The 144,179-nt window shown below is 36.4% G+C and overlaps 4 protein-coding genes across 4 annotated transcripts; 2 read left to right on the top strand and 2 right to left on the bottom strand.

The window, feature by feature from the left end:
• The first annotated feature begins 47,537 nt into the window (after window positions 1–47,537).
• LOC126973683 (zinc finger protein 782-like) lies at window positions 47,538–92,022 on the top strand. The gene is made up of 5 exons (XM_050821003.1): window positions 47,538–47,642; window positions 85,528–85,778; window positions 87,381–87,492; window positions 89,767–89,871; window positions 91,845–92,022. Exons 1-5 carry the CDS (start codon window positions 47,538–47,540, stop codon window positions 92,001–92,003), a joined length of 732 nt encoding a protein of 243 aa, XP_050676960.1. The 3' UTR covers window positions 92,004–92,022.
• A 1,031-nt stretch (window positions 92,023–93,053) lies between these two features.
• Window positions 93,054–101,220, bottom strand: LOC126975411 (uncharacterized). The gene has a single exon (XM_050823301.1). It carries the CDS (start codon window positions 101,112–101,114, stop codon window positions 100,314–100,316), a length of 801 nt encoding a protein of 266 aa, XP_050679258.1. The 5' UTR covers window positions 101,115–101,220; the 3' UTR covers window positions 93,054–100,313.
• Window positions 101,221–110,626: 9,406 nt separating this feature from the next.
• Window positions 110,627–113,138, top strand: LOC126978120 (zinc finger protein 676-like). Its single transcript, XM_050826859.1, has 2 exons — window positions 110,627–110,854; window positions 111,357–113,138. Exons 1-2 carry the CDS (start codon window positions 110,651–110,653, stop codon window positions 111,882–111,884), a joined length of 732 nt encoding a protein of 243 aa, XP_050682816.1. The 5' UTR covers window positions 110,627–110,650; the 3' UTR covers window positions 111,885–113,138.
• Window positions 113,139–115,139: 2,001 nt separating this feature from the next.
• On the bottom strand, window positions 115,140–119,776 carry LOC126973675 (uncharacterized). The gene is made up of 4 exons (XM_050820991.1): window positions 119,491–119,776; window positions 118,030–118,314; window positions 116,581–116,656; window positions 115,140–115,692 (listed from the first exon to the last, which is right to left on the bottom strand). Exons 1-4 carry the CDS (start codon window positions 119,738–119,740, stop codon window positions 115,614–115,616), a joined length of 690 nt encoding a protein of 229 aa, XP_050676948.1. The 5' UTR covers window positions 119,741–119,776; the 3' UTR covers window positions 115,140–115,613.
• Window positions 119,777–144,179: the final 24,403 nt, after the last annotated feature.

Genomic DNA, 144,179 nt, shown 5'->3' with positions numbered 1-144,179 from the left:
TTAGATTGGTTAACAAGCTGTACGATAAAGAGCAAGCACCGTGCTGCTGTGTTAAGCCTGTATTAACCACGAAAAACCTAACAAATGAGTCTATACAAGAATTGACCCAACTACTGCAAACGTACGATGTCGATAAGGAAAAAGGGGCCACATGACGATGATCTCACGATACTTGACAATATTGTGTTATTGGATTCAGATTTTGAGGACTCAAAAGAATACTGTGCAGGTGTTACAGTCAAACTTATTAGAAACTCCACACATAAGATTTATGTAGACAGCGGAAAGGTAGTAGCAACCTTTAATAGTACAGTTAAGCATGTTAGAAACTTCATAGAAACAATGCTGCGATTGGGGCATAAAACTATACAACTAGACATACCACCGGATGACATGTTTATGGAAAACATACGTTATCTGCTTTGCTACAGTTATTTCGTAACACCAGGAACTCTGATTGTTGTCAAGACTGAGTCAGAAGCAATAGCTAAAAAGTACAAAACATACACAACTGATAATAGAAAGTTTGAAAGATGGCAAGACATTAAACGATCATACCCCGCTAGAATAAAGCGGGTTGAACAATTCACCCCCCACGTTTGGACGAATGTGGGCCAAAAAAGCGTAGACACTTGGTTAAAAGGCCACAGTTCGAGCAGTAATATAGAGCCGCTACCTAGAATAGCCAAAGGCTACGGTTGTGCCATGGCACACTTTTTCAACTTTAGATGATAGACTTTACGTTTTACAACTGCAAACAGCAGTGTCTTTAGGAACTGCGTTTGGAACCGAAGGAACCCTAATTAGTAATTACCATGTAACGAAGGGAAACGATGTTATGTGGACTCAGGGAGATTCTACGATGGTTTGGAAGAACCCTCCAGTTGTAGATAAGGAATATGACATAATATGCTATGGAGGCCCAGAGCTAAAATTGGCCGAAGTGTCTGTAGGTGAAATAGGTGTTGCCTTAAACCCAGTAATTGGGTGGGGGCAGTTATCTGTATATCGACAAACAACAAAACAGGTATGCGATGCTTTAGAGCCGTTAATATACATGACGGCACATTCTCTTACGCACACTTTAAGGGGATGCCAGGTGCCTCTGGATCCCCTATAGTTAACTCAAAGAACGACGTAATAGGAGTGTATGGTAGTGGTCGGTGGAATATGGAGGATGTTCCCTCCATCAGTGGGGGGATACGCCCTCTAGCAGGATTAACGCAAATTTCGGGCGTACCGGTGCGGGAAGGCGACATGCACGAACACTTTAAAAGATGCGCCGCTCAAGTAAGAGCTAAAGAGATACCACGAGATAAAAGTTATTACCTACTCGCTGAGCCAACTGGATCCGGAAAGACGACGTTGTTCACTTACGAAATGGCAATGAATTTAAAGGACGGAGAAACCATGTTATTGCTACAGCCGAATGTTGCAGCAGTTAAGAATTCGTATGAAAGAATTTCAAATATGTGTGAGACACATAAGGTGAGAAACCTCAATGTGCAGTACGAAGTAGGAATTGGGAACGAAGAACACACTATGCGATGGCCCGAAGAAAGTGATGCGAACAGAAAACTAACAATAAGGACATACGGTAGCATCTGTGGCTGTATAGCACGACATGCGACTTCACCTACATTATATTAGATGAGGTCCACAGTGTCGGTGATGAAAACGTTGCTATTATAGACGCTTACTGTACTAAGAACGTGCGCGAGCACCAACTGATAAAGATGACAGCAACACCAGTGTGTACGAAGCAAGCATTTATTCTTGGTGGTGAGGAAGTGATAAGTACTACCAGGTACCCAGTAATCTGTGCAGATGTATTACGCAAAATTAAGAGAAAGCAAAACAAGACTCGGGAGGACACAGAAAACTACTATATTTCATCATCAGACATAGGATGTATTACAGACACATATGCAATACCCAAAAAATACATGCACGATGGGGTTGTAGTCTTTATGTGCGCCTCTGTTAAAGACACAACTAGAGGAGTTGGTTGGGCTAGATCAACCTCTTACCCCGGTGCCTCCATATCAATAAGCAGCAATACGATCAAGGATCTAAACGCCGTACCACCTCAATGTTGGATTTTTGCTACTGATGTAATTGGACAGTCAGTAACAATAAAGAACTTGTGTACAATGATTGACTTCATGAAGGAGTACAAACCTCACGTTACCCTGATATCCAACGATCAGGGCATAGACTATAATTGTAAAATTGTCCAGAGAACTGTGACAAAATGTACCCAAAAACAAAGGTTAGGAAGGTTGGGACGAACTAGAGCAGGCGTCTACCTTCGGCCAGAGAACATACTACCGATGAATAACAACGAATTCGAACCCTCGATAGGTCCGAGCGCAGTGCTCAAAATAGCTGAGTGCGGTATGAGCTTAGAGGCTCTTTCGTGCCCAGCGAACGAGGCTTTTGTAAATCACCTGAGAGAGTATTCTTGGCTCTCGCCAGATGCTATAAGAAACAATTCAGGTTACAGGGAAATGATGGTAAATATAAACCATACATAGTGACTGATTATAATAGAAGATATCCAGAAGATAGCGCGGCAGGTTATGAATTTATCGTATTCATCCAAAGTAAAAAAAAAAAACCTATCGGAACTCGCGATATGCTAAGCCTGAGCAGTTGTTTCCAACGTTTTGTGAAAGGCATTAAATACTTAAAAAAAATAACAAATTTAAAATCGGAGTAATCTTTGATAAAGCCAACTTACGAATGTATTTTTAGATAACTCTTCATTCTTAAAAGAACAAGACATTATCGTATCAATCCCAGATTCATCCACTGAATTCACTGGAGTGATAACCTCCGTACCTATTGATATGTCTAACAAAAATATTTTTAAAGCGCTAGCATTAAGCACAAAAAAATATTAGTTTCAGACGCATAATGAAGCGTGAGAGATTTAACAATACATTTTCATTGCAGCCTACTCAAACAGTTGCAATCACATTTGCAAGCTCCACTTCTCTTCCAGACTATGTCTATTTGAAGATGTGGAGATTGCCAGTATTGCCATCCTCCTGTGAAGCAGTGTTACCGATGTTTAAGGTATGGGCATCTTGCCAAATTTTATAAGAATGCTGAAAGGTATTCAGTTTGTGGTGATGGACATTATTTCAAAACTTGCACCATCAGTGTAGAAAAAGCATCTTGCTATTTCGGGCAAATGCCCTGTAATACAACAAAAAATCACAGAAAATAAAAACAAATTTATTTCAAGACCTTACTCATCTTTATTTAATGAAAGTTATTTCCCCAGCTTAAATAAAAATCCACTAGATATCTCTAAATTAATTTCAGATAAGAAAGTAATTAATTTGATAACAGAATCGTTAATCAGAATACTATCATTAAATAAAACAGAAAATATGGCAATTAAGAGTCAAAATATTACAGATATTTTAAATGGAACGAAGCTATTTCAATATGTCAAGAAAGTGAGAAAGATCTACACTTTAATGAAAAATAACATACACATAATGAAATCAACTATAGGAAATTTTAATGAGTCTATTATAAAATTAAATGCTAACGAAATAAAATTAAATAATAACGAAATAGAATTAAATAACCGCATCGAGAAATTAAACTTTATATTTCAAGGTCAAAGTAAATTCTAAGATTATTAATGTAGAAAAGATGAATTCAATATTGAATATAATTGAAGGTTCCTTATTATCTGTTACGAATATTTTAGATGCAATTTTAAACTCTATTTTGTATGCAGAAGCGAACATTTTGTAACAGTAAATTTTCTTTAAAAAGAAATGTTGAATTTCCATTAATTTTAACTTTACAAAATATACATACTCTTATCGATTTGTCTGAGTTAACTTCGTATTTTTATAATAATAGGTTGATATTTGTTCTTAAGATACAATTGATCAGTTTGACTAAGTTTGATATTTATAAAAACCTTCCATTGCCTACACCTCATGAAATTGAGCATTACCAAAATTATGTTCTTATTCAACCTTCTAAGTCGTACATTGCTGTAACTGATGATAGATAGTACTGTATGTATGATTTAGGTAAGTGTAAAAATGTTAATTTTAATGATTAATGATTTTTCCTCAGCCTGCAATCTTATCCACTATAAATAATCCATCTTGTGAATCTAAGCTTTTAAGCGAGGTGACTTTGTCGCTACCTGATATTTGTGCCTCTAAGGTAATCTTTGACAATATTAACTCATGGCAAAAGTTAAATAATGGACAATATAATTATGTACAGTCTAAGCCTAATAAATTAACTATTAAATGTAATATAATAATATTAAAGATTATACTTTACAAGGTACAGGAATCCTGAAACTTCAAGAGAATTGTGTTGCATATTTTCAGACTAACTTTTTATTCTAGCATCAACTTCAACAATTTTACCTAGCCAGTTATCACTGGACTTTAACATTATTGAAGAGGATTGTTGTAAGCCCAATATTTACAATGAAAGTTTAAAATTATGGTCTCCAATTATACACGGCGAACACCTTCCTTAAAGGCCGGCAACGCTCTTGTGATTCCTCTGGTGTTGCAGGAGAGTGTGGGCGGCGGTGATCACTTAACACCAGGTGACCCGTACGCTCGTTTGTCCTCCTATTCCATTAAAAAAAAAAATCTTTAAAATTTGCCTCTTATAAGTTAGATCATTTGGAGAATGATATTAATAAAGCTGAAAATCAGCCTCACATAATAAAGTATGGAAATTACTTTTCCATATTTACATATTTTATAATTACTTTTATTTTATTATATTTAGCATACAAATTATATAAGAACTGGTTGATGTGACAATAACTAGTCTGCTTGTAGCATTCAAATATATACTAGTCAAAACAAAATAAGGGCCACTTGATTTTTTTGGCCTCGCTAGCGATAATTTATTTTTTATGCATTCTCAAGAAGCTGATACTTTATTGTGGTGTTACCTTATTTGTTTACACACTTTTTTTGAGCATTTCACCTGCATAATTGTTTAAGATGGGTTAGTTTTAGATAATTTATTGTAACCGATTGTTATTGTTGTTTATTGTTGATTCTACCCGATTTTAAGACGGATTTCAACTCAGTCAAATTGACGATTTTCTCAGGAACACTGTAAGTTTCGTTTGACTAGTGGCTGAATTAACATTTTAAAAAAGTTATGCCGAGAATTCGAAGTCATATATATGGACTTGCCAACCGTAATAGGGCCGTAACATTGCTTCAAAAAGGCCATTCGCAGCGTTCTGTGGCGTTGCAGCTGGGTTTTTCCCGGCGAGCGATCGAGAATGCTTGGAATCGTTTTCAATAGACTGGGAGACTAACCAGGCGACGGGAATCTGGCAGAGTTCGAGGAACTACAGCACAGGAGGACCGCTACGTGCACTTGACTGCTCGTAGAGGACGCTGTATAACAGCCCGTTCGTTGCAAAACCGTTTGTAGCAGGCGACTGGTACACGTGTTAGTGATCAAACTATTAGAAATCGTTTACACGAGGACCAGCAGTTCTCCAGGAGACGTGTAGTGCGGATACGATTAACAAGTGCTCATCGTGCAAACCGATTATCATTCGCAAGACTGCATCTGGCGTGGGGTATAAATGATTGCAGGACGGTATTGTTTACGGATGAGTGCAAAGTTAGACTTTTTAGAGATGACTGTCGCATTAGGGTCTGGAGGCGTGAAGGTGAGCGAATTTCGGATGCTTGCATCCATGAAAGTGACAGATTTGGGGGCCCCAATGTTATGGTATGGGGAGGAATCTCTATGTCAGGCAGAACCGAGCTGGTAATTCTAAACGAAGGCACAATAACAGCTCAACGTTACATCGAGGAGGTCATTAGACCCCATGTGGTCTCATATGCACAGAGAATCGGCGCAAGATTCCATCTGATGCACGATAATGCTCACCCTCATACAGCTAGGGCGACCAGAGAAGCCCTAGAGGAGGCTGGTATACAGGTGTTGGCCTGGCCTCAAAACAGTCCGGATCTAAATCCCATTGAACACATATGGGATTTACTGAAACGCAGTGTTCGAAGCACAAACCAAACCGTGCACAATGAAAGACAGCTAATAAACGTTCTGAAATCAAGCTGGGAACAAATTCCTCAAGAAACAGTGGTACACCTGGTGGAGAGTGTACTTCTAGGCTTCAAGAGTGCATTAGTAATCGAGGACGGCATACTAGATATTGAGAAAAGTCATAAATCAAGAAACATTTTGTTTTTTTTCGTCAGAATTTTTTTCCTCGCTAATTATTTTTGCAAAAATGTTAATTTTTAGAAAAAGTGGAGAAAATTTATTTTTTTAATGGAATGCATCATTATTTTATGCTGTCTACAATAAAAATCAATCAATTTATCCAATTGAATCATTGATCAACCTTTAAACCTCAAGAATTCATGAGAATACTGTAAAAACGTGGTGGCCCTTATTTTTTTTTTTGACTAGTATATAATCAATAATAAGAAAGTCCAAAGGACAATAACGTAAGTTCCACTGCGATTGAATTGACAGACATTTCAGATGAATTTGATAAGGAGTCGATTAAAAGCCTTCCTGAAATAGAAATTAAAAAGCATTAAGGTTATTTTAGATCACATACAAACTTAGATAGTTTCAAATTTAATTGATTTTTACTTTTATTCTATCTTTAATTAATGATTACATTTTATTTCTATTTCTAGGATTAACCAAACATACAACTATAAGTTTGAATTAGAAGTAACTTAATTTATAAATTTATTTTTGAGGTTTTGGTAGATTTTAATAATTTGATTACTTTGATATAGATTCTAATTATTTGTAATTTTACTTTTGATTTTTAAATAAGTCAATTTACTCAAATTTAAGACTCCATGAGCTTTGATCAAAGATTAAGTTTTCAGATACAGTAATTATTCAACATTGATTTTGTTTAATGAGTTTTATTTTGTTTCATGGATACTTCGATTATCTCTTAGATATATCTCCGTCTTTTAGGGGGGAGATGTTATGAACAATTGTCATATGTGGTAAATTGCCGAGTTATCATATTATTTTTATATACACACCGACACAATTAGCGGAACACAAAAAAAGCAGGATTTTAAAATCATTTACTTGAGGAACTGGCCAGTTATGATATTTTTTTGATTTATTGTAAAATTTGAAAATAGAAAATTAGATGACATACACTTTTTTCATTCATTTGTTTTATTTTCCCGAACAATACGTTTTGTCAACTTGTTCGAGTAATAACTACGTAATTGTAATTTTTTTGAAAAATTGCACTTAATGGTTTTTTATAAATTTATTATTCTATAGGCAATTTTGTTTATTAAAAGCTCTTTATTATGCCTGACTTAACATCACTGGAAATCATTAGGGCTGATGAAATGAGAAGCAATGGCCATACCTACAGATCGATTGCCTCAAGCCTTCGTCGACCAGTATCAACGATTCATCGCAGCATCCAGCGGTACAGATCGTCTAATTCTCTTGTGAGGAGGAGGATTAAGGTAGAAAAAGATGTACATCGAGGCGAGATGACAGTTTTTTACAACTTGGAGTTCGTAGGAATACGCGATTAACGGAGGTACAAGCTCGAAATGAACTGGAAGATGATGGAGACGCAAAGGAGATCCAGTCCAGAATGCCAACAATCTGAATGAACTTGGAAACGCATTACTTGAGGAGTGGGAGCGGTTGCCTCAAGAAATCATCGATAACATAATCTGTAGCATGCCCAGTAGAATGGAAACCGTAATCAGAGCAAGAGGGGAAAACACTCGTTATTAATTTTGCTTTAATTTTATTGTTAAATCATTTAATGCTTACTTTTTTTTATTTTTTGTGATGGTTCATAATCATCTAAAATTTTCACGTATTTCAAATTTCTTTATTTTTCAATAACAAATAACGAAGACTTTTCAAAGTCGTTGTTAAAAGATGTTAACCAATTTGTTATTTTGTGTCTAATTACATTTTTGTCAAATATATGCGTTATTATCTCATAGTCTCACTTTTTTTTCATTTCCGCTAATTGTGCCGGTGTGTATATAAAAGCGATAGCCGCCACGCGGTGCGGAGAGTTGGCTACACTCGGTCTTGTGAGTAAGTTCTGTATATAATTGTGTGTGGAAATTAAAGTAATTCGGGAGTCAAAAAGTGTTTTTTTAAAAAGGCCACCAGCGCGTCCATCCTAACAGTATGTTTCGCTGCTTTCCCTTGTAAAAGGGTCGACAAGTTCGGGCAGTATGGACACTATGAATACGCAGGTAAGCTCCCGATTATATTGTTTCTAATTTTTTTATTTTGTACTAGTTTCCAAATAATTTTCAGGTAAATAATTTGACAGAGAAGAAACAAAAATTTAGGGCTAATTTGGGCGTATACTCATAGTATACATTTTTTGTGTATTGTACGCTTGTACAACTTGTACTTGTTTACTATGACTGTTATAAATCTGTACCTAGAGCCACGGTTTGGACTCTTCACAGGATTGCGGTCGGATTTTGCAAATCTCATCTAATCTCAGGATTTTTAGAATTTTCAATAAAATACAACTTTGTAACACAAAATTGACCACTAAGCATAGTTACGGCCAACCTAGGTGGCGCTACGAGTCCTGCTGCCCGTCTCACCGTGCATATAAAACTACCAGCATGGGCGACATTTACTCCGGGCGCCGCTAGATGACTCTGCCGTCGAGTTAGTTGTCGCTAACGTTTGTCCGTCGAGGAATAGTGACCTCCGGACCGCTTAAATGTTATGGGTATCGAAAGTAGGATCTAGTACGAGCACGCTACCTGCTTCCACCACCGTTAAGACGACCTAGTGTATTTTGCTAGTTATTTAATACATTGCTGACCCAGGACCACCCGTTGGGATACTCAGAGCCAGCAGTGTACGCTGCTCAAAGAAATTTGTATCTTTCTCTACCTCGCCCCCCGCCTCTCCGTTATAACTGGCGCCCAACGTGGTTCTGTCAGCGTGACGTAATCCGCTACGCTCTACGGTTCTCGACCCTACGCTACGTTCAACGAGCAACGCACTAGCGCAGTCGACCTACGTTTAATCACTAAATGACTGGAAGATGATCCGGAACAGCGAGGAGATTGCAAAGCCCAACCTTTGTTACGCGCTCTGGACGTGTTACAACTTATAAAACTAAGAGAAAACCTGTAGTTAGCAAGATGATGTCACCTGAGCAATTCTTACAGCTTTTGGAGAGACTACCTGCTGCTCAACCTGCGAAGAAGGGCTCCTTCAGGCGGTAAATATTTTTAAACGTTCGGCTGACATCGGCAACATGACCGCACTCAGTCAACTACCCATTTTACTGAAGGGTGAAGCTGGTGTTTGGTGGTTAGGGGTCAAGAAAACCGTCAATTCGTGGGCCGACTACAAAACAAGACTGCGTACCTGTCCTTCATCGACATAACGCAAGAAAAACATCTCCCAGGCACTTTCACCGAAGAATTTGTGCCTCGCAAGCTGCTGTTGTTTTCCCAACTTCCCAGGAAGTTAAAGACTTCAAGGAACATCTAAAGGCGGCCCAGCAGCGGGGCAGGTCTTGAAGGAAAAAGACCGCGCTGCAATCACGACTACTACGAACGAGTTTCTACCAGCCAAAGAATCAGGGCCAACGCCACTACGGAAAGGCCGTTGTAGGTATTGCAAAAACTACGGTCACACCACCGAGACTTGCAAGAAGTTACCCGCGCGCAAGGATCATCCCCAGAAAAACGCTAAATCCGACGCTGTTGGGGAAGTCACGCAGTTTCCATCACCGTCTTCTCCAAAATTTAAATGTTATGGCTGCGGTACACTAGGTATTATAAGAAGTAACTGCCCGACGTGCAACTCAAACAAGGCTCAGCGACCCGCAGCGGACATCGGATGTTGCTCAGTTGCTGCCGCTACAGATTCGAGGGTTAGACCCGTCATCTATGTCGACGTTGGCGGAGTAGCTACTGTTGCTTATTTGGATAGCTACGCCAAATCGTATTGCCTCGTACTCTTTATATTGCGAGTTACGGAGGAAAGGCTTTGCCTTCAAGGAGTTAGGAGTGAGCATCACCATGGCTGATGGCGTTGAGACGTTCAGAGACCGCAAACCGTACTGGTTACCCAAGCACCAGTGAAGATCAGTGACCATACTGTTCCTACCACTTTCCTGGTCCTGCCCGAGTCACGCCACAACCGGACCCTACTTGGAGTTGATTTATCCAAGACGCTCATATAGTCCTTAACCTGCCACAATATACTTGGTTCTTCATCGAGGACCCGTTTGATGAATTCGAACTGTATGAAGAAAGTTTTGTGAAGTTTGGGGAAGGAGTAGCTGTCATGGTCACAGAAAGCGCCTACTCTCCTTCCTATCCTTTCCTTTGCTGCCTGAAGAAAGTAGCACTACAGCTAGCTTTGAACGTCTCTATGGCCCGTTGAAGAGGATCGCCATGTCTTCGCCTCCTCCTTGCAAGACATAACGACTTACCGCCCAACTAGTTATTGACTTATCCTAGACGCGCTATATGAAGACGCTATAATGAGCCTACAAAACTATGATGTGGACTTAACTGAATGTGATGGTGATCTCTTTCCGTCTACATCCATATCTTCTATTGAGGTCAGAGAGCTGGAACTATTCTTAGGAGAAAACCAGGAAGTGTTCACACCTAATGGAAATCCCGTGAAGAACTTCGAACACTCCATCGACACCGGTGATCCGATTTCAGTACCACCATACAGCCTGTCACCTGTAAAGGCTGAAGTATTCTGTACACTGCAGAAATATTCAGCAAAGTGGTTTCTTATTCTCTGAGCGGATTGAGGTTGGTGGTCTGCCTTGCCTACTTAAGTTTCTAATATTATTATTTGTCAAGTCCCTTCGCAACGAACCTTCTACAAAGTTATGAGCAGCGTCTTCAAAATCGAATGTGGTATTTAGTGAAATTATGTAGGTACACGCAAGCCATTACAACTAATTCAGCGTTTACTGGACGTAATGGGATAGCCTTACGAAATACGCGAAAGACTACAGACATGATGCCAAAAACATTTTCAACAATACTTCCTGCTCTTGAGAGCCTGTGGTTGAAAATCCGCTTAAAGCTTCCCTTTTTATGAATACCGGGATAGGGCCTCATCATATTTTCAGATAGTGCAAATGGGCTACGAGTATCTCCCACTAGAACGTATGGTATGTTCGGATGACCTTTTCTCTTGAATCTCTTGAAAACAATTTCGCCAGTTCCGCGTATTATCCAAACCAGTCTTTTGATATATTATGGGTATCGCAGACAAGGATATCGAAAAGTTATCACCATAAATAATATAGTCTAAGTGCCTATACATTTCGTAAACTTCAATGAAATTTGTCAATCTCGATCCGGTGAAAATATGCAGTAAGCTTTCTCCACTAATATCGGATTACGAATTAAATTTCATTGACCCGAATTGGGTCAGTGAAATTTCTTAAATAATTATGTGATTTATTTTTGGAAAACTATCAAAGTAGTTTGTCAAGGTTAAAATATTTTTTTAATACTTAAATTCAAATCAAAAAATGGTTACTTTTATTTAATTTACTTTCATATATTAAATAACAGTAACCATTTTAAGAAAAAAATATATTTACGATACAAAACTTACCTGCCTCAATCGAATTTATTTCTAGGTAGAGACGTACATTTTCGAAGAAACTGGTCGGTCGTGGCGACGATATGACCATCATGTTCAAATATTCAGGCGAGAATATCTAAACTGTAGATCGTTCGGGCGAGAACAGTCTACGACATAGTATGTAAGATGAAAAGCGTCGACTTAGACGAGGCGAGCGTCAATAAGTTTTCACAATTCTAATAGTATGTCGTCGAATATCAAGCCATTATTCGGGTACGCCTGGAATCCAAATAGGCAATGGCATATAAACTGCCACCAAAACAAAGTAGTGACTTATTACTTTGATTACTTTCTAGATTATCAATACTTTAATACAAAATAAACAACAAAATCTTGAGACTACTATATCTTGCCCTGGCTGACTCTGTTGTTGGATACGGGTTGTGCTGTTATGGCAGAACGTATAAAACATATTTAGAAAAAATTCATAACTTACAAATGAGATTACTTAAAACCATTGTGCCGAACCATGTTAAATATAAATTTACTAATAACTACCAAGAACTATTTTCCTGTTGTAATGTCATGTCAATACACTCTAAAATAAGATTCGCTATTTTAGTTGTAGAATATAATAATACATATTGTAATGTTAAGAAATATGAAAGAAAACAAAATATGAGGAAAAGGATAGCCTACCTAAGTAAGTTTTGTCTACCTAAATATAACAATGTATATGGTAAAAGAACCTGTAACTATGTATTACCTAGGATATTAAATACATTACCTAATGATCTAATAGATATATATCTGCAAAAGAAAAATTTCAAAGTAAAGCTAAAAAAATACTATCTAGTAGTTAATAACCAGGAATACCTATGATGTTTATTTTTAATAATACTACTATATGTTATATTAAGTCTGAAGTAATTAAAACAATTATTGTAATGCGAACTTACCGCTCGCACATAAACCTTAGAGGTTTTGCGAGTATGTCTTTATTATTATATATATTAAGATAATTTTGTACATTGAATAAAAATAAATAAAATACTAAAGATCGTAGAGGACGTTTTGGTAGTTCGGGTAGATGTTTAGCACAGGCTGCCAAAGATGTTGCGAACATAATATAAATTCTGATCCGAGAAAAGAGTCGCATGTCGGGCAAGTTCTACAAAAGAATACCTTGATGGTGACTTAAACTTGGCTCATCTATCGGTAGTACGAGTACAAGGAAAGGTGCCATCGGAATAGTAAGCCTAAGCAAGGAACCTATGAAAACATTTTTCTAAACGAGTTTAACATTTCATAAAACTAAGAAGGACATGTGTTCACTTTGTTTGTCGTATCAATATGCTGTTTGCGATGATATGTAACAACTGATGTACCACTTATGAGAAACATTTAAAAGAAATGTATCTGTGCAGATTGGAAAAGAAAGCAGACGCGTTTTTATGACATGCAGGCAGCTCTGCAGACACCATGCGGAAACAATTCCCTCTTTTTTTATACAAGAAGACTGAATGTATACAACTGCCTGCACCATCTTTGACGTTGTATGAAAAGCTGCCCATTGCTACTTGTGAATGAATCACTTGGAGGGAAGGGTTGCGGTGAAGTTGGGAAATGCACTTATAAATTTTTGAAAGACGACTGTATTAGAAAAAAAAATAATACGCCGACAATTGTTCCGCGCAGAATAAAAATAAATATTTACTAAACCTCTACCATGATACTATCAAAGTTTTGGGTGTTGTGTCAATAACGAAAGTGAAAAAACAGGTAAAAGCAACGGACGTATCTGTTATAATAACAAGTGTTATGATTTATCTACTCTGATGTTATCAGATAGTGAAACAGCATATTTCAATGACCTTTAGGTCATTGAAATATGCAATGTGAGCTTAACGATCAAGTTTAATATGTTGTCACATATATAGGTAGGTATAGCAAGTTGTATGACACAAGTGAGTATAACATCACTAATAAAATAACATGGAATTGCTATGGATCTGGAAAGTGCTGATCTGGATCGCAATCTGGGAACGGTTACAAATTGAATGTCCTGGAAGAATATAGTGAAAATCCTCATGGTTATGGGTGTTATATCAATTTAGTGTCATGCAGTGGTTGGTGCACAAATAGTGTATATTATATATGGTATAGGTGAGAAGTAGTACCACTGTGTCTGAATTATGGGAAGGAGTAATTACTTCAAGTTACAAGGGGCTGACCAAGTACATAATATTGAACACAAACAACCCAAGATGCCACATAAATGACGTAATGAATGCAGTGTTGTCACATATACCAACCAATATATGTCTGCAGTTCATCTTATGAGAAGCCAATGTTGACTTCAGCAATAGTTGAGTACCATGGCAAATACTACAATCTTGATGTCAGCCAACACAATTTACCAGTCAAAAACATATATATACATATGTATAGTTTTATCATCCTAAATGCGATCAAAATGATAATTTACGTTATGATCAAATAATCACCAGCCGGGATTATAAAATTATAAGCAAATAAAGTCTGAAATTTTGAAATCCAAATGTCAAGTGTTCATGGTGGAGATAAGACTAGGTGCACACCGAGAGATCGTGTGTTCCGAAATCGAGAATGTTATTCTACGCGATTTTAAATGTTACTTTGGCCTATTTGCCTGTTGTTATTAAACTGCTTCTGAATGTTTTTTATTATTCATGGTTTTTTCTATGCGCTTTTTTTTCTCTTCTCGGTGGAGCATATATTTGTGTTTTCGCTGCTTGTTGCATGTGAGGCAGAAATGGCAAGCCTAGATGGTAACGGATCGGGGGCGGAGAGAGGACGTGGAACTAGGCGTCGAGGTCGTGATCGGGGTGGTGATAAGCCACGCTGTGCCCGATGGTTGTCTTTTCCACAGTAAGTAAGCACTAAAATACCAAATAATTAAATATTTTACTTGTAAGTACCTTCCGACATTTATTAAAATATTTTTTATGTTAAGTCTTGCAGACGGAAACGCGGTGATGCAGGCAGTGGAGCCTACTCCAGGCCAGTCTAGAGAACCACCACGGTAGAATCTACATAAATAACCTTAATTATATCAAATTGTTCATGCAGCATTCATTCATTCATTCAATTTCGGGTTTCAGTCATATTTCATTGATAGACTAAATGAAGGCAGCGAGGCTTCTGGTTGCCAAAAATGCTAGAAAACTAAGTGACGACCAGAAGAAGGAGCTGGCGAGGCTGCGAGATATATATATTTTTAATCAACTGGAAACGCATAATCCAATTCTCGTCCTCGACGGGGATCATTACCTCAAGACATCGTGCCGGCAGTAATAGAACTCCTGGAGTCTACACCTCGTTAGTATCGTATTTAAAAAAAGTTATTTTTTACTTATATATTTGACAAATGAGTAATTTACATTTTCCAGTTACCCTTTCAAGAATATTTGATATTTTATTATAAAGTTAAATAATAGATTAGTAAATACCAATCACAAAGTTTACATTTACGTCATTAAGATCACAAGCTCAACTGAATGCAATTTAGTCAAGTAAGAAATATAAAAAGAACAACTATGTATGTTACGTGTTACAACTCTGTTACTTTTCTGTCCCCAAGATTTAAAGGACATTCTTCAGATTTTTATGAAAAGCTAATAATATAACATGATAATTTAACAAAATGTTAGTTTGTTACCTATTTATACAGTCATATGTTATTGTTAGCAGTTAATATATAAATATTAAGAGTGCTTATATAGAATTTAATATTATTAAAATTCAAGAAGTAACAGACCATACTATTTGGGACTGATTTGTTTTATTTCACAATAAAAACCAAAACGTTATGATAACAGAGTTGTATTTTTTTACACCCTAACTCACAAAATCTGAAATAAATCACAAATCATAAGTTAAAGATCGCGGCCAAATGTAAAATCAAAAGGAGCAATTGTTTTAACGGGCATCGATGTAACTAAAAGACATGTTAGAGTAATTTAATTTTTATATAAGTTTATTATTTTTAGTCACGGTTACCTGCGCGAAATTTGACAATGACCCATATACACTATAAACGCAGCAGTGCAAGTTAAGAAGCGAATGGTTTTTTAGACTGTAATATTTTAATACTTAAATATTATTTTCAGTAATTCCAGACGAAAATATACTTGATATTCTTGCTGAATCTGATGGAGAAGCTTTTATCCCAAGCGATGAAGATGTGGGTGATCCAGCTTTTAATCCTGGGTCAGATCATAATATTAGTGATGAGGAAAGTGATGACTTGTCTGAACATCAAACAACATTCGACATGTGGCTCGCGGAAATCCTCCTGGAAGAGTTTCAAGAGGCAGAAATGCAAGAAGACGATCAATTCTAAATATTCCCTCTGCAAGTGGTACTACTGCTGAATGGATTAGCAAAGATTTTTCTGCAGTAGAGGACATACTTTCACAACCTTCATATCTTCCATATGATACCGACCACTTCAATGAACTAGATTTTTTTCAACAGTATGTAGACGACCAATTTCTCAAACTTATTGTAGATCGCACCAACCAGACTTCTGTTGCGCTGAACGGACGTTCGTTAAATTTGACACTAAACGAATTACATATTTACATTGATGTCACATTTGTAATGGCAACTTTAAGTTACCCGTGGCTAAAAATAAACTGGGAGGCTAAATGGCGTGTCCATAATAGCAAATAACATGTCACGAAACCGATTTACTATTTTAAGAAACCCTCTAAAGGTTGTATTCGATGAAGATATCACAGAGGAGATGCGAAAAAAGGACAAATTGTGGAAAATGAGACCTCTGGTAGACCGGATTCAGCAAGGTTGTAGGCTACAACAAAAGGAACATATAATGTCCATCGACGAGATGATTATTCCCTTTACAGGATGTTGTGGCATGAAGCAGTACTGCCCCAGGAAGCCAAACCCTGTAGGATTAAAGGCATTCGTTTTAGATAACCCAAACGGTATAGTAACAGATTTTGATATTTATCAAGGAAATACAACATATCCAGATTTAGAGACTTCTGATTTCGGGCTTGGAGAAAAAGCTGTTTTGTCACTAACTGATTCTCTGGTGCCAGGTCATATTTTGTATTTCGACCGTTATTTTACAACAGTAAAGCTTGCTTAAGAGCTTAAAAGAAGAGGTATCGCATGTACTGGCACCATCCAAACAAACAGAGTACCATCTAGTGCACGGTCTGTGTTGGTGGATGATAGAGTAATATCAAAGCGTGGAAGAGGAAGCTTTCACAGCATTGTCAGCAAAGATGATATGATTGCTATAACTAAATGGTATGACAATAAACCAGTAACCATGTTGTCCACTGTAGAAGCAAAGACGCCCATGGATGTATGTCAAAGATGGTGCAAACGAACGAAACGATACCTATCCGTAGACAGACCCGCAATTGTGCGGCAGTACAATAAAAATATGGGCGGCGTGGATTTGGCGGATCGAATGCTTTCAGTATGTCCAAATAGGTACAAAACTAAAAAATGGACACAGCGTTTTTTGTCCCATATGATAGACTTGGCCATAAGTAATTCTTGGCTTCAATATAAGAAACGTGAATTAAAACAAGGAGTTCCACTTAAAAATATACAACAGTTAAGATACTTTAAAATGGAACTGGGAGAAAACATAATAGAATCTAAGGCAACAGTGGAAGAACAAAATAACTCGAGCGACTCCAAGAGTGTTCCTGTAAAACGGAAGAGGGGTAAACCAACAACTGAGCTTCCATCTAAAAAACAAAGAACTAACGCCGAAAAACACTTGCCTATTTTCGTTGATTGGCAATCCAGATGCCGCCATTGCCACGTTAATAAAAGTCGCACCAGGTGCATCACCTGCAATATAACTTTGTCTAACCAAAGACCGGACCAAAGAGTCGGGCGCTACTACGCGTGCCAGTAATGTAGGCCATACACGCTACGGTCTACCGGAGAGGTAATCTGTGCAGGTTATGCCTGCGCAGGTAGACCGGAATGTGTGTGGGAATAGACCTGTGCAGGTTTTTGAACCTGCGCAGGCGACCGGCGCAAGATCGAAAATCGATTCTTTCGAGTGACACCGTACGGTGTACCTGTGCGTGTGTGCGTGTACTCCGGTCGCCTGCGCAGGTCGAGTCAGTTGTTTCCTAGTGTTTCTTTCAGACGGTTGTCTCATCGCTCGCATCTTATTGCCAGAATTTGGCGCCACCAGATCCAACTAAAAAAATCCTTGAAGATTTTATCGAAATGTATAGAAGTAATCCATGTCTTTGGCAAATTAAAAACAAAGATTACCATAATCGAGACAAAAAAGAAGCTGCTTATAAATTACTAATAGAAAAATTGAGAGAAATTGAGCCAGGTGCGAACAAAGATGTAGTTGTGAAAAAGATCAATAACTTAAGAAGCAATGTTAGGAAGGAAAAGATGAAATATGAGCAATCTTTAAAGTTTGGGGCATCTGCTGATGATGTGTACCGTATTAAACTGTGGTACTACGATTTGTTCAATTTCATTCATGATCAATGCACTCCAAGTGATGATGAAAATAGTTGTGAGGTAAGTAAAATATTTCATACTTTGTAGTATAATTTTTTATTGAGTTCAATACATGTAACACATAATTATTTTGTATTTACAGTCATTCTAAATTTCACTAAAGCTTATAATATAACTATTAGTGATGTTCCGGATATCCGTATCATCGAAAATAAAGATCCGTATCCGCGTAACGATCCTGTACATCACTAATAACTATGTATTTAGAACTACCTACTCTGCCCGTTCAGCCTTATTTTTTAATTTACATGATCATTTTGCCATGGAACCCTTCCCTCCTGATTGAAATAATTCATAAAATTGTTTCGGACAATCTTCGCGTTGTTCAAAGTATTTCCTGGGTTTCTTCTTTCCAAGTTTTCCATGGTACTATTTTGTGTATTGTATCCTTCAGAAATTATAGTCCCGTTTTCAGAGTTTTCTCGATAAAAAGATTTTTGAGGTGCATAAGACTTTTTTGAGTGTTCAATTAAAAAGTTATGTAATACACAAGATGCTTTCACTACTTTATCGGTATTTTCGGGTTCTAAATTTATATGAGTATAAAATATCCGAAATCGTGATGCCATTATCCCGAAAGCGTTTTCAACAGTCCGCCTCGCACGAGATAATCTGTAATTCAGAATTTTTCTTTCTTGCGATGTTAAATCTGCCTGCCGAAACGGTTTTATCATATCGGGGCGTAATGGGAACGCGTCATCTGCCACAAATACATATGGTAAATTTCGGTTACAAACAATTCACTGCTTGGAATACGTAAATCACTATTTTCTAATTTTTCAAAAAATTTAGTGTTTTGTAGAACCCCTCCATCGGATATTCTGCCATTCATGCCAATGTCTATATACATAAATTGGTATTTTGCATTAACAATTGCCATAAGAATTACGCTATGTTGCCCTTTATAATTATAAAAATACGATCGACTATTAGCCGGTGGAACAATCGCTGTGCTTTCCATCTATTGCACCAAGACAATGAGGAAAGTTCCATCGATCTTCATACATCTTTGCTATTTCCTTCCACTCTTCTTCAGATGTAGGAAACTGTAATATAAAAATAACAGATTTATCATTTATACAATAAGCAGTTATTTTTGATATGAAACATCTATAACGGCAGGACACAAAAATATATCATAATTATTTTATGTTATTAACATAATATGTAATTAACACTTTTGCACACAAATTTAACCCGCAAAAACAAAAAGCTGGACAAGAATGGTTAGAAGGGTTTTTGAGACGAAATAAAGATATTTCTTTACGCAAACCAGAAGCTACTTCAGCTGCTCGTGCTCAGGCTTTTAATCGACCTCAAGTCAATAAGTTTTTTGAGATTTACGGACATCTGCTGGAATCTGAGAACATTGGGCCACACAGAATTTATAATGCTGACGAATCAAGCCTGTCTACTGTACAAAAACCCCAGAAGATATTGGCTACTATTGGTAGGAAGCAAGTTGGCGTAATAACTAGCGCAGAACGTGAAACTAACACCACTATTGTCTGTTGTGTTAATGCAATTGGTACCTTTGTTCCGCCGATGATGATATTTTCTAGGAAAAATATGAAAAATTAATTGGTCGATGAGGCACCTCCTGGCATTTTAGGTGTAGCTCAACCATCAGGATGGATGACAACGGATTTATTTCTGAAATGGCTCAAACACTTTCAAAGTTTTGTTAAATCATCGATTGACGATAAAGTTATATTGATTGTCGACGGGCATGCAAGCCACAACGGGCTTGAAACTTTAGAATATGCCAAACAAAACGGCATTATTATTCTGTGTCTACCTCCACATTGCACTCATCGTCTCCAGCCTTTGGATGTCTCATTTTTTGCGCCTTTGGAGACATATTTCAACCAAGAGACATCCAAATGGCTTAAACAACACCCAGGACGTATTGTTACACAGTTTCAAATTGCTGGCATGTTCAAAGAAGCTTATGGTAAGGCCAGCTACAGTGCAAAATGGTTGTAACGGATTCAAAAGCACTGGGATTTGGCCTCTAAACCCTGAAATGTTTCCCGATTATATGTACGAACCTGCAGAGACTGATACATACCACTGGAAGACACCTCCAATATGTAATATCATCAGCAAATAGGTCTTATTCCAGTTCCCATAGCAGGACCCTCCACACAACAGCTAGACGATTTAATATCACTTCCCGGAACGAACGATCTCCAAGCTTCTGAAACTCAGCAACAAATAATCCGCGCCGTAACACCTGACAATAATGACCCAACAGGTCAAACAACCGACTCTACGGAACCAGCAGACAATACAACAGTAAACACAAATCAAGACCTTATTTTACCTGCTGCAAATCAAAATCGCCCATCTATTGGTAATGAAAAACATCCCTCATCCTATACGTTAGCAGTGCCTATTGAAGTTATATCTTCTGTCCCAAAAGGACATTACGTAAGTGGCCAAGGCAAACGTAAGCGAAAGAAAAAGCAAACCTCTTTAGTTTTGACTTCAACTCCAAATATGAAAGAAATTAAGGCAAAAAATGAGCCTAAAGCTCTCTGTAGGAACAGAGAAGAAGAGACGAAAGGTTACCAAAACCATATTCCAAGAAGACAGCGAAGAAGAAAATTTGGCAAACTACGCTCAAGATGACGAGGAGTATTGCGCATGCATTTACTGCAACGATCATTATTCGCGATCAAAACGTGGAGAAGACTGGTTACGGTGTTTAAAATGTTCACATTGGGCCCACGCTTCTTGCGCGAATGTTTCTAAACGAACCAAGCGGTTAATTTGCGAGCTTTGCCTTTAATTTTATAACTTTTGCCGTGTATGTCATTTAGTCCGTATGTGGTATGCCATTTTGTCAAAATGGACAAAATGGATTTCGTTGATCTCAGTTAAATTTAAAATTATTATTTTTTCTAGTTTGTTATCTTTTAGTTATCTATTATAATTCAAAGATATGAAACCAAAGATTACTGGTGTGCAATGTGAATGCGCTGTGATTTACCATTAAAGAGTTATGACCCAAAACCTAAACTATATGTTATTTTGTACGTACCCCCCCCCCCCCCCCCCCTACATCTAATGCATATCTTACATCTATAAACTAAACTTAAGAAATATTTACTGTCAACACTGCCTTAAAATTAAAATTAGATTTTTTTATTATATTTTTTATCAATATTTGTTAATAACACTTGTATAAAATCAATGTTCTAATAAGCATTAATGTATAACAAGAGACTTGATCATGCAGACAAACTGTCCAAACAGTTTTGCAGGACTATGTTAGCTTTTAAGATTCTTTCTGTAAATGATTAATAGTATAAATAAATAAATTAATATAGCATTAGTTCCCTCAAATGCTGCTTTGTCTGCTCTTTCATTCCCTGTTATACCCAAGGGATGTAAGGGGTAAGGCGTACATGAAAGAGATTTTAATACCCATGCGTGAGTATTGGTATATCAACTGTTTGATAAAGAATAGAATATAGTTACTTTTATAATTACAATTTAAGCTATCCATGCCTTGAAGTAAAGTTAATGAATCAGTAATAATAAGAAATTTTGTACAATTATTTACATTGCATATCTTTTTTAAAGCCTGATAAACAGCATATGCTTCAGCAGTAAAGATTAGACAGGCATCATTGCAATACAAAGCTCTGAGACAATTGTGTTTGTGGGTCATAAAATGCACACCGGGTATATCCATCTCCCTTACTGCCATCAGTGTACAAGAAATAATAAAAGTGATTTTCTGCCATAAACTGTAGCATTTCTGAGTTAGGAGACACATTTGTTTTTAGAATTTTTACAGAGTGGACTAGTTCTTGATAAGAAAAAGAGTAACAGGGCCAAGGGCATTGCTTTCTTAATTTAGAATATTGATTTTCTACTTCCAGGAAAATATTGTACAAATTTGGGGGATATCCATTTAACAGTGCATATCCTGTGGTTAAAGGCCCAGAAACATTAATACGATCAGTTACAATTTTGTTTATGATTTGCATATTATCTATACTATCTATACTAATATTATAAAGCTGCAGTGTTTTTTTGTTTGAACGCGCTAATCTCTGGTACTACTGGTCCGATTTGAATGATTCTCCATCCGTCCATTTATCGAGGAAGGCTGTAGGCTATGTTTTTTTTTTCAAAATTAGGGATCCGTAATAAAATTGCTATTTTGTAACACACGGTGTAAAATCGAAAACCTATTTTTGCGTGCGCTGCAAAAACTATTGACAATAGAACAAAATGATGTACAGGCTATAATATAGGCAATATTTTATTACTTATAAAACTATCGCGTGAATTATACTTTATATGGCAAAACAACGTTTGCCGGGTCAGCTAGTTAGAAGATAAAAGTCTGAGACAATACCTCTCAATGAGTAGTAATCGTCTCAGAATCAAAGGCATTATTTTGGTCTCTACTTCCATGGCCCTTATGGGAGTAGAGCACATAGCACCAGATATTGGTCTCAATGCTTTATTCTGTACAATGCTGTAATCAAAATGACTTCGTACTATTGATTTAAATAACATGGACAAAATATTGAGGTCAGCTCCCCAGGACACACCTGCCAGACATCTTATTATATTTAAACCTTTCAAAGCATTGTTTGTTATGTATTTAATATGCTCTTCAAAAGTCATCTTCTGGTCAATGATGACACCCAAAAATTACTTTGTACTGACTCTATTAATGACTTTACCATTATAAAGAACATTGCCATTTTGTACATCATTGCCAAAAATCATTAGACTGCTTTTGGATGTATTAATATTTAATTTTTTTTATAATATTTTGATAATTGGCTTAAAGCTAAATTAATGTTATCTATTGCTATTTGGATATTTTGGTTGGAGCAGTATAGCACAATATCATCTGCAAACTGAAGGATATTTACATTTGTAGTATTTACATATTTACATATCTCACAAACATACAAATTATATAACAAAGGTGATAAAGTGGCGCCTTGCATAGTGCCCTTTGATGTAATTCTTGGGCCATAAAGAATATTATTATGTCTCACATATAAGACTCTACTGTGAAGAAAACTGTAAAGCCACTTACATAGTTGTCCAGGGACACCTAAGTTGGTTAAAATTTTAACAAGTATGCCGGGATCAACTTTATCAAAAGCTCCTTGAACATCTAAGAAGACACAAACAGTGTGTGAATTTATGTTTTTGGAACATTTCAGGTCTGTAATCAGTGATATGAAACTGTCAGTGCAACTACGCCCACGACGGAAGCCATATTGTACATTGGGAATGATACCATTAGCCTCAACAAAGCAATCAAGACGAGCTTTAATCATGTTTTCAAACAGTTTGCCAAAACATGAGGATAAAGAAATTGGACGGTAGGAGCTAGATAAATCAGAAGATTTATCTGGCTTAAGTATGGGAATAACACATTGTGTTTTCCATGAGTTGGGTATTCATTTCTTGTCCCATAAAGCATTAAGAATATTTAAAAACACTACCTGCACTGATTCATGTAGTTTTTTAATCAAAATATATGGGTAATCTAAGCCGGGAGTAGAATTGCGCCTAGATCTCAAACTCATTGTAAATTCGGTCCATGTAATAAATGTTTTGAATTTCGGTTGCTGTTATTAATTCCAAAGTAAGTGTCCAAATCATCAATTTCCTCTAAATTACTATTATCAGCTAACTTGTCTAAAAATGGAACAACAAATTCATCACTATAAGATTTATTAGTAGCCTTGACACCCTTAAACATTTTAATATAGTTCCAAATCTTGCTTATAGGTGTGGTCCTATTGAATGTATTACACAAATTATTCCAACTCTCTTTCTTTTGCTGAGATATAGTCCGCTTCTTCAGTGCATCTATTTTTTTATAATTTATGTAGTTTTCCATAGTAGGATCTGATCTATACAATTTTAGTGCATCATAAGAAGCTATTACATTCTGTTCACAGAGCTGATTCCACCATGGTGTTGGAGGTCTACTCCTAAAACTATTAGGTTTTGTGAATTTAGGGATGCAAAATTGCTTAAGTGTATCAAGCCGGTTACAAAATTCTAAGTATGAAGAGATGGGATCATTTACATTTATCGCAATTCCACTAAATAGTGTTTCTGAAAATTTTTAATATTTTTCCCAGTTAGACTTGTTTACCATACAAGAACTTATAAACTTGTGAATTAAATTGATATTTTTCAACCCCTATAACAATTTTGGTAATAGTAGGATAATGGTAACTTCCATAGAGTTCCATAGAGTCATCATGAACTGACCAGTCACATAGAGGTGCTAGACATGCACTAGCAAAGCTAACGTCGATAGCAGAAGGCTGACATCTAGGTGAGTTTACTGCTGTAAACGAACCATCATTTAAGATACAGAGCTCGCAATCATCAATCACTTCATACAGTTTCTGACCCCTACCTTTTGTTGATAAACAGCCGAAAGCTATGTGGTGTGCGTTAAAATCACCACTTACAAAAATGGGCTTCGGAAGGTCTCTAATAATATTGCGCAGTCTATTTAATCTAATATGGCCACTAGAGGACGGACAGTACACACATGAAATACTCAAGTTACCATTTCCAGTGAATACCGATAAAGCAACAGTTTGTATGTCCTCAAAAAGAGTAGTATTTAAAACCCTGTATTTTAAATACGGTCTAACAAGTATAGCGACGCCATTGTGAACGTATTTAGAATTTCTATTGAACATGTTATATCCAGGTATTCTAAAACTATTATCCTTAAACCAAGTTTCATTAAGTAAAGAATATCTATGTAATTTTCTCTCTAAAATTTAATTAATAAGGGTTTTTTACTGTTGGCACTTTGAATATTATACTGCGCAATACGTATCTCAGATGTTCGAGGAGAGTCCAAATCCATAATTATGTCAAATGTTTGATAAGTACTTCTTTTATGGATGTAGTAGTGACTGGAGTAGAGTCACCTTTATTGCCCAGCTCCACCAAGCAACGTATCAGGGCCAGAAGTACGTCATTGTTGGAGACGATTTAGGCTTTGATGTCCATAGGAGGGACGTCTTTATTTAGAGCCTGAGGCACAGGCATATTTACAGGCTTATTTACAATTATAGGTTTATTTACAACACGCACTGGGCGAGGCGGCGGTAGTGGGGGGAATCTGGGAGTTTTAGTAATTGTTTGTGTAACACTTGCATAAGAAATCTTGTTTTTCTTTTCCTTTATTTTATTTATTCTTACGGGACATAGTTTTGAAATTGCAAGATGAGGGTCACTGCAATTGCAACAGCTTATATCATTGGGTTTGTCACAATCCTTATACAAGTGTTCACCAGAACAGACTGAACAGCGTTGCTTGCCGTTACAGACTTTGGCAGAATGATTAAATTTAAAACATTTAAAACATTTTTGCAATGGAGGTACGTATTCAAATACTCGAAATGAAAATAAATCATATTGGACATCATCCGGTAAACCATTGGACAGAAAAGTGATGCTCACCGTTTGTAGTGGCACTCGTTCTTGACCAAATTTCTTAGTGGATCTACGTATTGCTACTATTTCGTAAATTGAAGATAATTCTGTATAAAGCTCTTTATTTGATAAATTGTGTGGGACATGACGAATGACTCCGGTCTTTTCAATTTGCGTTGCTGGAATACAGGCCCGCATGCCATTTTTATCCAGAAAAGCCGTGTTGGTAATAAAGTTATTGGCCGTGTTATATTGCTTGAATATTACTGCAATTTTATTGGCGTTCAATCGCCGAATAGCCGTCACACCTTTTACTCCAGCGGAGAAAAGATGATTTAGGTACACTGGACTTTTATTTCCCACTATGTCATTGCTGTTCGAAAGTTCAACAAATACTTTGAACTCTGTCATTGTGGAGTTCTCTAGATACATTCTTATGTAGTTGGGTTTTATAAATGGAGAATACATATTAGAGTCAGTACGCTCACCGCCGCCGCTGCTGACATTGTCCATATTGCTACAGTTCCCGGTTTCACCACCTCCGTGTCCGCCGCCTCCGGCCTTCCGTCGAACACGCTTGGGGTTGGGCGGATCAGGCAAATATATATCTATATTCAGTGTAACTGTTTTACGCCATTTTAATCAATTACTGTTTAGATGATTTATTGTTGTTTATGATGCTTTACGTGCATTGTATTAGTGTTACTACATTGTTTTGAGGTTTTGACGTTTTTTTTATTTTTCGGTAGGTAGTACGACCATTGTCACATCATATACATCAGCACTGCCAAAAGATAATAGCAAACTTGGAAAAGCTATACGATCCGAAGAAAATAAGTGTAGTCAAATTGCATGAGTTAAGTGCCTTCTTGTCTACATTACTACGCTGGTGGAGATGCATTACAATTACACCAGACTAACGGGACTCACTCCATCGTCTTTATTCAATTTCTGTAGTCTGATTCATACTAACGCATGCTTCATGGATGAATGTAAGCTGACGGACAACCAGTTCGAGCAATGGAAGTTGCTGGCAGCAGGACAACCAATGTCCACAGACGTAAAATACAAAAACAGACACGATGTCACAAATTGTGTACTATACACAGCGAGCAACTACCCAATCGGTTCATATTTAACAGTGCCAGATACAACTGAAGCAATCGAAACGAGAACGACACAGTTCAATTTCATGAAGCAAACCGACAAATTCAAACTCAACCCATATTGGCTCGTAGCTGTTGCACCAAACGTACACATCAGAGTTAACTACTTATAATTATTATTCATTGTTTTCTGTTCTGATAATATTACCCTTCTAATACCTATTAATAATCAACACTGGCCTTCAAAAGTAAGTATCACACTTTTAAAATTGGGATAACGTTTTAAGTTCACAAGATATTTTCGAAATAAAAAGGACTCCAAAGAGAATTTAATTTTGTATAGTCGGTAACCTTCTTTTAAGAATTGGCTGAAAAAAACTTCAAAAACAAAACCATTCCTTTTTCAAAGTGGATGTTTCCGAATTACAATTTTACCATTCACATTATTCTTTCTGTTTTAAATTTTTTTCAAGATCGATGGGTCTTGTTTCAATAATTTATGCTAAAAAGCACATAACATTTATTTATCATGCCTCTTTCAGTTAAAGAATGTGCTAGGATCATGGCTTTTCTGGAACTAGGCATCAGTATGCGTCGCACTGCAAGAATGGTGGGTGCGACAGTACGATCGGTCCAGAAGGTAAAGCGAAGGTACGAAGAGACTGGACACCATCTGAGGAGACCTTGTAATGGCAGACCCAGGTGTACCAGTGCCCGAGAAGATCGTTATATTATTTCCACTGTGTTAAGAAATCGCCACCAAAATGCAGTTGAAGTCCAGCAACAGCTACTTCAGACCCGGAGGTACTACATTAGTGACAGTACAGTGAGAAGAAGACTTGCTGAAGCAAATTTGAAACCCCGAAGACCAGCGAGTGGCCCAAAACTCGAGAGACAGCATCGAGTAGCGAGACTGCGATACGCCCGTGAACACATGCAGTGGGATGAAGAAGAATGGTCAAGAATTTTGTTTGCATATGAGTCTCGATTCTCCCTTTACACTTCTGATGGAAGGCGAAGTGTTTACAGGCGACCTGGTGAGCGATACCTTCAAGCCTGCATCTCAGAAAGAGTCCAATACGGTGGAGGCAGTATACATGTATGGGCTGGCAAATCTTCAGAAGGTCGCACAGAGCTAGTAGCCATAGAAAATGGCACCCTCACTGGGCAAAGATATGCTCAAGAGATTATCAATGAGTATGCAGGGCCGTATTTAGCAAATATGGGTGATGGATCGATGCTGATGCATGATAATGCCCGGCCACACACGGCTCATATCGTACAAGAGTATATTCAGGGGGTCGGTATCAGCGTGATGGCTTAGCCATCAAGAAGTCCTGATCTCAACCCGATTGAACACGCCTGGGATGAGCTTGGGCGGCTAGTCAGAAATCGCAGACCACCACCTACTACCCTCAGGACACTAAAGCAGGCCCTGGTAGAAGAATGGGAGAATATTCCCCAACATCGGCTCCGAAACCTAGTGTTCAGTATGCCAAACCGGCTCGAAGCTGTAATCAGAGCTCGAGGAGGCAATACCAGTTATTAAAAATTAAATTAATAATAATCTATAGTTAAGAAAAAAATTTAATTTTAAAAGTGTGATACTTACTTTTGCAGGCCAGTGTAAATAGCGTCAGCCCTTGTGAATATTAAATGAGGCTACTAAGTGCTATTTTAGTATTTTAACTTATTCGATTTATTTTATTATTGTACATAGATTATACTGTATATTTTGTAACATTTAAATGATGAGCTGGGAGTTTCTTATCCGTTCTTCTCCCCATGTCAAAGCTCTTTTACGAACCGATGTAGAGTAATGAAGTAATGAAGATATCATATTTCACAGAATGAGGTGGTTTACTTGAATATAAAGGTAATTGGATTTTCATAATCGCTTAACTTGTAATTTCTATACTTTATACTCAATTTCTTGTAGCCATTCTATTCTAACACAGGCATGCGTTGTTCGGGAGGCAAAGTAGCACTTTCTTCAATAGACGAGCCATATGAACCTCTAAAAAATCTCATGAAAACGATGAGTCTGCCGTTTTCTAAAAATAATATAAATAATAAAAACCATGTATTTTAGTGTTCCCTACATATTAAACTACAATCATACATGTATTTAAGCACAAGTGCCGACTAATTCCAGGTTAAACTGGTGGAAATAAGCTGGTGAGAATAATCATTATTATTGATGAATAGCTGAAGTAATTCAAACGATTTGCATACAAGCACGTGTTGTCGAGTCGCCGCCAAACTTGTTCGTTAAGATATATGATAAGTATCGTGCTCACTGGAATAACTAAGTTATTTAGTCATTTTGATCAGTTTGATTTTATTTTGTGTTACTTTAAACTTAAGTTTGACTGATTTGTTGTGGCGTTGACAAAATGAGTGATATAAAGGAACTAATCAATTTAAAAATTGTCTGGTTTATCTGTTCGCAGATGATTAAAAAATAGCTAAAATTATAAAGCAAGAATCTGATGTAACAGATCTATAAGCAAATCTAGACAGACTTCCGGGTAAATGTAGTCTTATAAAATTCAAAAGAAAAAAATGTTCATTAATGAGTTTATACTACGAGGGGAGGTCAAAAAGTTCGCGGAATGACTGGGAAAAAAGATGAAATGATACATTATGTTATTTTTCCTTTTCAATATATTCCCCCTTAACACGAATACATTTTTGGGATCTGGCATATAACTTATTAATACCGTCGAAAAAATAGGTTTTGTCTTGGGCGTCAAAATACGCCGAAATCGCCGACTTGACTTCATCATCGTCTCTAAATTTTTTTCCACGCAGCTCTTTCTTCATCTTTGGGAATAAATAAAAATCGCTAGGGGCCAGGTCTGGACTGTAGGGTGGATGGCGTAGTTGTTCAAAACCGCATCGATGAATGGCAGCCGTCGCAACATGACTCGTGTGAACGGGCGCGTTGTCGTGCAAAAGGAGTACACCTTTTGTCAGTTTTCCTCTTCTTTTTTCTTTAATAGCTTCTTTTAATCGGTCCAATAGGGAAGCGTAGTACTCTCCCGTTATAGAAACACCACGTTCTTTATAATCGATCAAAAGAATACCTTCAGTATCCCAAAAAATAGTCGCCATGATCTTTCCGGCCGATTGCGACACTTTAAATTTTTTTGGGGGTGGTGTGCCTTTTTTGTGCCACTGCATCGACTCCTGCTTTGACTCAGGCTCATAGTGGTGAACCCAAGTTTCATCACCGGTTACAATTCGGGCCATAATTTCTTCCCTAACTTCTCCACAGCGGTCCAAATACTCGCGGGAACAGTTGACGCGCTCACGTTTTTGCAGCGGCGTGAGCATTCTCGGGACCCACCTTGAACACACTTTACTCATGCCAAGATGTTGATGAAGAATATTTAAAATTGTGGTTTCTGATACTCCAACTGATGCTGCAAGTTGTTTCTTCTTCAACCTTCCGTCTTCCAATACAAGTTTTTCAACTTTTTCAATGATTTCCGGCGTAGTGGCCTCAATGGGCCGTCCAGGTCGAGGATCATCTTCAATTGACTCCCTTCCTTGCTTGAAAAGGCCGTGCCATTTGTAAATCATGGTTTTACCAGGAGCAGAGTCTCCGTAAACAGCTAACATCTCTTGCAAAATAGTTTGAGGCGTTTTTCCTTGTTTGGTGAGGAACTTTACGACGGCGCGATGTTCAATTTTCTCCATAGTGGCTAGTTTGTTCCCGATTTACTTGTTCACTCGTTTGTAACTCGAAAGCTAATGACCCAATTAGGCTAGAAATTGGCATATATAGTAATTATGAGTTACTCAAGTAGCGGCTACCTGGAGGAGCGACCTCACCCCCGCCAACCCCGCCATTCCGCGAACTTTTTGACCGCCCCTCGTATATCTTGGGAAACAAATTGAAAGAAACAGATTCCATTCGGGACCTAGGCGTAATATTTGACAACAAATTAAAATTCGACAAACACATAAATTCTTTAGTGACAGCTTCTTTCAAATTGCTCGGCTTTATTCTCAGACAGTATAAAGATTTCTAAAAGATAACAACAATCCTTCAAGTGTACAACAGCTTGGTTCGTAGCATACTTGAATATTGTTGTCAAGTGTGGGGTCCCGGGTACAAAAATCACATTTACATAATCGAACGTGTTCAAAAGACTCATTAAACACATAACCTTCGGATTTAAGATCTCAAGTTAAAGGGAGTGCTACAAAAACAAGCTCGATTACTTTAGGAAAAACTTCTCTATAAAGTTTTCAATGGAAAAACAGATGACAATGAACTGTTGAGTAGATTCAATATAAACGTACCTCGGGGACCTCCTCGCAACCCATGTCCTTTCTTTAAAACTAATAACGCTCGAAAAAAACTTGGACAGGACGCTCCTATAGCCCGTATGTCACGCGTATACAACGAATATGTAAAAACTGGACATTGGTTAATGTCACTGGAATAAAAGCGACGCTCTGGCCAATTAATTAGTGATTAACTTTTTATTATATTCAACATTTGTTCTTGTTCAGAAAACCCATGCAGTTTGCAGTGCAGCGCTTAATGGAAACTCACTGTTGATGAATACAACTGTGAAGAAATCTACTGGATTTTCTCCACTGCGTTTATTGGTTGGCGGTGAAGCCAACATATCTTGTATTCAGCATAGCTCGACTTAGTGAGGTTCTGAGTAGTAACTGCTTAGAATCGAATATTAACGATCACGCTGATCGAGATCTAGCTAGGCAAAGATTACATTATGTGGCAGATAAATTCAAACAATGTGGCGGTTCTGAAAGAAGAAATATGATACACGGAGTAGGTAATATTGTTTACGTAACCAAGACCATAGGCATTTGTACCACTTATAACGTTGAATATTTATTACTTAACAAATATAAGTGCCATAACTCATGTATAACATAAATTATTACATAAATATAAAAAAAAATCAATGGTTCAACCTGGCAATCAAGTAACTATAGACATAAATTCAAATTTATAAAGGTTTTGTCTGAAAAAAGATATGAATTATTTCAATTCAAAGAAATGTATCTATCACCATCATACAAGAAATGTATCTATGACCATGATCAAATATCTTTCTCTTGAAAGATATTTTGAATGGCGCCAAACGTGGGGCCCAGCAACGTTGAAGTTACCCGTCACATATTATCGAGGCATTTAAAGTTCGACACATAGTTTGTTAAACGACAGTAGAGTCTGTAGCTGCACCTACAACCAATAATATGAATTAATACAAATGTCTAATATATAACTTGTAACGTAGCATTATAGATCGTAGAAATAGTAATCGTACATAATAACTGTAATAAGCGTACGCCGAAAGATTCGTTCTGATAAGAACATTTTATTTTATATAACGTAATATTAGCTCTGACAAGAACATTTTATAATATATAACGTAAGTTTAGCTCTGATAAGAACCATTTCATAATGCTGTACATCAACTCATAAATCATACAGATGACCAGTAATAATCTCATCAATGTACGAGTATCGTCACGTTCTCTCAACGATCGCAGATATACTCGCTATTCATGAAATTTAAATCAATGAGCAGCAGCGTAGGTGCTGAATGCTCAATGACATCGTATGATCGAGGTTCGACGCGAGTTTACACAAACTGCGATAGCATTAGTTTTAGAGCGAGATAGAACACATAATATTATTCTCAATTCTTATTGAATGAAACCTTTTACTATTGGTTAAAATGTAAGCTCTAGTATTGGTGTGTATTTTCTGAACTTATAAATATTTTTTAAGTAACAACTGTAATTGGGTAACTAGTTTTAAGGATTTTGTATATATATCATGTAACTTTTAATAAATCATATTTTCCACATATTCCTCACAGTCAAGCAGTTGTTTTATTTAATCGCCAAACGCTCAGTCTCTAAAAGTCCCTAGTAGCCAACGGTCTCCATAGAAAAGACGTATAACGCCACTATAGACCGGAAGAATCTATCAATGTGAAACATCCAAAGACTGTTTCACTGAAGACGTAACGAATAGTGAAACTACTTCTTAAAAACATTAAATAGATTTAATTTCAATGCCAACATTTCTTAACTAACGGCGCGCCCCTATATTAGAAATCCCCGATTTAAATAGAGAGTTTTAACAAACAATAAAACTTAACTATTATTTTTTCTGAGATATCCGGAATCCATATTGAGTCAAAGCCTTGCTTTTCAAGCGTTTTCGATGCGAACGACATCTATCTCCCTTCCGGTTTGTGCGTGCAGTGCCACCTAGTGTTTCTTTTATGGACTAAAGTTGTTAAGTTGGAATGACGCACAAAATCTTTTTCTCATTATAAGACTCAATGTACCAGGTAGACATTACCTGGATTCCGGATATCTCAGGAAAAATAATAGGTAAGTTTTATTGTTTCTTAACACTCTCTATTATTTGTTTCGTCTTCGATATCCGGAATCCATATTGAGTGATATGTTTATTATCTCCTGGTACTCTTTCCGATGATGCTATAATGTGTTGATTACATAAATAAAATTAAATGAGAATTAATTAAAGTTGATATATTAATTGGTATACAATAATTAAAGATCAAAATATCATCTATGTTTGTTTCCGAGTCATGGATGTTTAAATGTAATTATGTATGTTTATATGAATTTATGTATGTTTAAGTAAGTATATTGTATTAAATATATCATTGTCTTGTAACCCATAACACAGGCTATATATAGCCCAGTCATATTAGGTAAAAAAAGGGGTCAACCTCGGAATGAAAGATAATAAATGGCAAATTGGTATGAACCTTTGTTTTGTCATTCTAAATGTTGTCTCAAAAGTCACAATCGTTATCGTGTCCGCGTCTCAAGATATTCAAGGTCAAAGGTCACAAAAATCGGTTTTTCGCGAATATCTGGCTTCCTATCGGTTAAATGAGATTTGCATTTATTATAAAAGTTGTAGGCTATAAAATTCCCTACAACTTTTGTTTAAACTTTTTTTTCATACGACCAACCGTTTTGAAGGTAGAGCGCGAAGTGCACATCGTACAGTCATATACGGCCTAATGCAAGGTCAAGCGTGAGTTATGGTTATCAGTACGTTATAAAGTCAATTATTTACTTGGAAATTATAATTATTAAACAATGCCTATTATTTATGTACTAACTATTAATTATTTATATTTAATTAAAGTAAGTAACTTGATTATTTATATATAATTATTCATATTTAACTATTTAAGTATAAAATATTATTAATTCTGGATTATATATTTTAGTTTTATTTTAAGTTAACACGACATTATATATCTTTTCTTTAAAACGCGTAAATTTCTCAATACTTATATACCTGGAAATACTTGTCCCTACCCTATGCCCTTTTCTATTCATTGCCGGGACAGATGTTCTATAGTATTCAAGGCCACTCTCTCCACTTTGTATGAGTCAAGATTATTCGTTAGTTTGAAATTGTACCGTTGCAACTACGGACGTACGGTTTTAAGAGCTATGGCTGATTTGTGTTTTATATGTGATAAGAAACTTTCAGAAGGTGTTTCTGTGAATGTCGTACGTGGTTTACAAACTTTAAAAACTGCAAGTATTGAAAGAAATGATGGACATATAGACTATTTAAATACTTTAAGTTCTGTAAATGTGCATTCCGAGTGTCGAAAAGTGTACACGTGTAAAAATGTTATTATTGCATCAAAACGACGCACAGATGAGAGTGAACCTTCAACGTCAAGTGCACCTCGTAAAAAACGAAATGAAGTCTTTGATTTTGGAAAGTTATGATTATTTTGTGGCCAAGAAGCTGATGAAATAGCAGAAAAGAAAAAAAAATTAAAGTATAGACGGACAATAAGTAATGTAAGTACTCTTGCATTCAAAGACAACGTAATTAAGAGAGCAGAAGAACGAAACGATTCCTTAGGAGAATTAGTAAAGGAACGTATATATTACGAGTATGATTTGATCGTTGCTGAAGCAAAGTATCATACTATTTGCTATACCAACTTTTTAACCCGAGTACCATCTGCAGATAAAAGCCTCGCCAAGATGATCAAGTCACTCAAGCAATGAAGGAGATTTTTTATTATATAGAAAATAATGAAGATTCTCAATTTACTTTGAAAGAACTTAAAGATGCCCCTACGGAATACATACCTGACGATAAGACAATTATTACAAAATTACAACAAAAGTATTTAACTGATATAATAATCACAAAAAAAAATTGGATCATTTACAATTATATCTTTCCGTGATACACAGCTTAACGTATTATCAAAAGCTTGGTACGAAAATAAAAAAGTACTCCTGTAGAAGAACGTCTACGGATTGTAGAAGCTGCTGCGGCTATTATTAGGGAAGACATCAGATCATCTGTAGTTGAAACAAAAACGTATCCACCTCCGAATAAAATGCTAGATTGTATTAATGAAGAAATACCAAAAACATTATCACATTTTTTGGAAGAAATGATATTAAAAAATAGAAAAGGACAAGTAGATCATTTAAAAACGAAATGCACATCTATTAGCCACGCAATAATGGCTTCGATACGAGAACGTTCATTTTCATCACAGCTACTGTTGGGCCTTTCCGTATTTCTTCACAGAAGATATGGGTCTAAAAAATTGTTGGATGTTTTATCATCTTTAGGATTTGCTGCATCATATAGTAATACCATACAGTATGAAGTTTCATCAGTTTACCATCCACAACCTCGTATTTTACCATCAGAGTCTGGTGCGTTGGTACAATATGTTGGAGACAATGCAGATATTAATGTCAGTACTCTTGACGGTAATAATACTCTTCACGTTATGGGAATGATAAAAATAATTACTCCGAAAGATGCTGTAATTTATGATGATCGCATAAAAAAATGTACAACTAAACCGAGTGCAAAAGAGTTAGCAGCAATATCACATGTATCTCTTTTAGCATATGAAAAGCCAGTTGTACCTGGGTACAGCAAGATTCAAGTCCAAAATCTACATGATGATCAAGTACTGATTGAAAAAAAATTTAATGCAGTTGATTTGTTGTGGTTATACGGAAAATGGAAGAATCTTTCACCGTTGCCAGGGTGGAATGGCTATCTTCAACAACTTACGAAAAATAATCAAAATTTTTCAACTTCTCAGGTTATATTTCTACCTTTCATTGATCATCCTGCCAGTAATTTAGACACAATTTATACAACTTTACATAGTGCTATAAATATTGCCAAGTCACATCAACAAAAAACGTGCATAATTACATTTGATCAGCCCCTGTACTCACAAGCACGTGAAATGGTTGCTGCGTCAGATGCAAACTCAGACTTGTCTAAAACAGTTGTCAAACTTGGAGGATTTCATATGCTCATGTCTTTTCTTGGATGCATAGGACATGTAATGGACGGTAGTGGTCTCAAGGAAGCTTTAAGTAAAATATATGCTACAAATTCGGTCGACAAAATGTTGAATGGTCACGCTTATGCAAGAAGTATCAGAGGCCATATATTATTACGACTTGCATTATCAATAAAGATTTTTGAAGAGATGAAAATTGAAAATTGTGTGTTAGATGAGTTAATTGAACAGATAACTAGTCGAGATGTTTCCTACGAAGATGTTGAAGGATGTACGAGCAGCTCCAACTCGTTAATTGATCAATTTCAGGATAAACTAAAAGAATTAAAAGCTCGAGGTCCCACGGCACAGTTATGGGTGCAATATTTTGAAATGGTATCAATAGCCCTAGATTTCATTCGCGCTGAAAGGCTGGGACTTTTTCAAGAACATTTGGATGCAGTGCGAAAAATGCTGCCCTATTTTCATGCTGGTGGTCATTTCCTATATGCGAAATCAGCTCATTTGTATCTTCAAGATATGTTAAAACTTGAGGAGACAATGGATCAACAGGCTTTTGAGAACTTTAAAAACGGATTCTTTACTGTAAAACGAACAGAAAAATTCAATTCTGGTACATGGACAGACATGGTAATCGAGCAAAGTCTGATGAAATCTATGAAGACAGAAGGAGGAGTATCTCGAGGCCGAAGTACACAAGAAAGTGTTCTATGTAAGTGGGTATATGCTATGTATGCCACGAATACAATTTGTGAAGAAATTGAACGGTTTTGTAACATTTCTTTAGATTCTGTGGACCAACATGTTGATGCTAGAGATTCACGAATAAAAAGGGATGATACTGATGTAAATGAACTGGTTGGTTGGTTTACGCTTCATAATCCCTTTCCAAATACGAATCAGTTGGTATCCTTAGCTTCAGGAATCGTTGGAAATGACCAAATTAATTGTCACCGAGCCCATGAAATCGGATTGCAATCTATGGTAAAGATAACTGGTTTGAACTTCAACGAAATAAAGTTAAAACGCGTCGATAAGGTTTTACCGCTTTCAGCCATTAACAAATCTGTCAAAATTAATGATTGTAAAGTTTCTATAGATCCAATGTTACTTTTCCAGAGAATAACTGTAAGCAAAAAATTTGAAAGTAATTTACAAGAATATCTTCAGTATGAACTAAGCCCGTATCCGACATCTTTATTTGATAGTAATGGCATGAGAAAAACCACGAAAGCAACATTATATGACAATATGATGCCTGTCGTTATCGATCTTGATGAAAATAATGTAACATACATCATCGATGGTGGATTTCTTCTGCATCGCGTCGTATGGAGCAAAGACGATACTTTCTCTATTATTTTAAATAAGTACATTAAATATTTACAAACACATTATGGCTCAGCAATTGTTGTTGTATTTGACGGATATTCGGACTATAGTAAAAATATTAAAGCACTGGAACAACGAAGAAGAACTGCTGCACTTTCAAAATCATATGAAGTTTGTTTTGACGAAACAATGGTTGTGCCAATCAGTCAAGAAAAATTTTTATCAAATCGGTCTAATAAAAAAAAATTTATCGACATGCTTGTTGAAAAATTTAAAACTGTTAATATCACAACAAAACAAGCCAGAGATGATGCTGATGTTCTCATCATTGACACAGCTATTGCCTTATCAGAACATCAAAAGACTGCTGTCATCACAGGAGAAGATATCGATTTGCTCGTTATTTTAATTGGACGTACTCAGTCACATCATCAGGAATTTTTTTTGAAAAAAGTTGGCAAAGGCAATGTCAAAACACAAATATATTCTACTAAAAGTTTTGACCAATATCCTCGTACTAAAAAGCACATTTTATTTTTACACGCATTCAGTGGCTGTGACACGACTTCTGCGCTATTTAAAAAAGGAAAAAAAACTGTTACTAGAGCATTGGAAAAAATTCCTGATTTAGATAAACTGGTGGAAGTATTTCAACAAGAAAACTGCCCAAAACAAACATTATTAGAAAATGGAGTGCGCATCTTGTTGGCATTATATAATGCTCCAAAATCTGAGGACAACATTGATCATTTCCGCTACACGCAATTCATCAAATTTACAAAACTAAATAAACCTGTACAACTGTCAACACTTCCACCAACAAGTGTAGCAGCTCATCAACACATAAAACGTGTCTACTACCAGATTCAAACGTGGTTAGGGAAGGACTTCCACTACATGAGCCGTATTTGTATTTGATGCAAACAGGTCCATGACTGGAGTTCCACACATCTGAAATATAATTTGAGTGGCTTCGTTAGTCAGATGCCATTCGGACAAGAGGTCCCTTTGGCGTGACAAGGCATCTACTTTGACATTGTAACGCCCCGGGAAGTACTGAGCTGTTATGCATGTGTCCAACTCGCCTAGGAGAATAATTTAAGAAGTAATTTCTTTGACTTGGTCCCACCTTCCTTGTTGATATAAGCTACCACTGTGCTATTGTCGGTTTGGATCAGTATGTGACATTGGATCAATTGATCCTTCTTTTCCGATATTGCTGCAAAAACTGCATATAGCTCTTTGACATTTACATGCCAGCGTTTCTGTGTCTCTGTCCACTGACCTTTGATCATGGATTGTCCAACCTGAGCAACCCATCCCATATCGGAGGCGTCCGTTGTTAGGAGATGGGAGAACGGGGGACTGTGAATCGGTGTCGTACCCGAGGCTGCGTTGTACCACCATTTCATTTCTGTCACGGCAGGTTCTGGCAACTGAAACGGTTGGTAAGGGTGTAGTTTTGGAAGCTGTCGACTGTAATATTGTAACGTTCGACAATGAAGCCTTCCTCTCCGAATCACGAATGTGGCAAAGTTGAGTCTCCCCAGTAGGGACTGGGCCTGTTTGAGGGACCAAATGCCTTTCGACATCTGTTTCTGAAGTTCTTTGCGCAGCGTAGTGCACTTCGGCTCTGACAAGGATCTTGTGTTGTGTTCGGTGTCCGATAGAATTCCTAAAAACTCTAATTGACGAGTCGGAGCCAGAACAGATTTGTCGAAATTTATCGTCCATCCCAGTGTCTGCATGAAGTGTACTGCAAAAGCTATGTGATCGTAAAGTATCCGGCGATTTTGATTTACGATCATAAAACTGTCAAGATATACTACGTACCTTATATCTCGGTTATGTCTTTGAGTCTCAAGTTCAGAAGCTTCCTGCCAACCACACTCTCGAAGAAACACAAAAACGACTTCCAACTAATTACAAAGTTCTGGAAAAAATGACGCTACTTAGTGAGGAGGAGGTTCTGAAACAATCTAAAGATTCTTCAATTACGGAACTGGCACACGAATTGGGATTCTCAGATGAAAAAAATGATAAAATCTTGCAGCAGTGGCAAACGATTTATTTTATTGATTAAAGTACTCTGAACGGAGATACCATTAGTTTTTGGGCTAAAGTTGCTACGTGTGTAAATGCAATTGGAATTAACATCTATCAGGAACTATGTGCTATCTATTTTGCTATCGCCATTATATCGTTGCCGCAAGCCAATGCAGAAGTTGAACGAGTGTTTAGTGCGATGAATGTTGTTAACAACAAACTTCGTAATAAACTTTCAGAAAAAACACTGAATTCGCTTCTTACCATAATAAATCAGATTAAACAGAAGAATTACTCAAGATTTGATTTCCCCGACGATGTGGTCAATCAGGTCGGCAAAGAAAGACCAAACTTGACAACAGACCCTGGAGTGGCTTGAACTTCTGCAGCCAATAATGTGATCGAAGATTCGGATGACTCCTTATTTCAACTACATAGTAATAATAGGATATCATCTCAATAAATAAGTTAATTTGTTTCCAACTCCCAAAATTACAATAAACATTTGATTTCAAGTCGTTTTTTTATTTATTGTGTCCGTTATTACCTAATAATTATTGTAAAATATGTTAATATAAATTTATAAACCAGAAATACAGATTTTTCTTTTCAATGTACACCTCAGCTTAACATGATGATAGTTTTTTTCATAATCTGACAGAAATTTAGAGACTGTCTAGAGACATCGAATCTTATGGAACAGAGTCATAGTCTGCAGGGTAACGCGGTAGCGTATGGTCAGTTGTAAGTGTGTAATCGGTTGTTTACGTTTATTTAAAACTACCCACTATGGTTGTTAAGAAGTGCTTAAAATGCAAAAAAAATATCACCAAAAAAGTGCCAGGCCTGGAATGCAGTAGATGTGACAAGATTGTACATGCTGATCCCGAGTGTTCCAAGCTTTCCAACAAGCAACTGAAAACCCTTCGTCATTCCCCTGGAATTGAATGGTGCTGTGAAGATTGTTTAAAACAAATTTCTCGCCGGTCGTCTTTCATTATTCCAGATAACAGCGGTGATGACGATGAATCTGATTCGGAATCCATCGCGAATGTTCAAACTATTAATACGAAAAAATTAATAGAGGACATTGGTCGCGAGGTGAAAAAAGCATTTCGAGAAGAACTTGTTAATCTTGAGTCGTCACTGGAGTACCTAAGTGAACAAATGAGCACAATGCAGCAATCTATGAAAAAGCAAGATACCCTTATCAAAGACCTACAAAACAAAAACCTTGACCTTCAAAATTCCAATAAAAATATGCAATTAAGAATATCGGTACTGGAGCAAGAGATTAAGGATTTTGAACAAAAATCTCTTTCATCATCTTTGGAAATAGCTGGGCTCCCCGAAATTCCTCCGAGCAGCATAGGCAAAGTGGTGGAAACTGTGGCTTCCAAATTGAACGTTGACCCAGCTGATGTCCAGTCTTCACAACGTCTACCGGGTTCAAAGACTAGACCAGGAGTTATCCTACTGGAATTAAAGTCGAATGTATGCCGAAAAAAATGGATTGATGCTGGAAGGGAGAAATTACTCACTGTTGGACACATAGTACAGGGCGTCCCGAAAAAAAGCGTTGAAAATCGTGTCTATGTACGGGATGCGCTAACTAAGCACCTTAAGTCACTATTATTCAAAGCGAAAACCCAACTTAAAGAATCCTTTCAGTATATATGGTGCAAAGATGGTAAAGTGTGTGTTAGAAAGTGTAGTGATAGTAAAATATATTATATTCGTTCAGTGCAAGACATAAACCTCCTTGAAAAGCAGTGTTCGACCTCATCTAATTTTGAAAAGAAACTGAAAGGATCTACCCCTAAATAAGCTATTAGGTACAGTTTTTGTTTCTTTTTTCCTTACTTTTGATAAAAAAGCTCATTAAATTCTCGCCTGTATAAGTTTGAATTTATATAAATATATAATATGGATACACATATAAAAGAAATACGAGATTGTAACACACTTAATAATTTTTTACAACATATACCACCTAAAAATACTTTAAAACTATCATGTCTACATTTTAATATCAGGTCTTTAATTAAAAATTTCAGTAAATTAGAACAAACTATTCATAAATGTACTTTTCCAATTGATTTAATAGTGTTGACCGAATGTGGTATCTCGAATAAAATTTGCCATTTGTTTAACCTTCCTGGCTTTAACATGTACTCACAACTACGGAAAAATAAAAAGGGAGGCGGCATTATGATATACACCCGAAATCACATAAAATTTACAAAATTCAACCATAAAACAAGCACTTTTGAAAGTCTAACAGGGTCGTTTAAAATAAATGATTGCCAAGATGTAGTTGTTTGTGCAGTTTATCGCCCACCATCAACAAACAAGAATAATTTTGTAAAAGAACTAGGTAACTATCTTTCTATATTTGAGTCAAAACTAAACTTACTAATGATTGGTGACATAAACATTGACCTAAAATCTTCAACGACATATAAAGATTCATATCTAGCAACACTCAGCGAGCATGGATTAATGTGTGGTATATCCGATTATACGAGAATTGAAATGAAACAAAACTATGTAACCAAATCTTGTATCGACCACATTTTTGCACGCTTCCCCACATTAAATCCGTACTCGGCGGCGTTAGATATTGTACTGGCGGACCATCGAGGCCTTGTCTTCGCTTGCATTGGCGATGCACAGCCCGAGCGTACACGGGGTGATATCAAACAAAAAATTAACTATGACATTCTTTTTCGGGAACTAAAAAACGTTAAATGGTCTGTGACAAACGACATGAAATCCCCGTATGATATTTATAATTTTATTTGTCGATCCTTTCATAATGCTAACAATGCGGCTACAAGTACTGTGAAAAAAAGGATAGGTTTAGATAATGGTAAAAATAAATGTAAGCTGCCTTGGATCGATAATAATATCAATGAACTTTGTAAAAAGCGTGAGAAACTCTTTCGCAAATGGAAAAATAATGATTACGATCCTAAATTAAGATTAGAATATAATAAAGTTCGTAACAAGATACACAAGGTTTTAGAAGCTAAAAAAAATTCATATTACCTAAAAGAAATTAGTAATAACTTTAGAAATACAAAAAAAATGTACCAAATAATAAACCAAATGTTAGGTCGTGTGTCATCATCTATTGATTTAGCAATTCTTAAGGCATTCAATGCGCAAGGGTTGCATACTGAAATCATTGCAGATAACTTTGCGAAAAGCTTTGATAATGCAGTGAATGATATTAGTCCAACATGCAACATAAAACTTTATAAACAAAATAATTGCCGCCAACCAAATGATTCCAGTATCTTTTTAAAAAAAGCTTCAAGCGATTCGGTCTATAAAATTATAAAAAACTTAAATTCACGTAAGGCACCTGGTCTGGATGGTATCAAGGTATCAGATATTAAATTAATTGGAAGAGATGTCTCCACGGCTATTGCAAACTTAATGAATTGCAGTGTAAGCAAAAGTCATTAAACAAATGAATTAAAAGAAGGCTGTATGAGGCCTATATTTAAAAAAGGTAAACATAGTGATTATGATAACTATCGACCCATAACAATACTATCATCGATTGATAAAATTGTTGAAAAGTTTATATGCGAACAAATACATGGTTTTTACAGGAAACATGAAGTACTACAACAAAATCAATTTGGATTCCAGGCTGGTAAGAGTACTTCAACCCTTTTATCAAAATTTACTGACGAAGTGAATAGTCACTTAGATCTTAAAAAACACGTTTTAGTATTATTTATAGACTTCTCTCGCGCCTTTGATACTTTGTTGCATAATCAACTTATTCAGGAGTTAGACTTTTGTGGAGTCCGTGGTCCATTACTGGAATGGTGCAGTGACTATCTAAAAAATCAAACATACAAAGTGAAAATAGACAACACGTTGAGTAAGCCAGTCATGGTGAGAAAGGGCACCGCTCAAGGTTCAGTATTAGGGCCGCTTCACTTTCTTTCATACGTCAATAACATCAAAGATTGTATAAAAAACTGCACTTGTTTCCAGTTTGAGGACGACACTTGTCTCGTAATCGCGGACAAAGATCCAATAAAGGCTTGTGATTTTATGCAACAGGACCTCAACAACCTTACCCGGTGGTGTCATGATGTAGGCCTTGTTCTTAATCCAAATAAAACTAAGCTCTTATTGATAAAATCACCGTTTATTAAGAAATTACCAATCAAAAACATAACAGCTCACGAACATGTCTGCCTACATAAAAACTATCACTCATGTAAATGCACACCCTTGGAAATAGTTAGATCTCACACATATCTTGGGTTAATAATAGATGATAAATTTAAATGGAGTAATCATGTGGACTATGTATGCAACAAAGTTAGACAATTCCTTGCAAGTATCTCAATTCTTAAAAATCGCATACCCTATAAAGTCAAAATAATGCTCTATAACGCATTAGCCGAATCGTACGTTCAGTATGGACTGAGCAGTTACGGTCGTACTTACAATTCGTACCTTGACAAAATTAATAAAATTCAAATTCTTAAAAAAATAGTATCAAATCAAATTAAACGTAAATTTCAGGGTAACGAAAGCGGGCTATTTAAGCATTGTCAAGTGTTGTCAATATTTAAGCAAATTGAATATGCAATACTAAAAGAAAATTATTTTAATAATAAATTAAAAACAGCCATAGATCACCCCGTGTATACGCGCGCTGTTAGTCTAAACCGGCTGCACATGCCTCGGGCATCCAATGCGTTCGGTGAAAGAACAACAGCTTACATAGTACCTAGACTGATTAATAAACTGCCACGTGACTTGACCGACTCGTTGACTGAGACTAATTTAAAACAGAATTTAAAAAAATACTTTTTAAGACTTGACTGACCACCGATCAACTTATCGTGCTTAACTATTAATTGTATCAAGTACTTTTACTTTTATTTGTATAATTATAATTTATAGCTAAGTGATTGTGAACTATTTTTTCTTTTATTAATTTAACTCTGTTGGTGTAGACTTAATTTAGCAATTGTACAAACCTCAGTGGTTTTTATTGCTTTGAAACCGCAATGTAAAATTTGTTTTTTATTAATAAATATAAAAAAAAAAAGATGTACCCAAAAAAAATATAAAAAAGCATATTATATTAATAGCAGATGGCATGGTAGATTATCCTTTTAACTGCACCACACACAAATAAAAGTTAAAACAATATATTAATAACACAACTATAAATGTTATTTTGTATAGTTGGTGCAGATCGATCAATCGAATTTTGTCCGGAAAATTAACATATGTGGGTGAAGACGAAACAAAAACAGCTGCCCAACAATATTATGATAAACATAAACATTATAAAAATAAATAATGCATTCTTAAAAATAATTGAGCTGGTTTCTTAAATTTCATAGCAAAATGTTGAAATACATTGCTGCTGGACAAATCTTCAGCACCTTTTAACTTTGCTTTGAAAGATCGTCCTTTAACATATATAACACTTTATTTAAAACGAAAACAGCTGCCCAACAATATTATGATAAACATAAACATTATAAAAATAAAAAATAATATGCAAACATTGCTTTTTATTTCTCTCACCCAACTACCTCAATTACTCATACCAACACTACTAAATCCTATCCTTTATGTTCTATGTTGTGGCAAAATTAAATAACTAACTCTACGCGCAATTGCAACATGGTAAAAAGTTATTTAATTGCGTCACAACATTAAAAATGAATTTTAAAATTTCGAGCTAATATATAGTTATTTTCGGGGCCAATTTCCAGATGGCGCTAGTTTTCAAACAGACCGCTCATAATGCGTAGAGAGGGCTCTCTTTTCCCTATATATTATTATACTCTTTGGAACAGCAACACTCATTGACTCAATACGTCAGTCAGTTGGCAACAGAGACTAGCGAAGTTACGACGTCGACGACTACCGGTGTAAATCACAATTAGACTTTGCATCGCACCTCATAAGCACGTACGAAACGAATGATGATAATACCGACTTAAAATCACAATAAAAATAAGCAAGCAAAATTAAGAAAGCCGATCATTGAGGACTATGTGCTACATTCATGTCATTGACCTCTCAAGTGCTACACGTAGTTTTCGAGCTTGTATCACATCAATTTATATCCACCTAGTATGTGGATAAAAATTTTAAAAATTCTAACTTGCTAACATTGCGCCATCAATAGGAATTAATTCAACTTAATCTTTAGTGGTAGGATATTGCTACTTTTGTAACTATAATAATATAATTATGTTCCTAATATTTTAATTTTGTAGATCCTTGATAAATGTGCTCCAAAGAAATCATTAAATTCCCCCTTCCATTCAAGAATACTTAACTGGAATACATCTTAACTATTGTGAAAGAAAACTGTTGCTGCCTAATATGCAATACATCCGTGGCAATACCGAAAAAAGGAGATTTAGAGCGAAATTTTAATACAATGCATAGTATACATCAGAATGACTTTCCACCTAATAGCGAAATAAGAAAGAGTAAATTGCTAGCATTGAAATCGCGACTAAAAGACCAAGAAAACATGGTTTCTGAGCCTATTGAGCAGTAAAGCTGCAAGTGTAGCTTAATTCCAAATAAGCTACAGAATTGCACAAAAGTGCATACCTTTTTCCAATGCAGATAACATCAAGGACATCTTTGAAACAGTGTCAGATTCACTGTTCATGAATTTCAAAAATAAAAACGAAATTAATAAACTAACAATTAATAAACAAAACTTTTCCAAATAAAACGCAATAAAACGCTTGCGCCTCTCTAAAGCCTACAATTCATCATCACTCCGATCAATTGTAGTGAGCTCTTCAGCTTTTTATCTATAAATTTAACTTATACAGAGGAGGCATCACTTTTCGGACTCTAATTCTAGCCGACCTAGTTACATTCTTATCATCACCAGTATCAGTAACTTTTTACTTTGCAGTCCATCAAAGCAGCACCGGGCGCTGAGCTACATACACTTTTGTATGAACGTTTTGCCCAAAAACCATCTGCAACTACTCAGCTGTGAATATCTATTTCCTGAACAGAAACCTACCCTAGATTCCTTCCACAACGTTTTATACTTTGTTACAAAAGTAGGTTTTCATTATACACTATTTCAATATTTATATATATTTTACATTCGTGATTAAATGTAAAATGTTCTCGTATCATCATCACGATAAAGTCGTTCCCGCTGTCTGTCCCTATGTATGCATAGATCTTTAAAACTACGTAACGGATATTGATACGGTTTTTAATAGATAGAAGATATAGTGTTGGTAGGCCCCCCACATGGTCCGGAACAGGTTGGATGAGGGCATCGTTGGACCGATCGTCATGGCGTTCTTTGGGGGAGGTAATTTGTCAACATTTGTTTTTAACAGTAGTAGACGTCTAGAGACGTAGAGTTTTCTAATGTGATGTCGTAAATGAACACATTGTCGTTCGACGAAAAAATGCGCGATGGTAGGTATATGTCTATCTCTTAGTGATAACCCACAATAACCATTTTTATCCTTTACTATTTACGAGAAATAATGGCTTATTTACGAAGCGAATTTAAGCAATACAGTTATAATCAGTAATATATATTGTGCATATATACTTGTGGTTGCGTGTATAATAATAAGCATATATTGTGCATTTAATATAGAACAACATGGCCTTTTACAGCATTTAATTTAAATGAATATTTTTGAAGATATTAAAGATTTAAAGTATATATTCATACACAAATTTTTCAGCAGGTAGTGAAAATAATTAGTCTTAATCCGATTCACAAGCCGAGTGCGAGCAAAGTCAAAGTACAGCAAGAAAGTGAAAAAAGAAAATCCTCAGATTTTCGGCGTCGAATCAGCCAAGTACACTTCAATTTAAAGATTCAATTCTGGAAACAGCTCGGGCTCGTGACGATGCTTTAGCAAAAGCTGTTCTTGCTCGAGTCGAATTTGAATATGATTTAGTTGCTGCTGAAGCTAAGTATCATCGAGATTGCTATGCTAATTTTTTAAAACCCACTGGAGCTAAAATGGGTCGTCCTAAAGACGAAGCAACGAATTTGGCAATGGAGGAAATATTTACTTACATTGAAAATAGCGATGACTGTCAGTTCACTTTGAACGAATTACAAAAGGTTTGCTAAACTACGACTCTAGATAACAGAACGATTAAGCTACGACTAAAAGTAAAGTATGGTGATTAACTTATTATCACTGAGAAATCGGGAGCATCAACATTCATATGCTTAGTGGATAATCATCATGATATTGTGAATCAAGCCTGGTACGAAAAAAAAATGAATAAAACAGAAGAACGATTGAGTACAGTATTTGATAATTCTAACTACCCTCCACCAAGTCGCATGTTCGAAGATTTAAATAATGAAATCCCAGAATCATTGACATATCTTGTGGAACGAGTGATTTTAAAAAATAAACGATCAAATTTAGATCATTTAAAATTAATTTGCCATTGTATCATGACTGCTGTTCGACCAAGGTCTTTTAAATCTAAATTACAATTAGGCCTCGCAGTTTTTTTTCATCGAAGGTTCGGGTCTAAACGTCTTATACAAATCTTTTCGGCTTTTGGTTTATGTGCATCTTATAATTTATACAATAATGTACGAGGCAGCAGCAGTTTTCCATCGTCCTCCTCATGTCCTACCACCAGAAAGTGGCACTCTTATTCAATACGTTGCAGATAATGCTGATATTAATGTAAATACGCTAGACGGCAATAACACGCTCCACATAATGGGTATTATTCAAATTGTTACTCCAAAACATTCAGTTTTACTAGAAGAACCTATGCCACGAATAAAAGAAACTCTTTCAGCAAATGATTTCAAGGCAAAAGCTCATGTGCCGATACAGACTTATACAAATGACGGTGTAGTAGGCTACAGTAAAATAAATGTTAAAGATTTTGTTTATGGAACTGAAACAGTATCGTTTCTCAAAAAAGTTGATGTAGTATGGTTTTATGGAAAATGGAAAAATGAGTCTTTACCCGGTTGGAATGGTTTTATTGAACGTTTAACAAATAATCATACGAATTATTCTAAATCTCAAATTTCATTCTTACCATTTATTCACCAACCAGCCAGTAACTATAACACTATCTATACAACTTTACTTTGTGCATTAGAGAATGCAAAACGGTATGGCCACACTGTATGCATCGTGACTTTCGACCAGCCCCTGTATGCTAAAGCTCGAGAAATTGTATCAGCCGCACCTCAGGGCTCTGAATTATCAAAAATCATCATCAGACTTGGAGGATTTCATTTACTGATGTCTTTTATGGGAGCAATTGGTCATATTATGCAAGGAAGCGGCATGAAAGAAGTACTAGCAGAGATCTATGCGTTAAAATCATTAGAAAAAATGCTGAATGGTCATGCTTACGCAAGAGCTGTTCGAGCTCATACACTACTTCAGCTTAGTTTGGCAATTATAATATTAAAAGAAGTTGAAATGAATGACATAATGGATGCAGATCTAATCGTAAATATCGAGCATATATTAGGTAATACTCTTTCATACAATGATATTGAAAATGACGATGAGGTATCTGGAGCTTCACTTGATAAATTTAATCAAAAACTAAAAGAATATGAGGAACGAGGACCAACTGCAAAACTTTGGATTCAATATTTTTGTATGGTTTCCATTGCTAAAGAATTCCTAAGAGCTGAGCGTATGGGGAATGGGAAAGCTCATTTAAACTGCGTCAAAGAAATGCTTCCTTATTTTCACGCGTCTGGACATTTTCCTTATGCTAAATCTGCACACCTTTACTTGCAGGATATGGAACAATTACAGAATTTGATTGATCCTGAAGTTTACGAAAAGTTTTCAGGAGGATTTTTTACAGTTAGACGTTCTGACAAATTACGTTGTGGAACTTCAACGGACATGGTAATCGAGCAGTCTATGATGAAAGCTATGAAGACAGATGGAGGTATTGCTCGAGGGAGAAGTACAAAAGAGAGCGTCATCAGTAAATGGGTTTATAGTATGCATGCTATGAATACAGTTTGTGACAAATTAGAAGATATCGCTAATGTTAGGATGGATACGACCGAGCAGCATGTTGATGCAAGTGATTCACGAGTAAAAAAAGATGCTAGAGACATACGAAGACTTTTAGAGTGGTTCTCAACGCATGACCCTTTTCCAGAGGTTAACAAAATTGTTTCTATTGCGAGTGGTGTCGTTGGTGACGATAAAATTAATTGTTATAAAGCTCGTGAAGTTGGACTTGCTTCTATGGCAAAAATGACAGGACTGACATTCAATAATATTAAATTAAAACGCGCTGATAAAGTTGTTCCTCTCTTAGCTATGTCTAGTTCCATAAAAGTTCATGAAGAAAAAGTACCTATTGACCCTGTATTATTGTTCCAACGCATGAGTATTACTGCAGCATTTCAAGATGAAATTGAAAAATATTTTGAATATGAATTAGCTCCCTACCCTTTATCGTTATTTGGTGACATCGGGATGCGTAAAACACAGAAATCTACCATTTACGATTGTTTTGAAAAAGTAAATATTGATATTAACAACACTAATGCGACATACATCATTGACGGAGGATTCTTACTACACCGCGTTGTGTGGGATAGCGAAGAAACATTCAACGTTATCTTAGATAAATACGTTCAATATGTACGTAGATATTTTGGTTCCAGAGTTACTGTCGTATTTGATGGCTATGATGATTGCAAGAGAAGTATCAAAGCTGCAGAACAACGTCGTCGAACTTTAGCAACATCTTCATCTTCTGACATTTTATTTGATGAACTTATGACAGTCCCAACCAGTCAACAGAAATTTCTTACTAATACCCACAACAAGTCTCGGTTCATTTCAATGTTGAAAGAAAAGTTTACGACTGAAAATATATTGGTAAAACCAGCTAATAATGATGCTGATGTATTGATTATTGAAACAGCAATAGAGCAATTCAATTTGACAAATACAACTATTGTTGTTGGTGAAGATGTTGACTTACTTGTATTACTCACTGCTCGAACGCCAACTGAAAAAACTATTTTTTTCTTAAAACCAGGAAAAGCTCAGCATCAATCAGATATATATTCATCAAAAAGTTTATTTACTTTTGTAAAGTGTAAAGATCATGTACTATTTTTACACGCAATAACTGGCTGTGATACGACATCTGCATTTTACAGGAGGGGTAAAACAGCAGTTTTCAAAATGTTTGAAAAACAAGATTTAATTCAATGTGCTGAAGTTTTTAAAAAAAGTGATTCTTATTGAATGAAACGTTTTACTATTGGTTAAAATGTAAGCTCTAGTATTGGTGTGTATTTTCTGAACTTATAAATATTTTTTAAGTAACAACTGTAATTGGGTAACTAGTTTTAAGGATTTTGTATATATATCATGTAACTTTTAATAAATCATATTTTCCACATATTCCTCACAGTCAAGCAGTTGTTTTATTTAATCGCCAAACGCTCAGTCTCTAAAAGTCCCTAGTAGCCAACAGTCTCCATAGAAAAGACGTATAACGCCACTATAGACCGGAAGAATCTATCTATGTGAAACATCCAAAGACTGTTTCACTGAAGACGTAACGAATAGTGAAACTACTTCTTAAAAACATTAAATAGATTTAATTTCAATGCCAACATTTCTTAACTAACGGCGCACCCCTATATTAGAAATTTCCGATTTAAATAGAGAGTTTTAACAAACAATAAAACTTACCTATTATTTTTTCTGAGATATCCGGAATCCATATTGAGTCAAAGCCTTGCTTTTCAAGCGTTTTCGATGCGAACGACATCTATCTCCCTTCCGGTTTGTGCGTGCAGGGGCACCTAGTGTTTCTTTTACGGACTAAAGTTGTTAAGTTGGAATGACGCACAAAATCTTTTATTCATTATAAGACTCAATGTACCAGGTAGACATTACCTGGATTCCGGATATCTCAGAAAAAATAATAGGTAAGTTTTATTGTTTGTTAACACTCTCTATTATTTGTTTCGTCTTCGATATCCGGAATCCATATTGAGTGATATGTTTATTATCTCCTGGTACTCTTTACGATGATGCTATAATGTGTTGATTACATAAATAAAATTAAATGAGATTTAATTAAAGTTGGTATATTAATTGGTATACAATAATTAAAGATCAAAATATCATCTATTCACTAAACAGCAGCATTAAAATAATTAGATAAGGAAAGGGACTCCTGATTATTAACATTATAAATGATTTGTTTCTGATAGTACTTCCGAAATGTGTGTTCTGATTATCAATTTCCCGTGGACAAAATCTGATCGATGCTAAAATTTTCTAACCAGTTTAAGGATCCAACTGCCGAACGAACAGAACCAGGTGGGGCATTAATTCCTGCATCTTTAAGTGCTGATTTTACCCAGCTCCCTAATATTGTCCTCGTAGCAGGTCGTGGACTACCCCTGGTTGTAATAAATAAATGTCTGTAGTTGCCTTTCTCCTTGCGTTCCTGTGATACCTGTATCAGACGTCTAATCCAGTACACACAGCAGATCTTTTGGTTGGTATTCTTAAGCATTGTCCACTCGGACTGTCTGTGATCAGCCTTATCAGTTTTCAGGCCGAATACTGGCCAAAGCAAGACTGAATCACCTTCATCTATAAAGTTTCCTGAGCCTATATGCAGCAAGGTCATATCATGGACTCTTCTGCCGGACGACAATAATAACAAGATTGCAGTTCGTTTAGAAACTTCAAACATATTATTCTCATTAGGATTGACTTTAGATAAATGACTTATAAGAATTTTAGGATCCCAAATTTGAAGATACATCAACGTTATTGGTGATATTGGTAAAAGTTGAAATCACGGATTTATGAACAAGTATAATTTTATAGGCCAGTCCTTCTCCATGGTGGAGGTATGCTAAGTATCGTGCCACCTCTGTAGGAGAAGGAAATTTAAAATTTGTTGAACCCTTAGCACACCATTCTTTCCATTTTCTCTATGCTGGCGCATAAGTGTTAAGAGTTGATTTTCGTCAACTGGATAGCAATAAGGCTTTATCTTCTTCTGACCAATCCTCGATTACCTCTGACCACCCAAAAACAGCCACGCTTTCAACTGGATTTCTTGTATTCGTGGTGGATGCATCCACGTCCTTGTGTCTACCAGTACTCTGTGAAGATTTGCAATGCGAAACGGGGCTTGTATTGCTCTGCGCTGGATGTCGGCTATCCAGAAGGATCTCGTCCATTGTGGGGCTATCAATATGTAAAGACCCTGAGCCTCGTTTAGTGCTGCAATACCAGAGGAATCAAGTTTGGCGGGGGGAACCACCATGCTAGCCGAAAGTTCCATTATTGACAAAACGCAGTGTGAAATAGGGCTTGACTGTCTAGAGTGTCTCTCGTTACGTAACAGTCCACTACATGAGCCGTATTTGTATTTGATGCAAACAGGTCTATGACTGGAGTTCCACACATCTGAAATATAATTTGAGTGGCTTCGTTAGTCAGATGCCATTTGGACAAGAGGTCCCTTTGGCGTGACAAGGCATCTACTTCGACATTGTACCGCCCCGGGAACTACTGAGCTGTTATGCATGTGTCCAACTCGCCTAGGAGAATAATTTAAGAAGTAATTTCTTTGACTTGGTCCCACCTTCCTTGTTGATATAAGCTACCACTGTGCTATTGTCGGTTTGGATCAGTATGTGACATTGGATCAATTGATCCTTCTTTTCCGATATTGCTGCAAAAACTGCATATAGCTCTTTGACATTTACATGCCAGCGTTTCTATGTCTCTGTCCACTGACCTTTGATCATGGATTGTCCAACCTGAGCAACCCATCCCATATCGGAGGCGTCCGTTGTTAGGAGATGGGAGAACGGGGGACTGTGAATCGGTGTCGTACCCGAGGCTGCGTTGTACCACCATTTCATTTCTGTCACGGCAGGTTCTGGCAACTGAAACGGTTGGTAAGGGTGTAGTTTTGGAAGCTGTCGACTGTAATATTGTAACGTTCGACAATGAAGCCTTCCTCTCCGAATCACGAATGTGGCAAAGTTGAGTCTCCCCAGTAGGGACTGGGCCTGTTTGAGGGACCAAATGCCTTTCGACATCTGTTTCTGAAGTTCTTTGCGCAGCGTAGTGCACTTCGGCTCTGACAAGGATCTTGTGCTGTGTTCGGTGTCCGATAGAATTCCTAAAAACTCTAATTGACGAGTCGGAGCCAGAACAGATTTGTCGAAATTTATCGTCCATCCCAGTGTCTGCATGAAGTGTACTGCAAAAGCTATGTGATCGTAAAGTATCCGGCGATTTTGATTTACGATCATAAAATTGTCAAGATATACTACGCACCTTATGTTGTGTGACCTTAGATGTTCTGCGATACAGTTTGTCACTGTGGCAAAAGTCCTTGGTGCTGAGGACAGGCCGAAGGGTAAGCAGGTCATCTGGAGCAGTTTCCCTTCGTAGCTTAGTCTCAGGAATCTGCCATGTTCTCCTGCAATCGGCACGTGGAAATAAGCCTGGCTCAAATCTAATTTTGCCATCCAATCTCGATTCTGTAAAAACTGTGGCACTCGGAAATGGCTGAACAGATGGAATTCCTTCATTTTTACAAATTCGTTTAACTTTCCGAGATTGAATATCGGTCGAAGCGATACGTCCGACTTCGGGAGAAGAAAACAGGTTGAAAGGTAACTGGGAGAAGTTTCGGCTTCCTCTAGAATTTGAGACTTGAGCATCACTTCTATTTGTTGGGTCATTAGAACACTCTCTTTGATTTTGAAACATTCCAGTACTAGACGACTTGGGGTTATTAGGGGTGGTTTCAACATAAAAGGGATGCGCATACCTTTTAAGATTTGACAGACATGCGGTGGTGCTCCAATTTCTTTCCAGATATGATAATATTGCTTTAGACACCCACCCCGAAACGCTCGCGAGTCATGCACGGCGGTTGAAATGTCTAGTCGGGGTGTCAGAACGGTGCTGTCTTGGTTTTCCATTCTGTCGTCCCCTCGATGATGCGGATCTGTTATTTGAGAATGATTTTGATTTAATAATTTTTCCTCTTTTAGAGCTGTTACGAAATGGCTTTTCATTCAGTTGCTTGCTTATGGAAGGCTTAGGAATATTATCGTTCCTCTGAGGTTGCCTAATTGAACTGTTGCTGTATCTTTGTGTTTTGTACGCATTGCTGATCTGGCGGCAGACAAGAATCTATATTAAACGATTGATTCATTTTTTGAAAAAGTGAAGTAGGTGTTAGATTTGTTTCCTTATTTCCAGACCAATCAAATATTTCTTGTAATATTTTACCCAACTCATCTTTTTGTGTCAAAAGAGCATTCGTCATGGCAGAGAAAGAACGTTCTAAAAAATATTGACGATATTCTTCAGTGGATTGAGCACCAAAACTCTTTTCGTTTTAACTCGTCATTAATTTCTAGTTCTACAAATCCGGGTGTCGTAACATATTTCTTTTGTACTTCAGAAAACCGTACCGAATTCCATTCCTTACAATTAAATCTTTGCAATTCTTTTAATTTAGTGAGGTACTTTTCATTTGATTTAGGGCAGATCGGATCTTTAACTATAGTAGATGAATCAGCTAAAACCAGTTGATTTTTATCCTGATCGTTATTTGGGGGCAGTAATGAGAAACTCGAACACGATTGAGAACCCTATGTCTGCATTGAGGGTACATCAGAATTTAATGACGTAATCGGAACATTATTTAAACACGAAGTTGCAACCTCTAAGCAAGATTGGTTTTTTGTATGTGAGGTATTCGCAGAATTAAACTGATTATTAATCATATCTGATTGAGATTGGGTTGACTGATATTTGTTAAGAAAGCAACTTGTTGCGATAATAATTCAAATTGGGAATCACTTACTTGGCGCACTCGTTTCGACTTACGAATGTGTGATTTTCCCTGCTGCTTATCGGTATGAACTGGATTCACTCTCCGAACTGGAACTCGACGACGAATTTTTGCTACTTCTTTCTTCATATCTTCTTTTATTTAAAGCACTTATATTTTCACTAGTTGAATTAGGCTCCATTTAGAAGGGAGACAAAGTAAAGCTTAAATAACTTTTTTAAATTTTATTTGCTTTACTAAATTAGCTAGATCGATGTGAACGCAACGAAAAAACAGGCTATAATGAGGAAAAGATTTTGTGCGTCATTCCAACTTAAAAACTTTAGTCCGTAAAAGAAACACTAGGTGGCACTGCACGCACAAACCGGAAGGGAGATAGATGTCATTAGCATCGAAAACGCTTGAAAAGCAAGGCTTTGACTCAATATGGATTCCGGATATCGAAAACGAAACAAATAATAAAACATTTTTAGTCACTACTGTTGCCTCAGATATAGCTTTAGGTGCGATAGCAAGCCAGGAAAATCATCCTATTTCGAGAACACTGAGCGATACAGAACAAAAATATAATACAAAAGAAAATGAATTATGAGGAATATAATGGGCTATAACTCAAGTCAGACCATATCGATGGCCCCAACGAATAAACATGCAAGAGCTCTTACCCAATCTTTTTTTTTCGTATTTTTCGTTTGCTTGGCCCATTATACACCTACGAGTATATATATTTTTTTGAACATTTTAGACTTAAAATAAGGCTTTTATAGCAGAATATTCGTTTATTGTACGGAAAAAAATATTTACATATCACATGAATAATAAAACATGCGCTTATTGCAGATTATTTGTGAGTTCACCAGAATAAACGTGTAAATCAATCTGCCGCTCGTGTCTATCCTTTCGTTTGGGTAATAATGCACTTTTGCACGATTATTCGTATAAAAATGCAAGCGACTTTTATAAGTTATGCCTCATTGCAGGCGGCAAAACTTTGAATATAATAATTACAGCTATTCTATTATCTTTTACTAATTTCTCTTGCTTATTCAACTGTTGCAAAGGTTTAAGCCTTAATATTATTCGCTTGTGAATTTGAAGTTATTGGTCGCAACCGTTTAATAAACGGATACTTTCCCAATAGTGTCTATTGCGATCGCTCGTTAGAAAAGGGGTGAAGCGGGGGCAGGGTATGTAAGATGCGCGTGACATCTCTAGACCCCGAAAGGTCAGTCCGGATGAAAATTTACTGGAGCTATTAACGTAATTTCGTGAGCACATGCATTGTTGTTAATATTCATATTTAATCATTAATGAGTAATAAGTATAATTATGAATAGACACAGAGGTACTTCAAGTCGTTGCAGAAAGATATTAAAATTAGTGAACTATAGCATTATAACATTAACATTTAAACTACTCGGTGATACTAATTCCAAGTAATTGCAAGTAGTATAACACAGCTATTGATAAATTGGGAGATGACAATTGTTTAAAAGATTAAAGAGGAACTCATAAGAATAGGTCAAGAAGAATGTCAGAAGAGACTGAGAAAAGTATTATTGACCATATAAATCTATTTGAAAGAGTTGAATCACACTATACTCGTAAAGATAGCTAAAAGCCATATCTATGTGAAACATTGAATGTCTCTAAAATGCACCGACTATACTCGTATTTAGAATGAATAGATACAAACCACCAGTACAATCAAAAATGCAAAGCAACTAAACGGCAATATGAAATAATATTTAAAACGAAAGGTTGAGGATGTCAAAATACATTGTAAGCGTATTTTAATAGCTATAATCGATAATATTTTGATGGAGTCACGCAATAGATACAGTGACATCAAAAAGGTAAAAAAATTTCAATTGCTTTCCAAGGAAAACTTTTCGACATATTCTGCAGATTTATCGGAAAATGCTAAGTTCAAAAAGGTCATTTAATCTTAATTTTGATCGCTTATTTAACGAACTTAAATGCATTTACAATATTGACGAGTTTCGACAACTGAACCCTACAGAATTAATAGACTATTTGTCAAAAAATAATATGTATCAACTTTTCCCCGAAGCTATCCGTTTAGCAAAACTTATAGTGACAATACCGGTTAGTATCGTAGAGATCTTTTTCTGGTTTAAAGCGTATTCATACATATTTATGTAATACTCATGGGCAAAATCGTCTCACAGATCTCTCTCAAATTTCTATTGAAAAACCTCTTTTGAATAATTTGAAACGATCAGGAACTTTCCATAAAGACGTAATAGATATTTATTTACAAAAATAAGAAAAAACAATGAGTTTTTTCTATCTTTCAACAACAATTTAGTAGTTAACGAAAAAAAACTAAATGTATTAGATTTATTTTACCAAATGTTATAATTAGCGATAGTGACAGTACATAAAATGAAAAAAAAAAATGGAGTTTGTTTGAGAAACTGTTGGGTATCCCGCTAGACGAAGAGCTACAGTGGAGACCGCACATAACACCTTTTGCGGGACGGCTCAGTATGCTGTCAGAAAGATCAGACAGCTATCAGATGTAGACACGGCAAGGTAAGTATATTTTAGCAGCTTTATGTCATGTGGCATAATGCTGTGGGGACGAGCTGCTGACATTGAGTCGATTTTCATTTTGCAAAAAAGCGAGCAATCATGGCCATTTATGATCTGCATCGTCGTGAAAAGATAAATATTATGACAGTGCCATATCAATTAATTTTCGAAAATATTGTGTATGTAAGGAAAACCCTAGAAAGTTGGAAATCGGACAATGATAGTTGACTGACATTGGCCGCAATCTTTGCTGGATATAAATATTTTTATTATTTCGGAAATCCTGAAAATACGTCCTAGGTGCACTTATAAGGCTTAATGGTCATCTGACACAATATCAAAAGCTATATAGACTCCTTTATTCAAGGACACTCTCTGAGGATTGCAGCTCAAGTTATTTACATACCATTTTCAAATCTCCAGAAGCGGTTAAAAAACAAAGATTCGTCGGAACCACGCCTCGGTCGACTTCCTTTTATTCAAAGCAGATAGTGAAAAAAAAATTGTCAGACCGGATAAAATACTTATCTTCGTTATTTGTGGGGTCACAGCAAAAATAAGGAAGGCAGCACACCAGCATGGAGAAGAGCTTAAAATTTCACACTATTTTGACACGAGTACTAAAATGACTGGATGCGTTTGGCTAGATGGCTTTCTGAAAAGAAATAGCAGCTCTGTTCAGAAACCTGAAGCTCGAAGTGTCAAAATAATAACGGCGTTCAATAAAGAAGTGATCCGACTGTTCTATAGATCCATGGCACCATTTTATGGCACGTATAATTTTATTGGCATTTGCTGAAGAACAGCGAAGAAAAAAGCTTTTTGCAAATGAAAAGACGCCACCTACGCGACGCTGGCAATTCTATGGAATTGCATGACAAAGAATTTATGGCTGACATTAACATTCCTTGAAAATTTTTACTAGTGAGTTATTTATGGTTCAAAATGTTCAACTTATGATTTTTTTAATAATTACTTTTGTTTCAGATTTGTGATTCTAATTTAAATATATTGGTGATGCATCATTTGGTGGTGCTGCTCATAATATGTACAATGCCCTTGGATGATGACACCCTATTTTAAGTGCTTCTCCGGTTTCAGCAGAAGAATATTACACTCTACTTCATTCCACTGTCAGAAATACTATTGAATTCATTGGAGTTCTGAAAGCATGTCGGAGGTGCACGAGGGCCGTCCTATAAGTACTTATAATAATAATAATAATTCTTTATTGCAGGCATAAAATCCCATACACAATATTGAGTCGTAAAATAAAATAGTATACAAATTCAATACAAATAGTATACGTACAAATAAAATAGTATACAATACAATAACAAATTTATTTTCATTAATTATTTATCTCAGTCAGATACAAGCAAAAAAAAACAGCTTTGTGTCCAAAGCTATTTTCTATTTGCTTCCCGATGTGTCGAGAGCCAATGGGCTATCATTGCACTACGCAGGTCCTGGCCCACCACCTGGAGGATCGAAATCGAGAAAGAAATCGGGCATTCCCGCCTCGGCAAACATGCCCGACGCGCTGCAGTACCGCGGTAACTTCATAAGAATGCGATATGCATCATTATATTGCACCCTTATGGTGCTGAAGGACGCCCTCTTGTATCGGTACCATACCTGGCAGGTATAGAAACACTGGCAGTATGCCCTGAAGAGGGTGCCCTTCACTTCATTACTGCATTTAGCAAATCTGCGCGCGAGCATGTTGCACCGAACCGACAATGACCGCCTTTCCCGCTCCATGTCGAGATCGTCCTTGCGATCGTCAGTGACAATGTGTCCAAGGTATTTGAACTGCTCAACAACCCGAACCTCTGTTCCATTCAAATACACTTCGGGAACTCTCTCCGGACCCTTTCCCGCTTTGAAAACAAGCATTTTCGTCTTCGTGACATTGTACTTCAGTCCGTGAGAGTTGGCATAACTCTCACAGACTGACAATATCTTTTTGAGTCCTTTGATCGACGGGCTAAGGAGCACCATATCGTCCGCATAGCTCAGGTTGTTAAAGCAAACACCATCGATATGGCAGCCGACTCCAGTGCTCCTCAGCCGTTAACGTACGTATCAGGTCGTTAACGTACACGTTAAAAAGGTCCGGAGAGGTTAGTCCACCCTGACGAACCCCGCATTCTGACCTATAGGCATCAGAGGTCGTGTCGCCCCACCTCACATGATTCGTTTGTCCCCCGTACCAGTATCTCATCACCTCTACCACTGATTCAGGAACACCTGAGGCGCGCAATTTGCTCCAGAGGATTTCATAATTCACTAGATCAAAAGCGCGGCTCAGATCCAGAAAGCAAGCATAAACAGACGTGTTACGGCTCACATAATAGTCAACTGTGTGCTTGAGGCTGACGATGGCTGAGTCTGTTGAGACGCCGGGACGGAATCCAAACTGTGCCTCATCTATACACACTTTCTGCAGTAGTTCGGGCTGCAACAGCCGCTCAAACAACTTACCCACTACGGTGCCCAGAGAAATAGGCCTATAGTTGTTAGACGAGCCCAAGTCTCCTGTTTTGCACTTGACGATTGGCACAACAACTGTTTTCATGAGAGGATCAGGTAGGTATGCATGCTTCACAGATAAATTGTAAAGCACACATAGCTTAGACCACAGGATCTCACCCGCATATAGAATGTGCTCTATACTCAGATGGTCATGGCCTGGAGACTTGCCCCGCTTCATTCCTCGAATTGCCTTGGCTACATCGTCGACTGTGAACTGTACTACAGGTTTCGCAGGAACAACAGGGAAAGTTACCATCTCCGGGCTTTGTGCTGGCATCGAGTGAATTTTGAACTTCGAGGCGAATAGTTCTGCTATTTTTCTGGGCTTCTGCAAACCATCCACAGATACAGGTAAGAGGTACTTAGACTCACCGTCCGCTAGCACCACTATCGCAAGAGCAAATCTCCAAAGCTGTCATGGACAAACTGTTTCCCATATATATATCATAATAATCTGTCCGATTTTCACTCGCCGACTCTGGCACCACTAGTGGAGTACAATATTGAATGGGAATTCCCCTGACATAAATACATTGGTTCGGTGTTTTATGACAGACCTTCTCACTCACTGATACTAAGAAGGAGCGAGCGATTTGCCAAACGTAGTGATTTATTGCTATCATTCAAAACCCATTGTGGTGATACGCTCGCATACAAGCAGTTGTAGTCGTACTCATAGTGGTTTTCTTTCTGTTTGTGAGTTGCGAGAGATCTTCGTAAGGTCCGAAAGTGTTCTAACATGGACACCCCATTTAAGAAAAAAACTATACACAGCATTATATAATTGGATGGGAAAAATATCCTGAGTTCAAACATTGACTGAAACCCGTACCAGATGATCCCACTAAAGCCTTTTGCACTTATTGTCACTGATATGTACGCAAAGCTTTGTGATTTAAAGAAGCATTTAGAAACAAAAAAACACAAAACAAAAACGGAATTGATGTCCCGAAATAAACAGCTGTCATTTTTGCCGAAATTGAAATATACATGCATAGCGCAAGAGCAGAGTGAACGTTAGCATTGCATATTGCGGAACATAGCTCGATTGGCCACATTGATCACTTGAAAATCTACAGTAGAAAATAAACTACACCGGACAAAATGCACACAAATAATAAACGATATTCTGGCACCGCATTTCAAAATGGAACTCTTGATGATTGGTGATCAGAAATACAGCGTCTTAGACGAATAAACAGTCGTCCGCATTACAAAGTACCTGGGAATCTTCATAAGATTTTTACAAGTCCAGAATCCTCAATACATTACTCACTCCTACCGGGTTTCGGCACCATGTTAGAAATCACACCACTACTCACAATAAAAACACGTACTGTATACTGTAACTAGAAAAACTCTCTTTATTATCGGAATTCAAAGGGATACACAAACTCATAGAAAATTGTTAAAGCGTTAAGTGCTATTGTAAAAGAAAATCAAGAGTTTGTTTGGACAAGATTTTCAAATTTACGAAAAATGTTACGAGTACTAGCCTATTGTAAGAAGTTCCTAAATCTGATACAACCCAAAGAGCAGCGAAACACTTTGTGCAAAATAGTTAACCAAGAAGAGACAAATGCTATTCTAGAATTTTGTATCAAACGTAACTTATAAAATTTTGTTAAGCTACAGTGAAACACTTTTGCATAAAAAAGACTTAGAATAAATTTGCATAAATAGGACTTAGAATAATTTTAGTGAAAAAGAACTTAGAAAAATTAGAGTTGTTAAATTACAAGTGTTGATTGGGACTTAGAAAAATTTCGCGTATTCGACCATCAGTGACACAGTTATACCCCACTCCCTCATATCCTGTTCTCGAACATCAGCACAATGGCAACATTCTTCTTTGCGGACAAAGATGACATACAGAGTGGAGAAAAGGTAATAATCTCTCCAAACGTGGTGAGGGGAGCCATAGCACTCCTTGGACTAGACCCCTCCACTCTATCTGTAAGCCTTAGAAATCACACCACACGAATTTGCTTGCAACCTTGCTTGTTTTCTACGTAAGTTTGGACAGTATTTTAGCCTAAAAGAAAATAATGTAGTATCTGCATTACTATCTTTAACTCGTGAAACGTTCAATTGGTTTTCACACTTGAGCAGCGACATACAGACTTTTGAATCGATCAATTGTCGTGAATCGCCATTAAAAATATTAAAGGCGCGTGACACATGCTGGTATTCGATTCAACCGGCTATTGTGAGAATCTTATTTCAATGGGATGAGTTAAAACAAAAATTTTCTATAACAAGAGTCCGATGCTACACAGCTGAGAGACTATATGCCATGTACTCTGACGACCAAAACCGTCTCTAAATGAACTTTTTAAGAAGCGTTCTTGGTGAAGTACAAATGACTATCAAGATCTTTGAAAGTGCAAAAGCAAATCCAGTTAAACTATTAAGTTCTATGATGGCATTGCTACGGTCAGTTTGTCAAAGAATTATAATCCCATCGGCAGCAACAACTGACCAAGACTATATTAATCTTAAAATCAAAGACCACTTCAACCCAGTTACATTTCTCGGTTATCTCTTTGAGTCTCAAGTTCAGAAGCTTCCTGCCAACCACACTCTCGAAGAAACACAAAAACGACTTCCAACTAATTACAAAGTTCTGGAAAAATGACGCTACTTAGTGAGGAGGAGGTTCTGAAACAATCTAAAGATAATTCAATTACGGAACACACGAATTGGGATTCTCAGATGAAAAAAATGATAAAATCTTGCAGCAGTGGCAAACGATTTATTTTATTGATTAGAGTACTCTGAACGGAGATACCATTAGTTTTTGGGCTAAAGTTGCTACGTATTGAAATGCAATTGGAATAAACATCTATCAGGAACTATGTGCTATCTATTTTGCTATCGCCATTATATCGTTGCCGCATGCCAATGCAGAAGTTGAACGAGTGTTTAGTGCGATGAATGTTGTTAGCAACAAAATTTGTAATAAAGTGTCAGGAAAAACACTGAATTCGCTTCTTACCACAATAAATCAGCTGCAGATTAAAAAGAAGAATTCCTCAATATATGATTTCCCCGACGATGTGGTCAATCAGGTCGGCAAAGAAAGACCAAACGACAACAGACCCTGGAGTGGCTTGAACTTCTGCAGCCAATAATGTGATTGAAGATTCGGATGACTCCTTATTTCAATTTACATATTAATAATAGGAATATCATCTCAATAAATATTCTGTTAAATGTATAAAAATCCCATCCAATTTGTTTCCAACTCTCAAAATTACAATAAACATTTGATTTCAAGTCGTTTTTTTATTTATTTTGTCCGTTATTACCTAATAATTATTGTAAAATATGTAAATATAAATTTATAAACCAGAAATACAGATTTTTCTTTTCAAGGTACACCTCAGCTTAACATGATGATAGTTTTTTTCATAATCTGACAGAAATTTAGAGACTGTCTAGAGACATCGAATCTTATGGAACAGATGTACCCAAAAAAAATATAAAAAAGCATATTATATTAATAGCAGATGTCTTGGTAGATTATCCTTTTAACTGCACCACACATAAAGAAAAGTTAAAACAATATTTTAATAACACAACTATAAATGTTATTTTGTATAGTTGGTGCAGATCGATCAATCGAATTTTGTCCGGAAAATTAACATATGTGGGTGAAGACGAAACAAAAACAGCTGCCCAACAATATTATGATAAACATAAACATTATAAAAATAAATAATGCATTCTTAAAAATAATTGAGCTGGTTTCTTAAATTTCATAGCAAAATGTTGAAATACATTGCTGCTGGACAAATCTTCAGCACCTTTTAACTTTGCTTTGAAAGATCGTCCTTTAACATATATAACACTTTATTTAAAACGAAAACAGCTGCCCAACAATATTATGATAAACATAAACATTATAAAAATAAAAAATAATATGCAAACATTGCTTTTTATTTCTCTCACCCAACTACCTCAATTACTCATACCAACACTACTAAATCCTATCCTTTATGTTCTATGTTGTGGCAAAATTAAATAACTAACTCTACGCGCAATTGCAACATGGTAAAAAGTTATTTAATTGCGTCACAACATTAAAAATGAATTTTAAAATTTCGAGCTAATATATAGTTATTTTCGGGGCCAATTTCCAGATGGCGCTAGTTTTCAAACAGACCGCTAATAATGCGTAGAGAGGGCTCTCTTTTCCCTATATATTATTATACTCTTTGGAACAGCAACAATCATTGACTCAATACGTCAGTCAGTTGGCGACAGAGACTAGCGAAGTTACGACGTCGACGACTACCGGTGTAAATCACAATTAGACTTTGCATCGCACCTCATAAGCACGTACGAAATGAAGAAAGAAATGTTCCTGAAGGTGTATCAAATAGACTAAGATAATATTTTTGATATTGTTACTATGGCAAACACCAAACGAACCCATCAAATCCTAAATCATACCTTTATTTCTTGTAACCACAACGGTGAAGCTAATACTCGTAATACCGACTTAAAATCGCAATAAAAATAAGCAAGCAAAATTAAGAAAGCCGATCATTGAGGACTATGTGCTACATTCATGTCATTGACCTCTCAAGTGCTACACGTAGTTTTCGAGCTTATATCACATCAATTTATGCATTAATGGTGCATGTTTCTATTTTTTTATATAGTGTATAATCAAACAATTATTTTAGGTATTTGGTGGATCAAGCCAATTATCCACCTAGTATGTGGATAAAATTTTTAAAAATGCTAACTTGCTAACATTGCGCCATCAATACGAAATTAATTCAAATTAATCTTTAGTGGTAGGATAGTGCTACTTTAGTAACTATTTTAATATAATTATGTTCCTAATATTTTAATTTTGTAGATCCTTGATAAATGTGCTCCAAAGAAATCATTAAATTCCCCCTTAAATTCAAGAATACTTAACTGGAATACATCTTAACTAATGTGAAAGAAAACTGTTGCTGCCTAATATGCAATACATCCGTGGCAATACCGAAAAAAGGAGATTTAGAGCGAAATTTTAATACAATGCATAGTATACATCAGAATGACTTTCCACCTAATAGCGAAATAAGAAAGGGTAAATTGCTAGCATTGAAATCGCAACTAAAAGACCTAGAAGACATGGTTTCTGAGCGTATTGAGCAGTAAAGCTGCAAGTGTAGCTTAATTCCAAATAAGCTACAGAATTGCACAAAAGTGCATACCTTTTTCCAATGCAGATAACATCAAGGACATCTTTGAAACAGTGTCAGATTAACTGTTCATGAATTTCAAAAATAAACACGAAATTAATAAGCTATTCATGGTTTACAGCTGTCTTGAAATACAGTGATGCCCCATATAGACACTATAAGTAAAAAACATAAACAAACAACTACAAAAAGATATCATTCTCTGTGTTACTTTTCGCTACAACTTGACGAGTGAACAGATATCACTGATACAGCACTATTACTTATTTTTATTTAATGGTCTTTGAAGATTTCTTGACGAAAGAAGAACTGCTTAGTATGATATCCTTGAAAGGATAAACTCGTGGTCCTGATATATTCACAGAATTCAAAAGATATATAAGCAAAATTAAGTTAGCTTTAATATTAATATTGACACACTTTTTACACAAATTATCTTGCCCCAAATTAAGCATATATAGCCTGTGTTATGGGTTACAAGACAATGATATATTTAATACAATATACTTACTTAAACATACATATAAACATACATAAATACATTTAAACATCCATGACTCAGAAACAAACATCCATATTCATCATATAAATGCTTGCACCGGGATTCGAACCCGGGACCTCTAGCTTAGTAGGTAGGATCGCTAACTACTCGGCTATACAGGTGGTCAAGCTTTGTATAAACTTGTTCAATTGCAACTGATGGGGCTCCAGTAAAGACAGGTATTCATAATGGTTTTCTTGCTGTTTGTCACAAAGACGAAGATTTTCCATAATTCATCAACAAGTATTGGCTAGCAAGAGACTTAACACAAATCATGTGATGGATATATTCGTTTTAAAATTTTGAATTCCATAAAAGGAATATCTCTCCAAAGGCGGCTCATTGAGCAGCAAGTACGAGAAGGCACCGCATTAGGCATTGCACACTTACGTAAGGTGATTGAGTAAGTTTTTGGAAAGATTTCAAGATTTATTGAACGAAATAATAACATTTCTTAAAGAGAGCAATTAAGTAGTTTAGACTGGCAATATGATTTAGTATTTGTAGCAGATTTTACTGGAAAACAGAGCACATTAAATCTGGAACTACAAGAAAAATAATAAAACATTAACGTAAATGATGAGTTCAATTACAGCAATCCAAATTCAAACAGTGTCTATGATAGCTGACACAGAAAACATAATATTTGAACAATTTATAGACATCAAGGGTCCTATGGAAAAACAAACCAACTATGATTTAATTCCTGACAAATACACAGCAAAGGACTTTAAAATTCGCTTTAGTGATTTCAAATAAATTAAGAAGTTGGAGGAATTCATTCAACGGAATTCATCAGTTACCACTTTAATAATTCCATTGAGAGTGACATCTATGAAATGGCTGCAAAATCTGCATATACTTTTCAAATGGACCAAATGATATTACAAAACAGAATTATTACTTTGCGCTGCGACATTTATCTAAAATCAAAGTCATCCCCATCGGTTACCAAATTTCAAGAAATATCCAACTTTGAAGAAATGTGTTGAACACGTATGTGAGTCTGCATTTTCCAACTTAAAACAAACAAAATTAAACACCAGCCTCACTTTGACGGAAGAGACTCATACATTGGATTTGTTAAGGTTGGCAATTTCAAACTAAAAACCTGATTTCGCTAATCTAGCGGAAGATACACAGTCGCAATGCTCACAGTAATATAAATAAGAAGTTAGTTTAAACATATAGTTTATAAAAAACCAACCCTGCATATGAAACACAGGGTAACATCTTATTAATATTATTATTTCATATAAATGTGGTTTATAACTTCAAACAATTAATTTTAAATACTTTTCCACATATGTATACATAGTTCAAGTGTTCTAGAGACAGGTTTATTTCTCTCCTGAAAAAGGACATTTTTGAGAAACGCATTGAAAACGGTTTGAAGAAAACAGCAGCTAAAAGACAATTTTTAGATATGCGAGAGCGTAACTAATACCAAAGCGAACCATTTTTAAAATGATTTTTAGTAAACTTGGCCTGAAAATAATAAACCTGTACAACAATTTTTTATTTGGAGGTTCGACCTAAGTGGCGTAGGGTGTAGGCGACGAAGTGATAAAACAATACTCTAGTGGCATTATCGAGGCACTCTGATCTTTCTCCTCAATAAAAATCTCTTTAACTTTTATAACTATCTGACCGACACTACTTTTTATCACTTTCGACATATTTTTTGAATAAAAGACAATTTAAGACAACTTTTTAGAATCATCATGGCGTTCAAAGATAATATGAATTAAAATCACTACGTGATGGCGTTGCAAGCAGATGAATTATGTACCTACCTAAGCGATGAGTCATGTGCCCACAGATTACAGAACTACACTACACTACATTCACTGACTTCGACTCAAACACCACAGAGTACTTTACTTTTAGCTTATAGTAGAATAGTGATTTAATTAATTATTTCTAACCAATTTCATGATTATGGATGCCAGTCTTACACTGAGTGCTGCCAGCACATACTTAAAAAAGGGTCGAAACCTTTGTTGAAAGAAGCCAAAATTGGCAAAATAGGCCAAAATTTTAAATGAAAAATAAACAATTTTTCTAATGCTCATATAATTTTAACATAACGATTTACTCATCTAGTTTTATTATTATTAAAGTTAAAATTTTATTACATCGCCTCAAATTTTTTCGCCGATCTATCGCAAGTCACATTACAATCGGACGCGGAGTACCGCAGATGATTGGTTGTAGGGGTGAAGTTGTTTCATTAATTTGAACTACCTGCTCTCAGGTCAGTTTGACCGCGCGGTCTACGGCGTCAGATTTAAACTCTGGTTCCCGAAAGGAGAGTTGGTTCTATACTATAATATTGACAAATTCGGTAAATAAAAAAGTGTCCATAAAAGATATAAAGAAACATTCTATTGGGATAAATTAAAGTAGCAAAAATTGCAGTTGATTCATAATAAAATTCTTTTTGACTTCTTTTTAACTAACTTTTTAAATTTTTTGGATTTTAAATCACTTAAAATGTCCTTTTGCTGCAAGGCCTTTAATTTTTGAGACGTTGTCAAGAAGTTTTTGCTTGTTTCACAATAATCTTCTTAATTATCTTTATAAGAGGAGTGTTGTCAATAAGTGACTTAGTGTAACAGGAATAACAGGCGGATCATACGGATCTCTTGACGTCCAGGGTTAATCTATAGCATATTGAAGGTATAAGCCTTATTTGTGATTATATTATTTTATTTCTGCCTAACTTTATAGATTCCCACACTTCGACTTTGTCTGTGTATATTGAAAAGGATAAACAACAAAGGTAGTTTGATGACAGTTTGGTTAGCTATATTTCACATCAAATAGACAATTTTTAACCTAACCTTTAATTATTTTTCTAACTAATACGCTTTTATTAGCTTCTGCTGTATGTCTGTTTGTAACCGAGTCCATTGGACTTGATTTTGCTTAGAACCTGTTCAAAGACAATCGTTCATCAGGAGTAAACTCCAGTCGTGCGTCAGAGCTGACACACACTTTTTTTTTCCTTGATAAAATTTATTTGCAATATATATTGTATTTTGTGTAATGTAGTGCTATGCTATTTACAGGTTATCACGGAAGTATCGTTACCTAGTGATAATTGATACGTATTGACATCGCAAATATGTAAAATCTAATATTTTTCAGATTCCCATACAGGAGTTAATCAAAGAGAATTGGCGCCAGTTGGTAGCAAGAGTGAGGTGTGAATAAATTTACAAACCAAATAAGCATATTTATATTTGACCACTAAAGTATTTAAGTTTTTTGGATTTAACAACATTTAAAATTTGACAAAACCTGTCATACATAAATAATAATATGTTGATGTCGGCTTACACTACATATACCAAAAAGATACACTGCAAAAGATATCTAAGTCTAAAAAACATTTTTTTTTAATTCAAGGAACAAGTTTAACTAATAATAATTTTATGTGAGTAAAAGTATTACACTTGAGTATTAGTTTCTCTCATTAACGGGTACCTTAACTTATTAAATCCAAATATAAACACAAGCCAATAAATAAACATACAAGCTTTCCCCTTTATCATATGAAAGTGATTTTTGATTAAAAACGTAAAAACCCCCACTAAACAGATCTTGATCGGAAAATAGGGAAAGACTGACGAACGCCATAAGTGTCATTTCTGTGACCTACAAGAATAAAGGGTTTTTGAATTTGAATTTGAAAAACGTAAAATTTATAGCAACCCTCTTTTTCGTCTGGGATTAAGAAATATCTAACTGCTCCACTGTCCAATCTGAGTCGGGTTCTACATTCACGATACGCAGCTCAAACTGAAATATTGTTTAAATCGTCGAATTGATAACCTCCTCGTTTGAAATCGGTTAAAAATGCAGTTTGTAATAATAATAATACGTACTATAAATACGAACCAGCGCTGGTTCTAGGGAATGTTCTGTCATCACGGGCAGGTTTATTGTCGCCTATATAAGCATGGAAATGTCATGGTAGTAGCAATAGCAAGTACTTTGACTCGATCATCATTGCCCGGATAGTCCTTTTGGCAGTCTTATAGCGAAGAAGCTCTATGTATATATCAAAAGGTTCTCGCCAAGCGGTTGACTCAAAAATCAAATACAAATGTCTCTGACTCATGACTTCGCTGCCAGCGGCTCTCTAAGTTTATGATATGTATATTGTTTTTCTATCTATCTAATAATTTAATACATAGTTTTTATACATATCTTAAAAACTTAGATTTATAAAAGAAAATAAAAACACGTGAATAGAAATCACAAATTAGACGATATATTTCTTGATCATTATTAGAGTAGTATATTTTAATAGGAAATGATAAGTGATTTTATGAAATTGTTTTTTTTATGTTATGGTAGTATAATAATTAAATAATTATCAATACATGCTTTTCATAATTATGTTTAATTTATTTACATTACCTATTATCTTTTGAGTATGTGAAATTATGTCGTATGATTGAATTCCGTGAGGGGTAATTTTAGTCATAATAATAATATGACAGCTCCTAAGATTACACCTGTCAAAACTATAGCTATCTACAATGGGCACATGGGGACTGCCGCTATGGTGTCAATATTCTAAAGAAAAAACGTCAGTATTAAGGTAGGTACTCTGTGGTGCACAGTTGTGAGTTGACACTTGACACAATTCACAGTGCATATTGCATACCGCATAAAAATATTAAAATACCGATATTTAGATTTTAGTTTTTAGTAATTACTAATTTTGTGATTCGTTATTGAAAGGTAGAACCTTTAGTTTTTACACTTTTTGTTTGGTGCATAAATCAGTGCACTGTGCAGTGATTCTCATGGACTATGGAGTACCTTTGTAAACTAAGTGCAGTGCACTAAAGTGTTCCCTAATCGGATTAAATATTACACTAGTCCTTTAAAGTAACATTATTATTATATTCTCTAAGGTGTTGTGTATATATTTTCTTGAACTATTCTCGTTTCGTTTACATGAAAGTTTACAATTTCTAAAAGATCAGTTTAAATGACAATAGATTATTTGTTTATAAATCATAACAAAATTTTTCGGTTTTTGTGCGTACCGTAGTAAGAAAATAGAAACATATTTTTGGGATATGTTTAGTTTAGAAAGCGCTTTATGTAATTAGTAAGATATGTTTGCTGTTAAATCTGAATTATCTGCGAGAGAAGGTGTTTGTTATGGATGCTTAAGTTCAGATCGTTTTGTTACATCAATCGCTGAAAAACTAGGGCTTTTTACTTTACTTTTAGGCAATGCTAAGCTCAATGAGGTAAATATTACTATTATTATGTATAACTTAACTTAATTGCTATGAGGCATACAGTTTTTTTCTTAGTTTTTTTATTTTGTTGTGGTAAAAGCATGGTTGACTCCTTGTGGAATCTTTGACCATCCTGGTTCTAACATTACTATAGATTTGCTTCTTTTTTATGAAAATAAGGGACAAGATGAGCAGGACTTTCAGATGATGGTAATTGATACACCCTGCCCATTACAATGCAGTACCAGTCGTAATTCTTGAGAAACCCCAAAATTCTGAGCAGCACCACAACTGCGCTCATCACCTTGAGACATAAGATGTTAAGTCTCATTTTCCCAGTAATTTCACTAGCTACGGCGCCCTTCTGAACAAAACACGGTTAATGTTTTCACATTACTGGGTTTCGTTCAGCAGAAATAGGTGCTGTTTTGGTACCCATAAAACTAGCCGGCATCCTGTGCAAAGTAGCCTCCCCCTGGTAAAATGACCCAAAGGAACCAAAATCTTAACATTTATCTTATTTAACTCATAAGTTTACATAGTAAAAGAAATATGAGTATTTTAGTACCCAAGTGGTATTTTTTACCTGGTAGCAAAGAACACCGGGTTTGTGGGTAAAGTGTGCACAAGACCAGAAGACAATGGACTGACCCTGATACAACAGAAATACTCCTGCTTCATGTGCCCTATGTTATGGATCCTTTCAGGCTAAATATAACCCGCGAGGTGCCAAGCAGACGTACAATGTCTCGTTTGGCAAACAATGGTAGCAGATATTCTTTCGTTAAATATACACAGAGTAAGACAAGGTACACGATATACCACAAGAAAGGTAATTTAACAGACTATAAAAGTAAGAATATTTAATTTTAAAACTATCTGTGTAAATACGAGAAGCCTTCAAAATGCAGTCAGCCGTTTAGCCCTACTTTAAACGAAATTTGTTTAAATTACGTAGTATTTATTGTTTATGTAATCTAACAAAGCTCTAGTTTGTTTAATAACAAAAGCATTGACGTTCGTTTTTATTAACAAACCAAAACACTTCAAAAACAATAAATTTTATTGTAACACGAGCCCGTTGGCTTTGGCGTCGGTAACGCGTGGTGGCTTAAGACGGGCATGTGCGCCACGCGCTTTGTGGCGAACTTAGCCAGTGACGGGATAAGGGATATGACTTCTTAAAAGAAATCTAAGCAAACATATCAGCATAAACAAAATACTCAAAGTGCCTCACAAACTAAGCAAGGACAAGCACAAATATATTAAAAATTGGCCATATGCATAAAGAACAACATCCTGAAAATAAAAACTACACCTTTATTTATTACTATGATTTGGGGATTAAAATTCACTTAAATCCTAGGATCTATTGTGCCCCCTGCTCATGCTAGCATGCCTACCCTCAACTCAAAAGTTAAGAAACAGAATCAAGGCTACTACCTAGGAAATGTGTTACTGTGATTACATTGTATCGTTGAGACCTATTACTTTTAAAAGGCATAGGATCCTCAGAGGGTCCAGGCACATCCTCTGCTTTAAGTATTTTAAGACACCCAACCCTGATTCTGGCAATGGCTTCGCATTCTAGAAGGATGTGTATGGGATCTTCAGCGGATTAGCACCAGAATCTGCACAGGTTTGATTCAGTGAGACCCATTCTGGATAGAAGTCCATTCAGCTTGCAATGGCCAGATAGGAACCCTATGAGGGCTCTCAGTTGTCTCCTGTCCAAGCTTATGCATTGTTTCGCACACTTATGTTGGCCTGGTAGGGAAGGCCAATAAATACTTGTTGTGTAATCTTAGCAAATGAAGAAGTTGAATTAAAACAATTTTATAGAGAATGAGGACTTTTCAACAATGAACTTGGCTCCATATGATGATGGTGTTCCAGATATTGTACCTATAAATAACAAAGGCTCATTGTACAGAAGTCAGGAACATCAAATTTAGTAGGTGTAACAGATATGTTACTAACAATCCTGATCTTCCGTTTGGTACTGAAGTAGTTATCAAGACGTCCATCAAATATCACTAGTTGCCGGAATGTTAGAACACAGATCTTTACCAGTGGGAGGCTCCTTTGCCGGATGCCGGCTAGATTATGGGTACCACAATGGCGCCTATTTCTGCTGTGAAGCAGTAATTTATAAACATTACTGTGTTGCGGTCTGTAGGGTGCTGTAGCTAGTGGAATGGGTTTTTAAAAAATCCTGAGTGGCACTGCATTGTAATGGGCATGGTGTATCAGTGACCATCAGCTGAATAAAAATAAATAAATAATAAAAAAAAACAAAAGGTAGAAAAGGACAGCAAATCTATTGTAACCAATTTTTATTGACTCCTAAATAACTTGGCCACTCTTCTACTTATTTATTACCTACATAAACTACAACATACATTCCACTATAACTGCAACATATTTTAAAAATGATATTTGTTTTTCTATTTACAGGCAATTAGACATGCATAAAAAAATAAATTTATGACATTGTTTGTTGTCTATAAAGTAATAACTAGAGACCGGAATATATGCTACAAAAATGCCCAAAATATGCATGCAAATATGCAAGTAAAATAGCTAAAATATGCACGAAAATCCATAAAAAAGGCCAAAATATGCATACAATTACACAGAAAAATAGTCATAATTTTAAATTTTTCTATTTTATCTTATAAAGACTTGTACTGACAATCGTATTTGTGAAAAAAAAACTATTACAAGATATAACTTCTTGGGTAACAATGAAATTTAAGATTTACCTTTAATAATATGTACTACTCAGTAGTGTTATTCTTCTGTAGACAAAGCGTCTATGATCGCTTAATAAACTTTTGTAAGCAGAAAAGGAGTGTTCTACGTCTACTGAGGTTACTGGACAGAATTTAAATTTGAGTGCAATGTTTGGACTTACTATGAAAAAATTTATAAATAATATGTGTAATTATTTTTTTTCTATAATATGCAACTACCTCTGAAAAGGTACTAAATATGCATAAGCATATGCAATATACATTTGCATATAATCCGGTCTCTAGTAATAACGAAACATATAAATCTGAAACATATTTTACAACTACTTTTGCACAAATAAATAGAAAAATATACATAAGAACAAAATTTAATTATTAATTAAAAAATAATTTCGTGATGTTGTTTGTCAGCTAAATATTAATAACAGATTATATAAATTTAAAACATATTTTACAACTATTTCTACACAAATTCAAAGAAAATTATATTTAGAGAACAAATTTTTCAACAATTCATTTGCTGTGCAAGCTGTTAACCTATGGAATTCTCTTCCCTCTGAAATCGGAAAGGCTCAAACTCTGCAAGCTTTCAAAACAATGTTCCATAATTATTTACTGTATGTGTATGTTTAAATTATATGCATATCGATAACACCACCTTCTGTTATCTTTTCAACTAAAACTACTTCATTACAGGTTGCCTGGTAGAAATCGCTCTTAAGCGATAAGGCCGCCTATTGCTTTTTGTAGTCTCGATTTTTGTTATGTTTAATTATTTTGTGGTGTGCAATAAAGATATATTTCATTTCATTTCAAATTAAAATTGAATTTGTTATATTATTTATTAAATTGTCACAAATATTATTAATATAAGTCTGTATATTATTCACAGGAAGTTAATTATGGCAATATACATTTATGTTGGGAATGCAATGCGACACTCGGAAAAGTATATCAATTTCAACAGAAAATATGCCAAGCCCAGTTTATTTTAGAACAATCATTGCATGTAGGAGAACATGACTTTGTAAGTTTTTCTTTATTAACACATTCATCTATGAACCTTATACAGGCTGGCCTAAAAGTTGACGTCCAAAGCTAAAATTTGAAAGCCTCATTGTGATGAGTATCCGAATCATCCCTATGTATGTTCTACGATTTTGTGTAGCTTAGGGTATAATAATTTTTTTCCCCTTTTATCCGCTTTTTTCACCTAATTGTGGTTTAGGACTTTTTTCTATTTTTTTTAGGATGAAGCCAGCAAAGAATGAGACAGAAATATGCATACTATTTTATTTTTATGTACGACGCGAGTAGGTATACCATAATATATTCTGATGTCATACGCACGACTTATAACTGCATAGACACCAGGAGAACATAAATATGGTAGCGGTGTTAGTAATGTCTTTCATAGCGGTTAAAATCATGTGTCATCCTAGCAACATGTACCAGGACTTCATATGCAGTTTAGAGGTTCATGCACAATGCAGGTTTCACTTCTGACATGTATACTTTGTACACACGCTATTCTTTTTTGTATCTCTTCCTATATTGTTTAGTTCTTGTTATGTGTTTGTTATGTTTCCTTGTAATAACAAATAAATAAAAAGGCTTTAGTTCTGTTCAGGGATGCATAGTTTCACTGAGACCAATGTGATCTGTGGTGATAGCCACCGTTAATTATAGGTCACTGCAAAGATTCATTCTTCCCGTGAATCTTATTATATCTTTTGCAGTGGGAGGTTCCTTTGCACAGGATGCCGGCTAGATTATGGGTACCACAACGGCGCCTATTTCTGCCGTGATGCAGTAATGTGTAGGCATTACTGTGTTTCGCTCGGAAGGGCGCCGTAGCTAGGGAAATTACTGGGCAAATGAGACTTAACATTTATGTCTCAAGGTGACGAGCGCATTTGTAGTGCCATTCAGAATTTTTGGGGTTTTTCAAGAATCCTGAGCGGCAATGCATTGTAATGACCAGGTCGTATCAATTAGCATCAGCTGAACGTCCTGCTCGCCGTGTCCCTTATTTTTTTTAATGTAAACTGACATATCTCAAGTGGTTGAAGAATTGGTCTTCCCAGAGATTCTTTACACATGAAAAGACCCCATTCGCAGAGAATGTGCCTAATATTGCGAAGTGTTAATCTGCAGTGCCCTGTTGGAATGTGTGAGTCTTCCCTACTTAGCCCAACTGCCTCTTGTGCAGGCTTTTTGTTGAAGGCTTGGATTAGGGTTCACAAGAGTTGAAAATACTGTAATTTTAATAAGATTCCTTGGGACACCGCAGTAGGGTTCAGGACCAAATTGAGTGCGCTTGGCACGACAATAAAATTCAATAGGTGCGTACAGATTGGAAAAACGTAACATGCAATCAAAGAATTCGTTGTACACATGGCTTCATGAAGAAGGAGTCATCGTGTAGAAGTCGTTACGAAGTCTGACTTAGGGCGATCCGTTTTCCGAATAACCAAATTATCCCACCCATTGCCGCTATGTTTGCCCAGTTTTGCGCTGAAGTCTCCCATGACAACGTTGAAGTGGGTATTTGGAATGTGGATGGCTTTTGAGATGTCCTCATACATAAGCTATGTATGGCCACTTCCTCGTCAGAGTGTATCGAAGTCGGAGCTTAAACCTGACCTTTGAAGAATACCGTTCTATAATTCTGAGTAGTAGGGTCGCTACCCTATCTCGACCACGATACACTCCCCACCTCGGTAGCGTTGGTAACGAGACTTGTGGACGAGGAACCTGACACTACCCTGGGACAGTTGGCCGCCATACCAGAAGTAGAGAAGGCGTCCGGAATTTAAGATTATCGAGTCCACACCGGTTTTCGGTCTTCAGATAACCTCACGTCATCCCATCGTAGTCTGCTTCGTCCAGTTTCTCCAAATTCTCGTCGGTCCACAGTGTCTTGACATTATATATCACCAGAACCAATAAGCTTCGTTTGTGGAAATCTTGCAGAACACGGGGATTCTTAGCAACCCAGCCACTTCGCTTATGTGACTGATACCGATACCACGAGCTGGGGCAGTCAGTCATATTTTTGGCGGTATTTTACGCTTTATATGTTGTATACGCTATATTATGCTTGGCGATCGCAGTAGATGTTGATGCTCTCTCGGAATGATGCTACTGCCCATCGTCCGATCTTTGTATCTCTTAGTCGCCTTTTACGACACCCAAACTTTGCCGGTCTAACCTCTTTAAATGAATAAAATTAACCTCCTTCGCGGTTGTTTTAAGTCACATGGGTATCTTAATAAAACGCCCCTATCTTTTAGTGAGTTTTAGTCTACTACTACTACTAATGGTGGTCTTTTACCAAAAAACCCTCTTCCACCCATATGAGATATTTTTGTGTGCATAAGTTTTTCTGCTTTATTAATAATATAGCCTTTTATTATTTTCTTATATTATTTTTTTACCTTTATGTTAGTTATAAATATCTAGTTAAAGTTCTCCTCCATTCTTTCTAATTTTTCCTTTTTCAAGCCATTTAATCGAGCCAATCCCTATAATTGCGGTCTTCTCACATTACTTTTACCAAAGGACCCTTCCATGTTGTGGTACAAATGACTCGTCTAGTATCTTTATCGGGAAATGTTTCAGCTCCATTGTCTGCTTCAGTTTTGATGCTTGATTTTACTGTTTTATTGTTACAGCTCAATTCAGAAATAACAAATACTCTCTCCACACTCTCTGTGACATACAACCCCGATTATGACTATACAATCGAACATGAAGAGGCTGTCAAGGAACCCGTCATTGAAACACCTGCAGAGCCATCAAACAACTTAGAAGTTGTGGAGGAGCTAAAAGTAGAATCATTTGACAACTCAGCGTGTGATGGTGATGACATTAATGACAGCCAAAGTGACAGTGACAAAGGCACAGATAAAAAGAAACGGATGCTTGGAAAGTACGAGAGGAAGGCAATTGTTACAAAGATACCATTAGATTTAAACGAGCCGGAGAAATATTTTAAAGAAGTTTGGCTGAGTAACAATGAGTTAGAGGAAGTGCTGGATAGAGAAAGGAGGAGTAGTAAAGGAGGAAAGTCACAGTATCGGTACAGTTGTAATAGGTGTGATGCTCAGTTTAAGCGATCTGTTGATGTTAAAAGGCACAATGATTATGTACATGTTAAGGTAAGATGAGGATTTTTGTTATTATTTACACTAGCTGTTAACCGCGACTTACTAGCGATAATATATTATTTGTTTTACCAATGCAGACACATACATACATACAAAATAATCATATATCCAAAGAATATGTAATAGTACAAGTACAGAAGCCTGATTCCACTAAAATCAATTAAAGAAATAAGGACTCTTGCGAACATACAATAAGGTGTAATTCAGATCGCACAGCGCTATCAACCTACACTTTTATTCACCTAAATGTAGAAGTTGCCTCTCTTTCTATCGCGTGACTCTCACCTCTTCTGGCGACATTAGGGTTGACTTCTTTACCTAGTACTGTACCTACCTAATATAAGGTCATTATAAAAATGGTTCAGTTTTAATATAAATAGGTTTGTAATCTTTATTTTAAATCAATATTCTTACGTTGTCAAACCTACATTAGTTGCAGATAGTAATGTTTGTGTTGTTAGACCACGACATAGTCAAACTTATATAGGAAATAAATAGGTACCTATATAGTAATTTCATAATAATAAGAATAATAACTTTAAATATAATTTAAAATTGGATGACCATGAGACTGCAATGGCCATTTTAAGAATATCATTTATACCGGTGTAGTAGGTAAGGCGCAAATTCGGCCTCACATGGAGTACTGTTCTCACCTTTGGGCGGGTGCTCCCCAGTACCAGCTTCTTCCATTTGACCGGATACAACGAAGAGCGGTTTGAATCATCGACGATCAAGTCATCTCCGATCGGATTGATTCTTTGGCATTGCGTAGAGATGTGGGTTCTCTCTGCATTTATCACGGGGAGTGCTCAGAGGAGCTGTTCCGGTTGATTCCAGCGGCCGAATTCCACCAACAGACATTACGTGCAAATTACCACCCGCACCACGTAGTCGTCTGGCATTCCACAACCGCGCGTTTTATTAGAAATTTCTTGCCTCGCACAGCCACTTTGTGGAATCAACTACCGGCTGCGGTTTTTCCGAACAGATACGACTTAGGGACTTTAAAAAAAAAGTATACTTCCACCTTAAAGGCCGGCAACGCATTTCTTGACACCTGTTGTTGCGGATGTCCATGGGCGGTTGCCACACCTCTCCCCATCCCGTGAGAGCCTCTTGCCCGTTTGCACCCTCTTATAAAAAAAAAGGTCACGAACACAGCTCACATGTGTGTCACTACTCGGTTGTGAGTCCTCACTGGATACTTGCTGGATAGTTTTTGCAAATTTCAGGAGAAAGTTTTAATTTTTCCGGTTAATACCTATACAACCTATGACACTTTATGACATTATTGGTAACTAGTTGACCCGACAGACGTTGTTCTGTATACTTATAATAAATAACATAATATTTTTTATTAATTTGTCAATAATATTTCATAACATCAAGAATTATTTCGTAAAATGTGCTCCCTGTAGTTGTAATGAAATTGTTTCACAGCAGAACTGTCAAACCGTGCGTCAATAATTTCTCTCATAGAAAATATGTCCATACAAAACATATCGGACGACGGGGGACAAATCAAAGGAAAAACAAAATTATTGTTGTTTTTATTTAATTCCGAACAATTTCATATTTATTCACCTTTTAAACCTTCCCTGGTCTTCCACAAATAGAGCCGTTCTCGAGTTTTAGCGAGACTAACTAACAGCAATTCATTTTTATATATATAGATGGAACTTTCTTTACTTTGATGGAAATTAGATTGATAGTTGATCCAGACATTACCTCTATATAATATTTGTATATATTAGTGAATGTGCTGGTTTTTATAAGTCATACACAATATTTCTGCATTTGTTGAGAATACGTCCCGAAGGCTTTAACCGCTTAGCGTAGAGAAAAGTACACTGAATTTTATTGAAATGAAAACTTCTGTAGCCACGTTAGGGGGCAAAATTTTTGGGTTCGCGTCACCGAGATGCTCATAACCGGAGCACGCGATAAATATATAAGAAAAAAAATATATAGTTGGCACATGTTGGATGGGTGAAATCTCGTGAGTTCGCGTCACCGAAATGCTTATAGCAGTGTATCTGTAGCCAGCGGTGGATTTACTCTAGGGGCAGTTGGGGCAAAGCCCAGGGCGGCAAATAATTGAAAGTGAAAAAATTTTTTAGTCTTATCGAGTTTGCTCAATGTAATTAATTAATTTTTGGTTTTATTGATAATTTAAGAAATTCAATTTATCTCTTATTTGTAAATTATAATTTTGCACGTTTAGTCAAAATTAATAATAAAAAAGATTTAATCAATTTATTTCCTTGGAGATTTAAAATAATAATCGTTTTTTTTATTTTGTGGAATTAAAGAAATTTAATTTGTTCTTTTTTATTTTTACTTTAAGTAAAATTCTAGTATTGGGGCGGATTTTTTTCCGGTGCCCAGGGGCGGCATTAAATTTAAATCCGGCCCTGTCTGTAGCTAAACGATTTTCTTAATGACACCATCGACTGGGAATAAAGCGAACACCCTCAGGCTCTTTAATTATAAATGTTTATTGTACGATATTACATCGTAATCCATATTTTTATATAAAGAAAAGACCGCTGAGTTTCTTGCGCCCATTCTTCTCAGGTCTGAGGCAGTCTCGTTTGAATGGGTGGTAGTTATTGACGTTCAATGAGTGATTTTGAATCCTATTATAAAATATGTGAATTTGAATATACGGCTGACGAGTAATTATTTATTTCAGAATAAGCCGCCATACAAATGCAGCGAGTGTAAGACCGAGTGTGGAAGTGAGACAGAGCTGAACAAGCACTGGGAAATGCACAATAACGTGTTTAAATGCACATTCTGTTACAATATCTGTCGGGCCGGGTTTGAAATGAACAATCACCTAGTTCATAAACATACGAGGCTGTATACTTGCAAACTGTGCGGAGTACAAATAAGGTACATTGATAAGAAGAGATTTGAAGATTGAGAAGAGATTGTTAAGATATTGTTGTATATATAAGTATCAATTACTTGTATTCAACTGACTAAAACAAGAACAAGACTGTCCTTGGCGGTGGACGATGTTCAAGTTGATGTTTATTTGATATGTGGTTTTGGTTGGTTTCCGATAGATGGCGCTAAATGTAGAAGCAATTATTTTACCTCGCGCTATTAATGTTAATTAAGAAAGAATTGCACATTAGATGCGGACAATAATTATTCATCCCAACTTTGGAGGGGTCTTCCCCTGTATTTTATATCATACTTACGGACGTTCTCAATATTCAGTCTATCTCTTACTTGAGATAAAAATCGTAACTATCGTCGACTTTTCTGTCCCAATTAACTTATCGACGTTAACTCACCTTATCCGTACACGCTGTTTGTCAATGGGAGGACGTATAGCTTACCAGCAATAGAAGTTTGTATGAAAATTGCACTTCACGCGTCCCAATATAAGGCGATAAGAATGACTTATCGGGTATGTTGGGACAGCTTCAGATTATTGACAGCTAATTACTGACAGTAGAAGGTAGAAATTTATCTCTATCTGTAGATAGTATGTGGGGAGCGGTCGTAAGAACTGTTGCAGAGAGGATAGGATAGGCTGGAGCACTTGGCGTTGCATAGAGACGTCGCTTCATTGTGTGTCCTCTACCGCATTTATCACGGAGAATGTTCCGAAGAGCTGTGAGCTTATACCAGTGGGATAGATAACAGCGCCTATTTCTGCCGTGAAGCAGTAATTCTTAAACATTACTATGTTTCGGCCTGAAGGGCGCCGTAGCTAGTGAAAATACTGGGCAAATGAGACTTAACATCTCTCAAGGGGACGAGCGCAATTTTAGTGCTGCTCAGAATTTTTGGGTTTTTCAAGAATTCTGAGCGGCATTGCATTGTAATGGGTACGGCTTATCAATTACCATCAGCTTAACGCCCTGCTCGTCTCGTCTCTTATTTTCATAAAAAAAAGCTGTTTCACCTGATTCCTGCCGCTGAATTCCACTTTCGCACAGCACGCCACAAGTTAGGATATCATCCCCACCATCTGGATGTGTGGCGGTCCTCCACAGTGCGGTTTTCAAGGAGCTTTCTTCCACGTACTACAAAGCTGTGGAATGAACTTCCTTGTGCGGTGTTTCCCTGACGATACGACATGGGTATCTTCAAAAAAAGCGCGTACACCTTCCTTAAAGGCTGGCAACGCTCCTCTGATTCCTCTGGTGTTGCATGAATAATTCTTTTAACCATATCCAGAAACACGTTGGCCACTTTTAGAATTTGCTCTTTTTTACCGCTCATTGCCTTTTTTATTGGAAGGTGGAATTCGGCGGCAGGAATCAGGTGAAACAGCTCTTCGGAACACTCCCCGTGATAAATGCGGTAAAAGACACACAATGAAGCGACGTCTCTACGCAACGCCAAGTAATCTAACCTTTAGAGAACTGGATCCTGGACAATTCGTCAACAAATATTCATAATACCTGTATTCATTCATTCATTCATTGGTTTCAGTTCGTCACATGACTTCACGGTACATTATAAAGAAATCCACACTAAATTCGTTTGTGACGACTGCGGGAAAGAATTTAATAAGAAAAAAAGCTTGGAAAGGCATATTGTGTAAGTGTTTAATAACATAATTTTAGACTCTTGCTCATAGGCAACGCATGAAAACAAGTCAGGTTTATTACTGTAGTGTGTGTGACAGCTACGTCTTACACTCGCTATACATTTTAGTGTGCGTGCGTTGTGCAGCTGTCATATTCTTATCTAAACATATAAATATAAGAACTAAATCTTAATATATATAAATTACGTGACACGTTATTTGTCCGCGATGGACTCCTTAACTAATGAACGGATTTTAATGGGGATTACTCCATGGAGTGCAGTTTAGTCCAACTTGAGAGATAGGATATTTTTTATTTCAATTTGGGATCCATAATTATTTTTATTTTCAATATTTGTTTCGTATGCACATATTTTCTATGAGGGAATTTAGTGACGGACGGTTGGACAGTTCCGCTGTGAAACAATTTCATTATAACAACAGGGAGCATATTTTACCAAATAATTATTGATGTTATGAAATATTTTTGACAAATTTATAAAAAAACAGTATTTTATTTATCACTAATTGACCCAGCAAACGTTGTATTGTCAAGTAATTAAAAAAAAATTTGGGGTATAAAACGTAGATCCAACCGATTCACAGACCTACCAAATTTATCGTACTACAATTATTGTTTTCGATTGCCGTATTGCAACCCTAAGCGGATTTGTGGATGAAACAGAATAATATAAAAATCGCGATACAAAAATAGTTGTTGATCGTAGACGGGTGAAAAGTTGAAGTTGTATGTATTTTTAATGCTGAGTCATAATAAAATAAAAACAAAAAATTACCTCCAAAAAATAAAATTTAGGGGTGGACCTTTAAACTGTAACTCCACCCTAGCCGATATGCACGCTAAGATTCACGAAAATCGGTCCAGCCGTTTCGGAGGAGTTCAATTACGTACACCGTGACACGAGAATTTTATATGTTACTAGCTGACCCAGCAAACGTTGTATTGCCGATATTAAAATCGCGATTCAAAAGTAACTATTGATCGTAGATGGGTGAAAATTTGAAGTTGTATGTATTTATTAATGCTGACTCATAATCAAACAAATTTAAAAAAAAATTCAAAAAAAAAAATGTCGTGGACCACCCTTAACATTTAGGGGGATGAAAAATAGATGTTGTCCGATTCTCAGACCTACCCAATATGCACTCAAAATTTCATGAGAATCGGTCAAGCCGTTTCGAAGGAGTTTAACTACAAACACCGCGACATGAGAATTTTATATATTAGACATACATTAGATGAACAGAACAAAGTCTGTCGGGTCAACTAGTACTTTTTTAAATGGGGTTTTGAGTTTCTCGATACGTAGAAATTGTATTAACGACCTCCACAATTATATATGTTAGAAAAGCAATATTACTGAACCCGTCAGTGGCCAAGAAAGGTAATTTAACAGACTATAAAAGCAAAAACATTTAATTTTAAAACTTTATCTGGGTAAAATACGACAAGCCGTCAAAATGCGATCAGCCGTAAAAATTATCTGTAGCGGTCGATTTAAAAATTCTTTTTTGTATTATCTATGATGTTTTAGTAACTATTCTATTACTAATTAGTAACTTTGAAGTATGTTTTAGTTATAATAAATTACTACATTCATTAGTAATAATCGAAATGTAATCTGTAGGTAAATCTAAAAAAATCGTAAAAAATGCATGACAGCCCTACTTTAAACGAAATTTGTTTAAATTACGCAGTATCTATCGTTATGAAATCTAAAAAAGTGCTAGTTTGTTTAATAAAAAAAGCATTGACGTTCGTTTTTATAAACAAGCCGAAACACTTCAAAAGCAAAAAATTTTATTGTAACACGAGCCCGTTGACCTTGGCGTCGGTAACGCGTGGCGGATTAAAACGGGCATGGTTGCCACGCCCTTTGTGGCAGCTTAGAAAAAATGTGAATTTAATTCAAGAAGAAAAAATACATCTTGGTATTTTACAAAAAAATACCAGACGAATACTAGTACTCAACACAAATTCAAGGAATATATTAAAACTTCATTGACGACCTGTACAGCCGAGTGGTTAACGATCCTACCTACTAAGCTAGATGTCCCGGGTTCGAATCCCGGTAGGTGCAAGCATTTATATTATGAATATGGATGTTTGTTTCTGAGTCGATATGTATGTTTAAGTAAGTATATCGTATGAAATATATCGTTGTCTTGCACACACAGGCTATATGCCTAATTTGGGACAAGATAATTTGTGTAAAAATGTGTCAATATTATTATTATATTGACAAAGAAGGTTACTATAGTGAAGCAGATTATATACGGCCGTTTTCAATAACCTATCTCTCCTTTGTTTAACTTACTATAGGTAGACAATCTATCCTTTTACGCTTACTTACATTTCAATAACCTATCGACAGTTAGCATTGAACTATATTAAATAACTATAGATAGATAAGATCTTGTCATTAAACGGTGACAGCAATGTATCCGTAAGTTAAACTAAGGACAGATAGGTTATTGAAAACGGCCGTTAGAGGATAATGATGCATGGTACTTGTTTTTCAGAAAAACTCATCTACCCCCATTTTGCAACGAGTGTAACCGCCAATTCCCGAAGTACCACTCGCTGGAGGTTCACTATAGGAATTACCACCCGGAACTGATCTACAAGAGTGTTCAGCCGGACCAGTCGTACTGCGTGGAGTGCAACAGACAATTCCGGAGTCAATACCTCTACAAGCGACACCTGAGCACCGCCATAGCGCACGTGCAGAAGAAACCCATCAAGTAAGATTTCATAGGTTTCTTACGGCCGTTCCCAATATTCAGTCTATCTCTTACTTGAGATAAAAATCGTAAATATCGTTGACTTTTCTGTCCCAATAAACTTATCGACGGTAACTCACCTTATCCGTACACGTTGTCTGTCAATAGGACGACGTATAGCTTACTGACAGTAGAAGGTAGTAATTTATCTCTATCTTTTTATTTATGACATTAAGGGACGAGACGAGCAGGACGTGATTGCAGTTGATACGCCCTGCCCATTGCAATGCAGTGCCGTTCAGGATTCTTGGAAAACCCCAAAGATTCTGAATGGCACTACAACTGCGCTCGTCACCTTGAGATATAACATGTTAAGTCTCATTTGCCCAGTAATTTCACTAGCTACGGCGCCCTTCAGACCGAAACACAGTAATGCTTACACATTACTGCTTCACGGCAGAAATAGGCGCCGTTGCCTGCAATCCAGTGCAAAGGATCCTCCCATTGGTGAAACGATAAACTATCTATATATATAAAAGTTAATTGCTGTTCGTTAGTGTCGCTAAAACTTGAGAACGGCTGGACCGATTTGGCTAATTTTGGTCTTGAATTATTTGTGAAAGTCCAGAGAAGGTTTAAACAACGATTTCAATTTTCCTTTGATGTGGGGACATGTCGTTCAGAAATCATATTAAAATAATAGTTTTAAATGAATAACTAATTAGAATTTTTATATTTATCGAACTTTCTCAGGAGGTAAAAAATAAACTTAATTTTAGATAACTATAGTTGGTAGATTAACTATAGTTGTAAACTATCTATCAGATTATGTTTGGGTAGATTGATAAATCTTCAGTTTTGTCCAAAAATAATATAATAATATTTTTATTTATTTATTTAATTAATACGGTTTACACAAATAACATTAATTAAAGAAAAAAAATTTTTTAACTCAGACATTCGTCTCGCTCACAGTACTTCAGGCATTATGACATTATTCCCGTTCATGCCCACCGTTGCGAAGTTGTACAGTTGGCAGTACGAAGTCTGCCGGGTCAGCTAAAAAAATTTAACTTTAAAAACATGAAGCAGTTTTTGGTAGCAGGAACCATAATACTGTTGCTTCTCAATATATTCTTGATAATGTATTGTATGTTCATAGGCACATAAGTGAATTTGCCAGAAACTGTCATAATCATAATGTTAATACCAGGAACAGACATAAACTGATGATGCCTACTACTCGGCTAAGTCGAGTTAGTAAGTCTTTTGTGGGGCGATGTATGTGCTTTTACAACAAGATCCCAGAAAATGTTCAAAACAAAAAAACGTTTGTGTGGTAAAGGTTACTATAACATAAATGACTTTCTTAATGATACCACTGATTGGGAATGGAGCGATCGCCCTCAGACTATTAAATAATAAGTTTAATTGTACAATGTTACTTTGTAAATGTTACTTTAATTGTAAAACATATTTTTGATGAAAAAAAAAGCCCGCTGAGTTTGTTGCACCCATTCTTCTCAGGCCTGAGGCATTCATTTTGGAATGTGTGGTAGTGGTTTCAATAAGTGATTTCACATCCTATTTTGAATAAAAATATTTGAATTTGTTCTGTTTCAGGGTTCCTTGCCCCGACTGCGGGAAGGTGTTCTCTCGAAAAGCATATATGAAGAACCACTACAAACTGGTGCACGTTAGATCCTCGTCACACTACTGCGAAATATGTAATAAGGTTTGTTTTTAACAGTGTCCATTTTTTTTTAATGGAATAGGAGGGCAAACGGGCGTACTGGTCACCTAGTGTTGAGTGATCACCGCCGCCCACAATCTCTTGCAACAACAGAGGAATAATGAGAATAAGGAGTACGCGCTTTTTTTGAAGGTACCCATGTCGTATCGCCCCGGAAACACCGCACAAGGAAGCTCATTCCACAGCTTTGTAGTACGTGGAAGAAAGCTCCTTGAAAACCGCACTGTGGAGGACCGCCACACATCCAGATGGTGGGGATGATATCCTAACTTGTGGCGTGTCGTGCGAACGTGAAATAACGGCGGCAGGAATCAGTAAACAGGTCTTCGGAACACTCCCCGTGATAAATGCGGTAGAAGACACACAATGAAGCGAAGTCTCTACGCAACGCCAAGTGATCCAGCCCTTCACAGAGCACTGGGTCACCGACAAAAAGAGCAGCTTTTCGTTGCGTGTTCTGTGGAGCTTTCTTCCACGTACAAGCTGTGGAATGAGCTTCCTTGTGCGGTGTTTCCGGGACGATACGATACGACATGGGTACCTCCAAAAAATGGGTCGGCAACGCTCCTGTAATTCCTCTGGTTCTCTTAACACCAGGTGTACGCTCGTTTGTCCTCCTATTCAACAAAAAAAAAAAAAATGGCGTTGGTAATTTTATTCGTCATCAACCACAATAGATATTGTCCACCATAATATATCGTTGGCAAGGTCTTAATGTGTTTTCTGTTGATCGGGATCATAAGATATTCAGGTTCAAACGTTTCATATAGAGTTAAATTTAACATGAGGTATGTTACTTTTACTTGGAGGTCGTCACTATAGTATGGGCCATTACAAACGTGCGAACTGAGTCATAAATCGTTTTTATCAGATCTCTCGCTCACACTTATTGGCATATCGGAACTCTCGCTCGCACTGCTAGTGTTGTGTGCAACAATGAAGGGATTTGTCGATACTCATTAGCAGGTAATTAAGAAAAGGTTAACGAAATAACGCAAAATATTTTTTAGGGTGTATTTTTAAAACTTTTAAATCTGCTTTTAAAACATACAATAAAACAACTTATAACTAATTTTGAACAGAATCAAAGATCAGCTTAAAATATCAATCTAAGTCTATGTCATCGTCTGAGCAGCCATCGCTGTCATCTTCATGTAAATTAATTATCAGACGCTGTATTCTCTGATCTCTTAAAAAGGCCTTGGCTAAATCGCGATCCTGTAACTCCTCTGCGTGCCTCACACATTTTACCCAGTCCTCTTTGGATACATTCCCGATAGCATCATGTAAAAGGATATCAACGTCTGCTATTTTGAAAGTATTGTTTTTTGATGCCACTTCGCCCTTTACTTGTGCCCATACCAATTCAATAGGATTATATTGGCAGTGATACGGTGGCAGCCGAATAACTTCGCGACCATGCATCCGTTTATCGATAACGAGTTGTGCGGTATTGTCACATCCCTTTGACGTAATGTTTTATGACTCAGTTCGCACGTTTGTAATGTCTCTCAATTCAAATTCAACTATTTTTATTCAAAATAGGATTCAAAATCACTTATTGAACGTCAAAAACTACCACCCATTCAAAAGAGATAGCCTCAGACCTGAGAAGAATGGGCACAAGAAGCTCAGCGGGCTTATAAAAATATGGATTACAATGTGATATCGTACAATGAACATTTATAATTAAAGAGCCTGACGGTGTTCGCTTTATTCCCAGTCCGTGGTGTCATTAAGAAAATCGTTTATGGTATAGTAACCTTTTCCACACAAACGTTTTTTAACAATTCTTTTAAATTTCGTAACACATTTGTTTTGTACATTTTCTAGGATCATATTGTAGAAGCATATACATCGCCCAACAAAAGACTTACTAACTCGACCCAACCGAGTAGTAGGCATAACAAGTTCATGTTTGTTCCTTGTGTCACAGTTTCTAGAAAATTCCTCAATGTGCTTATGAACATACAGAACATTATCAAAAATGTATCGAGAAATAACAGTCAAAATGTTTATATCTTTAAATTTTTCTCTTAATGATTCTTTAGGACGAAGGTTAAAAAATCGCGCGAAAAGCCCTCTTCTGCAGCACAAAGATGGTACCGCCTAAATTATATATAAAGCCTATTTTTACAACCTCAAGAGTAACAGATGTTCAAGGAATTGATCGTAAAAGATCTTTTTTAGGTCAAAGTTTGAATACAGACCTCTTTAACCTTCTTTAGATTTGTGAATGTTAATATTTGATTCCAGCAATTCGTGAGCGGGTTTTCATTGCGAACTCACACGAAATTTGTGCATCAAAAGTCTGCGCGACCCAAGGATAAGATTTGCGATGTTTGCGGCCGGGGTTTTCATGTGAGTATGTTTATACTTTAAAGAATGTGTTAGTAAGAGATGAACCCACAGATTAAATCCTCTTCTCCTCAATCTAAAGGACCTACTTTACAGTTTTAAAAGTAATAATTTATCCCAAAATTAACTTGTCTTTTTTGTCAGCAGAACTTTCAGCTGATGGTAATTGATACGATCTGCCTTTTTCAATGCAGTGCCGCTCAGGATTCTTGAAGAACCCCACAAATTGTGAGCGGCACTACAACTGCGCTCGTCACGTTGAGACATAAGATGTTGAATCTCATTTGCCCAGTAATTTCACTTGCTACGGCGCCCTTCAGACCGAAACACAGTAATGTTTCACATTACTGCTTCACTGCAGAAATAGGCGCCGATGTGGTACCCATAATCTAGCCGGCATCCTGTGCAAAGGAGCCTCCCAATGGTAGTCTCAAGGTAATTTCTGAATATGCTTTAGGGCGTCATTAATTGTGATCTGACAGCCTGGGACTAGATTATGATTATTTTATAGCAATAGCAATGACTGTACAATAATGTATTTTTTTTAAAAAGAGCGGAGAAACAGGAATGCTGGGAGAGTTTATTGCGCCGCTTCTTCTCCCTCAGAGCGCCATTTGTTTCCGAAGCGGTAGCCTAGTATATTAGAAATGACATCAAAAATAATTTTGAAGGAATCAATTTTAAGAAAATAAATGCCTTTTATAGAGCACGGCAGTAGTTCAAGCCGGCCCACATTCTAGCGCTGTATAAAGCGCAGGTCCGGCCACATATGGAGTATTGCTGTCATCTCTAGTCTGGCACACCCCAGTATCAACTCGATCCATTTGACCGCGTGCAACGCAGAGCAGCTCGAATTATCGGGGAGCCAGTGCTCTGTGAACGGCTGGAACACTTGGCGTTGCGTAGAGACGTCGCTTCATTGTGCGTCTTCTACCGCATTTATCACGGGGAGTGTTCCGAAGATCTGTTTCACCTGATTCCTGCCGCCGAATTCCACCTTCGCACGGCACGCCACAAGTTAGGATATCCTCATCATCTGGATGTGAGCCGGTCCTCCACAGTGCGGTTTACAAGGATCTTTCTTCCACGTACTACAAAGCTGTGGAATGAGCTTTCTTGTGCGGTGTTTCCGGGACGATACAACATGGGTACCTTCAACAAAAGCGCGTACACCTTCCTTAAAGGACCCGCAATGCTCCTGTGATTCCTCTGGTGTTGTAAGAGAATGTGGGCGGCGGTGATCACTTAACACCAGGTGACCCGTACGCTCGTTTGTCCTCCTTCTTCCATAAAAAAATGGAATTATTGGGTGGAGCCAAAAATTTAAAGTTGAACTCAATCTCATCACTCGAACGGTTGACTCCGTGGAAGAGCGCTCGGACGGAATCCAAGAGGTCGCGGGTTCGAGTTCCGCATCGTGCATAAGTTTTGGTAATAAAATTTTATTTATATACTTTGACTTTGACACAAGTCCCACATTATCATGTTAAACTGCAAAGTCAGCTATTAACATTGATAATTAAAAATGTTAAATAAAATACTTCTTAACCTACAAGTTATTGAAATGTTTGAAACTTGTTTTATTTTAACACACGCACATATCTTGATAACTAGACCTACGGCCGTTCCCAATATACTATCTACGGATAGAGATAAATTACTACCTTCTACTGTCAGTAATCTAAAGCTGTCCCAATATATCCGATAAGTCATTCTTATCGCCTTATATTGGGACGCGTGAATTGCAATTTCCATAGAAATTTCACTGGTAAGTTTCAGTTAAGGTTACAATTTCTATCGCTTGTAAGCAATACGTCGTCCCATTGACAGACAGTGTGTACGGATAAGGTGAGTTACCGTCGATAAGTTTATTGGGACAGAAAAGTCAACGATAGTAATGATTTTTATCTCAAGTAATAGATAGACTGAATATTGGGAACGGCCGTTAGATGACTATATTATTAATGTGCTTTCAGACAAACCGGACACTTATAAACCACAAGCGAACACATACGGGTGAAAGGCCATACAAGTGTACGTACTGTCCCGCCGCGTTCGCGCAGTGCTATGCCAGGAAAACACACGAGAGGACACAACACAAGAATTTCACCGATAATTTCATTCTACCCACATAAATAAATGATTTCAAACTGGTGTATTGTTTTGTTCTCAGATATCATTCGGGCTATAAAAAGTACAATTTAAATTTGAAACCAAAATTTGAACGATGCGGCAGTCGAACGGTTGGCTCAGCTGGTAAGAGCGCTCGGACAGAACCCGAAAGGCGCGGTATAGAGTCCCGCATCGTTCATATATTTTGGTTACAAATTAAGTGAGGGATATCACTTTAAAATAACAAATCGATCACCCAGGCCGTCACACATTGGCGAAAACATCCAAAACATGGTTTTTGAAATTAATATTTAATTACTTGTTCAAAATTTTATTTTACTTAATGTTTACTACAAAATTTCTTGACTCGCACAGCCACTTAGTGTAATTAATTACCGGCTTCACTTAATTATTATTTTCAATTTACCCGGTTAAATACGGCTTTTTTTGTAACAGAGGTTTTATACCACTGAAAATCCAGTTAAAATCTTGCATTTTTGGAGCAAATAAATGTGTCCCTAATTAAGATGAGAAACATTTATTACTATCATCAATTTATTTATAATTCGCAATAATTTGTTATAAAATATTTGCATTTTATCACTAAAATTATAATTGTGAATTATATGTAATCAATCACCTTACATTTGGCGCGTGCAAAAAAAAATCTTATGCGTCTTTTCTTATAACTGTCATATTCTGTTTGACCGATTTATGCAATACATGTTTGCATTTCCTCGCAAGTGTGTTGTTAACAATGACGTTCTATACATATGGACATGACATTCGCAGTCTGATTACAGACAAGACCCGCTTGTCAGAATGGGACAGATGAAAGGAAACAATCAGAAATGTATAGACATGGCAGTCGAAGGTTATTATGATGTCATTTGCCATATTTCGGCTTTGATTTTGTATGAGGTGCATTGTCTATATGAATAGACGTCATTGGTTGTTATATACTATTTCAAAATAAATCAACTATACTTAAGTACATAAGATTACCGCTTTACTTATCCACCCACGCGGAAGTCACATATTTTATAAAGGTTTTTAATAAAAAAAAAGTCTCATTGATATTGAACAATTCGACAAATTAATTTATTCAATCAAAAATAATTACAATACATCACACAATAGAATATAGTCTACTCAGCCTTATTTGAAATCTACAATAACATAACCAAAGCATAAACATACCATTGACAAGCGCAATTTTAATAGAGGTAACGGTAATTTTAAATATTGGCAATACAAGAAGACCAAAAATATGACAGGCCTATGGACTTGCATCCCGTGCCACTAAATAAAAAAAAATATATGACAATAGGAACGTCAATAACCTCCATCTGTCAAATGTCACTTGAAAAGTACGGTTTGCAAAAAAAACATAGTTGCATATTAATAATAATAGTTCCATCTTTGATCATACATACGTCAAAATAGACTGTGGCAGCTACGAAAGAGTCGAAAAAAATTGAGGTTCACGGTTAAACTCTATTTTGAACAATACACCCACACTAACACAAAGTGACATACAAATCGCGAGTGTAGGACGTAGCTTGTCATGCACACTAAAGTAATAAACCTGGCCTGTTCTCATCGGTTGTCTAGTAGTAAAAGGCTCTATTAGAGTCTTTGACGTATGAATTGTCTAACGGCCGTTCCCAATATACTATCTACAGGTAGATATAAATTACTATCTTCTACTGTCAGTAATTGGCTGTCAATAATCTGAAGCTGTATACTGCCAATATACCCGATAAGTCATTTTTACCGCCTTATATTGGGACGCGTAAATTGAAATTTCCAAGCAAACTTCTATTGCCGGTAAGTTACCGTCGATAAGTTTATTGGGACAGAAGAGTCAACGATAGTTACGATTTTTATCTCAAGTAAGAGATAGACTGAATATTGGGAGTGACCGTCACAGATGTATCAAATTACAAAAACGTTTAATACATATAATTTACTTTTACTCAATTACGTCTTTAGTTGCCGTAACAGAGATTGTAATATGAGTACAAACAAGTCTACTTATGGGTCCAGATAGTAATACCATATGCCGGTTTTAAATGTGATTGTACAAGCTTTTTGAAGTTATACTTCTTTTGGCGCGTTATGAAAGAATGATGAGAGTGAAATTTTAAAAGTAACAGGGTGAAGTTGGTTCCTAAAATTTTCTGACGTTTGCGACATTCGTTATTTTTTTTTGGTTTCTAATAACATTATTAGAGCCGTACAGCCGTGTTCGTTATTTAATAATTAATTGTCAAAGCCATCGTTGCAAGATTTAAAGGATTTTTGCTTTGTTAGGCCAAAGAAGTATAACATCTTGCGTGCATACTTATATAAGTACACACACACTTTTTTTTTGGGATTGTCAACATTTCGGGCCGGACCGAAGAAGATATTTTCTATAATGGTGTAGTGTTACTTCTTTTACATCTTGTCTATGAATAATATATTACCGTCGAAATCATTATCATTTATTATACTGTTATAAGCATTCCTTATTCTATAATATGAACATTATTCGTATTTCATAAGATTATAAGATAGCTTGGAGTATTTAACCAAAATTATGTGTATATGCACTGAGCAAAATCCCGAGTGTTCACTTTTGAACAGAAGGCCTACCATCAACTTTTAACTAGCGATGCGATTCTGATGCATGAACTCTTATTGCGATTCAATTGACAACCTAAAATGAACTGCATTGCTATTTCGTACCACGACATCATTAGAGCTATCCATTTTAGGTTGACGTAAAATCAAGAAATTTAATCGCAAACTTATGTGTCAAAGTGAGCGATTTGAAAAAAGTTCCTAATTCCTTAGAGGAAAGTGATACGTGTTGTTAATAACTTTTAAAAAATAACGAAATGATACAGAAAAGGAAAATTTTATCGATGAAACATGAGATGAGAATACTTTATTGGACTTTTTGTTTTTTAACTTGTACCTAAACTGAACTGCATCGGAATTGCATCGCTAATTAAAAGTTGATGGTAGGCCCTCTGATCTGCGTCAAATGAGTCTAATCCAGAAGATACAATTAAAACAAAATGTATTAGAAAAACCAAAGAAAAAGCCAATGTATGTACAAGAGCAGCTAAAACAAAAGAAAGGTAATACTAATCCTACTAATACTTCAGTATTCTGTAAACGGTGGCATGTTTTTTTTAGTTTCAAAAGGGTACTGAAACGGCTGAAGGAACGGCTAAAAAATTAAGGAAGATTAAAAGTTAAATACGGTTTTTTTTTAACTGTCGGAGTTTATCTCGCACCTACAACTCATACGTCTTATGTCGACGACAAAAATAACAATTAAATTAAATTGGGCAGACGAATAGGATTTTTCATAGTAGTAATCTATCTAAATAATATATTCTGTATAATAAATCTGTAGGCACTTTCTGTACATATTTAGTATTAACTTTATGAAAAATAAGTTTTACTACTCACCGATGCGAATCTACAGTTCCTATCAAAAATTATTAAAGTGAAACTTTTATTGCATAGTCTCAAACTTTTTCGTCTGTGTGTTGCATGTCGCGTGACGGTCGGGCGGCGCCTATAGTTCGCAGCAGCTGACCGTGTAGTGTATAGACTATTACTGATTTAGTTGGAGACATAGTCTACTTTTATTATTTCCCATTATCATTCCAATTTTCCAATTAAGATTGATAAAGCGATTTTTATACCCTTAATGGAATATTATTCCAAAAATTTTTAGTTAAATGTCTATTATGTGAAAAAAGTTTCACTTTTACCGTGGTTTCATAAAACCACACAATCATTTTGTTAATTTTTGTCTGTATTTGTGACTTTAACTCAAATACGGTTTGACCGATTTTGATGATGATTGGTAGATATATATTTAGAATATATTGTGATCGCGCAAATAATAGTCAATTTAATGTGATACTAATTATTAATTTGTACTAAAATTTATTGACAGTTTAGGATTCGAACCTGCACTTCTAGGGAACGTGCAAGAGCTCTTCCAACTGAGTCAACCGTCCGTGTCAATTGTCATAATTTTAAAATCTACATCTAAGTGATCCCCTTGATCCAATACAGTGTACACATATAGCTATAATGAAATATAGTAAAAATTGGAATGGTTTCTTTCAAAATTCAATATGTGCGTGTGTGTGTTCTTATCATCATGTCATTTATATAATAATTAGTTTGAAGACAACAGGCGAAGAGCACGACATCCTAATCTCATAAGCAATACGCGACTGAGCGGTCAAGCCCACGAAAAAGATCCACACCGCGGATTGTTTGAGGTAAAAACTTCGCGCGGATTTTTTTTCCGCAAGAGCGTGCAGCTTCATACAATTGCATGCAGAATTTTGCGAGAGAAATCGCACGAATAAAATTCGCAGTGCGTGCTAGCACTTAAAACTTATTATTACATCATGCAATAGACACAGGCTTAAAGGAACGAGTTTATTTCCATCCATCAGATCAGGATCCAGAAAAAAGAATAAGGCAAACTAGAATACATAAGGAAAAAGCACAAAGGTTCGACATATAGGAACAAATATCAGGAATCTAAAATGGAAATTGGCTTGGCATATGAGTTCAGGGAAGCAGAAGTGGAACAAAAAAGTCACAGATTGCGGCCGTTCCCAATACCGTACCGTCTACAGTCAGTAATTAACTGTCAATAATCTGAGGCTGTCCTAATATACCCGATAAGTCATTCTTATCGCCTTAATAGGGACGCGTGAATTGCAATTTCCATACAAACTTCTATCGCTGGTAAGCTATACGTCCTCCCATTGACAGACAGCGTGTACGGATAAAGTGAGTTACCGTCGAAAAGTTTATTGGGACAGAAAAGTCAACGATAGTTACTATTATTATCTCAAGTAAGAGATAGACTGAATATTGAGAAAGTGTTTAGTAATTAATGTAAAATACAGGGGAAGATCCCTCCAAAATTGAGAGGAAAAATTATTGTCCTCATCTAATTTGCAATTCTTTCTTCAGTAATATGCATTTAAAAATAAGTACAATTCATAAAGGACGCGAGTTTCAATTGCAATCATACAGACATGTTTATGATACATTTTTAATTTATACGCTCATCAATGGTGCTTCAATTGGTTAAATACTCCAAGTAACATCACAATTAAAAATAGTTCGTTATTGCTACATATTCGGTGCATCATCTAATACTATCCTTACATTGTCATTCACTAAAATCAATTAAAATTTCAATATTTACCATAATATCTATTTATAATTTATTGAATACAAGTAATTGATACTGATATATATATATATACAACAATATTTTAACTTAAGTGTAATTTCTTGCCATTTGTGTAAATAATATATAGCAAACAAGCGAATAATTCTAACATAAAGTATTTAAAAGGCTTTTTATGTACAATATACAATGCATTTCACATCTGCGGACACAAGCACTAAAGCACGGACGAGTAAAAAAAGAAGGACTCCATGCCGTGATATTAGCAAGTGAAGCACCTTTATGCTAGTGTGTGTGCGGTTACAGGGGATACTAGTTACACAAATTTTTCTCCCTTAAATAATCATATGTGGCCACAAATACTTATATAGTATCGTTTTTACACTTTTTCACAATGCACGATGGCATTTTTAAAATATTCTACTGAGAAGCAAACTGATCTGTCATAGACAATGACAATTATCATAATGGCCGCCTATCGGCCTGTAGTAGTGTGTGTGCGTGGGGCTATGTATTTACACGTTAATCGGCTTGTTTTGGTGCTACACTGTTATATAAGGTCACACGGAGTCCTTATTTTTTTACTAGTCCGTGGCACTAGAGATATATTTTATAAAATGATCAAATATGTGCATTTTCAAAATGTCAATTAATTTTAAAATGTCGGTAATGAAATCAAATACTTATAGATAAACATATAGTTTATTATTTTCTAGTTGTCTGAACAAAAATTAGCAAATGTTTATGCCGGGAACAGATGCAGCTAGTGAAGTTAAAGGGCTAATGAGGCATACCTCAGAGTGACGAATGTGATTGTAACACCGCTCATAACTATGAGTGCCATTTATCATCAAGTGAATTCCTTATCACTTTTTCTTATAAGTAATAATAGTGATATGGTATTTTTATGAGGATAAATAATTAGGTTGTTGATTTTTAAATTCTTATTTTAGGGTGCAAGAGACTCCCTAGAGGGGCCCTCTGTTCTTTAAATGAAATTTCATTTCAATAAAATTTATAGTCTTTGTTTTAATTATTTCTAAAGTGTTTTAGAATCATCATTGATAATATTTTAGTGATTTCAATTACTGACTCGAACATGCAACTGATGTTCGTAAAAAGTACAGCTCACTTTTAAAACAATGTGTATTTTAAAATAGTTATCATCTTAAGTAAATATAACTTAATTCGTTTTTAAGGGGCTGCCATGAACCCAAAAAACTGCTTAAAAGCTATTTTAGTGTAATTCTTAGGCTTCAAAAATCAAAACCTATTTATTAATATTTTGAATAATAACAGTTTTTAATTGTCAATTAAATTCAATTTTTTTTTGTCTGAACTTATTATTCTTATCTTATATCTTTAAACGAGCAATTCTTGTATATATATAATCTGAATCTCGGAAACGGCTCCAACGATTTTCATAAAATTAAGTATGCAGGGGATTTCGGGGGTGATAAATCGGTCTAGCTAGGTTTCAATTTCAATTAAAAAAAATGGTTTTATCCATGTTTGAATGAGAAACAGCTACAATAACATTAGAATACAAAGGTAAATTTCGCCACTATATACAAGACTATTATAGCTCAGATTGGATTGATCAGACATTGGGTGATCCGGAAAGCAGAAGACCCCGGTTCGAATCCAGATGTCCTATTAGTTTTTTTTTTGTTCAAGTTTTGTACATTCTTAAAAATCCGAGCAAGGCTCGGTCGTCCAGATTTTTATAATTAATACTCTGTAATATGTGACATTGACAACCAGAACCTCGAAGATTTATAACATATTGTGCTGTATCATATTGTAATCATTGTTTTGTTTCAACAATTTTACAGGTTGCTAGCGCTGTTATAAATTTAAGATTACACTAGTTAGTTTTGTTAATTCTGTTATGATAAGAAAGAAAAATAATAATAATTACCGGAAGACACAGTGTTGGTAGGCCCCTCATAAGATGGACCGACAATCTGGTCAAGACCTCTGTAAAATGTTGGATAAGGGCAGCACAGGACCTATTGTTGTGCAAATCTTTGAGAAGGCCTTTGACCAGCAGTGGACGTCTTCCGGCTGATGATGATGAAGAAAATAATATCAGTGCCAATGCACTTATCTATTTACACTCAAAGCAAATCTCATGAGAGTTCGTAGAAAAATCTTTAAAAGACTTCAAGCAACGGCAACACATTTCTTGACCTCTGTCTTTGTTTGCTTTCACATTCCATAACTTGAGTCACTTGCCTATTTGACCCACCATTAATCTTTCAAAATTGGCAAGTGCCCTTTGCCATTAGATTTTTTTTTAAGAAAATAAGCGACAAGACGAGCAGGACGTTCAGCTGATGGTAATTGATACACCCTGCCCATTACAGTGCCGCTCATGATTCTTGAAAAATCCTATAAATTCTGAATGGCACTACAACTGCACTCGTCACCTTGAGATATAACATTTTAAGTCTCATTTGCCCAGTAATTTCACCTTCTCAATGGCGCCCTTCAGACCGAAACACAGTAATGTTTACACATTACTGCTTCAGAGCAGAAATAGGTGCCGTTGTGGTCCCCATAATCTAGCCGGCATCCAGTGCAAAGGAGCCACCTGTAAGATCTTTCATATACATTCTCTCATATCATTCTAATTACAAGCAATCTATTAATATACATAAAATAATACGCATTGACAGGCCGCTGCATGTGTGCCAATATTTTATGTACTTACTCATACCCCTTTTTTACAATTTAATTCATCAATTTCTAGCTACTGGCGATATGCCATCTCACTCCCCATCGACAGGAGGATTCCTAAATATATAATTAATAAGATTAATATGCTATATGTCTATAATCTTAACAAGAATTAATTGAATACTGTAATACTTCATATTCCGGTACAAAAACAAAACTGAATGAATATTATAATCACTTGACTGCATAATCCTACATTTCTTTTTTGGTATTTTAAAACTGTTGCGAGATGTATTTACATCTCCAAACTGCTAAATATTAACATTCACTGTGATGATATTCAATAAAAAAATACATCACTTGCGTCACTGTTTTGTTACAAAATACGTGTAAAATTAACTCATTCGAATATCCGATACTTTTAATAAGACACTGGAGGTACCTGGGGCATCATGTTAGAATAAATACAGTGTGCTTCTGTCTTCATATGGTCCATGGGTATATGTGTCATAATTTGCTGCGGATGATGATACTGTTGCTGTACCTCCTCTTCAGGAGGCTTCTTGATCTTTTTCTCACACTTTTTGAACTTAATACCTAATTTATTTAGCAGAATAAGCCGCAGTGATTCCTTACCTCCTTGATAGTCTAACTCATGTTTGGCAGCTGCTAATATCTTCCCGAGCGTAGGAACTTCTTTCCGATTTGAATAACTATTCACAATGCCCCGTAATGCACATAGTTTGTAATAGTCGAGTTGAACTTTCGTTTTTCGGACGCGTTTCTTTTTTGGACCTGCCATTTTAGTGTGTGTTGCTTCTGCTTGGAGTCCTTCACGTTTAATTCTCTTTATTGTACTCTCGGAAAGGCCAGTCGCAGCACACGCCCTCTTAACAACATTCTCAACAGGAAAAGCATAACCTCTGTTCTGTTTCTCACTTTCAAAGAACTTAATGACTTTAAATATTATTTCTCGTGCTTGGCCGTCTATAGTTTCTTTTCTCTTCTTGTTAAGTTTTTGTTTTTGCTCGATTTGAGGATGCTCTGTGCCACAAACAGTAGATTGTGTATTTTGCTGAACGGTATTCTGAGGAATTTGATTTTGTACTGTGTTTACTATTTGGTGATTAGGAGGCGGTTGGTGCATTTGCATAGGATGCAAATTAATCACAGAAACGTCATGGTTTTCCATTGCCGACACTGTTAGTAACTGCACTGCCATTGATAATTAGATAAACGTAATGTATATTTTCACAATAATAATTGAAGAAGAAATAGAATTTTAGACGCCATAACCGAAGATCATACAAATAAATAAATAAATCAATGACATCTGTCATTTGTCATCACTATGTCAATATATATAAAATTATTTCTTTATTTGAATTTCCAAACTAAAGCAAAAGTCCGCATTTGAGAATGCGTCTCAATACTCTGTAATCCGTGATCAAGTATAATATTGTCTTTTGCTTGCTCTTTGGAGTTGCCTTCCGCGTTCGTCACCTGATTATTTTTAGCCGGGCGTAATCGGGCACCTCAGCTACGTACCGACGTAATGCATCAAGGCAATATTACGAAATCACCTGCCCAAGAGCAATTCAGCGATAACTTTGTATTTGCATAGTATCAACTTCCGTAACAGTATAAAAATATGTGATTGGTGATATGTACGAATGTGCGCGCGCGCGTGTGTGTGAGTATGTGTACGTGTGGACTTAACCAAACTAAGGTTTTTTATACAATTTCGACCGGTAGATGTTGAGAAATCTCAAAACAACTATTAAAAAAATCTAAAGGTGTTTTTTTGCAATAGTTTTTAAACGGCTTTACTGATCGACTGAAACCTGCGTGACAATCGGTTTATTGGCCTTTAGGGTCAACGTTTTCCTTATTATTTGTTTACAATTTTGAGCTTATTTCCGGAACCTTGGGGGCTGTAAGGTGCTACTTATACAATATTTTTAAACTCTAGTGTTTTCCACATAAATTCGTCCTATCAAAATTACTTTGATCCACTTATAGAATACAAAAATCATAATAAGGTAACATTTACATCATCTCTCATATACGTTTATGTAAAGTTGTCTATATAATAATTATTAACTTCCTGACTTGACAAATTCAACTATTAAATCAAAAGCAAAAAATCGTGTAACCCGGCGTTACGATCTACAAGCGATGGTCTGGGGTAGGATGATTTTTCCCTGAAAATATTACAAAGGTTGATGACCTACAAATACTGGTGAGTATATCATTATTTGTAAAATGTATAAAATATCACTTGTTATAATAATGTGATTATAAAGGTTAAAAGTTTTTATTCTTGTTAGAGAAAAACCAACTTTGCGTTAAAGAGGAGGTTATATCGTCACAAAAACGTTAAACAAATCTAACAATGCTCCGAGTATTTCAGCTTTTCTATCTTGCTGTATCCGTTGGGGATGTTCTTCGTTGCTTTGTTTGTCGTACGCTATTATATTAATAAGTTAAGGTAACCTTTAGTGAGAGAAACTAATACTAAAACATAATATTTTTATTTACAAATAATCAGTTAAAATGATAATTTAAATATTAAATTCCTTGTATTAAATAAAATTTGTCTCTTAGACTTAAATATCTTTTCGAAGCTAGCTTTTTGGTATATGTAGGCCGGCAACGCTCCTGTGATTCCTCTGGTGTTGCAAGGGAATGTGGGCGGGGGTGATCACTTAGCACCAGGTGACCCGTGCGCTAGTTTATCCTCCTTTGTTCATAAAAAAATGTAGTGTAAGCGGACATCAATATAAATTAAGTATGACAGCTTTTGTCAAATTTTAAATGTGGTTAAATTCAAAAAACTTAAATGCTTAAAAAACTTAAGTGGTGAAATATGAATAATATGCTTATTTGGTTTGTGAATTTCTTCACATCTTGCGATGTAAATAAGTATCAATTGGACCTTATTACGCAAAACGGAATCAACCCATACAATGACAGTTTTGAGAAAAAGCCGTTATTGTCCTTATTTTATGTAGAGTAAAACTATTTGCTATTTTCGATAATTTTTTTTTGTAATATTTTAAAAAATATGTTTTTCTATGCGTACAGTTACAGTATTGATAAAAATCATTAACATTTTTAATAAATTAAGAAAAAAACTCATTGGTTTCTTTTAGCAAAACTATCTGTGTGTGGATTGGATCTTTGTTATTTTATTGCCAAGCCATAAATTTATAGTTAAAAATCTTATAATTCTTTTAAACCTTTTAATAAAATAAAAATAATTTGTAAAATAATATGAAAATATTAATAAATATAAAAATATTTGATTAATTATTAAAATTACTTAATCTAAATCCTTTTCAACTTCATAATCAGGTTGACCCGAAAAACCTTCAAGATCGCCTTCTATATCAGGATTTCCAGTAAGCTTCACATAGAAATCGTGTGAGTCTTGCGGAATCAGGTGTAGCATGCTTTTTAAATCATTCAACTTCGCGTCAGGGACAGGCTTTCCTGTTGGCCAAAGCGGCTCCATTATATCTTTTGTTATTAGGAATTGTCTTCTGCGAACATTTTTTTTATGTCTACTACCTTAAAATCGTAATTTAAATTAGTTTTCATGTAAATTTTGAACATTTCATCCTTTTAACGTACTGAGCCATGAAATTTTCTCTCCATCTATCGCTTTCTTTCTATTAATTATGTTCTTTTCTAACTTTAACGAAGACAAGAAATCTTCCTTTTTCATTCTATGTACATGCATTGGTTTTGTTTTTCTACAAGTTTTCATTACCTGAATGTTATCATCCGGTGTATAGAGTCTCTGTTGACGTTTTAACGCACATTCTATCTTCCCAAAGTCAGTATCATTTGGGAGGAAGCTATGCCCCGATTCAAGAAATCTTATATTGATTTGCTGGATGTTGGAAGTTGGATGTTCATTCAAAGTGTCTTTAAGCATTAATATTAATTTAATATTGCAGTTCTGGCCACCACAGGAATAGCTCCATAAAATCAACTGTTTGACGTTTTCATCAAGCCTTTCTGTTATAATATGTGTAATGAAACAAGACCCTACCTCTTGAGCACCTCTGCCAGCTTCTCCTTCTACCCATACATTGCAGTGAGCTTCTTCGTTACTGCCAGTATGTATACCTAAATTATATACCCAGAGTTGCCTCTTGTAAAAGACGATATTTGTAGGTATACGCGGCAAAGGCAACGTTTTTTCTAGATCAAAGGTCAGCGTTTCAACGGAAGGATCATGTTTAGCAAGCCTCATGTCAGTTTTCAATTGGTTTTGAAGAGATTTTGCGATATCTTGATGCACAGCCCGCTTCTGTTCAATATTGGCTCTAATTTGTTCCGATGACAATTGCTGTAATTGGCTTTCAAAAAAGTCACACTTATTACACGTATCTTTTTTAAGAGACTTCGTGTGCAGGTTAAACTTCGTAAAAAATAATTGGTTAACTTTTGCAGAAGACAATATTTTCAGGCCTGCTGTTTTCGCTTCACCGCTGTGTAGCTCGTATATTTTTGACAAGGTCATGTCTGTTCTCAAAAACTTAGCCCCTTCTGTTTTTTCCCGGTGAAAGTGGGATACATCGGCAACCTTTTAATTAAGTTTATTACGAACTCTTCACTTTCAAGAGATGCTCTATTACACCCGCCATACTGACCACGTTTATCAGTTATGCAGTTTTCTGACCGCATTTTACAAAGCGACGTATTTATCCGCTTTACAGATGTCTGTAATGTTTTACAAACATATCTCTATAAACTGGTACATTATCTAGTAAGTATTGGCGTGAAAAAGACTTTTTCTTTGTAACTTTGTTCTTATTGTCAGTTGTAGTCCATACATATAAATTTTCGTTTTTCTTTCCATTCTTATCTAGAAGTTTTTGGCTCGCACGTTCCATGCATCGGCTGATATACTTTGTATTCTATCTTATGTTAGACGAGCCATAAATACAAATGAAAAGTATGTTAAATGTTATCTGTCAGATGGTTTTGTTTTTATTAAACCGTAATCCGTCATGTTCCGACACCGACAGTGCTACCAGCCTAGCGAAACTCTCTAAGAAAAAAGCGATTCACGCAATTGTATGAACGTGCAGTCATTGATAGATTGACAGATGAACGCCATAATCTTGTAAAAAGTGTAGATCCACTTTGTTTTAAGGAACTGTTTGCTTTCAAACTTAACTTATATTTACAAACTCAACTTATATTTATCGGATCGGAGATCAATTACATTAGAGACATTGTAAACATTGCATATAAATCTTTGAGTTTGGGTTTTGTTTATGAAAACGTAGGTCGACGCTTTTGTTTTGAAACAAGCTAGCTCTTTGTTAAATAACATAAACAATAGATACTCCATAATTTGAACAAATATCGTCTAAGCTAGGGCACAATCATCACATTTGTTATGATTTTTTTGACTTACAGATTACATTTCGATTATTCCTAATCAATGTATGAAGTTATTATGACTAAAACATATTTAAAAGTTACTAATAATTAGTAATAGAATAGCTACTCAAACACCATAGATATTACGAAAAATAATTTTTAAATCGTCTGCTACTGACTATTTTTACGGCTGACCGCATTTTGACTGCTTGTCGTATTTTACACAGATAAAGTTTTATATATTTTTTTTTACTTTTATAGTCTGTAAAATGACCTTTCGTTGGATATAATCTGTAGCTTGTTTTACTCAGTGTATTTTTTAACGAAAAAAATATATCCGGCCGGCCCTGATGTCTGAACATAGTGTTTTAATCTCTTTAGACGGCCCCCCCGCGGCCCGCGAGGAGAGTGCAGCGTGCAAGCTTTGCGTCGGCTCTGCGTGCAAGACAGAATACTCAAGTAGGTACAATAATAAGTTTTATAAAGAGTAAACATAGAGAGAATTAGTATTTTCGGATTCCGGGACAATGTGTAAGGAATAAAAAGATAAATAGGTAGAGTATTTATGCTAGTAAATGTTGGTAATTTAATGTCATTTCATAGGAATATGCAGAAGGCCTACCTGATGTGGAGGAGCAGCAGTGCTTGTTTGAGTATTTATTATTGGGAAGTGCTCATATCAGTGACAATGAGACCTGAATCTGTATTTAATCTAAATTTCACCTAAAAGCTCAGGATCTGAGACTGAGGATCTGACATTGTGATGAAAAGTATCATTTATATATCCTCCTCGTGCCCAGGCCTTTGAACAAATGCTTTGTAATTTTGTCCAATGCCAGTTAAAAAAGACATTAATATTCAAGTTCTTCCTGCCCAAGTCAAATAAAGACTATATTGTTGTAGGTACATAGATTTTTTGAACAAATTTTTTGGATAACCTGAGACTATTCTAAATGCATTGGGGTAATTCTTAAAGTCATGTTTACCTTATTTCCCTTTGTAAGCACATTGTGCACAATTACATAAATTACCAAAGCTGATTTTTTTCTTTTTGAAAGATGCAAGGTTATTTGTTTAAATAAACATTTAATCTCAAAATCAGTTTCGAAAAGCTTGTAAATCAATTAATTAAAAAACTTAAAACTTAAATATATTTTTAGCAATTATTATCTTTTTTCACTAACTAAGTTTAGAAACAATCTTCAGTGTGTATTATATGTTTTGTTTTCCAGTGCTTTGCTGTAATGATGGTATATTTACAACAGAAGGCCTACTTCTTTTCAGTAGACCACTTTCATTTGGTTGCTCATTTTCATCACTGTTATCTTCTTCATTTCTTAGGCCTCTTCATGGATTTCTTCTATCAAGTTTTAATCACATCTTGTGGAGCTTCTCCTTGCTTTTCATTTCAGGAGTGATGTCTTCTTCAAAGACATTTATTTATGAAATTTGAAGCTGTTGACATCTATTGACATGTCAGCTATGACTGGTATATGCCATCTGTTACTTAAGTACATTCATAAGATATTTGACGACCTGTATAGCCGAGTGGTTAGCGATCCTACCTAACCAAGCTAGAGGACCCGGGTTTGAATCCCTGTAGGTGCATGCATTTATATGATGAATATGGATATATGTTTCCGAGTCATGGATGTTTAAATGTATTTATGTATGTTTAAGTAAGTAAATTGTATTAAATATATCATTGTCTTGCAACCCATAACACAGGCTATAATGCTTAATTTTTGGGGCAAGATAATTTGTGTAAAAAGTGTGTCAATATATAAGATAGGATAATTAACTTCTATATCAGATAAGAAACTTCAGTTCTTGCAGTGTTAAATTATTACTGCTTCTTGTATATTATCTGATAGCAGTTCGGTCTGTCCTCTCAACACATGTAGCTAATAATAGGTCAGGAAAATAATGTTTGAACAAGTCGGTTATGAAAAAGTATTATGTATTATTTGTTAAATATAAAGTGTTTGCTAACTTAGGTGTAGTAGGAGGAAATTCTTGTTCATTCCACAAATCATCAATATATCAGTTGAGTTGTCATATGAGTTGTTACACTCAGAAAATACTTTGTCTATGCCCCAGATCACATCTTGTCACTCATTGCAAAATAACATTAATGTGACTATTTAGCGGCAATTTTGTTGTGGGCATAAAATTAAAAAAAGAAATAAGGGATTGCTTGTAACTATTTCTAGTAGGCTTCATAAGATACATAATAGCTTTAGGAGTAAATGTATACACTTTTAAAATAAAGTCACAGCCACTGTTTAGGCATTATCTATAAATAAATTTAAACATTTTATTAAAAAATGGCTCTATGTCCTAAATCCTATTACTCCACAGCTGAATATCTAAGTGACAGCCTAGGACTAGATTATGATTATTTTATAGCTATTGCTATAACAATGACAGTAAAATATTGTATATTTTTATTAAAAAGAGCGCAAAAAGAGAATGTTGGGAGAGTTTCTTGCGCCGCTTCTTCTCTCTCAGAGCACCATTTGTTTCCGAAGCAGTAGTAGTATCTAGTTTATTAAAAATGACATCAAAAAGAATTCTAAAGGAATCAATTTTGAGAAAATAAATGCCTTTTAAACTTAAGAATAATTTACTTGCTCAGGAACCGTGAAGTTTAAAATGTACTTTAAAAATAATACAATGGGCCGGAGAAGGCTATAATAGTATTTTTTCTTTCAGTAACATCAAAGATTTACAACTACAAAGAAGTAAATATTGATACAAATGGAAAAACCACAATCATCATCTGATAATCACGTTTTTGTGGATGTTACAGCAAGCAGTTTTCCACATTCACTCCTAGAATTTATTGAACCCAAGAAGGCAAAGGTGAAAGATGAAGACCGAAACATTAGGTGAGAAGTTTTCTTTAACAGGATAACAACATTTCAATTGTCTTCGTTTGATCTTAATAATATGACTGGTAATTATACTAATAAGTAATGATAATAAACAAGAAACATTAGGCAAAATGTTGCTTTGCTTTTTACCAAATAATACTTAAATTACAAAATGATAGGATATTTGGTCTGCTGAGTCGCAAGTTCAATGTTATTTTAACCTAAAATATGATTAGTCATTGATCAAATTTTTTTTATTTAATTTTATTTTATTAGAATACATAGGTATACCTTACCACTACCACACATATGTGTGTACCTCAGGTTCGAGGAAGCAGTTTAGGCACTAAGCACATTATTTTTGACTGTGAAATAATTCAAAGCAATTCTTTCTTGTGACACAAAGGTACAGTTGGCATTTTGTGCAAATGATTCAGCATCATGAGGAGCGCTGTGGATGTCTGCATTTTGAGGCATTTTTGTCATCCAGGAACAGGAAGGTAGATTTCCAACTCCATCCAGTCGAACCTCAGATTTCATGAGGGGCACTGCTTGATGTTTTTTTAAGGTGGTTCTCCTTGTTGTTTCCTTCTCCATGGATGAAGAATCTTGCTCAACCTCTCCCCTGCTTGTGCTGGGCTTGGATGTGGAGTCGGCAATGTTCCCTTCCACAAATTTTACCATGGCTGTCACTATGTTTATCCTGTACTGCAGCAGCCCAAGCTTGTCTTCGGGTGCGATACCTAGATCTACAAAGTCACTGAAAGCTCTAACTGTCCACTTATTTGTGCGCATAGCAATATTGATAGTCCACTATCAGCCTGTCACAGAGATCAATGCAGGATCAGATTAGCTGGTTGTGTTTCATCTATCTTTCTCTTTATCTTTGCACCAGCATTTACATGTAGTCATGGGGGAGCTCTTGGTGCATGGTGAAGGCATAATGACGGCTTTAGTGTCTTTCCATTTAATCACAAATACTTTTTCGTTCCAGACTTTCTCATCAAATTCCCCATGTTTCAACTGTTTGTCAGTCTTCAGTTTCTTGGATACATCTCCTAACCAATTGCTCATGTCCACCACACCAGTCCATTAAACATTGTTTTTATTTTCATTTGAATAATGAGCAAGTTTTATGCTGCTATAAAGTCTGTCGGATTTTTGTAACACAGTTTTCGTGAATCGTGCAGCAGAGCAGTTTTAGTATTCCTGCACCTAGTCCAAGAGATGCCATATGCTCCTGCGCTATTGTATTTGAACCTACATAAATTTCAAAGTATTGCACTAGGCCATCTTTTGAAGCCAAAACAAAGTTCTTGAGCACTAGTGGTTTTGGTTTTGATGGAACGTATTCGCTCGCACCTTCCAGGAAAAGTAAGCATGCTTTGATCAAGGTAAATTTATTTTTGTAAATGGCTTGACAAATTGGTACAGATATCGATTTGAGCTACCCAAGCATTATAACTTGAATCCAAATCCTACAGGCTCTCATTTTGCAACTTCTTGCAACCATGACGATCAAAGTACGGCAAGATTTTGTCGTCAATTAACAAGTTGTGTGAAAATATTCCATACTGATATCAAATATAACAGCGCGCTAATTTTGCCATCCCAACTCCTCAAGGTAGTTTATAATCTAATGTCACTCATGACCTCAGCGAGAGTCCTCTGTGACCCCAGGTGTTTAGCCCGGTATGTGGGCAAACTACAGAATTATGTGTGTGGCCCTCTCTTCTGCTTCCATGCAGACCCTGCACAGGGAATTATGACCTATATTGAAGAGATGCTTGTTAAAAGAGCCGTAATCCGTTATCATTTTCCTGTAAGCTTAGGAGTTTGACTTTCACTAGCTTGGGAGAGAGCTGGAAATCTATTTGTGTTCGAGCTTCGTTTCCTTGTCTGCGCCCACTTACTCCCGTCAAGTGTTCATCATATCCTGCTTTGAATTCGTCAATAATATTTCATTTCATAAGGATTATTTCGTAAAATATGCTCACTCTTGTTGTAAATTGCTTCACAGCAGAACTGTCAAACCGTGCGTCAATAAATTCTCTCACAGAAAATATGTCCACACAAAACAATTAATATTGGAAATAAAAATAATAATGGGTCTCAAATAGTAATAAAAACCATCATATCTCTCAAGTTTGACTAAACTGCACTCCATGAAGGAAATTAAATCCGTTCATTAGTTTAGGAGTCCATCGCAGACAAACAACTTGTCACGTAATTTATATATATTATAAGTATAGTAAATATATTTCATCGATCATCGTCAATCTTTTTTTTAAATTACATTTAGACTTTTTTAAACATTAGAATGCGAATAACATAACAATAATAATTAATAATATTCTGTGGCCCCCATGATTATTATTCTTCAAATCCCATGGTCTTAAATCAATAATTTTATCAATATCAGGAACCTTGAGAATTTTTGAAAATATGATAGTTTTCAGTTATATGGCCCATATAATATATGGGGTATAGTGATGTATATACTTTCAGTGAAAAAGCGTGTAATACAAACCAAAAAATTGTGAAGAAAGTGAAGTGTCCGGAATGTCCGAGACAATTCAGTTCAAACAATGATGACAAACTATTGAGACACATACGCGCAGTGCACAGAGGCGAAAATCCATTTCAGTGTTATATGTGCGATTACAGCTCACAAAATAAAGTGGTAAGCATCATTGTTTTCATTACAGTAGCCGCAAGAGTGTTAAGTTGCAGTGTAAACCTTATTGTGCGGCGTCTATTTCTGCCGTGAAACAGTAATGTGTAAGCATTATTGTGTTTCGGTCAGAAAGGCGCCGTAGCTAGTGAAATTACTGGGCAAATGAGACCCCTTATGTCTCAAGGAGACAATTGTAGTGCTGCTCAGAATTTTTGGATTTTTTAAGAATCATTTAAGTAATCGGCAAGGTGCATCAATTACCATCAGCTGAACGTCCTGCTTGTCTCTTCCCCTATTGTTATAAAAAACGCCAAGGCAGTAGTGCCACGATATGTTTTGCAGAAGTAGCAATGGATCTTACTACCACATGAACGCTGCCCATATAGTTATTTTTATGGCAGGAATACCTTGTATGATCACTGCACATATAGTGTTAGATTTGCTGAAACAGAAATTGCAAATAACATTTCAGTTTTAAGTGGCTATTTTAACATTGCTAAACTTCCAGGTATTCGCGGAACACGTACGCAGACATAAAGGCACTAAACCATTCAAATGCTCGTACTGCCCTCACAGAAATGTCTCCAAAAAGAATTTAAAGAAACACGAACTAATTCATCGGCCCGATAATCCTTTGAAATGTCAAATTTGTGGCCACTTGGCAAGGCATAAACGAAGTTTCGAACATCACGCGAAAACTTTTCACTCAGCTGAGAGTAAGGTTAATAGTTGTCCGACATGTAAAGCAGTTTTACCAGAAAATGTTTTGAGCAAACACCTGGATCTTTCCAAGAAGTGTGATGAGTGCGATTTCTCCACGTGTACTAAAGCGTTGCTGTCAGAGCATTTGATGGAGGTTCATGGGAAAAAGTTTCTTGATAAGTTTAAGTTTAGAAACAAACCATGGACTTGCGCAGTCTGCGGATGGAAGGGTAATAGGTACCCCAGAATCTTGCTTCATTTGATACATCACCCTGATCAGGATGTCCAGGATATCGATGTTAGCATTTTGAAGCCGTTCGGTATCATGAAATGAATTCAAATTATTATAGAAAAGGTTTTTTTTCTAACCTAAAGAATTTGAATTGCTTGTATCATCTAGAGCAGGGGTGCTCAAGCTTGAACTGCTGGCGATCTACCTCAAAATTGTTAGACTACGATCGATCGGCTCTGAGAGGCTTCAAGTATGTGTGATGAAGGATTGTCGTCTAGGTAGAGTGTCACGATGACATAGATATTAGTTTTGCGCAAAATATGCATTTTATTAGTCAAGGTAAGTGTAGGTCTGCTCTTAAATGTCAATGAAAAAACTCATAATTATTATTCAAAATTGCGAGTTTATTGGTTCTTACAAAACAAACGCGTTCTAAAGTTCTAAGCTTAACTAAATAGTGACTTTGGATGTTGAAGCGTGACACTGCATGTCCTGAGCATACCTTTCATAAGATGGTACGTAATTACCGACTTTAGTTTTATTATACCGGATTTTTTTCTCGAGATCGACTCAAAAAACACTCGCGATCGACCTGTCGATCCAGATCGACCGTTTGAGCACCCCTGATCTAGAGGCAAGAAGCGTTTTCGATTTCATTGCTCATAACAAACGACAATTTCTAGACTTTCGTAATATTAGGTCTTCAAGAGCTTAGAGTATTAAGCTTTTATGTTATTATTTAATAATCATAAAGTACTAAATAACACTGAATAAAACCTGATGTAGGTAATTCAGGGTTAAAAGAGCTATGTTTTGATATCTTAAAACTAAAAAGTAGCTCATTTGTATTTTAAAGTCAATACAGCCAATAGGAGCTTGTTCCTGATTGGCTGTTCGAGCTAGGATTGCCAACGTTTTGTTGGTGCGGCGAAGTGTTGCTTAGTCCCATTTGGCTCGTAGCTGCTGCACCGAACGGACATATTAGAGTTAAGTAAATGTTTATGAGGCTACTAAGTGATATTTTAGTATTTTAACATAAGTACTATTTATTAAAGATTCCTCAACTTGTTGGATGTATATTGTACATAGATTATACTGTATATTTTGTAACATTTAAATGATGAGCTGGGAGTTTCTTATCCGTTCTTCTCCCCATGTCAAAGCTCCTTTACGAACCGATGTAGAGACATGAAGTAATAAAGATTATATTTCAAAGAATAAGGTGGTTTACTTGAATATAAAGGTTTTCATAATCGCTTTACTTGTAATTTCTATATATACTCTATTTCTCGTAGCTTTTCTAACAAGCGCTTAAACTTAGCATCGTACCCATATAAGAATGTACGTGTATCATTACGTAGAAGTTTTATTAAAAATCATTATGCATATGTCTTTTTTATACATATTTACTTTGGTCTCAATGAACACAAATATCTGCCGAATAAGGGGCACTGCGGCGGCGTTGCATTTTTGAATAACCATCATAACTCAACCGGTGGATTTGGAAATTTTTTGAGCCCGATAGCGTGTATTTTGGTAATTGGAATCAGATATTTATCAATCAATTACGATTATTGGCATATTCGCTTAAAATATATACATTTTATCTATACTTTCCAACAAATTAGATTTTTTAAAACGAGAACTGGCTAACTGTATCCACACAGTGGTACACTTACGTTCCCAATATTCAGTCTTATCTCCGGTTGTGGCCTACTAGAGATAAAAATCATAACTATCGTTGACTTTCTGTCCCAATAAACTTATCGGCTCTAACTCACCTTATCCGTACACGCTGTCTGTCAATGGGAGGACGTATAGCTTACCAGCGATAGAAGTTTGTATGGAAATTACAATTCACGCGTCCCAATATAAGGCGATAAGAATGACTTATCGGGTATATTGGGACAGCTTCAGATTATTGACAGCTATCAGCAGCCCATCGTTAGTCCACTTGCGCCATTTATGGCAGATTTACACAAGTTTTATGTCAAACTAACAGTTCTTTTCTCACAAGTGGTGTAGACTTTGCTAGACCCTTTACACCGAAATTATATCCTGATAGATGTCGATGAACATGTAAGGCTTATACATGTCTTTTTGTTTGCACCGTATCGAAAGTTATCCACCTGGAATTAGTTAAAGAGCTGAAATTTGCTTTATTTTTAGCCGCCTGTCGGCTTTTCACTGTTTGACGTGGTCTCTGTAAGGAAATCTGGATTGATCATGGAACTAATGTTGTTGGTTTTTAAGTTTTTTATGAGGTTCAACTGGCTCGTCTATTGAAGGAAGGGCTCCTTTGCCTCATAACCACATGGCTGCAGCTTCCTCTTTCCATTTAAGAGCACCGCAAAATCTACTTTCTTTATTCATCAGTTCTATTTTCATATGCTTGTGACTCGTAATCAAGTGTCTCATAGTACTCAAATGCAGCCTTATTCAATACTTCCCTACGTGTTTCTTGTCAATAATATGTCGGGCAATGTCGTGCCCTTTCAGCTCGTCTTTAAGATTCTGCAGCTGCTTCAACAATGTAGCAACAACAATAACAAAAAATAAGAACTACTTAAATAATCTAAATATTTGGATACAATAATTTAAATATACGTAGCTCGGAAAATAAAAAGAAAAGATCTAAAACAAACAAATAAGTTAATCCGCAAATATGATGTCTAAAGATTATATATAGAATTTCGTTGCTTCCCTTCTTGTGACCTGGTTGATAATCAGCTTCCTGGCGCAATTTCCAGTAGTTGACGCCGCTGTCGAAACATATATATTTCCCCTAATATTATAGAAGGTTTAGGCTACAAAGGTGCATCTAATAGTTCCACTGCCCTCTTACATGAAGGCCCTAATGGTTTTAAAGCACAGGCTAACTTAGATAATAGTTCAAAAGCTTCCTCATCCATTACGTAAAGATGTAGAGACGCCGGTCTATGTGAATGCGATATTTGAAATACCAACAGATTTCTAATTTTGTCTCGATTCGCCCTGTGATCCGTTCGCCTAGTTCTTCCCTATGCTTCTATTGTGACAGTCATAATATTTCTTCTACTTTGTTTTATAATTGCAAAAAAGTTTCCAAAGGGGCTGGCCGCGGCGTCTCCATCGCGCTTCACAAAGAAATTCACTAAAAATAAAGTTACCAAGATTGTCTTTCAAGACAGAAGTTTACGAGCAGGGGCGATTATGTATTCTTTCCTATAACGGTTGTCAACGGTAATTATGATTGGTCTCAGTATTGGGTAATCTCGTAGGTAAACTTGCGATATAGCTAATTTCTTTTCTTTTGAAGGTATATTGCATAACTGGCCAATTTTGTCTGCTATATCATATAAATTTTCATTTCTCTTCAGGGGTATGTCGCGTATCTCTACGTCTTTAGCTCTCGCAAATTGATCGCGATCATGTAGTTCGGTAGTTAATCTACCTCCTCTTTTAATTTTAGGACTTCGTGAACCACTCCGTTCACTATTCTAGACTCCAAAGCCTGGTATTCACCAAAGCGGAGAGGAGATGTGAGCTTTGAGTAATTGAAATCAGTCAAGTGATGTCTGAGCAATTAGTAAGGCTTGTATTTCTTATGTATTTGAAAAAAAGAGTAGTCAATAAAATGTATGAGTCATAGAATTTACTTTATTTTTTATGAATGGTGTTAATCTTATTCACTATAATTTTGCAAATCTGCCAATCAACCAAAACCTCGCAGTCTTTCATTTGGTTCCATTATGTGGCTGTACCTGAAAAATAAAATGGAATTTTCACAGGGTCCTGCACTCAAGCCAACGATAGCATTAACTCATTAAATAAAGAGATTCACGGAATTTTTTACTTATAATCGCCTGCAAGCCACCCGTAGTATCCCATAGATGATGTCATCTCAGCAAAACGGGCAAATTGAATATACCTATAAAAAAGATTTAAGGGTTACTTCAGACAGAAAAATGTTCGGCGAGCTCTGTTTTCCTTGTTGCTTAGAAGTCATGTAGGCCAGATGGTATATGAAAAGGCATAAAAGTTCTGTAGTTAGATCTGTGCCAATTGTCATAACCATGATCTTGAAAATCGTAGTGAGAGCTCATTATGATCAGCCAATTATTGGCATATCTAGAGGAACATCAGTTGACCAATGAGCCGTTCGGTCGGAACGGCTTTCGCCATGGTCAAAAATTTGGCGGTCTTCTTGTATAAGTTTCACACTGAAGGGCGCTAATTGTGACTGTATTGAAAGCATGGAAGAAGAATTCTTGGCATTTTAGATATAGTGACGGCCTTCGATTTCTGACAGGGCGCAGCATTCTAAGGTCATTGTCAACGGTTGCAACTAAGACTCAAAGCCCCTTAGCGCCGGTGTGCCCCAAGGTACTCCTAGACTGTTTCTACTGCACACCAATAGCAGCAGCAGGCTAATTCCATCCTCACAAGACATGCTCCAAACAAAATTTGATATCATCATCACCATCAGGATGTGTGGTATTTCCTCCACAATGTGGGTTTCAATAAATTTTCGTAGGAGAACTTTCATTAATAGAACGTGCAAGCCAAACTTTAGGCCATGGTTCCAGTACGATACGACATAGGTTACTACGCTTACACTCCCTTAAAGGGTGGCCTAACGCTCCTGTGACTACCGTGTTGTTTGAAGATAATATGGATAGCTGTGACCATTTTACATCGGGTGAAGCTCGTTTGTCATTCTCATCCACAAAAACAACATACCAATCTAGGCGAATGAAGATACAGACAGAGTTAGCTGATATATAGATCACTTCACATAATTTACGTAAATTATCACCTGTTTGCAGCACAAAGGGACCAGCTTAGAGGCGAACTTTTTACCATCTCATCTTCGTCTGGCGGAGGGCTGAATTCTAAAAAAAATTGCCTTTATTTTTACTTTTAGTAGAAACTATCGTGGTCCAATGAGGTCACATTACAATGATTTTTGATTCGCCTTTCATAATCGCTAATATTTAATGTCGGGTCCAAACTATCGTTCAACAAAACATCATGTCTTCAATATTGCCGCAACTGATGATTGATTAAAACATACTCTGAACACATGAATAAGCGACGGCTGACCTTATTTACTACGGAGGACGTTGAAGTAATAGATCCTATGATTAATAATTGTTGTATATATAGAGGATGTTAAAAAAATCCTGTATTATATCTTGAGGCGTATATTGGGATCAAGTAGTGAGAACAAATAAATATTGATTTTCAATACGCACATTACGAGAAGTAAAAAAAAACATTATTGTCGTACACAATAATAAAAGATTTGGACACCTCTGCCTGCGGCCATTTTAATTGTTCTCCGTCCACACACCCATTTCATTCATGTACCCTGCAAAGGGCGTGCGGGTGGCGGCAAAAAAGAAAGTTTTTGTCTCAATAATAAGCCCGCCTCATTTGAGGCGCCCAAATGCTAGCTATACGCCATTGGACCGATATCAGGGCGATGACCTTAGTTTACTGGTAGAATAAATAAGTCAGGGGTTCTCAAGATTTTTGAAAACATTTAATATGAAATGTTCTTTTTATCGTAGCATTTAATCTAAGGAGGGTTTTGAATTTTTATTTTATTTTTAGTGATGTCTCCGCATTCAAATTCATATCCGTGCCAATTATCGTACAGGGCTTCTTTTAACATATAGTGTATAGTCCGATTTACCATGTTCCTATCCTAGCTTTAAATCAAACTAGCTGTAGTCGCGTTTTTTTTGCAAACGGTTTGAAACTAATTAACAACATGAAATACAAATTTTTCCAAGTTAAAATTATATTTGCTGATTTGCCAGTGCTACCTTGATAGAACTTGACAGGACATGTCGGTGGTTTTTGACGGTACCCATGTCGTATCGTGCTGAAAACACCGCAAAAGCAATCCTATTCCATATTGGCTGTATATGGAAGAAAGTTCCATGAAAACTACTACTATCTACTGTAATGCCACGACATGCCAAAAATTAGGATATCATACCCACGATCTAGATGGCGATCCCCAACAGTGCGGTTTTCAAGGAACTTTCTTTCACATATCACAAAGCTGTGCAATGAGCTTCCTTGTGCGTTTTTTCCGAGACAATACGACATGGTTACTTTCAAAAAAGTGCGTACAACTTCTTTAAAGGCCGGCAATGCTCCTGTGATTCCACTGTGTGGGCGGCGGTTATCACTTAACACCAGGTGTCTGATATCACATATTTGAAAAATTAATTTATTAAGGCACACAACTTACCTTCCCAATTTTTACAATAGTAGAGGTCTCCGGCGCAATGGTTGACAAACGTGAAGAATTTAAAGTAAAGTCCATGGCCTCGATTCACACCAACACAGACGGGGTTGTACACATCAGGACACGAAAGTGGGCAAAGATGGAAATCAAATGCTGTGTCTATATCGTACAGCGGACTGATAGTGGTGGGCTGAGTGGCTGTGGATTTAATTATATTTTTCATCAAAGTTAAACAACCCCGTTGTTCCCGTCGGGGTAGGCAGCGACAATAAGCCAATTGCTTCAATCCTTACAAACCTCCCGCGCTTTCTCTACATTCATTTCTCTTTTCATACATGCTCTCGCCGGTAGCGGGTGCTTCGGATCTTTCCGTTTCTCAAAACGTCCCCAATTTGGTCGACGAATGTTGTACGAGGTCTTCGGCGACCGACTTTCCCACACACAGTCACACACATTAAAAAAGACGTACAATTTTGAGTACGACTCACGCCTAGACTGACATGGTGATTAAAAATTAAGAAAAGCTTTAGTAGTAGGAGGCTCCTTTGCACAGGATGCCGACGAGATACAGTATTTATGGGTTATTCAAGAATCCTGAGCGGCACTGCGTTGTAATGGGCAGGGTGTATCAATTACCATCAGCTGAACGTCCTGCTCGTCTCGTCCCTTGTTTTCATTAAAGAAAAAGCAATCTTTTACTTGACATTAAACTTCTTACTTACTTTTAGACTTAGCTGGTGTAGTCTTTTTAGACACTTCGGCTGGATTATTTGGTTTTGCAGTAGTATTTTTCTCCGGCTCAATATTTCTTCTTGTCGCTATAAATTCTTTGCAAGTCCCCGATTGTATGATAGAGAATTCTGAAGCACAAAACTATATTCATACAATAAGGTCCATTTTTAATCGATTTCAAAAAAGGAGGAGGTTCTCAATTCGTTTGTATGTTTGTTACATCAGAACTTTCGACCCGTCGATGAACCGATTTTGATAATTCTTTTTTTATTTGGAAGTTGGTGTCAGCCAAGGATGTTGAATAAAAATAAGCAATAAATTTTATACTTTTAAGTGCATATTATATCTTAACAAAAATACAATTGATATAATATGCACTAAAAAGTATAAAAATGATTGCGTATTTTTATACAATCTAAATAATTACTTAATCTAATTCTAGTTACGATTATTGTTATTTTTGGAGTCGGTGTATACAATGAACTTAACACCATTTATCTCAAGGTGACGAGCGCAATTGTAGTACCGATCAGAATTTATAAGATTTTCAATAATCCTGAGCGGCACTGCATTGTAATGGGCAGCGCGTATCAATTACCAGCAGCTGAACGTCGTGCTCGTCTCGCCTATTTGTCATAAAAAACACCACGAAAATAAACACATTCCATACTTTGTTAGCATATGAAAAGATATAGCAGTAGTAAAAAAATTAATAATGCTTTTGATTCTTACCATGGTTAGAGTAGTTACACATGTTACTCATAAATAAGTAACAGGAATTAAGAAAATCCTTATACTCTACATTGCTATTCAGAATTCGCGTAGCGCAAATATTTGTAGAGTTAGATTTGCATATGAAATCCGTGTTTGCGCACCAATATTTAATTTTTTCATATTTCATGTGAGGTATTTCATTGAAACTCTCTTGCGAGTTGAATAATGCAAAATGTACAAGTATACACACGGATAACAATAAAAACATTGTGCGGTTACGCTGTATACGATAGCAAACTTTTAATCAAAATAATCATTTAGCCATGTTATTTAATGACTTTCTACTCCTGACTAAGTTTTGTAAATACTACCAAATGTCTCTCTATACAACATCTTAATATCGACTGAATTGCACTCATTCCGATTCTGATAACAGCCTGAATCTACTCGTATGTCACATGACGGTCATCTAATATAATAGTTCGAACAGCTGCGATGTTTTCAGGCGTGACCGCTGTTCTTGGTCGACCTGCAGAAGAAAGAGAGCTAAGCGACACACGACCGCGTCGGAACTCGGCATACCAGTGGTATATTGTCGTTTGACTCGGTGCTTCACCATCATAAATCGAAACAAGTTCGCTGAGACATTTATCTTGAGATAAGCCGCGACGAAAATTGTGATAAATTATGGCACGGAAATGTTCACGCGTGAGCTCCATTTCTGTTAACGACTTGTCAACTTTAAACCAACATAGTTCTTGGTTTTTAAATTTTTTGTTAATTGTATGAATGTCATTAAGATTCTAAGAGGCCAGTATTGAAATTCTAAAAAAGGTTTTATTGTAACTCAATCCGAAATATTCTATTCCCGATCATTTCAAGGTGCCCCTCGTACTGGGGTGCGCCAGACCAGAGATGACAGAAATACTCCAATTGTGGCCGGACCTTCACTATATTTTTGCGCGTTAGGGAAAAATTGTTAGAGCGAATTTTTGTGCGCACACTAACCTAACCCAACTTCGACACCCTGACATTATAGTACGGGAGGTAGCGCTGCAATATTTATAGGAATTTTATACCGAATGAATTTGATTTCAAATATTTGCCAATTCTTGATTAAGGGTTGAATGTTTTACTATTTTTATTTACTGAGTTTATACCAAAGCAAAGTCATAGAAAATCATTGTTATCGATCAAAATCGTAATAAATTTATTGTTATAGCCCATAAAATTTCCAGCCAACCAGAAAAACACGTTTTATTTGAAAAAATAATACGGCCGGAACGCATGAACGACACCTATATTAAAGAGATGCTTGAGCTTGTAAATTCTGGTTTTCGAATTGATAATTGATAATCTACGCCAGCTAACTTTTTATCATACTTAAAGTTATGAGTTCTACCATAGTTCTGCTAGCTGATAAGTTAGTTTTGTAGAACGAATCTTCGTCTGATTCTAAATCCTGATTTGGCAAAATTTTAATCGATAGATTACTATTGTAGCTGTCGGGTTCAGAGTCTTGCTGCTTACGAGCTTAAGGGCGTTGAATATTTCATATTATAGATGGGTTACCAGTTTTTTCGTCCGTTACTGAATCTTGGCTGGCTGCTCACGAGTGTTAGTCCACGGAATGCCTGATGGAATCCGAATGGTTAGAGTACCGCCTCGTTATAAAATTCTGTTTGCTTTGTTCAACTCTTAGGTTGTGGCTTCATCTACAGGATCTACCTTACAGTTGATAACCTGCTCAACCCCAATATTTGCATATTAGGAAATTGACTTGAGATGTCGCTCTTGTAAATCTAAAAAAATTGTTATGTTTTTAAAGTGATAACCCTCACTCATAGGATTAATACACCAATAAATTTAGAAAAACAAAATTTTATAAACGTTCCGTGCCGGTTCTCTAAACCACTGAGCTAACCGTTTAGTTTAGTTAACCGTGAGAATTAATCCTCGAAGTGAGGGTTATCACTTTAAAAACATAACAAATTATCCGAATGGTTACTAAAAAAGTAAAGTAAGCATTTATTCATGACACAACACCTAACATCAAATATAATAAAATTAACAAAATAAAAATATGATGTCACGAAATGGACACATAATTATTAAATAAGTGTGTATGAATGTGTGTGAGATTATGGTTGACTTTGAAATCGTGTCTGAATTAGTGTTCAAGGACCATTCCTAAAAAAAAATATGTTAAAGTCACATTTGGTAAGGGCAAGAATAAAAAAATATGCAATTGACTGCTTAAAAATATATTGGTTAGTTTTAGGATTGGCCAATTACATAAATGACAATGTGTTGCTCTGATATAAAAGATTTATTTTATAACATCAAAATAATAAAAAACACCTGAAATAAAAGAAACGACATTAAAGTTTATACATTAAACTAGCGGACCCGACAGAAAATATTAGTCTTCATTGGCACGAATCATCAATCGAAATGCGTAGAAGTTCATCGCGCTTACTTTCTTGCTGGTTTCTGCACCTGCAAAGTAAAGATATAATTAAATTTAAAAAGAAATTAATCATGTATAAAAATAAAACATTAGGTAATGACTTGTGTAGATTGTACCTGTTGCTGGATTTCTTTGTCTGATATTTAAGTGATATCCATTTTCTCCTTCACAAAATATCAATGGATTGCCTGTCTTCAATCGTATGCACTATGTTATCTCTGCGTTGGATTCGTATATCTCGACGTTCAAAATTGTAGCCAACCATGACAACGTCAACTTCATTAATGGTCGGTCATCATATAGGCCCGCGTGCTGCCCAGATGGTATGGTATGGTATGGTATAGGGGCTCCTGTTTCCGCAATTAGACCACTAGCATGGGTCCATTTTGCGTGCAGTAATAGCCAGTTACTCCAACCAGCCCAGCTCCTTCCAAAAGTTCAGAACATTCCTGGGGTGTTCGCAGACTTCCTGGAGCGACCTCATATTGGTTTACTGCCCAGATGGTACTTTGTCTGCTTTGATGAAGATTGTCATATAGTTGTCGTTTTGCAGTCTGTTTGAAATGGTATTGAACAACTGGACCAGCTGGTTGTGGTTCTGTAAAAACGGTTATAAAATACCCACGATTTCTCTCTCCTCCATCTGCTCGATATGGTTGTACTGGCAGCGTGCCTTTATTTGCTGCTCCTCATCACCAATGAAGTAGATCGTTATCAGGCATCGGCATAAAAGAACCAATTTGATTTGGCCTTGGCCCTGAATCTTAAACGTTGATTGAAAATGGCGACCATCCTCATTCTGAACGATTTTTGTTGATCCAAATGAAATCATTTGAAAGCATGAATTGAATTTTCGAATTATACGAACAAACAATTTAGATTGAGATGTAGCTCCAGCCAATAGTGCTTTCAATAGTTCTGGCGACGAATTCACTGATGGCAATACAACTATTCCAGATACGCAGCAGAATCCGGCCGATTCACCTTTGTATTTGAGTGTATGACAGTGTTGGCATTGCTTGTTCATAGCACCGATTACAATTTGTGAATGTGACGAATAGTCGATGTCCGACTTATATTCAAACGCAAGGCAAAGAAATTATGCACGAGGCAATGCGCGATTCACTTGCAAATGCTGTTGTTCACGTGTTCTGAATGTGTCGGTGACTCGTTGACAGGCCAGTCTTTGTCTCATTGCATTTAGCCTCAAGGCGTTCGTTTTTTTGCTCGTTGTTTGTTTGCTCTTGACTATCATTAGCACATGCTACATTTTCATTGTCTAGGTTTCTTACATTTTCATTGTCTTCTGCCGATCTATTTAACCGAAGGTTCTGGAGTAATTGTGAATTCCGAGTCCGTCGGCCAATATTTCTATTTCTTCTTCTATTAAATGCGATACATGCCTACAAATAATCTAAACCATCCTCAAATCCACTCAAAACACTCATACAAATCGGTGCAAATACAAAAAATACAAAGAGTTCACTGTTAACACACATACAGAAGAATTATTTATTTATTTATGTTATTGGAGAATCAACAGCTTTACATTAGATACATGATAAAGTAACAGAAAGCCATTTACAGATTCTCACGAGTAGCTAGGTAAAATATAAAACAAAAACATTGTGAGAGTTACGTACACGAATCAAATGCTTAACACTATCGCATTACTTATCTAATTACATATTATCAAACGACACGAATGTATATCTGGTGTCGTTTGAAGTAAAAACTTTTAATTGGTCTTTATGAGCCGTATAAATATTTGTAGGTTTATTGACATTCCGTCAAAGTCAGACTACATAGCCAATCTGGAATCTCTTAGGTGCTCTTACTTTTTCTAAAATTATATTCTTTAGTCCAGGGGCTAGCTTTATTAGACCTAGTATTCTTTGCTTTAATTGCTTTACTGGAAGGTAGTGTATTTATATAAGAGCCTTTAAGGTTTAGGGCTCTTTTTGAATAATGATTGACTGGATGTGAAGAGGTTTCGGCTGAGTGTGCCATGGAAACCATAAATTTTCAAGCCTTATGAATGGATTGCTTTGAACTAGAATACAATTTTAAACTTAAATTATTTAATAAAATGCTTTAAAAACCCCTTAGAAGAAGAAAGAAATAAATCATTTATTCTGCAACTTAAACCTAGTATACAAGTAAACTTAATTATTAATTTACATCAACATGCAGAATTGGAGTTCACCTCAGCATAATACCCTTCAATCCCCTTTAAAAATTCTGGACAATAACTCTTATCTTATTTAAGATTATTAAAGGTTTTTGTTGAAATAACACCCAGAACACACTTGCGAGACAAACCTTCTCACATAGTTTCAGTGGTTTTCATCTCTATGGTTTGGATCAGATATATTACAGACGATACTGCCGTTTCAAATAAATGGATTTTGACCATTACTTTTACCTTATTAACATATTTTCTGCTTGCAAAGCTTTATTTTCTGTCCAGTTAATGATGAGGAGGACTCTATTTCACAGGTCTTTTGAAAATTTTGCCATTTGGTATTGGAACACTGGAGACATATCGTGAATCAAATAAGTCATTAAGTAAAAGTGTAAAATCTACTATTTGCTGGTATTCCATTGGTACATTTCCTCTTCCTGCTTATTATTCAGTTATAACTGTACAGTTTTGTTGCTAATTTGACCCCTTACGAAAAGAATCGAAAATCTTTAGAATATCATTCAAGAAAACTCTTTGTGATCGATCACAAAGTAACTAGCATACCATGTCAATGTTTTATTATTTAATCCGTAATACGCGAGCAACCAATGTTGTATAAATAGTATCAAAAGCATAAGAGTAATCGAGCAACACGAGAATTGTAGCTTTACCTTCATCTAATACTACTAAAGCATCATCTATAACATAACGTAAAACTGATATATAGATATGCTACGCGATTTCCTAAAACCCGATTGTTATATTGGTAAGATGTTATTATTTTCATGATAAATTGTCATTTGTTTACACACAACTTTATCAAAAATTTTGGTCATGTAAGGAAATATACTTATATTTCGGAGGTCATTTTAGTTACTCGGGTCTGTTTTCTTAGCAATTGGTATAACTGTAGCTGTCTTCCATAAGTCAGATATTTCATCAGTAAGTTATTTCATCCGCAACATAAAAGCATGCTGTTTTATACACAATTTCGCCGTGAACAGAGTAAAACCTATTATATAATAAAACAAAACATTAAACCCTGTTTTGTTTTTTGTTGATTACTCAATTCTTGAAAACCACGGAACACATTTTCGTACACCTCTTTCCATGCTGTTGTTTTCTTATTACTATCTTTGAATTCTTCTAATGTTTTGTCCCATAGTACGGTACGCTGTTCGACTAGGGTTATTAAATGATCAAACTCAATATCGTCCGTCATCTTTCTATATTCAGTATCAAATGTTTGTGTTAATGTGTACGGGCCGAAGGGCTACATCTACAAAAGAAAGTCCTGCAGTATTTTTAAGGTAATTTTTATTTAGTCATAGTGAAAAATGTTATTGTTTCATAAAATACTTAGATACATTTTGTGTGCTCGAAACCTCCTGAGACATTATTTATTGCAGGAGTAGAAGTTTGTCTCTCGACGTCAACCTGATGAATTTGTATCAGCTGAATGTGGTCTTGCGGATTCAGTAGACGATACCGACAAAAGACTGGGTATTGGATCCTGAAAAGCACCATTAAAGTCCATTCTCTATAGGACTGATGGGTTCTCCCTGGATTATTGAAGAGTGCTAGAACTGCCACTTGTGCCTTGTAGTTCGTACCGTGTAAAAAACGTAGCTTATGTCTAATTTTATCATACTCTGCATTCTATTACGGAATTTCTTGAATGGTTGAGCGAAGCATAAGAAGACATAATCTGTTTGACTGAATTTGGACCTTTGTTAGTTTTTCATTCGGAGGTATTGTAGTATTTTATTAGTAGAATCTACATTATTATTAGTCAGTAGTAGTTTGTCGGACCTTCGATTTTCTGGTACCGAAACATGTGACTCAACATGACAAATATTTGAGTTTTCTTGTGTAATGGAAATGACGTTTTCTTGTGTCCTTGAATTGAGGTGTACCTTGTCTGCTGAGATTGATAATTTCTCGTGTTCTGGAATTCAAGTGTTCTTGTGTGCTACCCGGTTGTCATTGAGAATCACAGTTGACATTAGTCTCTGTTGATCTATTTTCATTGAAATCATCTAAAAATCACATCAATTCGGCCCAGGGCCTATTTTTATATTTTTATAAGACGATACAACAATGCTTTATGTTTTGTGTAATTATCCTTCAGCACTTTCCATTTATATGTGCTGGGTACTTCGAAAATTTATTATTATTAATTTCATTGAGAATGTTGTATCCCATTTCTTGGTTATACTATTTCTCAGTATTAATATCAACCTAATATACCCCTTGTTTGTTTTCAATTTGGTAATGCCTTGCTGTTATAAGATGGTGGTTATGCTTCTACTTCCTACACAATGATCTTCTCCTTCAGATAATCCCAGGACTCCAGTGGGACAACTATATAATGACTCACGAAGACCAGAAACACTGTAGAAAGATCCTCTGGAATAGGCGATTTCCTTTATTAGCCATGGGGCTTCAAACTAAACTCAATAAATCTCTAACTATGCCACTGCCTTGCATAATAATATGTTAAGGCAACACGGCGAAGCTACAAAAGGCTGAACAACATCGTCCAGATCCAGGGGATGATCTTTACACCAGGGTCAGCAATCACAAAAACATAAGGACCTGCGCAGCGCGAGAAGCTATCATTAATGACTTTTTCAAGCTTTAGAAATAGTCCGTACAGTAACCAATAAAACTTGGAGTGTTGTTAAGGTGCGTGTTCACACCGTATAGAATTAGTTTTTGTTAGATGTTCAATAGATGGCAGCACAGATAACTTCAACACGCAGTAAAGATAATTAACAGTGATTTGAGTATTACCAATGCCTAACTATTATTCTGAGAGATTGTGATAATTAAATTCGTGAGTGTGTGCAAGTGTTCAATTTGATGCCCCCTCATTGATGCCACCTGCGGACGCAAAATCTAGCGTCGATCAACAAATATATATGTACAAGAGGCCACGTAGCGCAGGTGCAGTATCTGAATACGATCTGCGTTGTACGAGCCTCGTACTACAAGGAGGTGTTGGCGACCAGTTCTTAAATTGACGAAATATCACGAGCTAGCACCCCCCTCGTGGTGGGGAGGTACGGTTGTGTAGCCGCCCTGTCAGTATTGTTGGCATACGTTTCAATTGCCACCATGGCCAGACTCTTAGGTGGTTTGCATGCCGCGTAACCTTTAAACGCCATTCAGACTCGTCTAACCGGAATCACCACCGCATAAGCATGGTTGGCGGGCGGGTCTCCGAGCCCTCGTTCTTCTTCGTCCGGGGGCTGGCCCTGCCTGGGCCACGTCCTGATTAGTATTCAATAGTCTCCCGCCGTCGTATACCGCAACAATGTTGCGGGACTGTTGGTCTAGATAGGGAACAGAACGATAGTTGAAACGATTGGGTACTGATGTAATTAACACCCCGTCAGCTGTCAACCACCGTCCTTGAGACCTGAGTGTCTGACGTCTCTGAGTGGCGTAAAAAGAGAGTCCTCTATGCTCTTGTAGGCTTTCACTGCATTCTAACAATTCTCTACAGTTTCCTCACAAATCTTTGTTGTAAAAAATAAAAAAGTTGTAATGCCGCGTTTCGTTACAAATGATAGATGGAGAGCTTTCGCGACCTATGGAGCAATCACAACAATTACTAGATGTAGCTTCGGAGGTATAGTCGGGCTGACCATGGTCCCGGTTGAGCCCATAGGGCTATCCATTTTAAAGCTTTGCTCTGCTTTTCGAAATCTTTTTGTTTGTCTCCTAAGGTAGTCGAAATCGGGGTGATATGCTCTTCCCTTTCTCTTTCCTCTGTGGATCTATTCCCATATGCAGTGGTTGCTTCCGTGAGTCCTCTCTGCTTATTATAAAAAAAACATTAATAAAATATAACAAAAACTAATTCTATACGGTGTGAACAGTGTGTAATAGAATAGTGTTCTATATCGTAAATAGATGTCGCCCCACGTCATCGAGAGGCTCGTTGTTCGTTCTTATTTCAATCTGGCACTCGGAGGTTCTCCATCTCGTTACTTATCAACAATGACCGCTTGACTACTGGTTTTCCATGGTTATCATTTATGTTCAACAAAATAACTGACTGTCGTTTTAGTGCAAAACGTGACTAATACTCAGTTTTCTACCTGGCTGCAGAATTTTCGGCAGAAAAAGGTGAATTTTCATCAAAAATAATATGTTCTTATTCGCTGTTCATGTTATGAATTTTTTCAGGTTTATTTGAATTTGCACATTTCACTTGCGATTGTAGCAAAACTTCAAACGTCATATTTTCTTGTAAAGAAAGGAGAAGCTAATACATTGTGGGGTTGATGAGTGTGAGTTAGTTCTGGTTCACTGTTAGTGATTTAAATAATTAGCCCGTGCTTTAGATAAGTTTTATATTACACTTAACATCACAATATTATACAATATTAATTCCGCGTCGAGGGCGAGCGATTAGTTAAACGCTCGCCCGCGACGAGTTTGGGCCGTGCCGCTTGCTCGTCTCGGCTCCGCTCTCTCCATGCTGATAATGTCTCTCTCATCGAGAGTTACACCTATCTTATTAGCAACCGTCATAGCGATGGGAACCGGGTTTTCGTTATCTGATTCCGGACAGCCCGTAATCTCAAAATTTTAGATAGGAAAGCTTGCTCTTGTTCGGATATTTTGGAACTAAGTTGGGTTATGGTGACTTCAAGAACCAATATATTCTGTGGCGAATTATTTTCCAACCCCGAGATTCTCGCGTCGAGATGTTATGTGCGTCCGTTTTGTTCTCGTATCGTGTCAGTTAGCGAGGATATTGCGTCGCTAATACCGGACATTTGGGTGTGAAACAGTTCACTAAGATGTAGTTTTTAATAAATCCCCATAAAAAGAAGGTGAGAGGACTGAGGTCGGGACACGAAGTGGGCCATCTGTGGGGGCCATGTTAAACCGATCCCTCACGAGGAGTATGGAGGAGCTCCGTCTAACTAGAACCATACTCGCTTATAAGCTGTTACAGACAATCTTTCTGAATATTCTGTTATTGGGCTATAATGAGTTCTAGTAATTCCTGTGAATTCAGGTTTCCGTTGATAAAAATAGGGTTGATTATTTGGTCTCCATAAATACTTGCTGTTTATTTGACATGACTTTGATTCCCTCAATAAGTGAGGATTCGTATAGCTCCAGTGACTCATGGTTTGTCGGTTCCACATAATGTTTCGAGTAAACGTGCTTTCGTCTATCCAAAACATGCCTGATAAGAATCGTTGGTTGAGAGATATTTTTTCTAGCACTCAGTAGCAGTAGGACTCTCCAATAGGCTTATCACGGGGCAGCAGCGCCCGCATCTTTTGATACTTATAAGTACGTAGTTTGTTCCTTTTCAACACTTGATTTATTGAGCTACGGTTGACTCTAAACACACGCCCAACTTGTCTAAGGCTGCAAGTTGGATTCTGATTAAAATGGATTAACCGCTTACCGGTCTATATATATTAGAAATTTGTATGTTCATTAAAAAACATGGTGAACTTTTCAAACCAGCAAAGGACTATTCCATATTAGGATCCAACTCGCCTTCTGATGCCATACTGTAGAACAGCGCTTCATCAAAACAACGCAAATGTTATGTGTAATAGGGTCTTTAACCAGCTTCCAAAGAATATTAGAGAGATGCCTAATTAACATTAATGCAAAAAAATTAAAATTATGGCTAATAGATAAATGCTTTTATGGTTTAAAATAATTCTTTAGCCAAAAATAATAGTATTTAAATGTAAGTTTTTGAGAGATACCTACAAACTAATGTTTATTTAATATTATATTATAATTTAAACTATGTAATGTTTATTAGTGACGTATAAATATAAAATTTCCAATATTGACAATCAAATATTTGTATGCCGATATATTGGCGAATTGTGCTGTACACCAATTAATTGTTAACAACTATGTTTTTTTTTTTTTTTTTTTTAATATATCTATTTAAAACTTTACATATTTATATAAATAAAGCAGCAACCAAAAATCACGAAGATTTGTCCGGATTGCTAACATGAGTTGAGTTCGCAATGATAATTAAAATAAGATCAGAAAAAACTTAAGTAAGTACATACACAAGGTTTACAAGCAAAGCATCACTAGATCAGGTTCGCATTCAATCGGTCATCGTTGATTCATATCTCTATGCGAAAGCGGGACACTGCTATCTTTCGATCGCGCTATTTCGTCGCACACGCACAGCGATATGTCTATTCGCTCGGCCGGTGGGCGGTGACAAAGAACCCGATGTTTGACCCACTTAGAATGTAAGCTACAGGGTGTTCAAAAATTGCAATTTTAACTTATCTCTAATATTTTTTTTGGTGATGCTAATTTTTACAGATCGATCAATATCATTTAATAGCCGAGGAACCAAATATTGTGTTGTGCGCGAACCATAAATGTTATTGGACTTTAATGTTTTTAAGTGATTATTTGTGATTTTCTTAATGGTTATTTTATGACAAATTTTACTTTGAATTTCATGATTGAAAAATTGTTCCTTAAGAAGACAATAATTAAATTTTGTGTGTATTGGTAAGATTTTACAGTGCCTGAAGTGATCGTTATATTCATTCGCTTTATGTTGTTCTTTTACTACTGGGGAGACTATTTCTTTAATTATCCTAATTTGCATGTTTTGTATTTTATCTAGGTAGGTCTTAAATGTTCTGCCATAGCTGGTAATACCATAACTTATAATGGAATCGGCTAGTGAGTTATATAATAATAATAATATTTTATATGGTATTCTACCCTTTATTAAAATTAAATTGGCTAAAAATGCTCTGAGTTTGTCACATACAGTATTGATATGGGGGAGCCAGTTAAAACAACAATCGATAACTAAACCCAAGTACGTATGATTTTCAGCAGTTTCAATAGTGGGACAGCTACATATTTGTAGCTTTTGATGAAAACACATATGGCAATGCGCCTTAAGCTTCTTGATTGTGTCATAATTAGTTTTAAGATATGGTGATCGAATATGCATCAATTTCGTTTTATCGGCATTGAGGACAAGCCTATTGTCGTGGCACCATTTGTTAAGGCGGTCGAAGTCAAACTGAAGGTTCTCAAGTGCTTGTTCAATGTTTCTATCAGCGATTACAAGACAAGTGTCATCAGCGTATTGATATGATGTACAATGCTTCAGTATATTATTTATATCATTGACATACGCGATAAAGTGTATTGGGCCGAGCACTGATCCCTGTGCTGTTCCTTCAGTAACTGATAAAACATCACTCTTGGCATCTTCTATTTTAACATAAAATGACCTATTTTTGAGATAATCCTCACACCAATTTAGGGTCGGGCCTCTGATTCCAGAGTTTCCAAGTTTCGAAATCAAGCATTCGTGACTTAGAGTGTCACATGCGCGCGAGAAGTCAATAAAAAGGACAAAGACGTGTTTGCGATTACCTAAGTGACCGTTAATTTCATCACTGAACTTGGAGAGCAGCAGCGAAGTATTTTTGAGTGGTTGAAAACCATACTGGTTTTTGCTAATAATATCATGGTTGTGATAAAACGATTGAATCTGATCACTGAGGTACTTCTCAACAATTTTATCTATAGAGGATAAGAGGGAAACAGGACGATAGTTAGAAACATCGTTCTGTTTCCCTTTTTTATGCACTGGTCTCACGCAACTTTGCTTTAATTCCCTCGGGTACTTTCCGACTGCAAAGCTGACGTTTATTAAATGCGCTATAGATGAGGATATTTTCTTTGCGATACATTTGACATCTCTAATTTTTATGCCATCACCACCTTCAGCCTTTCTATTATTTAACCTGGATATTAACTTCTCGATTCTTAAGGGTGTTGCATTTTTAAAGCGAAGAGAGACGTTAGCATCCATTTTATATTCATCTGGATCTAAAAGTTTAATCGGGCAAGAAGGTACCATAGCCTTGACAGCATTTCGGAATTCTTGTGCAATAACTTTGTGAGACTGCTGACTGTAGTCAAAAGCCTTAGAAACTATTTCATCTATCGATCTACTAACCCTGCCGCAAATATTATTAACGATCTGCCAAAGTTTTCTAGGATTTTTCATATTTCTATTTATTTCATTCTGATAATATCTGTTCCTACTTCTTTCAAGGGTCTTATGAATTTTATTCCTAATCTGATTATACTCTAGTCGAAGACATTTGTTTGTCGGATCTTTTTTCCAACTGTTGAAAAGGGATGTGAAGGGATGTTAAGGGATGTTATGTTGAAGGGATGTTATCATGATTCATACAAATAAATCATTTCATTTCATTTTATTTCAACAATAAATGTCTAATTTACCAATAATAATTACAACAAAGTCAAGTACCTAGTTAATAAACCTGTTTTTTTTTGTTTAATGCCCATAATTTCTAAATAACATGGAATGAATTTTTTCTGATGTTTTTCATGACGTTTATCATCCAAATTTAAATTTTTTGTGAAAATTAGTTCATAAATCATCATTTGATTACATTGTGATGTGAAAATATTTTTAAAAAACATTAATTGAAAACACGTGCTCGTATGCCGAGTCCTATAAATACGACCACACTGTCGACAATGGAGGCATTTGTGCTGGAGCTGTCGTACGGTATGGATTTCTCTGGGACGTCGTTACGCTGCCTGTAGATTATACGAAGGTGATAAAATACTCGATGCTGTTTTATTTCGATGATCCAATTATGAGTGATCACCAGCAAGTCAACAATTGTGACGTCAGCAATAGTGCAGTATTTTACAATCTTTTGACCTCTATGTCAGCTATTTTTTTACTATTTCATAATATTCCTTGCCGAATAAATATACAAGGATAATCATTTTGTTCTCAGAGCACCATACACCAGGTGCCCGGGGGCTTTTCGCGGTTTACAGGTTTTTAAAATTAATTTGACTTCGCGAGGTACAACTGGCGAAGGTGCGGTCGGTCCGTTTATTTTGTGAAGGTGGTCTAGAGATCGCGACACCTCGCGTTCGGTATCGGGGTCGCTCAGATCCACGGTGAGTCTATGCTGTCCCTCAAAGTGTGTACCTAGGGCCTCGGCCTTTTCAGCGTCCGACCGGGCGGGGCCCGAGGGGTGCTGAAGCAGGGTAGTGTACGTTTTTAAGGCGTCTCGCGCGGGTGTCAGGCGACTCGAGCTTTTTGTTCCATTCGTTGGAAGTGAGAGAAGTTATTTTAAAAGATATTTGGTTTTGAAGTGAATTAATAATCGTGTAAAACCGACGCGTATGAAGTCTCTGTGCGTGATGTCGGTATTGGTTTTTTAGTTTGATATCTTGTTATGTCGTGTGGAAGTTTGTTTGTTTGTTTCGGTGTGAACGTCGGGATGTTCGCGTTACGGGCTTTGATTATAAGGTCAGTCAGTGTTTGTATGGCGTTGTCCACTAATTCGGGTCGGTGTCATTTTAAGGAGCCGGGGGAGGGGAGGGCTTCGTTAGTATGTTTTTTATAACTGTCCTATTTAGCATTATCGTATTTAAAGATTGGTCGCGAGATGCGCGGGATGAGGTTATTAATTTCGAAAATAATGGGACAATGATCCGAGATAACGTCATAGACAAAAACAACACAAACGTCACGACCCACTGGGGTCTGTAACGTTTGTGATGTTTTTGGCAAGGGTGAGTTGTAATTTAACGGCAGAGTGCCTAGGGTTGGAGGGGAGGTGGGTCGCTTTGTCCGGAATTAAAATATTGTATTCGTGACCTGCAAAGTGATTAAAAAGACGCAATCCATTGGAATTTGCTCGATTGCAATCCCAATGTCTATGGCGGGCGTTAAAATCTCCGGAACAGATGACGGTGTTGCCGAGAGAGAGAGCTTTCGCGATGGCTGTCGTGATTCTACTGTCTTGTTTAGGGCAATAAAAGTTAACTATTGTGATGGGTGTCTGTCCGCGGTGAGACTCTAATCAAATTGCAATTATATCGCATATATCATGTTCCACCGGTGGAAGTGAATGATGCGATATATTTAATTTAACAAAAATTGCGACGCCACCTCGGGCGCGGTTGTCTGTCAGTCCGTCACGTCTGTAACAGGTGTAACCGGGAATTGAATAACGTCGTGTGGGTACAAGGTGTGTTCGAAACTCGTTGGGACTTCGAAATTCGTAATTGGCTTAGTAATAGCGCAAGGGTTTTGAAAAGCTTACTTGAGGATTTGCTTGCACCTACGGCTGCGTCTGTAAAAATCCGGAGCACGACAAGAAGGTGAGCGCGCTTTAGGGATAAAATGATATCCTGTTGACACCTTAGGTTTAGACACCACCTTTAAACGGATTCCTAAGGAAATAATTGATGGATCCAAATGTCCCACGAAACGTGAAATATGAAGCCGGGTATCAGCTATGTTCGCGAACCTCTTGCGCTCTGCGCTCCCGTTTTTTTTTTATTAATAATAGGTTTCCATACAAATTAAAAAAAATAATATAAGAAGTAACGGGTGATTTTTTAAGAGGTATAGGATTTGATTTTCAAAAAAAACCAAAAAATTTGATGAAATCTTTATTGGAATCGATAGAACGATCAATATAATTTAATGTTTGAAGATGATTTCATGCAAATGCTGGCCGCGGCTCCGGTTTAGATGGCCCATTCGCAAGGCCCAATTTCGGCACACTCTCTCCAACATATCAGCCGGTATATCACGAATAAATGCTTCAATATTGGCTCCCAGTGCGTCAATCGTTGCTGGTTTATCCCTGTAGACATGAGCCTTAACATGGCCCCACAAGAAATAGTCCAAAGGCGTTAGATCACACGATCTAGGCGGCCAATTGACGGGCCAAAACGTGAGATAAACTGTTCACCGAAGGCGGCTCTCAATAGGGCCATTGATTCGCGTTCCATGTGGCATGTGGCACCGTCTTGTTGAAACCACATGTCAGGCATGTCCAATTCTTCCATTTTGGGCAAAAAAAAAATCGGCAATCATCACACGGTAGTGTACAGTACATTTTTCGGAATGCAGTGGTAGCTCTTGCAATGCTTCTGGCTGGTCTTCACTCCAGATGCGGCAATTATGCTTATTGACATATCCATTCAACTAGAAATGAACTTCGTCGCTGAACACAATTTTTCGATAAAAAAGTGGATCTTCCTCCAACTTTGCCAATGCCCATTCACCAAATGTTAGGCGTTGTGGGAGGTCGTGTGGCTTCAATTCTTGCACCAGCTGTATCTTGTAAGGTTTTACACCCAAATCCTTTCGCAAAATTTTCCACGTAGTGGAGTAACAGAGGCCCAATTGCTGCGAAAGGAGGCGAATCGACATTTCACGGTCATCACTAACACTGGCGGATACAGCCGCAATATTTTCTTCGGTCCTCACTCTACGTATGCGTGTTCGTGGTTTAATGTCCAATAATGTAAACTGGGTTCGAAATTTAGTCACAAGCTTACGAATAGCTGCCTCAGTAGGCCGACCAAACTGCCCATAAATTGGAAGAAGTGCGCGATGCGCTCTCTTAACCGAGCATGCATTTTGATAGTAAAATTCAATAATTTGCAAGCGTTGTTCGTTCGTAAGTCGATTCATGGTTAAATTATAGACCAAACTGAACAAGTTTGACATTGACACAAGACACGATTCACGCGTGATCTGTCAAAAACAGTGTTGCCAAAAAGATACCAGCAAAAAAATCACCCGTTATAATTAAACGTAATCATTGACATCAAAAGAATTCTCGCTGTTCTGCGATCCGCTTAGACTGCTTTGACTAATACCAGCTTGAGAGGTACTACCTGTTGGCGTTGAGTGTGCTGATGAATAAATCGGACCCAGTGTAGCTGTTTCTGGACGTGTTGTATAATAATTTTGGAGCTGACTTGTGTAGTAACCATATTGTTCATTGTTACTTAAATATCCTGCGTCAGCCTTAAAAACGATATCACATAAACGTTGTTGTACCAAATTTTCAGTGCGATGATCATTACTTCTCAATTTATTCTCTAAAAATTTACAAAACGTGCCAATCTCGTCGTCTTGATTTGACTTGGTCGACGCTGATTTTAAAATACCAAATGCATCCTTTAACATGGCAAGTTTTGGATCATATTTGCGCTTTTTTGGAGGCGTCGGGGCGTCCGCATTTGTCGGAGATGGAGGCCCATCTGTAGTTTGTGCAGTAGACGGTTGGTCGAGAGTGGCATCATTATTAGTTTCCTAAAAACAAAACAGGCTAAAAATGTATGTAAATACTTTATTGTATAATCAGCGAGTGGTTAATGATGTCGGATCCATTCGACGAGTTATGGAACTTTCCTCATTGTATCGGCACAATGGATGGAAAACATGTAGTTTTACAGGCGCCTGTTAACAGTTATTTTAGTATTTTAATAAAAACACTTCTAGGGAAGATTTATTCCTCTCCGTCGTAACCTAAAATATAAGAAGCGTTTCTAACACATCGAACTTAGATGACTTAGATATCAATATAAGTATGCTAAAAAGAAATACTAAATACTAAGTTTTAACTGAATGCAGAATAGATCCCGAAAAACCAGTTCCACACTGATAGAAAAGTAAATCAAAATGATGGTGTTGTGGTATTTGTAAAAAAACATTAGAACGTCAAAGAAGTTGCTTTGGATGGAGCTTCCTGCCTTGAGATCGTATTGCGAAGCCCTGTGTCTAGAGTAACACTAATTTGTATATACCGGCCGCCAGTAGAAAAGAAACCTGAAAATTTTATAACTTCATTAAACGCCTATCTAGATTCATCCCATCTAAAATCGAATGTCATAATTACAGGAGATATAAACATAAATATTATTGAAGGGCACAGTGACAAATACGCTAATTCATAATTTGATACATTTGCTTCACATAGGTTACTACCTGGTCATAAATTTGATACCAGAAAAAATAGTTGTTTAAAATAACCACCATATAATAATTAACCTTGATCCTTCCCAATTTAATACTTTTATAGGAGTTCTAAACCACCATAAAATGACTGTTATTTATCTATATCGAAAAAAAATAAAAGATTCTACCACACCTAAAACAAAATCTCTTATCAATTATGAAGAAGCACTTAAGACGTTGCAAGAAAAATATAATCCAGATATATTAAAAATAAAAGACCAAAATACATTAACACAAGAATTACACAAATACATACAATATGCTCTTAACAAAAATACTAAATTGGTAAGAATTTCAAGTAAAAAAAACCTTGGATAACACCAGGCATTTTAAAATGCATTAGAACCAGAAATAAATTACAGCAACAGCTAAGAAGTGATGAATCTAATGAAATACTCAAAATAACTTACCGACGATATCGAAACTTTTGCAATAATTTAGTGAAGCAACTAAGACGTAAATACGAAAGCGAAATACTTAATAAATCTAAATCTAACAATAAGTCACTTTGGAATAGTATCAAAACTATAACTTATTTAAATAAACAAAAACAACAAAATATAGAACTTACACAGTTAAAACCTACACCCACTGAATCAGCTTGCTTTCTAAACAATTATTTCGTTAACGTTGGAAATCTTTAGCTATTGGAATCTCAACACCTCCTCATATTGTGCAGCAATATTTTAATCGACTTCCTTCACAAGCAAATACAATTGAAATACTAGAACCCGAGCCATCAGAAGTAGCAACAATTATATCAAACTTAAAATCAGAGACTGCCTCGGGCTATGACAATATCCCAACCAAGTTTATTAAAGAGGCCAAAAAAGAACTTACTCCTATAATCACACGACTTTGTTCACTCTCACTCGCTCAAGGTATTTTTCTACAAGAACTCAAATGCTCCATTATACAACCTGTACATAAGGGTGGGTCTAAAGAGGATGTTAATAACTATCGGCCTATTTCCGTCTTAACAGTTATCTCTAAAATATTAGAAAAGATTATAAATACTAGAATAATCAAGTATTTAAATACGTATGGTTTGTTATCTAAATCTCAGTATGGCTTTCGTGAGGGAGTCAGCACTGAGGTTGCTATTCAAGATCTTACTCAAGAGGTAACAAAATATGTGGATGGAAATAAAAATACTCTATGTATTTTTCTTGACCTAAAAAAGGCCTTTGACACCGTTTCTATTCCCATACTTTTGCGTAAAATTGAAAAAATTGGTATAAGAGGTAATTTTTTAAATTTACTGACTGATTGATTACCTTCATAATCGGGCACAACGTGTTAAAATTAATAAAGAAATTTTTAGTTCTGTTAAATATTCTACATCATACGGAATTCCTCAGGGTAGTGTTCTCGGACCTACGCTATTTTTAATGTATATTAACGACCTTACAGATTTAAAAATACAAAATGGACAAGTTTTCTCTTATGCCGACGACACTGCCTTGCTATTTCATGGAGACAGTTGGGCGGAGGTCTTTTCTTTGTCAGAGAAAGGACTACTCTTAGTACAAAACTGGCTTAAAATTAACATTCTTACTTTAAATTTAACGAAAACAAATTATATTACATTTTCAATAAAAGATTCTACTCAACCTAATAAAAATTTTACCTTATCTGCTCATACATGTGACATGGCTGATATAGAAAACTGTCTATGCACTAAACTTGAAAGAGTAAACACCACCAAATACCTTGGAGTAATTATAGACAAAAATTTATCATGGTATCCTCAGTTAAATGTAGTTGCCAACAGAGCTACAAAATTGATCTGGATACTCAAACGCCTACGTAAAGTCTGTGATATCAAACTTACTAAGTATATATATACATCTCTGTTACAATCTATCCTTCTATATTGTATAAGAATCTGGGGGGGGGGGGGGGGGGGGGTACTTTTAAAACTCAATTATTCTTAAGCATAGAACGAGCACAGAGAGCAATAATTAAATATATTCGAAGCAAAAATCGTCTTTATGATACCACAAAATTATATGAAGATGCGGACCTTTTATCCGTAAGATAATTATATATATTGCAATGCATACTAAAAATACACAAAAGCAAATCTATAGATCCTTTGATTTTAAATAAACGTAAAAATAATACAGTAATTAAATGTTAATTTACTAAAACTAAATTTGCATCTAAACAATTTGATGCACAGGCTACTAAATTATACAATACCGCTAATAAAATCTTAAATATATACACAAAGACATATAGGGAAAGTAAAACTAGCGTTACAAAATAGCTGAAAACTCTTAATTATTTAGAAACTGAAAACTTGCTAAATTAATTATAATATGAGTAATATAGTGTAAATGTGTGTTCTAATAAAATATATATATATTTTTGGCGCAAACAATACAAATCACTTAAATAAAAGCAATGGTAACAATCAAATCTTATATTATGGAATCAAAGTATAATATATCAAACGGAGCAATTAGTATTACAAATAGTTATTTAATAAAGTATTCAACAACAAGTAATTGACAAGTACAATTTAAAGATATTTAAATGAAAATGGCTCACGTGTACCGGAGTAATCCGAACTGCCCTCACCAAGCGCGTCCAAACAAGTAAACGAGCCAGTCCGAACGCGCTCTTTTTATAGGCTTACTCGGTACAATAACGGGGGTCTGCTTATACGGCCTCTCCTGACGGTGGATCGTCCACGATCCTCGAAGCTGGAGCACGCCGATGTTCTAATCCAGCATGGGCATGGACAAACCAACTTCAATTGGGATTTCCGGAGACTCGCCTTCAGCATGTGAATTGGCTTCACTAGGTGTCGATGATCGAGTGGGTTCTAAATCGTCTGCTTCACCTGAAATCACACACTATCGATTACTGTTTTGCCTTAAATACAAAACTAGCCTTGGATTATCCAAATCATACTGTACTGAAAAGCGACTTAACACATTATGTTATCGCTTAATTGTCATATATAAATGGTCAACGCTGTGAACGACTCGGTGGTGAGACCGACGCTCATACGACTTGACCCCTTTACGTCAATGCGACTTGATCCTGTACCAACGTTCCAACGACTCGACAGTTGTTGCCGACGTCAGAACGACTTGAGACACAATATCAAGGCATTCGTTTTTTCAAGCCAGAACCGGTAACAATATTCACCACGAGCGACTTGACAATTGTCAACGCTCAAGACTGACTAGTAGAGCTACTACAGTCTTAGATACTTATAATGGAAGAACGCAGCACATGCATCGGGACACCATTCACTCCGCCAGGGCATCATATACTCAGCCGCAGCTTATGTTGTCTTTCCGTAGTCACCACTTAGGAGCCTCAGCTCATACCTTCCACTGGGCAGGATGTTCACGACCCTGTAAGGTCCCCGCATGCCGGAGTCAAGCTTTCCTGTAGACTGAGAAGTCTTTATAACAAATACAAATTCACCAATGTTAAACTCGCGGAGCGGCTGCCTTCGACGATTTTCACGTTTATCTTGCTGAATTCTATTTTCATCAAGAAGTCGACGAGCCCTGCTTCTCGTGACTTCTCTAAGTGCAGCTTGATTTATTGGAGAGTCATCAAAGGCAACATCCCTCACTTACGCGCGGATCACTGGTGTCGTTGCCTCGGTGCCTATGAGAAGGTTAAGTGGTGAGGTCTGCGTTGTTTTGTGCTTAGTTATATTGATAACTATGTAGTTGTAACTTCCATAATGTATCCGCCCATGATAAGTTTTTATGGTAAGCTTCTATCCTTATCATATTTAATACGGTGCGCATGTAGCGTTCAACCTGTCTATTGGAATGATGCATTTCAGGCGTTATGTAGTGAATATCACAACCCATATCGTTTACCCACTCAACAAACTCCTTTGACTCAAACATACGGCCTTTATCGGTGACCATAAGTCTTGGTACGCCGAATAATGATATCAACTGCACAATTGCCTTCTTCAGTTGATCGGCATCTTGACGAGCTATAGGCTGCAACATACAGTATTTACTAAAACTGTCAACTATAACTAGAACGAACCTGTATCCTCCAGAAGAGGGCAGTGGACCCAGTGCGTCAACATGGATCGTGTCGAACGGCAAGTCAGGTTTCTCCCATGAACTGATGTTTTGTAGTGGTGCTCGAGGAACACGTTTCTTCGATATGCATATTAGGCAGTGTGATATATACTTAGTGACAAACGGCTTAAGGCCAGGAAACCAGAAATGCTTAAGGATAAGATCCAATGTTTTATCAACACCTATGTGTTCGTGCTCGTCGTGAAATATCCTTAGAAGACTTAACCTGTGTCCTTTAGGAATATAGCACAGAAGGCGCGGCTGTTCTCCCACCGGTGTGTAACGATAGTAGAGCAGGTAATTTCGTTCAACATATCTATTTGGATCGAGGATACCGTCCTGTAACTTTTGAAGTAATCCACGAGTTTCCTCGTAAGCCGCTTGAGCGGTGTGCGCCCAATTGCGCGGTTTATGAATCTGATTGATATACGTGGTGACCGGATTTCGACTTAGATAATCAGCATGGGGCATTAAAGTTCCTTTTCGGTACTCTATTGAGGAGTTAAAATCTTGCAAGTAGATTCACCATCTTGCAACTCTAGGTAGTATATCCTTCTTGCATTCAGCAGCCTTCAGTGCGTTGCAGTCAGTGACTATGGTGAATTTTATTCCCACGAGGTAATGGCGAAAGTTTTGAAGTGCCTTGTTGTGAGGGTGCACTTGTAATAAAACTGCTCCATAGCCAATACTACTGGCATCCGTGTGAACTTCCGTTGGAAGCTCAGGGTTAAAGATTACAAGCACGGGCTCACTAGTTAGGTGCTTGATTATATTCTGACGGATGGACTCCAGTGCCGGTGTCCACTTGAATTCGGATCCTTTCTTAGTAAGGTGAGCAATGGGAGCCGTTTTTGAGGCGTAGTTACTTATGTACCTCCGAAAATACCCCGCCAAGCCTATTAGTTGCCGGACTAGTTTGACGTTCCTAGGTGGGCATGTTTTCACCAGGGCGTCGAACTTTCGAGGCCTCGGCCTAACCTGACCCTTACTAGTTAGTAAGGGTAGAATACCTAGGCAGAGTAGTTACGAGTAGTTAGCAACGTATCCTTGATAATTCTTTGATAAACGATCAGAGAGTTGGCCAAACCATATGGCATTTTTAAATATTCGAAATGGTCTTCTGGAGTGACAAATCCTGTTAAGTGAGTGCATTGACCTTTAATTTTAATTTGGTGGAATCCAGAGGCCATATCTAAACTTGAGAAATACTCATAACTACCGAGCCTATCTATTTGATCCTCTATGAGTGGCAATGGGTACCTGTCCCTCACGGTAATACGGTTTAGAGCTCTTAAATCGACGCAGAGCCTATCAGAGCCATTGCGCTTTTTCATGAGTATTATTGGGCTAGCATACTCCGAGTTAGAGCGTTTTATAATGTCCTTTTCGAAGAGATCTCTAGTGATGTCTCTCACCTTAAGTTTCTCTAAATAAGAGAGCTTGTACGTTCTATATACAACTGGGGTTGAACTGCTCAGTTTGATTTCCATTTCGCCAGTTGTTACGGTTGTAGCTGCAGTACCCGATATCAAATATTCAGAAAATTTACTAATTATGCTCACCAATCTACTACGTTCCTCTCCTTGGAGTGGCGTATTTATTCCTATATCGCCTTTCGACTGCGAAACTACGTTGATGTGTGTAGGCTGTTTAGAATGAGAAAGGTATTGCCTGTTCCTTGATCGCACGTAAATTACGCCTTCGCGGTTAAGTACGTGTGTCCCAATGATAATGGGAGGAGCAACCATTGTTGACGCTGGTACAACAACTAAATCGGTTTCAATCGAAATATTATCGAACTCAATATCGACAGTAATATACGAGGTAGCAACTACTTCTTTATCTCCTATACCCCTGAGTACATAATTAATAAACTTAGGTTGGCATGGTAGATATTACAGTACGTCAGAGGAGACAAGCGAAACATTTAGAGCACCGCTATCTATGAGCATGTCCATTGGTATACCACAGACCACAGCGGTCGTAATATCCTTGTCATGTGAATGATTTAAACGATCTGAACATATGTTGACTTTGCGTTCGTTACGAGGCTCTGAACGGTTTTTAGCGAAACACGTTTCTTTATTATGACCCGGTTTCTTACAGAAAGAGCACAGGCTATCTATACGAGATGAGGTAGGTACTTTGTTAGTACTACCGACAACTGAAGGTTTTGGCTTTTTATTACAATCGCGGCGAAGGTGACCTCTTCGACCACATAGGTAACAATTAATATCGGAGCGGTTGCTTGGTCTTAAGAGGTGGGCGCGTAGGAACTTTCAAAACAGGACCGCGAGAATCTTGTCTACCGCGATTAGCTTTAGTGTAAATTGATAAAAACGAAACTAAATTATCTGGGGACAAATCGGCGTTAGCGGCGATTGGTCGTATTTGAGGGTTATCAATACCCCTTATAACGATAAGAGTACGCAACTCGTCACTCTGGCCCTGTACAACTCGCAAACGCAGCAAAGTACGATGTGCATACTCGGCATAGGTAGCGTAGCTTTCCGATGTCTTATTCATGGCGTCGTATAGAATATTAGCATAATCTAATTTACTTGGGCAAAGAGGTTTGAACTCTCTTTTGAAATTTGACCAAGTCCTAACATTTGTGATCCACTCACTCAACCATACTTTGGCATCACCCTTCAAGCAGTTTGCCACGTGAAAGGCACTCGTGCTCTGACCATCCGTTAATAGCTCTAGCGCGATCCACCTCCTCACACCAGGCGTCTATATTATTTACCGTAGGATCGAAGTTTGAATCAAAATAGTGACATGAACGCGATGTTTGAACCGATCTTACCGCTTCGATAAGCGCTTGCGCAAATGTAGAAGCCTCAGAGGCGTGAGTAAGGGATTCCGTAGCACGGTCTTTATTTTCCGAGTTAGGTTTCTCTAAATCGTTATTAGACGTGTTTTGCAGCTCACGGACGGGTGACAATAAAACTTCGTGACTGATCGCAGTCGCTACCACGGCCGGTATCGGAGTAGTTAAACGTTGCATTGGAGTATGACCCTCACTACTACGGTTACGGTTGTCACGACGACTACGACGACGCAATCTACTACGAGAACGGCGCGACGAACGATCTGTCGAAT

Source organism: Leptidea sinapis, chromosome 2 (assembly GCF_905404315.1).
Source record: "Leptidea sinapis chromosome 2, ilLepSina1.1, whole genome shotgun sequence".
Classification (NCBI taxonomy): Eukaryota; Metazoa; Arthropoda; class Insecta; order Lepidoptera; family Pieridae; genus Leptidea; species Leptidea sinapis.
Note: the sequence above shows the minus strand (reverse complement) of the source record. Positions and strands in the feature narration are given on the sequence as shown.

Coding starts and splice junctions, on each gene's coding strand:
- LOC126973683 (XM_050821003.1), top strand. CDS start 47,538: ATGGGTCGTCCTAAAGACGAAGCAACGAATTTGGCAATGGAGGAAATA. Junction 47,643..85,527: donor CTTTGAACGAATTACAAAAG/GTTTGCTAAACT, acceptor CGGCCGTTAGAG/GATAATGATGCATGGTACTT. Junction 87,493..89,766: donor ACTGCGAAATATGTAATAAG/GTTTGTTTTTAA, acceptor ATTTGATTCCAG/CAATTCGTGAGCGGGTTTTC.
- LOC126975411 (XM_050823301.1), bottom strand. CDS start 101,114: ATGGCAGTGCAGTTACTAACAGTGTCGGCAATGGAAAACCATGACGTT.
- LOC126978120 (XM_050826859.1), top strand. CDS start 110,651: ATGGGGTATAGTGATGTATATACTTTCAGTGAAAAAGCGTGTAATACA. Junction 110,855..111,356: donor ACAGCTCACAAAATAAAGTG/GTAAGCATCATT, acceptor CTAAACTTCCAG/GTATTCGCGGAACACGTACG.
- LOC126973675 (XM_050820991.1), bottom strand. CDS start 119,740: ATGTTTTTATTGTTATCCGTGTGTATACTTGTACATTTTGCATTATTC. Junction 116,657..118,029: donor CTATTGTAAAAATTGGGAAG/GTAAGTTGTGTG, acceptor AATTTTTTTTAG/AATTCAGCCCTCCGCCAGAC. Junction 115,693..116,580: donor TCCCTTTGTGCTGCAAACAG/GTGATAATTTAC, acceptor TCTTTTTTATAG/GTATATTCAATTTGCCCGTT.